A 144,179-nucleotide genomic window follows, 5' to 3' on the forward strand; every position below is an offset into this window, starting at 1 on the left:
GTGAATCAGAAATCTGAGGCCAACACACAGAACAGTTATAATAATGATCAACTCATCTGGATTTCTCCCCTGAGCAGAACCAGACCTACAGAACCAGCCCTACAGAACCAGACCTACAGAACCAGCCCTACAGAACCAGACCTACAGAACCAGACCTACAGAACCAGATCTACAGAACCAGACCTACAGAACCAGACCTACAGAACCAGATCTACAGAACCAGACCTACAGAACCAACCTGACACCATCAACCTGATTGGGTCTCCATAAACCGGTCCACCGTCTTCCCTCTTCTCGCAGAAGTACATCCTGCCGTCGTCCACAGAGAGGTTTCGGACCGTCAGCCCGACCCCAGACAGAGAATATTTGGCCTCCAGGTCAGGAGAGAAGTAAGTAGGAACTGAAGAAGCGGTTCGTCCGATTCCTGTTCTGGTCTGGTTCTGGTCCTCCATGGACCAGTAGAGCTCAGCATGGTTAACGGAGCAGGTTAAAGTGACATCCTGACCCGGTTCTCCAGTAACATCCACCAGGTTCTGGGCCCGTGATCCGACCAGAACCAGCAGCAGAACCGTCCCCAGCAGATCCATCAGCAGCTTCTACCTGAACTGGAACCAGTGCGGCTTCTGGGAAATGTTACTGTGAATCTGTGACTTCCTGTTTGTGTGCAGAAACCACCAGCCCCCTCAGAGGAGGAAGGTCTGTGGTCCGACCCGGTTCTACTGAGAAAACAGCACCAAACCTACAATGGGAGGATGCAGCGAACCAACTGGATCCACTGGTTTAACTGGTCAATTCTCCAAACTGATTGTTGTTGAAGAAAATGCTGAACCAAGAAACGGTTTGTTGAAACGGTGCGAACATCTGCAGAAACCAGTTTCAGTGGTTTGAAGTGTAAATGTGAGTGAGCTGCAGATCAGTCAGAGGATTCAGAAACAGGAAAGTTTTCATCTCAGCTCAATAGGAACACAAAGTGAAGCGACTGCAGCAATGTGAAAAGCACCTAAAGGTCATGAGGTCAACCAGGAATCATCCTTAGGGGCTAATGGATGTTTAATGTTTATCACTCCTTTAGTGGGAACAAAATAAACATTATATGTTGTAAAAATCAATATCAGCATTCGTCCAATCTGCACCTCCAACTTAATCCATGTAATCCAGAAATGTTTCCAAACATTCCAATAGTAGAATCAGATTCACTGATTGTAAATGGAAACAATCAGGACAGGAAATCTGCAATAAAGTGGAAATAGAAGTAAACTTGATATTAATGTAGGTGAAAATATTCTTTGTATTTTTGAGCCAAAAAAGAAGATACCAATAATAATATGGATGATTAATGTCAATATTTGTAGCCAGTTTCCCTCTGACTGACACTAGTGGCTCTGCAGATGCTACAACTGAAAACAAAGTTTTGGTTTTCTCTCTTCCTGGTTACCAGACAAACTCCTTCCTCCTGAGACACGATCACGTCTCTGTCCTAATGAATCTAACGGGGTTATTTAGGTCACGGTGTAAAATCTTCTTTGCTCAATGATCTGCTTTAAAGCATGTGTCAAAGTTGAGGCCCGGGAGCCAAACCTGGCCCGCCACAGCGCTTTCTGTGGTCCTCTAGACTCCAAATTGATCAAAACATTCAGTTTAAGTCGCTGTTTCCTCAATTATCAGTGAATGTGTTAAATGATAATATATGTTGATTTTAAATCTTTTCAAATAGCCGCCACCAAACTGGTGATGTTCATAGTTAGAAGAACTAAAAGGTTTCAGGAGGAGCTGTGTATTGATATTTAATGTTGTCCATAATTTGCTCAGTGAGAACATTCAGATGATTTCTTAAAAGGAAACCTCGTTTGATGGGATTCATTGAAGAGACTTCAATGTGCAGGGAGATCATTTTGAATGTTTCTGATATTTTCTTTCAGCTCAGCCAGAACTTCCTGCTGTAACCGGGTCGACCTGGATCTGATCAGCGAGGAAAATGACTAGTTGAATGAAACTAGCAGTAGCAGCATATTTTACTTCATCGTCGAGAACAAGCCAGGTTAGTAGAACAGTTTATGAAGCAAAATCTAAAAGGTTTTCTTAATGAGAAAGTCAAGGTTTGTTTCCCCAACAGGAGATCAGGTTGACGAAGCAGTTTGGGCTCCATTGTCTCTCAAAAAGTCAGTGCAGCAATGTCATGATTATCACAGTCATTGATGCATTTTAATGTGTTCAATTTGCAGACAGATTCTCCTCTGGTTGTCCAACCAACACCAGCACTGCTTCCTGGACCATGATGGCTCCTGCATCATCACCTCTTCATACAAGGTAGATTTTAGTAAAAGGACTATTATAGTAATGGCACCTGAAGTAATTTTAACTTCAGAGATCTCCATCTCTAATAACATGCAAGTACGAAATATATAGATTATTATTCACATGATTAAGTTAATACAGCTGTTGTTTTTTAGTGAAAAGTTTAAAGTTTATCAGTTTTATGATGGTTGATTGAGTTCTTTTTGCCCTCTGGTGGTGAACTATCGTAACTACAGATATTATCTTTGTTTTGATTTAAAATTTTATAAAGTCAGATCAAGTCAGCTTACATTACTGTCCTTAAATTAGAGTCACTGCAGGATTTTATTCAGAATGACCAGAAAAAACGTCTTGTAAAGAGTTTAATACAGCAGCTATATTTTCGTTTTAAATCTGTCGTCATTTTATACAGAGGGCGGAAATACCCCGCTCTGAATAGAGGCGAGCTGTCATTATAATATTAATATTATGGTCTGTAACGAACTGATAGTTGATTTGACATATAGATGTGTTATTTACATATTGATAACTCATCTATATATCAAGTAAATTACATATTAATGTTTCCTGATTAAATAATTCACAGGTCTGTTCGCCAAGATGCTTTGTTTTCTGTTTTGTCAGGAGAATATTTTTGAATATTTATTTTTTCTGGAAAACAGAATAATTACGATAATTTGGCTTCAGAGCCCAATAATGTAATTTATACCATATCGGAAGAAAATGACATACTTATGCTTTCTGATACATTCATAAAAACTGATAAGCTAAAATGTACTTACGGGGGAATTTAGTTCCTTGTGTTTTACTTTGAAAGAATCCAAAGGAAGTGCTAATCACATATTAGTTCTCTAACTTTACTCCGTTTGTCGTTACATACTGTGTCCACTAGGGGGCAGAAGGCTAAGTTAGCAGTTAGCTGGTTTCCCGCTGCCGATCGGCTAATGAAGCCCTTGTTGGTCTCTTGGGTTTCTGTAGTTATTTCTCAAATCTTCTTCCTATTTAACATAAAATCAGTGTTTTATCTGTCAGTGTGAACTAGAAGCAGCTCCACAGAGATGAAAACATCCCGCAGAGACTCTGAGCGGAGCTAACGATGCTAACTGACTAGCAGCATCTTGTTTTACACAAAAACTGATTATCAGCAGCTGCAGATTTAAACTCTGATGCTGAACAGCAGCGAGTGTACTTCAGTTCACTGATCATCACTCACTAATGTATTATTAAACTTGTATAAAGGATTAAGGAAATTAATAATCGCTCATAGATTTATTATTAAAGTAGCGTAAATGATTTTAGTGTGTAGTTACAATGTGTGACCACAAGAGGGCGGTAGAAAGCGAGTCTCTTCCAGAAATAAAATTAAAAGTTAATCTGTTTGCTACAGTGCGCGGATATTTTTTATTTATTTATCAAAACATTTATTGGCTTTTCCATTTTATTAATTGTCCTTTCGATGATTTTATCCAGCTTGATGCTCTGATCTCAGCTGGTTGAAGCTTATCACATAAATATGTTTTTGTTAATATTTGTAGCTTTTTGACACTTTGATTCTGAAAATTAGCCACAGTTAATTTTTTTTACAGAATGAAATGAAATGTTTTTTCAGCTACATTTTTATCAAGAGTCATAGAAATGATTATTATCTGAGTAGTTGTTGTTCACTTTGTGTTTAAATGATTTTAACAATTTATCTCCGTCTCTAATAACATACAAGTATAAAATATATAGCTTATTATTCATAGGATTGAGTTAATAAATCTGTTGTCATTAGAAACTATTTAGTGAAAAGTTTAAAGTTTATCAGTTTTATGAGGGTTGATTGAGTTCTTACTGCCCTCTGCTGGTGAACTGTCATAACTACAGTCATTCTTCAAAGTCAGATCAAGTCAGCTTACATTACTGTTTTTAAATTAAAGTCACTTCAGTATTTTACACAATCTGATCAGAAAAAACGTCCTGAAGAGTTTAATACAGCAGCTTTATTTTCGTTTTAAATCTGTCTTCATTTAATATATAATTCCAAACACCGAATTTAAATATGTCAGAATAATATTTGGTTAGTAAAACTGTGGATAGGACTCAGGAAGACTGTTAGTTTTTCTCAAAAACTCCACATTAAGTGGATATTAAACATTGCTACAGCATTATCAGCACTGTAGTTCCACTATGGCCACCAGAGGGCGGAAATACCCCGCTCTGAATATAGAGGCGAGCTGTCATTATAAATATTAATATTATGGTCTGTCTAACGAACTGATAGTTGATTTGACATATAGATGTGTTATTTACATATTGATAACTCATCTATATATCAAGTAAATTACATATTAATGTTTCCTGATTAAATAATTCACAGGTTTGTTCGTCAAGATGCTTTGTTTTCTGTTTTTGTCAGGAGAATATTTTTGAAATATTTATTTTTTCTGGAAAACAGAATAATTACGATAATTTGGCTTCACCCAGTAATGTAATTTATACCATACCGGAAGAAAATGACATACTTATGCTTTCTGATACATTCATAAACTAATATGCTAAAATGTACTTACGGGGGAATTTAGTTCCTTGTGTTTACTTTGAAAGAATCCAAAGGAAGTGATAATCACATATTAGTTCTCTAACTTTACTCTGTTTGTCGTTACATACTGTGTCCACTAGGGGGGCAGAAGGCTAAGTTAGCAGTTAGCTGGTTTCCCGCTGCCGATCGGCTAATGAAGCCCTTGTTGCTCTCTTGGTGTTTCTGTTGTTATTTCTCAAATTCTTCCTATTTTAACATGAAATCATTGTTTTATCTGTCAGTGTGAACTAGAAGCATCTCCACAGAGATGAAAACATCCCGCAGAGACTCTGAGCGGAGCTAACGATGCTAACTGACTAGCAGCATCTTGTTTTACACAAAAACTGATCATCAGCAGCTGCAGATTTAAACTCTGATGCTGAACATCAGCGACTGTCCTTCAGTTCACTGATCATCACTCACTAATGTATTATTAAACTTGTATAAAGGATTAAGGAAATTAATAATCGCTCATAGATTTATTATTAAAGTAGCGTAAATGATTTTAGTGTTTAAATGATTTTAGTGTGTAGTTACAATGTGTGACCACAAGAGGGCGATAGAAAGCGAGTCTCTTCCAGAAAATAAAATTAAAAGTTTATCTGTTGCTACAGTGCGCGGATATTTTTTATTTATTTATCAAAACCTTTATTGGCTTTCCATTTTATTAATTGTCCTTTCGATGATTTTATCCAGCTTGATGCTCTGATCTCAGCTGGTTGAAGCTTATCACTAATAAATATGTTTTTGTTAATATTTGTAGCTTTTTGACACTTTGATTCTGAAAATTAGCCACAGTTAATTTTTTTTTTACAGAATGAAATGTTTTTTCAGCTACATTTTTATCAAGAGTCATAGAAATGATTACTTCTGAGTAGTTGTTGTTCACTTTGTGTTTAAATGATTTTAACGATTTATCTCCGTCTCTAATAACATACAAGTATAAAATATATAGCTTATTATTCATAGGATTGAGTTAATAAATCTGTTGTCATTAGAAACTATTTAGTGAAAAGTTTAAAGTTTATCAGTTTTATGAGGGTTGATTGAGTTCTTACTGCCCTCTGGTGGTGAACTATCATAACTACAGATTCTTCATGTAAATTGTTCTGGATGTTAATCTTTAGTTTAATTTTACATTTTATAAAGTCAGATCAAGTCAGCTTACATTACTGTTTTTAAATTAAAGTCACTTCAGTATTTTACACAATCTGATCAAAAAAACGTCCTGAAAAGAGTTTGATACAGCAGCTTATTTTCGTTTTAAATCTGTCTTCATTTCATATATAATTCCAAACACCAAATTTAAATATGTCAGAATAATATTGAGTTAGTAAACTGTGGATAGGACTCAGGAAGACTGTTAGTTTTTCTCAAAACTCCACATTAAGTGGATATTAACGTAACTACTACAGCATTATCAGCACTGTAGTTCCCACTATGGCCACCAGAGGGCGGAAATACCCCGCTCTGAATATAGAGGCGAGCTGTCATAAATATTAATATTATGGTCTGTCTAACGAAATGATAGTTGATTTGACATATAGATGTGTTATTTACATATTGATAACTCATCTATATCAAGTAAATTACATATTAATGTTTCCTGATTAAATAATTCACGGGTTGTTCGCCAAGATGCTTTGTTTTCTGTTTTTGTCAGGAGAATATTTTTAAAATATTTATTTTTTCTGGAAAACAGAATAATTACGATAATTTGGCTTCAAAACCCAATAATGTAATTTATACCATACCGGAAGAAAATGACATACTTATGCTTTCTGATACATTCATAAACTAATAAGCTAAAATGTACTTACGGGGGAATTTAGTTCCTTGTGTTTTACTTTGAAAGAATCCAAAGGAAGTGCTAATCACATATTAGTTCTCTAACTTTACTCTGTTTGTCGTTACATACTGTGTCCACTAGGGGCAGAAGGCTAAGTTAGCAGTTAGCTGGTTTCCCGCTGCCGATCGGCTAATGAGGCCCTTGTTGCTCTCTTGGTGTTTCTGTTGTTATTTCTCAAATCTTCTTCCTGTTGTAACATGAAATCAGTGTTTTATCTGTCAGTGTGAACTAGAAGCAGCTCCACAGAGATGAAAACATCCCGCAGAGACTCTGAGCGGAGCTAACGATGCTAACTGACTAGCAGCATCTTGTTTTACACAAAAAACTGATTATCAGCAGCTGCAGATTTAAACTCTGATGCTGAACAGCAGCGAGTGTACTTCATTCACTGATCATCACTCACCAATGTATTATTAAACTTGTATAAAGGATTAAGGAAATTAGTAATCGCTCATAGATTTATTATTAAAGTAGCGTAAATGATTTTAGTGTGTAGTTACAATGTGTGACCACAAGAGGGCGGTAGAAAGCGAGTCTCTTCCAGAAAATAAAATTAAAAGTTAATCTGTTTGCTACAGTGCGCGGATATTTTTTATTTATTTATCAAAACCTTTATTGACTTTTCCATTTTATTAATTGTCCTTTCGATGATTTTATCCAGCTTGATGCTCTGATCTCAGCTGGTTGAAGCTTATCACTAATAAATATGTTTTGTTAATATTTGTAGCTTTTTGATACTTTGATTCTCAAAATTAGCCACAGTTAATATATATATATATTTTTACAGAATGAAATGAAATGTTTTTCAGCTACATTTTTATCAAGAGTCATAGAAATGATTACTTTCTGAGTAGTTGTTGTTCACTTTGTGTTTAAATGATTTTAACGATTTATCTCCGTCTCTAATAACATACAAGTATAAAATATATAGCTTATTATTCATAGGATTGAGTTAATAAATCTGTTGTCATTAGAAACAATTTAGTGAAAAGTTTAAAGTTTATCAGTTTTATGATGGTTGATTGAGTTCTTACTGCCCTCTGGTGGTGAACTATCATAACTACAGTCATTCTTCATGTAAATTGGATGTTAATCTTTAGTTTAATTTTACATTTTATAAAGTCAGATCAAGTCAGCTTACATTACTGTTTTAAATTAAAGTCACTTCAGTATTTTACACAATCTGATCAGAAAAAACGTCCTGAAAAGAGTTTAATACAGCAGCTTTATTTTCGTTTTAAATCTGTCTTCATTTCATATATAATTCCAAACACCAAATTTAAATATGTCAGAATAAATTTGAGTTAGTAAACTGTGGATAGGACTCAGGAAGACTGTTAGTTTTTCTCAAAACTCCACATTAAGTGGATATTAAACGTAACTACTACAGCATTATCAGCACTGTAGTTCCCACTATGGCCACCAGAGGGCGGAAATACCCCGCTCTGAATATAGAGGCGAGCTGTCATAAATATTAATATTATGGTCTGTCTAACGAACTGATAGTTGATTTGACATATAGATGTGTTCTTTACATATTGATAACTCATCTATATATCAAGTAAATTACATATTAATGTTTCCTGATTAAATAATTCACAGGTCTGTTCGCCAAGATGCTTTGTTTTCTGTTTTGTCAGGAGAATATTTTTGAAATATTTATTTTTTCTAGAAAACAGAATAATTACGATAATTTGGCTTCAAACCCCAATAATGTAATTTATACCATATCGGAAGAAAATGACATACTTATGCTTTCTGATACATTCATAAACTAATAAGCTAAAATGTACTTACGGGGGAATTTAGTTCCTTGTGTTTTACTTTGAAAGAATCCAAAGGAAGTGCTAATCACATATTAGTTCTCTAACTTTACTCTGTTTGTCGTTACATACTGTGTCCACTAGGGGGCAGAAGGCTAAGTTAGCAGTTAGCTGGTTTCCCGTGCCGATCGGCTAATGTAGCCCTTGTTGCTCTCTTGGTGTTTCTGTTGTTATCTCAAATCTTCTTCCTATTTTAACATGAAATCAGTGTTTTATCTGTCAGTGTGAACTAGAAGAAGCTCCACAGAGATGAAAACATCCCGCAGAGACTCTGAGCGGAGCTAACGATGCTAACTGACTAGCAGCATCTTGTTTTATACTCAGTGATTCTGGTGAATGTTGATGTTCTGATTGATCAGCTGCTGCTTTTTGTCCAGTGATGGTGACAATATTTGATTTGAGTTCATTTAGAAAACCAAGTGGGTTTTAGTGGAACCGCATTAAAACGGTTCTGGTCTGATCTCCCTGACAGAATCTAAACAGCTGGTTGAGAATCTTCATCCATTATGTATTTTTAATACTGTAAAAAATTAGCTTAAGTAGCTAATAGATAACCTGTTTAGAAAACATTTGGATGTTTTTCTCTTATTTTAAGACACTGCAGCTGCAGCTACTGTCCACCAGATGGAGACATCCTGCAGCTACTGTCCACTAGATGGAGACATCCTGCAGCTACTGTCCACTAGATGGAGACATCCTGCAGCTGCAGCTACTGTCCACTAGAAGGAGACATCCTGCAGCTGCAGCTACTGTCCACTAGATGGAGGCATCCTGCAGCTGCAGCTACTGTCCACTAGATGGAGACATCCTGCAGCTGCAGCTACTGTCCACTAGATGGAGGCATCCTGCAGCTGCAGGTTCTCTGAACGACACGGTTCAGGGCGGGACCAGCAGCTGAATACCGGTTCTGGTTCTGATGGCATGATTCCTTTTACAGCTGCCAGGAGGACTCTGGTTCTGGTTCTGGAGCAATCCATTATCTCTTCTTCAGAGGTTGGTTCTGATTTCCTTTTGATTCTGTGGAGAGTAAAACTGTAGCGCGGTTCTGCTGAGTAAACAGAACCAGAACTTTGGTTCTAAAGCTGATTTTGCTGAGATTTGTCCTGAACTTTGGGTCTTCTCTTAGGAAGAGGTTCGGTTCGGTAATCTTACAGTCTGGAGAGGCGGGTTTTCATGTATGTTCTGTTCTGATCCAGATTCTGTTGTTTTAGCCGTGTTCAGTATTTTTATCATGAAATCCAATTTTTCTAGAAAATTGTGGGAGGAGTTCTGGAGCAGGTTCTGTTGGACCTAGTGGAGGTTCTCAGCATCCAGGCAGAGAAAGAATAAATCAGACTAATATGAAATTTTGCTCTGGTAATGCTGCGTATTTGAGAGTTTGTTTTATTCATTTGATTTATTCTTTAATTTATTTGCAAGGATATAATTTGTTATAGCAAAATACATAAACCAAATGGCCCTCAGATTATGTATAGCAAAATACATAATCTGACAGATTAAATCTGGACTGGATTAATGAGGTGATGATGACAGCAGAGAATCTTTCTCCTGTCAGTCAGTAGATATTCATGTTCCAACTTGTTCCAACATGTTTGCATCAAAACATTTCATCTGGTTCCTCCAAATTCCTCAGCTCAAATCTTGTCATGAACCACAAATATATTTCATAACAAATAAAATCACCAAAATGTTATTTCTTTTTTCTACCTCCTCAGCAATAAACATAGATATTTCAGTCAAACAATCAGATGTTTGTGTGGAAATTGGTTCATATTCAGATCATTTTTTGCATGTTTTCCTTATTTGCTGAATATTTTGATCTCGATTGAAGAAAACTGGAAAAATGTTGATTTATTCTTTGAAGTAAAAACAGATTGTGGGTGAATATTCACCTGAAAACACTTCCTGTGTTTGGCAGAGCAGTTAACATCAGACATGGCGGATTTAGAGGGCGTGGTGCTGGTTTCCATGATAACACAGTTTGTGTTGGCTAAAACATTGGATTTAAAAGTTGTAATTTGGTCCTAATTTATGCTGGATTTGTGGTTGGGAAGATGATCTGTGTCTAATTCCATATAACAGGGGAGGGCAATCCATACATCCCTGGCATTGCCCAGGGGGAGGGCAATCCCCCTGGCCCTCCAGGGCCGCTGTAACTCTTAGACGTCTCCCTGGTCCATCACATCTGAATTAAATCACTGAATCACCTCCTAAATGCAATCAAGTTCTCCAGATTCCTGCTAATGACCTCATTATTTGGCTCAGATGTGTTGAAGTGGAGATACATCTAAAAGTTGCAGGAGACTCTTGTGGCCTGGAGTTGCCCATCCAAACGATGGAGTCAAAACATTTCAGCTTTAATCTGATTTTAGTTCAAATCTCCCTTCATTCTTCATATTTTCCTGTTTAACATCTGCAGAGCAGGAAGTTACATTTGCTGAGGTCTCCCAGGAACCTTTAAAACATTAATATCTATAGAATAGTTTTACTGCAGTGAACATTTTGGTTTTACTTCACTTAACCTTCAAAATGCCACGTTAACATTAGCTTTTGCTAATACCATGTTGTAGCGTTTTAGCATTAGCTTTTGCTAATACCATGTTGTAGCGTTTTAGCATTAGCTTTTGCTAATACCATGTTGTTGTAGCGTTTTAGCATTAGCTTTTGCTAATACCATGTTGTGTAGCGTTTTAGCATTAGCTTTTGCTAATACCATGTTGTTGTAGCGTTTTAGCATTAGCTTTTGCTAATACCATGCGATGGAGCTCTGTGTCTCCTGAACTTGATAGAAACTATAATCAGCTCTGGGTCGTTACATGAATCTGGATCAGAACCAACTAGCAGAGGTAGAACCGGGTCAGGTGGTCCAGTGGGTTCTGCTTGGTGCTGGTTCCCAGTCAGAGGTCCAGTCAGGACATGTTGGGTTCTGGAGGAGCTGCTGGTTCTGGTTCTGATTTTCAGAATGTGTCGGTGTCCTTTCCACACTTCTTCCCGCAGACGGTCTCACTTCCATGTTGTCCTTCCTCTTTGGATCCAGACAGAGGTTCTGAGAGGAAACGGTTCTGATATTCTGATGCAAACGGAGTTTGACCCGGTACCAGCTGTAAGCAGGTCCAATTGGCTCAGGAACAGGAATTGGATCAGTCTGGTTAAACCACACACAGGTCACCTGATCCACACAGACACTTTATGAATAGTTAGCATGCTAAGCAACTGGCATGCTAACTGCATAAGCTAGCTATAACCAACCTTCATAGGTTTAAACTCTGATAACTTCATCCATGTTTGCTGAACCATAAACTATCTTCAGTTATTAATTACTTACATTTATCCAGAGTCTGGCTGCACATGATCACAGATCAAAGCAGAAACTCTGCGGTTTGTTTTGGATTCAAAACATCAAACAGGGAACTGAAACATCTTACTGTCTCTGGGTTCCCTGAACACATCACACTGTCTTACTGTTCAAGGAGAAACAGGATCAAGCTACGTTCTGTCTTTATTATTATCATTTATTTGAAACATTCCTTCTTGGAGCAAATAAGAAACATTTTGGTGTTATGAATGTTAATGGTGAAGATAAACTCTTCTCAACAAGAGGAAAGGTAAAACACACGCACAACTCTTTATTTAACTAACTAGAGTAATAACTAGAGAAACTCTTACTCTAGTTAACTCTCACTGGGCTAAATGTTTAGCTTGAAATTAAACATTCAATGATGAAAATATGACTGAGGAATGATCCCAGTTGTTTTCTCTGACAGGTTATATGACCTAAATTAAATTATTACTGTTGGTGTTTGATTTGTAAGGCTGCTACTTCCTGCTGACTATCCTCAGGTGAATAACTCTACCTGACAGGAAGCTCCGCCCACCTGCAGCCCAGTGAAACCAGACCCTTAGCATCCTGTCTGTCCACTCTGCCTTCAGAAACAGGAAGCTGCAAACTGAGCCCTCAGCATGCCACACCCTCTGCTTTACCTGCAGCAACAGGTGATACTGCAGGAAGTCGGTTCTGACCCTTTGACTCCACTGGTTTAACACCAGTAGGAACCAGTCCAGACTGGTCTATCCACTAAGTCCACCTGTGGGAAAATCTCTGTAAACTAAATTTCTTCTTCTAGCTGATCATTATTCTCTCTATAAAACGATAAGAAGTGTCTGTGGAACAACAGGAACCATCCACTGGTTTCACACCAGTTTGAACCAGTTTGAACTGGCTGTTTAGCTGGAAATGTCAGATGTTGACTTCGTTTGGGATCAGTCTACTTCCTGGAGCACACGGGTTGCAAACAAATGTATTTAAATCTGTCAGTGCTGTTGCCATGGCTACCCAGTGCCAGGCGCTCCACTGGTCTGTACTGGTCCCAGTGGATTGAAATGCTTGTTGGACTGGAAGCGGTCCAGTTGGACCTCCAGGTTCCTCTGGCTGACCCGTCTGCTCCGTTTCAGATCCAGACCGGACCAGAACCTCTACAGAACCTCTGGACAGCTGCACCCGTCTTCTGCAGGACATGGAGGACAATCCGGACCGGACCGGCAGGCTGACCGGATCAGAACCGAACCCAGAACTGAATCATCCTGATTCCAACCAGGTGTGTTAGCATGGCAACAGGTGTTGATGTGAACGTTTCCTGTTTTGATGCGGAAGAGAAACAAAGTTCAGTTTGATCTGATGAATCAGGAAACAAAATCCTGAATTTTTCTCTGATCAGAGTCCAATCCCACCAGTCAGATTACAAAATGATGTCAATCATCCTGTTCATATTTCATATGTGATGGAGCTTTAAAAACTAAAACCCTTAAATGAGTTCAGGAGGTGACTGGAATCCAGATCTACAGATGTCAGGATGGGAATAAACCTAAAGGCCAAATTCACTGAAGCTCCTCACTGTAAACAGAGGATCCTCCAAAGATGCTGTTTGCTCTCATGTCACAATGATGCAACTCATTATTCAAATAATTCACCCATTATCCGGAATTCCTGTTACTTTAGCGATTCTTAATAAACATTCACCATTAACAGTGATTCAGTCTCTGCAGACTCCAAAGAGCCATGAAGTCACATATCAGGTTTGTTGCTTAAAGAAAGAGAAAAATGTCTAGAAAGTTGAGCAAAGAACAACAACGGAAACAGCAGGTTAGCTAACGAGCTAGCCTTCTGCTAGTTCCATCATTATTGTCCCAGGTACTGGGTTTACTGGTACTAGTAGCAGTTTACTGAACTGTTTAACTGCTTACAGTAGCAGTTGCTGCTCTTTGTCTCTCATATGTCACTGATGCCACATTCAAATGATTCACCCATTTCCTTGAATTTCTGTTGCATTAGCGAGTGCTAAAGTTCACCGTTGAGCAGTTTGACTCCAGAGAGACTTCAGCTTAGAAACATCAGGTTTGTTGTTCTGGTTGATTGGGGAAAGATTTATGGCTGATGAACCTGATGAGTCAACTTTGCAGGCCTCAACCTGAAGCCTGAATATATCTGGTTATTAGCTTTGTTAGCTAGAGCTAGCTTTCAATTTGAACGTCATCATCTAATCCCAGCAACACCAAGAGTTTGTGATACCAGATGATAATCCAGCTGTGGTTTCTAAGGATCTGTGTCATTGTTCTGCTCTTTCTGTTGTTGAAACTGAACTCTTTGTTTCTCTCCAGGACTCAGCTTTGGATCTTTGTGATTATACCGTCAGGTTAGTCTGAACTCACTTCCTGTTCCTGTTGGGTTTCAGATCATAGAGTAACATAGAGTTGGTTTCTCTATGTTCTGCTGTTGCTGTGGTCTTCATTTCATCCTCTGCTCTCCCTCAGTGATCTCCGAGGCTTTCATCCCAGGTTTAGTTGGTAAAAGGGCCCTGCTGCCCTGCTACTCTGGTTTTCCAGCTGATGACGTCTTATGGAGGGACAAAGATGACAACAATCTGCTGGACATCAACAAAGACACTCCCAACCCAAAGCGCCAGCACCAGAGGTATAAAGATCGAGTGACCTGGTCCCAAACAGAGTTCAAGAAGAGAAACTATTCCATCAACTTGCAGAACCTGGAGCAGGAGGACAGTGGAACCTACGAATGCACCGTCATCATTGATGGTGTGGGAACACAAACCAAAATAAAGTTGTTGGGTGAGTTGATTTCTCTCAGACGTTACCTGATGCAACAGTTTCTGAATGTTTCTGTGGTTCAAAAGGCTAATTTGTTGTTTTCTTCCCAGTTCAAGAAAATATGAAGAACTCAGCAAGTTGTGTGTACAGCAGACGGATTGTCCTGCAGACGTTGGTCCTCTCTGCTCTCAGTCTGATCATCTACTTCTAGAGACTGATGAGGAAACTCATCAAACCAGGACATGGAGTCACAGCTCCACACTTTTATATCTGGTCTCCATTTTATGTCTGGAGCAGAAGGTCAAGAGTTCATGTCAGTCCTCCATAAACCACTGGAGCTGTTACTGATACAGAATCAATGCTGAGATTATTTATTTGTAAATGTTTTAAAAGAAGGGGCAGAAATAAAAAAATGATTGAGATAAAGGGTTTTAGAGAGTTTTAATTGAACGAAACTTTAACAAAAGGCTCAGTGATTCTGCTGAGAAGGATCTCTCACCGTTAGCTTCCAGCCTCTTAACGTGCCCCCCCTCTGAAATGCCCCCATGGGCAACCACCCATATACCTATATCAACAAACGCCACTACCTGAAAAAGAGCCATAAAATACACAATAATAATGAGCTACGTACTAATGTATCTGCTCAGTGATCATTAAGGGATCACAAAGTGGCAAAGAGTGAGAATCTCATCCAGAAACAACAGCAGCACCAAAACAGAACCCTGAGGAACACCACAGTGGACCATGAAACCTTATTTCACCATCAACACGTTTCATGTTTAGAAGCTAGCTAAACAGCTAGAGCATTAGCTTTAAAGAAAGGGAACAAAAAGTATCTGAAGAAGCCTCAGATCACCAAATGTGGGCGGAGCCACAGGAGGAAGTAGTTTCTGCACTTTCTGTAGCAGCTGGATGGATTTATGCTAACAGAAATCTGGAGATCAACAGCTGAGAGAATCGGAGATCAACTGGGAACATGAGGAGCCACAAAACCAGCAAAATGGAGCTGACTGAGCAGCCGTCTCCGAGCGACCCAGATTGGTGAGTATTTGTTATGTTGTATTATGTATTTGTTATGTTGGTTGTGATGTCATGAGCATTTTGAGGTTATTTTACAGAGAAATCCTGATTACAGATTCCATCCATGTTTTAATTAAAATGTTCAAATGGAGATCATTTCATTGATATTTGTGTTGGCCGCTACATGGTTAGCATGAAGATGATAATTGAGGCTTGAATAGCTTTGCTCATAGGCTAATTGCTTTTACCACAAGTTGAACACAAGAGCAGACTTTTCCAGGATCCAATCAGATTGTTTAGAAGCAGAAAGTAACCCCAGTTGGAAGAGAGAAGTGGCTTCATCCTCCATCGATCTGGTTTGTACGTCAGATTTATGGACGTACCAGAAACACATGAGCACAAAAGTTCCTGCTGGGAACATTTGTTGGTGAAAAGAAAATTTGATTTATGTTACTGTATTTAAATAATTTAAATGTTTGTGAATTGAACTGAATTAATTTTAATCAATCATTTGCTGATGTAAACAAACTGCCTGGGATCTGTTCAAAGGGCGTCAGAACCAAGCTGATTGCGTCGCGCGTTCATTTCAGAGTCATCTGACCAGAGGACAGGAACAGGAAGTTCTTCACGGTAAGGTTGAGTTTTTCTACCTTCTGATTAGCCTAGCTTGTTAGCTAGCAGTGTGTAGGCGGATTACTTAAACCTGACCAACCTGATCGCACCAACACCACGGCTAGTTTTTAGCATTCAGCTTCACAAATCTGGAACAAACTTCCAGAAAACTGCCAAACAGCTGAAACACTGAGATCCTTTAAATCAAGGCTAGAAATGGATTAACGTTCTTTTGAACGAGAAAATGTAACGTCTGTCATTGGTTTTAATTGTTGATGGTGTAAAACCATGCTTCTGAAATGTGCTATGCTAATAAGCTTGCTTAATATCTTGATTGATTGATTTGATTTCATTACACACCAGAATCTCCCCTGGTTAGTTTCCAGGCGTCCAGCTGTAACTAGATTAGCAGAAGATCAGATTAGTTTTAGCAGAACTTTGGATTTATGCTGACTTTGAGGTCAGCATAAATCCAAAGGGTTCTGGTGGGTCAGACCTCAGGAAGGAGATGTTTGATTCAGAGTCAGAGGAGAAGAACAAACTGATGGTTTCGAGATGTTTGGACCGTCAGAACTCTGGTGAGTATGGCAGGTAGGTCACCAGGACCGGTTTCTGGTTCTGATCCGCCCCTTCTGGACCGACCTGCTGTAATAAATCTGTCACTGCAGCAGAATCTCAGGTAGGTGAGTCACTAAAATGTTCCAGCAAACTGGGATCCTCTGGAGTAAAAGCAGCAGAGAGACGAGAAGCAGCAGCATGTGAGCAACTCCGGGCCTGCAGGCCCGATTACCTGGAACCAGAACCCCAGAGACTAAGCAATGCTAACGGAGCAGCTGGCAACACGCTCCTCAGAGAGCAGCTGATCTGGCCAGTTTAAACAGTTCAGGCTGAAGCTCCACCAGTCAGTCTCTTTGTTTCCGTCTCTGGATGAGGAAGTTCTGGGCCTCATAAAAACAGTTTCCTGCTTGAACCCGACCTACCAGCTGATCCAGACGCTGAGCGGCTGCTCAGTCAGCTGACAGAGTCCACAGTGCAGCAGACTGGGTGTGACCAGGTTCACTTTCTACTGTAGTAATCATGGCAACCTGCTTTCAGCTCAGACTGGGAACAGGAACTGGAGTTCATTTGGAAACCATCAGTGTTTCTAAATTATCATCATTTTAAGAATCAAACAGTAATATTTATTTCACATCCAGTAAAGTTTATTAGTAAAGATTATTTACATGAAGTGATTTTACATTGTTGTTGGTCTTTTTACATAGAGCAGTGGTTCCCAAAGCGTGGGGCGCGCCCCCTAGGGGGGGCAAACGAGATGTGACTGAGGAATCAGTCACCTGAGAAATGACTGATTAATAGGATTTAGTTTTAGGGTTGGGGTTAGAGAACGCCGTTGACTGGAGCTAAAGGCTGCTTCTTATTGTTGTTTGGTTATTTACGTGTTTGTCTAACCTTAAATCTTTTGTGTGTAGGTTGGCAGGATAATGTACATTTAGCTTTTGTTTTAGTTTGACTAAAATAGTTGATCTTTGGTAGTTATTGATGAAAAGTGTTTTTGGAGGGGCTTTGTTTAGGGAAAGGGCTCCTATTTCTAGCCCTCTGGCGTCTATTAAAAAGGAAGCTATGCTGTCCTTGGGTCCCAAGCTGCTTTATTGAGCTTGAAGGGATTAGTGGAAGGGGATGTTTTTTCACATCCAGTAAAGTTTATTAGTAAATATTATTTACATGAAGTGATTTTACATTGTTGTTGGTCTTTTTACATAGAGCAGTGGTTCCCAAAGTGTGGGGGCGCGCGCAAATATGACACGTGAAATGCAAATGATGAGCGTCTGTGGGGCCCAGCGCCCCTCAGTTTACGAGAAAAAAAAAACAAAAATAAAAAGATTAAGTTAATCTTTTAAAAGCATAACACATATGTCAACGTAATGCATCGATCATTCACTTTGCATGAACCTATTATTTGTCATGGATAATGACTGTGTAAATGACCAGAGTAGTGGTCACTGATCTATGTGGTCACATAGATCGGAAATTTTAACACGATATGCCACAATGATGCACTACACACAGTAAAGTACACTGGATTTGGAGTTTGGTTCTCAAAAAAAAAAAGGATAGATAAGAAATACAAAACGAACATCCCTGTTCTCACCAGGGATTTTTGTGTGAAGAACACCCGGGCGTATTTAGTTTGTGTTTTCCTTACTATTCCTCCTCAAAGCAGGCTATTTCATTTAATTGGATTTGAACCCAAGGTCACACTTGTTTCCAGTTCCTTTTAGACACCAGGTCAAAGGTCACAACAATAACGGTTTCTACTTTTCTTATTTTCTGAAGAAGCTCTGAACCAATGGTTGGTTGGGTCTGGTTTAAAAACGCCCTGCTGGGGTCAAGTAGAGGTCAACATATCTGTTCTGGGAGTTCATTTCTCCTGAGATTCATCTGACCCACATGAAGAAGTTACCTGGAGCAAGAGAGAGGAGAGGAAATGGACTCAGATTCTGACCCACTGGGTCAAACAGAACATCATTCATTACAGGGAAACCTTATGAATGATGTTCAGGAAACGTTCACATCGTGTGGAACAGATGAAACCATAGAAAATGTTCTGTTGTGATGTGGAACAGAAAAGAAACTGATTCACAACCTGGGGAATCAGGAAGTTAACCTGCATTGTATGAAGGACCTCCGACCAGATGGTGGCAGTAATTCACTGTATTGTTGTCTAGGAAGAAGAACAAACAGCCTGGGTCCTCCAAAGGTTGCTGGCTCTGGTGTGTCCTTCGCAGCCCAAACTATCCCAGGATGCATTGCGGGCCGACAGTGTTCAATTCTGGCAGTACCAAAGTTAAAAGCTTGTTGTTATGGGCTCTTGTCGTTTTAATAGACATGTTTGATTTTTATTATAGTTTTTGGAAAATGTTTTTTAATCAGCTGATTAGCTTTATTAATTGTATGTATTATTATTTTCCCTCTCAGATCATTGATGATCACACTCTAGTCTGGTAGGTGGCGGTAAATGCACCTTAAGTTGGTTGCCACCCGCCAATTAAAAAACAGAAGAAGAAGAAGGAGGAGGACGCTGCATCCCGGGTTGTCGCTGAAGAATACGTCATAATGATGCGACATACTTTTCAAATAACCCATTCACTTCCGGAAACTCCTGTTGTTTAGCTATTAAAATCTAAAGTTAACCGTTAGCGGTTTATTCAGTTTCTACAGACTCCAAAGAGCCATGAAGTCACATATCAAATGGTTTGTTGTTCCGGTTGCTTAAAAACACAGAAAAATGTCTGGAATGTCGAGCAAACGCTAATAGCAGAAGTAGCATGTTAGCTATCAGGTTAGCTAACTAGCTAGCTTCTGCCACTGCTGTTATTGTTGTCCGTTACTGCTGATTCATGCTGTTACTGCTGTTAGTCCATCGCCAGGCAGTTTTTGTCCGTTTCAGGGGGGCGAAGTTTATCAATACAAATCTCTGGTTAATATTTTGGTATGAAAGCTCTTCCTAATTGGTAGCTGAGTTGAGACTGGTGCATGTCTGCCATGGTGTGGACATTGATCAAAGATCTATCATGAAGTTTGGTGTCATCTTAAAGGGGACACTCTTGGCTTTCATTTAAACCAGGTCGTGAGTCTCTGAGCTCATTAAAACAAAAATAATACACATTTTTTACTCTTTTAGAACAAACTAGATGCATTTCTTTTATCCCAGTAAAGATGTACGCCTTAAGCTTCAGGTGATCTACAAACAATTTGTTTCCATCCATTCACTATCTAACACAATTATTCTTGTGGTTCTGGAGGAGGGGGCCGGTTCACCCTGAAGTCCAGACCAGTTAAGCTGACTCATGTCTCTGGCCTGTGGGAGGAAGCTGGAGTACCCAGAGAGAATCCAGGCTCAGTGAGAACATGCAGACTGCATTCAGTGCCATCATGGATGGAATAATCTGGTTACCTCATAATGTGGCTGACCTTTGACCCCACCAGCTGCAGTAACCCCAGATCATAGCCTTTACAGGCTGCTACAGTAGACACAAGGCATGATGGGAGTTCATCTCACTCTGAAGCACCCATCACTGTGGAAGAGAGGAAACCTGGACTCTTACTTGTCCTCCGTCATGTGGCATCACTGTCAGGCGTCCAGAACCTCGGCGCACATCCAGATTGTTGATCACGTCGTGTTCTGGCTCTTTCTGGTTAACACAGTTAGAACTCACTAGTGTTCTGGTAGAAGAGGAAAAACCTGCTGGTTGTTTTGTGTCACCAGTAAAGATTCAAACCTAAAATCCTGATGATGATTCAGATGAATAACTGAACTTTGTGTTTCTCCAGGATCCAGATTTGCATCTTCACCCTTCTACATTCTGGTAAGCAGTGACTCATTTCCTGTTGGTTTTGGTAGCAGCAGTCATGTTTAAAACGGTGAGAGAGCTCAAGGTTATGGAGAAGTTCTGTTATGTAGTCACTCTCAACGCCTTATGTCAACACAAAGTCTAGAGTACGATGACAATAGAGGGCAGGACTGTGGGTTCTTTGAATGAAGCCGTTTCTGTCTGTGGGATCAGACTACTACCTGCTGGTGTCAAATCTATTTAAAGCTAAGATTCAAATCTTGTTTCCCTGTTGCCATGTAACCTCTTCTTAGCTCCATTTTATACCCAGATCCTAAACCAGAGTGTTTATCTTCCTAAAGTAGAGACACATACTGTTTTCAGAAAAGCCTGATACCAATCAGCAGGCAGCATCCTCTCAACTGCTGATACATCAACTTGTTTATATGTGATTTGTTCATTGGATCTGTGATTGATACAAATGTGTTCAACACTTTTTATTCTGCTAGTCTTATTAGCAGCATCAAACATTCAATGAAAATTGTATTTTCATGATTGTGAAAATACAATTTCACAATCACGGTGTTCCTGTTAAGTAAGTAACACAATTAAAGTCACTCATGAATAAGTTTAAGTCATTAAGAACATGCTGTGCCAACACACCTACCACTTCATGTTGTCTTGTTTTCAGTCAGCAGTAACATCCGGCTGTTAATCATGTGATTCGAGTGACGTAAAAAACTGTTTATATTACAGTTTTACAAAATAAACTAATTCCTGTACGGCTGAAAAACTACCTCATCCTATCACCAAAACTTATCAGAAACGTGTTTTTTATAAGTTGCCATGTTTCTGTTCAGTACATTGATTGTTGTAATTCCAATTTATCTGCAATTATCTGGTCAATGGAAGTGTAGCTGCTGTTCTGGTGCTGCTGTGGTCTTCGTCTCATCCTCTGCTCTCCCTCAGTGATCTGCCAGAAACTCACAGGCTTTGTTGGAGAAAGTGTTCTGCTGCCCTGCTCTTCTGATAACCCTAAAATGGCGAACGTGTTCTGGAGGGACGAAGATGACGGGGTTCTGCTTGACATCAAGAACGGTGTTGAAGACCTGAAATATCAGCACAAAAAGTTTAAAGGTCGAGTGTCCAGCTTCCCAACAGAATACCGGAACAGGAACTACTCCATCACCTTAAAGAAACTGACGCTGCAGGACTCTGGAGTCTATGACTGCAACGTCGTCATTGACAACAAAGAAAATACATCCAGGATGAAGTTGGAGGGTGAGTTGATTTATCTGTGAAGCAGCAGAGCAGAAATCAGTCAGAAAGGTTTGCTGTGAGTCAGACACATGATGATGCACAAAATTCAGATGGGGTCACAAAATGGATTTCTCCAGGTCAAAACAAAGCGCAATAGATCACAGCGAGTAGCTAACGCCATCGATAGGCTGAAACAGATGAGGCATGGCAAAAAAATGTGCAGATATTGTCTCAGTAAAAAAGACTTCTCTTATAATCTTGAGGATTTACCTGCATCCAGGCAATGAACATAACTAACTACCTGGAGCTGCAGACCTCACATTACACCATGCACCAGAAGAACGTTTCAAAAGCCTGGAGAATGCAACATTTAGTTTCAAGTTGGGTAAAATTTTGGGTTAAAAAAATCATTAAATGACTTGTTTCTGCTGGGTAAGTAGTGAATTCTGCCATTTTAAGTAATTAGTCTATGATAACGATGCTATCGCTAACAACAAACTAACCCATGTGCTTGGATCCCCTGGTAAATCATTTATTTAGCTTCTGCAAACCCAAATTGCTGCTGGAGTTGAGTTAATGTTGAGTCGTTGTTGGATTCAGCTCCAGTGTAGCTCAGCCATTCTGTGATCTACAGAAAAGCCATTAAAACATGATTTATATAGCATTTAAATAATTTACATATGTCCTTCTAAGTAACTGTCCAATAAAACATCTGAGAATATAATTTAAATGATGAGATTGTTTGCTGTAAACTCTGGCATTGTTAGTTTCTGCACCTCCAGTTTTCAGCTGTAGATTCTTGATCCACTTTTCTCCTCTTTTTTCGGTAAGTTTGTTCAAATTTCCTCCCCTGTGACCGACTGCCTTTGAAACACAAAAATAAGGTTTATCTTTCTCTCTATGAGGACGGTTGGAACAACAGTACAGGACTCAGACTTTAGGCATTTTGATGCTGGATCAGCAGAAATAATCGGGCTGCATTTACTTCCTGCCCTTCATCTGCTTTGGGTGACATCGGTGCTACGTCGTCTGAAACCCAGCAATATTTAGACATTATCTGATGAAACACAATGAAAACTCATCCCACATAATCTGTTTACTGCTCATTTCTGAATGTTTCTGTGGTCAAAAGGCTCATTTGATGTTCTTTCCCAGTTAGAGAAGCTGTGAAGATCCCAGGAAATGGTGTCTCCAGCAGGCGGATCGTCCTGCCGACGCTGGTCCTCTCTGCTCTCAGTCTGATCATCTACTTCTAACAGGAAGTTCAAACATCTGCTACAGTAAACATTGTTTAAGTTCAACTTTCAGCAGTTTCTAGTAGTAAACCGCGGACTAAGTTACCGTCTTGCACCTGTTGCCATTTTATGTCCGTAGAAGTTAAAACCTCCAGTCAATATTCTGAAGCCTGGCAAGAAAACTGATCAAACCAGGACAAGAGTCACAGCTCTCCAGTTTTATCTGGTTTCACCTCTAAAGCTGGAGAATGTAACTTTAAAAAGGTTTTTCACATACTTGTTAAAACTGTCAGCTTGTTATGACACAATCTTTGAAAGGATCGATCTCCTCTGTCTTCTCCGAGCTGCTACTGAACAAATGCACTAAAGCAACCAAGCAAGGGGGCGGGGCTTAGTGCCGTCAATCATCCCTGTGAATGTGCTGGCTCTGATTGGTTGCTTCTTCCTGAGTGGTGCAGCAGCACTGGGAGAAAACAGGAGATCGATCTTTGCATAGATTATCTGTCTCATAACAAACTGTCAGAACCTGGAGACAGACTTAATAAATATGGCAAAATATACTTTTTATTAAAGTTACATACCACAGCTTTAAGGAGAAGGTCAAGAGTTCATGACACTGGAGCTGTTGTTTACAGAATCACTATTAAGATTATTTATTTATGAACATAAATATTTACATAATAAATACACATAAATAAAACATAAATAAATACATAAACATTTTTCAAAATCTGATGTTTTTGTTCATTGCTGTCAACAAATATTTGTCCAAATTTTCATAGCAGACAAATATTTAGTGCAGCTGAGTTACCAAAAAAATGCATTAATTTATTGTTAACATCTTCTTGATGCAAGAATGTAACCTGTCTTCTTCTTCTTCATTCCAATCTACTTTAATGTTTTTGAAGGAAGCAAGAACATTTATATTGAACTTATGTTACTGTTTATGGTATTATTTATATATTACTAAAAGGCTGTTAATTGTTATTGTATGCATTCCTGTGGAAAAATGTGGACGTTTTGAAGATGATAAATTATTATTTGATGAAACTTGTTTAGGTTTGTGATGACTGAAAGACTCCAAAATGAAAAAGTGAAGTGTAGTTTTGAAGTGAACATAGTGATGAGAGTTGATTCATCTGCTGCTTTCTGCTTTATGTCATATGACTAGAATAAAACTGGTCCGTTAAACTGATTGTTGAAGTTTACTTTAAAATAAAATGAGACTGAAACTGTTATTTGTCTGTTGTAAGTCATTTCTGCCACAAGAGGGAGCCAGCTCACTGACTGGTAACGTGATACTTGCTTGGTGACTAGAATATAGCAGTAGAAGTAATAAACTAATGTTTATTAGTGTTCCAGGTTGCTGATGGCTCCATGTGGATGTGACGCTGCTGTTGCTGAGCGGCAGTGTGAGGAACAGCTGCTCTGTGATCTTTCATGTTTAATGTATCTGAACTTCTGTCTGGACTTGTTGAATTGTGGTTCTAAACCTGAGTTTATCACATCTCTACACCATAAATGATGCGATCATTTATGTAGCTTTTCAGGTTTTGTTCCCTAATATTTGCTTAAATCTTTTTAAGCTGCTTGCTCACTAAGATTTTGTCTTTTATTAGTCATTCCATAAATAAACACAGTAGTTTGGCTGTTTTTATTCTTTAGTTTTAAACTGGTGGTTCACATTCATTCGTTGTGTGTTGCAGATAAAAGGCGTTTCCAGCCGAGTTTTTACCCATCAGCAGACTGAGTAGATGCTTCACATGAAGCGCTGGCAGGTCGACCTCTGACAGGAAACAGGAATTGAACCCATGGCTTTGGAATCTGAGCCACAGTCATTGAATCTGAGAGGCTTGAATTTAACTTGCTGTTCAATTGGATCTGGAGGATTTGATGTACTTTGGTGACAGAACCGTTCCAGCTGGGTTTGAAGCCTTCTGGACCAAAAGCTGCAGGAAGCTGTTCATAACCCAGAGCTGCTTGATCAGGTCGTTGGTGTTCAGTCATGATAACATTTAGTTAATATTGACCAAAAGAGCCGTTCAGGTCAAACTACTTCTGTTTGTCTCCAATGTTGTTCCTATGCACCGGTTCTGGTTCTGTCCGTCCTGCAGCAGGTTCTCTAGTTCAGGTTTCTCCTTGGTCCAGTCGTCCTCCAGCTGCTGCTGTTTTTCTATCATCTGCAGAAAAAGTGACTGAAATGTTGTGGTCTAGTCCAAGCTCAGCCCGGTTCCTGGAGTCTGAATGAGTTTCACTTCCTTGTTGTGAGCCGGGTCTGATCTTAGTGACTGATGAGACGCTCAGAGGAAGTGGGGATCAGTCTGTGCTGCCTCACAGCGGAGCAGCAGCCCGTCTGATGGATCTGCTGAGGACGGTTCTGCTGCTGGTTCTGCTGCTGGTTCTGGTGGGGTCAGAGGCCCAGAACTTGAAGAATGTCACTGTAGAACCGGGTCATAATGTGACTTTAACCTGCTCCGTTAACAGTAGTGACGTCTACTGGTTCCTGAACATCCACAGCCCGTTCAGAGCAGGAATTGGACGAATTCGTTCTTCATCATCACCTATCTTCTGCCAGTCAGACTTCAGTCAAAGTTCAGCATATCAGGAAACCAGCTGGAGATTACAAACGTCTCTGCTGAGGACAGCAGGCTGTACTACTGTGGGATAAGCAGAAAGGCCAGATTGTTGACCAAGACACCTTCAGTCTTCATCTGTCAGGTGAGAAGCAAAGACTTTTAACTCAGCAGAGTTTCATTAGTTTGGTTTTATGAGAATAGATGAAAACATGGTGGTGAGTTGGGACCTTTATGCAGCTGGGATTATTAGCATGAATAATAATGTTATATTATTGAATTAGCCTTAAAGAAGCTGCACAGCTGAGACAGTCAAGTCAAAGTAAATGTTTAGTGAATGTTGAACCTGATGTTGAATTTCATTAAAACATCTTTAAAATCTGAAAATTGTTTCCTGCACTTTGAAACTGTTTATCTGAAATTAAACGTTGATTCTGTCTCACAATAAGCAAAAAGTAAGCGAGCTTAGTGAACTGTTTGGAAGTATGATGTGTGAATGAAATGAATTTGGTGAACTGTTTGTTGTGAATTAGTCATTCATTATATTCACATTTTGACTGAAACAGTTTGTTCAGCACTTCTATCAGTTTATCTGCCTCTTAAATCTACTGACTTCCTTCAGTCTGTTTTCTTTTGAAACCTTTCTCAATTACTTTATCATTATAATTTTCTTCCTCTTCAGTTGTTTATCCAACCACATCCGTCCTGCCCGGCCCCTGGTCATCGACCCCCTCCTGCCCCACAGCGGGGCAGTTCCTCCAGCCCCTCATGGCAGTTTCTCTGGGCCTGAACGCCGTCCTGCTGGCTGCTGTTACTGGTGAGAAACTTTACACCCTCCAGAGCTTCGGCTTGAACATTCAGCATGAGTTTCAGTTTGATTTCATTTGTTCACATCTTGGTAAAAATGTTAGTTTTTTCCTGTGTAAATTTTTATTAGTTTAAATATTTAACTCACTACCTCCACAGGTAAATATTTGCCAAACATTGCTACTTAGATTTACAAGCTAAATGTTAGTAAGCTAAATATTTAGTTTAGATCTAGACATCTAGTTGTGAGCTAACTAAACTTTTATTGACTTTGTAAATATTGCTGTTTAGATTGTTTATTTACTTTGGAGCGAAATATTTAATTTACAACTAATAAGCTAAATATTTAGCTCCAAAGTCAGTATTTAGTTAGCAAGCCCACTTTTTGGTTAAAATGCAAATATGTATTTTGAAAGCTACATATTTATCATTAAAGTAAATATTTAGTTTGCTAACAAGATATTTATTTAACGCTAAATATTTAGATTGTGAATTAAACATTTCACCACAAATAAAATCTGTAATTTGAAACTAAAACTATGACTCTGAAAAATGAATCTCCTGTGGAACTTATTAAACAAAAACCTCATAAGAAGCAAGAATTATTTGGTAAATAAAAATCAGCAGAGACAAATTGTTCAGGTTTTTATCCTGTCGAGCATGAACTGATGATCTGAAGACTTTCCTCTTCGTTTTCCTGAGAATCAAGAGTTTTAAAATGCTACATCATAATGACAACAACACGGGTTTTCACAACATTAAATAGAAAACATTAACAATTAATTTAAAATGAATTTATTTTGAAGAATAAAAGTCATGAAATACCAAACACCATACTGTGATGTCTGAAAAATGTTAAATGTTTTAATATTTGATCATGTAATTACATGACAAAAACAATCGGTGAGCTGGGATTCGACTTTGTGATGTTTTTGTTGGGTTTGTTTAAAAGTGACTGACTGACTGAACGTCCATCTGCAGGTTTTCTTTGTGTCTATATAAGGAGGAACGGCTGCTGCTGCTGCTGCTGCAGGGCGAAGGACTCTGCAACAAACAACATGGAGAACGACGACATGCAGAACCCACAGGTAACAACCAACCAGCCAGTCAGTCTGAGAGACGATTTCACAGTTCGAGATGCTAAAACCAGAGACTGTTGGTGGGACACCGCAACGTTTTTATGTTCCAGTGGTTCACCTGCTGCTCAGATGCTGCTGCAGCATCATAGGGCAGACGTGTGACAACTTCACCGTTTTCTCTGTAGAGGAATTGAGTGGGACAAAGACTGAAACCACCAGCAGTGCCAGTTCTGTCACTAATCAGAGTCAAGTAGACGGAAAACTACAGTTCATCTGGAGGATTTGATGAACTTTGGTGACAGAACGTTCCAGCTGGGTTTGAAGCCTTCTGGACCAAAAGCTGCAGGAAGCTGTTCATAACCCAGAGCTGCTTGATCAGCTCAAGCAGCTCGGTTAGCTTTGGTTGGATTTACCCAGAATGCCCTGCACTGCAGTCACTTTCTGCTTTTAGATCCTCTTGGTCTGACTGGAGTTCACATTCAAACTGAACCAGACCGAGGCTTGGAGGACCAGAGGTCAGAGGTCGATTAGTGTTCACACTGTGCCAACCGACCGGACTTTACAGGCAAATGGACCGGAGTTGGATTAAACTGGACTGATCAGGGCAACGTTTGTCTGTGTGTTGAGTCATCATCTGGAGCAGCCATGATCTGTGTTGTGCAACAGGAAGTCTAGTTTCACTGTGCATAACTATAAATAATTCCTCAGGGCAGTTATTAAGATAATTTAGATAAGAAATGATCAGGTTTAGAAAACATTAAAGAAGTTCAGTCTGAGTTATTCATAAATAACTGCCTGATAGGGGTTCAGTTTCAAATAAGACAAAAGATTATTTACAAAAAGAATTCAAACTTACATTTAAATACTTTAATCAATAACTCTCTAAATAATAACTCAACTAATCTGCTGAGAAAACAATAAACCGTCTCTGGTGTCTCGTTTCAGTACGAGGAGATCCAGCTGCCTCCCACTCTGGTTCCGGTTCCGGTTCGGGTTACATCAGAATGCATCTACTACAAAGCCCAACATCCCAACCCCAAGATGCATCAACACTGACTCACACCTGGGCAGGTGAGCCGGTTCTGGAGCTGCTGCTCCGTCTGAGGAGAGTCCAGGAAGTCCAGGCCTGATTCAGCCAAGCTTCCTGCTTCTGAACGCTATGAACTCTGGGAAATGAGCGCCGGCTGAAGGTGTCTGAGACGGTGGTATTGTTTATGTGAGTGTATTTATTAGTTTCTGTTTTTAGTTTTAATTTTAGTTCCTGTTTCTTTAATTTGGGATGTCAGTGATAATAAAAACAGGATGTCTAAATATCAGATTTGGTTTTCTGTCCATCGCAGCAACGGGCCAAAAGTCCCAACGGCACCATGCTGCTCACTGATTGGCTGGAAGCTCCACCTGCAGGACACAGAACATGTCATCAGGTCTGTGGAAAACAGACCAAACTAGAACAGGAACATGATAACAGGAAGTCAACAATGACAGAAAATAAACAAAGATCAGAAACACAACCAGGAAAATACCTGAATAATTCATAAATAAACCAAAGAGGCTGACAGGAAATAATCATTAATGTTTAAGGAGATACTCAAAAAGACACAAGAATAATGAAAGAACCAAAGGAAACGAGGCTCAAAGTCAAACGTGACGAGTTGTTCTGTTTAGCTTTAGCCGCATTGTGGTTTTTTATTAGCTTAGCTTCAGGAAACACGACCCTGTACTTCCTGTTATGACTGAGGTTATTAATCATCTGAAAAGTTCTTTGTGAAGATCTGAGCACAGTTAACATGGGATGGTACAGAACCTTCTGCCTGGCTCCAGAACCGCTCACTGGACCCAACAGAACCAGAACCTTCATGCATGAAACACAAGCCAAACTTAGTCACTCCTCACCTCCGACAGAAGTTTTCCATCATTTATTATTTTTTTTCTTTTTAGCCTCATAGCTTACTGTATGAGGTCAAAGGTCGTTGAGTTTCATGTACATGTAGACAATGAAAGATTAAAATCATAAATATTGTAATATTGTATTATCGCTCAGCGATGGGTCTTTGTGGTTTGTTAATGCTGCACATCAACCTCCATGTTTTACATGCTGAGCGTTTTGGTTTCTGTGTCTTGCAACATTCACTGTACACTGTTGGTGACTGGAAGGTTCGCCTGAACCCAAACCAGCCCACATCAGAACCAGAGCTGCAGAACTTCCTCCTAACATGAACAGAGCTGAGATCAGGTCTTCATCTCTCCTTCCAGGCTCAGTCAGTCTGACCGCAGCAGAAACAAAATAAAGAAGTGATAGTTTGCATGTTGACATGCATCATCTGCCCATGATGAGCACAGCGGTCTGTTCCAGTCCCGTCTGAACCATCGTGGATCTTTATCAGCTCCATCTGAATCTGCAGACGTCTCGCTGATGCACAGCGACGGTTGCTACATGCACAGAACCAGGCAACCTGCAGAGCAGAACCACAGTCAGACATCCGTGCACAACCGCCGAGCTGCGTCTGGTTCTGAAGACACCAGCACTGACCTCAATGTTTGTCACAAGACTTTCAGAAGAGATTTGAAAACCGCGGTGTTTCCTTCACCTCCTGAATAATCAGAGGCTTTCTGTCTGCAGCGTGGAGAAGTGCCAGAGGTTAGACGTGTTGAAAGGGGGTTTCTGTACAACAGCCTCGGTCTCCCTGACCTCATGTCAGTCCGTGTCACCATTTCCTCCATTCAAACGGCTCCAACCTGTAACGCCTCAGGTCGCTGTTACAGGAAACTGCTCTGTGTTTCTGCAGCAGCCAGGTTTTCCTCTGAACCTGATGGACGTTTCTCTGAACGCACACGATGGAATAATTCAGGCCAGATGGTTGGTTATGATTTTATAAGCACTGAAACAAGCAGATGGAGATTTATGTGCTTTTTGTCAATAATTATGATGAATTTTTGACAAGAAATGAGGACAAATGTGTCCAATTTAGGGATTTTTCAAAAAGCTTTACCAAATAATCTAATTAAAATACGAGCAAAACTCTAGCGTAAAATTAAAAGTATTTAATCAGATGGATATTTCAAAAGCTTCTTGTTTGAGGATAATATCAGAATCAGGAACCGAAAGGCTAGCAGGAAGAATCAGACTGTATTTTTAGTTCGCTACATTGAGCAAGTTGAAGGAGCTGCTAACCACAGAGAAGTTTTTATTAATCACAGTGAGTTGAATACTAGAGAACCTGATGAAACCATTTCCTCTTTTCAGCGCCGTCTGAAGGAAACCGAAGGTCAGAGATGATTTCAACGCCGTCAGCATCTGACCTGCTGAGGGTCAGCTGGCGCTGCGTCATCGCTCCTCTCTCAACCAAAGGTTGAGAGAGGAAAATTTCTGCTGAAAATTTCTGCTCAGATCTTGTGTTGGTGACCTGCTGACACCGATGCAGAACCACAACCAGAACCACAACCAGAACCACTGAGGTATGGACCCAGCAGTTGGTCCGGTCCCTTCAGAACCAGACGGAACCGGTAAGAGATCCAACAGCTGCAACCAGAACATCGGCTGAACATTGACTCTAAATGTTCTGATGGTCCGTTTGTCACAGCGCTCCAGGAGAACCGAGACCCAGATGCTCCTCTGGCTCCCCCTGGAGGACACTCAGGCTGAACATCAGGGACCTTGAATGGTACCAGACATGGTACCGGCCTCATGTGTGCAGAGATCCTAACCCTAACCCACACTCAGAAAACACCCAGACAGTCAGCTGTCCTCTGAGTTAAGGTCAGAGGTCACAGGATGACAGGAAGGCTGATGGTGTGGAGAACATTTTCTAGACCGTTTGGGTCCAGAAAATAAACCCAAATGGGTCTCAGATGGGTCTGTTTATCACTCTGATCATCTCCACCTTTCTGACCCAAACTGGACCCGTCCGGACCCGTTTCTTCTGTCGGTTGAACTCGCTGTGTTCTGCTGCAGTACGGAACTGATCCACATGGGGGCGCTGTTTATCTGCACATGAAAGCCCAGAGTTTCTGAATTATGTTTATTCATTCAACAAACTTCCAGGCCTTCTGGATCAGAACCGGCCCGGTCTGGAGCTCAGGTCCAGAAGGTTCTGCTTAAGCCCAGAACCTGAAAAATACATCAAATATTATCTGTTTATTCAACTTTATGCAAAAAAGGTTTTGTTTATAGTAATGAAAAAGTGGATTTTTATTTTGCAAAATCAGAATGAAATGTTGTCCTTTCAAAATAAAAGCTCTCAGCTCCTTATTTACCAGTACCCAGAACCTTGAGCAGAACCAGAAACCCGGTTTGATCCAACAGGATCAGAGCCGCTGCAGTTCCTCCTGGATCCATCAGGTGGCGCTGGAGTCTGATGGCCCCTTTAAGTGGACCAGAAAACAAGAACCTCATGTCCCTGGTCTGGCGTTCCTCCTGGATGTGTTTCAGGAATATTCCTGTTCCTCTGATGTCCTCTGGAGGTTCTGCAGGTTTCTGACCCGGACCACCAGAACCAAAGGATGGTTCTTCAGGACCCTGGAGAACCTGGTGACTATATGAATATAAAATGTAATTTGGCTTTTCGTGCTGCTTTCAGAGTAATGGCTTCCTCCTCTCTGATTGGCCCTTCAGCTCACATCGGTTCTGTTTCCAACCTGCTTCTGGACCGAACCGGTTCTGGGAGATTATAACTGGACTCTCTTAGAACGGGTTCTGTTAGACAGGTGCTTTATTTTGAAAGTCTGGCGCTGGGAACGTCACTGATCGTTTCGAGTCATTTGATCCTTGAGCGCGTGAGCGGCGCAGAAAGAGGGAGGCTGAGTCCGCCCGCGTGGGGAGGAAGAGGAGGAGGAGGAGGATAAACCCTGCACACTGAGGCACGCGACGGACCGAGAGAGAAGAAAGCTGGGACGTGGGATCGTCCGCGCGCCACTCCGTGGATTGTTCCCGCGTGGAGGAAATCTGCCGCGCCGCGTTTTTCTGCTTCCGCAGCGGAAACTGTTTGATGTGATAAACTGCCTGCCCCTGGCGGGACTCTGCGCGCGCGTGGCGTGGCCCGTGGATGCGTGCCCAGGTGTGTGCGCGCGCGTCCACAGGTAACTCATTAACACCTCCCTTTGTGTTTACATGGAGGAGCGCGTGAACGAACAGGAAGGAAGCACGAGCCTCTCGGTGTTTGCTGAGCGCGCGCACGCGCACTCCGCCGCACGCGCCGCTCGATGAGGATGGATTTGTGGGATTTCCGACTTTAACCGGATGGATGTTCGAGCTGGAAGAACAGGAAGTTCGGTTCGGAAGGAGGATCCGGGTCCGTGATGGAGAACTTGAGGTCAGTTTGATGAGTTCCAAACAAGATCAGATCATCAGTGATATCGATTGTTTATTGGCTTTATTGATTCAGGTTTAATTGTAGATTGAAATGTTGTAGAGTTTTCGTCTGCTGCTGGTTCAGCTTTAGAATCTCAAACTTTTATAAACTTAATCAGAACATAAAATAAAAATGTAACTGCTTCATTGGTCAAGTTTTTGTTTTCTTTGCCCAGTTTTTATTTTAATGATCACAAGCAAAATATTCAGCTTTTCTACAGTTTGTAAATCATATCTAAAGTCTACAACATGTTTGTTGCTTCATTTAGTGAAACAGCTGGAGGCCCCAGGAATGGGATGGGAGGTTTAGGGGCCACAAACATTTCAGACCAGCTCAAGAAACACCAAATAGAATTAAATATTAGAGATGAACGATAACATTTATTGAAACTGATAACAATCCTGAAAATAAAAATGACCAAAATCAATACTTTATATGAGACCAAAAACAGTCGACTCAGTTTAATGACGCCATAATTTATTATCATCAGACCGATAATTATTGTTTCTAATATGCTCTAATATTGGAAACCGTCTTAGCGCTGCTGGCTAACAGCACTAAGACGGCCTGATTTCTGCTGTTTGGTGAAAACACAAATAAATGGAGCTTCTATCCAGTTGGATCTCAAGGTTTGAGTTTGGACCGGGGGTTCTGGTCAAACAGCATTAATTACTGGATTAAAACGGACTCAGCAGCAGAGGTTCATTCAGTTGAATGTCCATGCATAGTTCTGGTATCTGTGTCCACTGGTCCCTGGAAGCTGGACTCTGTCTCTAGTGGACTCTGTCTCTAGTGGACTCTGTCTCTAGTGGACTCTGTCTCTAGTGGACTGCGCCTCTAGTGGACTCTGTCTCTAGTGGACTGCGCCTCTAGTAGACTCCATCTCTAGTGGACTCTGTCTCTAGTGGACTCCATCTCTAGTGGACTGCGTCTCTAGTAGACTCTGTCTCTAGTAGACTCTGTCTCTAGTGGACTCTGTCTCTAGTGGACTCTGTCTCTAGTAGACTCTGTCTCTAGTAGACTCTGTCTCTAGTGGACTCTGTCTCTAGTGGACTGTCTCTAGTAGACTGTGTCTCTAGTGGACTCTGTCTCTAGTGGACTCTGTCTCTAGTGGACTCTGTCTCTAGTAGACTCCGTCTCTAGTAGACTGTGTCTCTAGTGGACTCGTCTCTAGTAGACCGTCTCTAGTGGACTCTGTCTCTAGTGGACTCTGTCTCTAGTAGACTCTGTCTCTAGTGGACTCTGTCTCTAGTGGACTCTGTCTCTAGTGGACTCTGTCTCTAGTGGACTCTGTCTCTAGTGGACTCTGTCTCTAGTAGACTCTGTCTCTAGTAGACTGCGTCTCTAGTGGACTGTGTCTCTAGTGGACTCTGTCTCTAGTGGACTGCGCCTCTAGTAGACTCTGTCTAGTAGACTCTGTCTCTAGTGGACTCTGTCTCTAGTAGACTCTGTCTCTAGTAGACTCTGTCTCTAGTAGACTCCGTCTCTAGTAGACTCTGTCTCTAGTAGACTCTGTCTCTTGATTCTCCCTTCTGGGTAAAAACCACCAAAACAGAAACATCAAGTTTCTGATGTTACGTAAATCAAGGATCTTCTTCTGAAGATGGACAAAAGTCTTTGAGGAGATTAGAGAGTCTAGTCCAAACCTAGCCTGTCTCTCCCTATGTGGTCACAACGTTAACAGAACCTGAACTGGACTTTGTACTGATGCTTATTGGCTGTTGGATTGTTCCTGGTTGCAGAGACGTTGCCATTGGTTGCCATGATGGTTGCTATGAGAAGACTGATTGGTTTCATGACAACAGATCAGCCACAAATGTTTCTGTTTTGTTTTGGATTCAAAAGTAACTAATGTTAAAATAATATAAATAGTTATTATTTGAAAGCGTGCAGTGAGGTCACATCAGTTTAATCTGTTTAAAATCTAAGGTTTTTTTAGCCGTTGTTAATTAGCAGCAAACATTCGTTAAGCTGACCGAACAGCTTGACGTAAAAAACACTAAAAACCACATCAGCAAAACTTTAGTCTTATTTATGAACTTCCTGAAGAGTGACCCCTGCTGTTTAGGAGATGAACTGCACTGAGGTGCTGCTGTAGCTGTGCGCCGTATTTCTTTGTCCCTATATGAGCAGGAAACAACAGAACGATTCAGACACACACTCTTCTGGGTTTGTAACCTTTATGTGACCAGAAGCTTTCCTCTAAATAACCAGATTAAATGCCAGAAATGGTTTCAGCTCTGTGCAGATTTTAAATTTTACGTTCACTAGCGAATAAATGCTGAACACAAAGAGCTCATCATGGAGGAAAAATCCTCCAGGAAACTGCAGATTATTTCCCCTCGGTTGTAAACCTGCTGGAGCAAAACGTGCAGGACTGTGTGTGTTTGCGAGGACATCCATCATCAGCCTGTGTTTCCAGGCGTCCTGAACCCTGACATGAACTCTGCAGCCGGGCTGGAATGTCCCGTCTTTGATGGCTCTGTAATGTGTTCACACAAGCGTGTGAGGACGTGAGCACACACACACGGCTGTCCTTCAGCAGCCGCCAGATAAGAGCTGTTATTGAAATCCCAGCCTGCTAACAGCCATCAATTACTGTGTGTGTGCGTGTGTGTGAGGGAGTGTGTGTGGCAGCCCTTCAGGCGGCTGTGTGTATCCGCCGAGCGCCGCTGATACGTTTTCTCTCCGTAGGATTATGAGTTCCTCGGGAAAAGCGGTGACGTGCCTTATCAGCCCTCCGGCTGGGCGATAAAACCAACACACACACACACACACACACACACGTCAGTTTCCAGGCTCTTTGTGTGTGTTTGCAGCTGGAATGTGCAGCACACACACCAGACTGAGCAAAGAAAATCTGACCTGAAGAGAAAAACAAAACCTCCCCTCAGACTGAAACTGGTCACCAGCGCCAGTTTCTGAAATTTATTCCATATAAAACTGAATTTATTATGGCACCAGGACAAAATGTTGATAAAAATAACGTTTACTGGTATGTTAACAAATACTTCTCATCTTTACAGATTCATTCTTTACAGATAAATGAAGGGAAATTCTGATTAAAACAGCCAGAAAGAGAAAGTTACTCAGAAATCTCATTTCTCTGGGTATATATTGAGAAATCAATTTGTATGATTAAATAAGTATTTGTTATTGCAGAAAATATAATGACATGTTGACTAAAAATATATATAACCTATTATAGGTCAGTAATTCTTCCTTTGGAGAATCATGTCACAGTATCATCAGCATAACGTGTGATTCTCACGTTCTTTCAGGACACCTTGTCCGTTTTCTACCCAATTGGTCCTGGTGCTAAACTGCTGCTAGCACCTGCTTAGCGGCTTTGTTTTCCTGCTGACGTTTAACTGTGGTCCAGGTGAACTGGTTCTGTCTTAGAGCCAGTTCTGAGCTGGGACAATGGACAGAACGATTTCCATCAGGATGGTTGACATGTGTTGAAAACTCTTTGAGTTTAACTCAGAGAACACAGACTTTTAGTTTGGACCAATAAAATGCAAATGTTGACAATGGGTAATAAAATGAAGTTGAGACCTGACCATTTGCCTTAAATCTGACTTTATGAACTCTCCATTAATATATTTACGTCTTGGATCAAATTAAAACCAGTCTAACTTCATGTTGGTTCTGTTGGGTTCTGACCTGCTTGTTTGTGTGTTTTTCATCCGGCTGCAGACATGGTGGCCAGAGCGTTGTCCTCCAGGCAGACGGTCCCGTCTGAAGCTGAAACCAGAAGTAGTCGGGTCCAGAGCATGGAGAGGTGAAAGGTCAGCCTCACTGACGTTTCCGGGCCAGAAGCTCTTGTCACTGCAGATCAGGTTAAAGCTCCTTCTGACTGAGTTTGATAGAACTAGTTTGACCAGATGTTGACATGAATGTGGAGAACTGTTGGTTTATTTCCTCCAGAAGCACCCTTCCTTTATCAGTGCATGAAATATAAAAACACTTTTACTTAAGGCAGTGCTTCTCAATTATTTTCCGTTACGCCCCCCCTAGCAAGAAGAAAACTATTCGCGCCCCCACTCCCCACCGTGACTATCCATCTCTGCATAACATTTTTTCCTTATTAACATTTTTTTCGCTGAAAAAACTCTAGGGGCTTATCGGCGTGATTGGGATGTAACGTATTTAAGTGACGCGCTAATTTATTTGGCTTCATGCTGTCCGCTGCGAGCATTTTTAGACACAGCAAACACAGCGGTCTTTCCTCTTCTCCAACTGTAGTCACAGTGAAGCCAAGCGCTAAATACGCTTCGTCGTATTTCCTCTTCTTAGCTTTCGGTTGACTTTCTGTTGTCTCATTATCTTTGTCTCTCTCCGCTTTTCTTTTCATCTGATTTTCATGTTGGGGGTTGTTGAATAACGGAGGCCATAGACAGAACGCAGTCGGAGCTTTTAGTTGACTTAACACTGCTAACCAAGGCAAACCTGTTGTCTTGTAAGTCGTAAAATGTTGCACTGTCGCAAACGTGACAGAAGTAACAATGAGAGCGCCACTGCCGCCTACTGTGCGCAATTACACTTTATACTAGTACGGCCAAAAAAAGCCTGTTCCCCAGGATCACACGCGCCCCCCCAGGTATCGCACCGCGCCCCCCAAAGGGGGCCCGCCCCACTATTTGAGAAGCACTGACTTAAGGAATGTATCAAAACATTAAAGTCTTTGAAATGTTGCATCATCCACTGCAGTTTTATAAAATGTGCAAATGTCACTGAAAAACTTGCAACTCCAAAACATGTTACTGACTACAAAATTTTAGATTTAAAAAACACTTGGATAAATGCTGAGACCTTCTTGTTGATCTACGGTCACTCAGACTGTAACTGGTGATCATCAGTAGTTCTTCTGACTCTCTGAATCTCTTTGGTTTTGAGTCAACCAAGCTTTAAAAAGTCCTCCAAACCAAAGGGACAAACCAGTGTTGGTTCATTACTTTTGTTTGAACCGCTTTGTTTTCACATTAACGTGTAAAAGGATTGTTTTGGCCCCTAACCCTATAGGCTTCTGTAGCACCTATAGACCATCAGCCTCATTCAGACCCAAACTTTGAACCTGTCCAGTGAAGATCTTAGTGTCTAATGTCCATTTTCATTGCTAGGAGTGTCAGATGTTTTGGTTATTGCCTCATAACTTTGTGTTACCACCATCATCTGTTCTGAACTTGCTGGGTTCTAGTGGAAGGAACCATTTGTCCAGTGATTTCACTGAAAATAATCTTTGTCGATGAATGCAGCATACTTTTCCTTTTCATGTTTCAGGTAGATGCCAGAACAGCTCACAAGATGAACCCCTTAGCAGCCCTGAGCATTGACCGAAATGCACTGGTGGGGGACAGTATCCGCCCCCATGGAGGACTCATCTACCCGGCCGTCCATCCTCTTTCTGCGCAGAAGCCCCAGGATCCTGGTGCCTCTCTGCGACTTGGCTATGACCTCCTGTATAAGCCAACTGTTCCCCTTCTGGAAGGCCAGAAGTCTGTCAATGGATATGCTGAACTATATAAAAGCTCATCTCAAGGGCTGCAGAAGCCTCTGCTTGTCTCTGCTGCAGAAGGGAACAGCCTGGGGTTGAATCCCCGGTCTCTGCCTGTTGAGAAGCAGTCAGAGCGGCGTCTGAACGGTGCTGGTAACTTTCTTAGGTTGCCTTGGATTAGTCCATACATGGATGCTTCAATGTACCCCTTCCTGGACATGGCGTACAAGACGTCCCTCTTCTCTGCATCGCCCTTCACCCAGCAGCAGCTGGCGTATCAGTCGTTATGTGCCACTGGAAGTAACACGCCTGGAGATGAAAGACTTTTCTTCATTTCTCCATACTCTCCGGCTCATATTGCCTCCTCACTGGCTCATCCTATCAGGATGTCCTCAGTCAACCTCACCCGGGCCGTCCTCTCACCCCTGCCCCACAGCCAGGACAAGACCTTACAGGGCTTTGGACCACAGTTGGCTCAAGAGCTTTCTGCTTTCAGCACCGGTTCCCAGACTCGCCAGGAGCCCCAGATGCAGATGGAGCATTCTGAGTGTCAGCGTGAAGTAAAGGCGTGTCAGTCTGGCTCTACCAAGAGCGCTGTCAGCAGTGGCACTCACGTTAACTCATCTCCGGTGTCACAAACGCCCACCTCAGTTACTCAGTCCAGTGCAGACCCTCAGAAGCATCTTTACAAGAAGGCCATGTCACCCTCACTTCCTGCTTCACATCCCTTCTACCGGGTCTCCCAGCGCAGCCGCTCCACCAACTCAGGCAGCAGTAATACCAAAGACTCCAACTATAACGCTGAAACTCACTCAACACGTGCAAAGACGTCACCAGGCACCCCTGTACCTCAGAAAGCTACCAAAAACCTGGAAGGAAAAGCAAATCCTGCTGAAGAGTTAGAAGAATTTCCAAATAAATTCCTATCCAAAGCGCAGGCTGTGGCCAGTTTGGGGTATTTACAACCATCTCACTACAGGACGGGAGCCAATCAGAAGCAAGACCTCAAAGAGGGACGACCTCTACCCATTAGCTCTTTGACAAAGACCTCAGATCATGAAATGACGTCTGGGGCTATCACTGACCGTAACATTTGCTCCCAAACTACAAGTAGTGCAGTGGACACTACTCAGAATCCACAGAAATCTCCAGTTCCATCTGAATCTGTGGGGCAGGTAACCAGTATTCCCAGTATGGCATCTTCTGGACATTGTCCTGCCTCCAAATCAAAACCTGAATGGTCCAAAGTTTCTACTGCTGATTCCGTAAAAGGCAGCAAAGGGGAAACTTGCTCTAGAAAACAGAGTAGAGATCCTTCAAAGCCCGACTCTAAAGAGAGCCAACTGGATCCGTCACAGTACCAACAGTACAACCCAGAAAACAAAAACTCCTCCAACCAAATTCACAGAGACTCTTACCTACCTCATAGTTTAGGTTATGCTAACCGCTACGTCCCATACTCTGTGGCTGAGTCTCTGTCAATGCAGCGAATGACAACTAAGGGCCACGTGTTCCCCCATCCTCTTTTGCTTGGCAACAGCAACTTTTACCAGTCACATGGCCTCCCGTATGGAATATTACCTTACCAGAGCTCAGATAAGATGGCCTCCATGTCTAACTGTCCAGGTCTTGAAAACAAAGATCCAAATCATAATTTGTCCAAGATCCATAGTAAAACCAGAGATGAAGAACAATTCATGAATCACAAAAGGCAGGATGGCAGCTGTGGTCACAAGAACAATGACGAGATTGAGAACACCATGAAACCAGCTTCAAAAGCAGCTCCAGCCCCGTCTGCTATCAGGGACGATGCAGTTTGTATTGATTTGGTACGTGAGGAGGAAAATGACAACTGCACCCCTTTCATGGAAGTTCCCCACAAACAGAGAACCAGTGAAGAGAACCAGTTCAAAGGCAAGAAGTCATGGCTTCCAGAAGGAACTCATTGGATCCCGAATGCAGAGCAGAGTCAGAGATCGCTACCCAGACTCCATCCAGCTATAATGTTTTACCGCTGCCTTGTAGTAGCCAAGAACTCTCAGAAGAGGAGAAACCAGAAAGTCCATTTCCAGACATCCCAGAAGAGCTGACAATGCAATGTGCCCGAACGTCCCCTTGGCAGTTCTCCAGAGACTCTAAAGCTTCTGGTGCCGATGCCACAGTGACACCAGGAGTTGTTTCAAAGAAAGCAAAGCCTGAATCTTCAAGTAAATGTGACGGCTGTCAACAAGGCCCTCCAGAAAATCCAATCCCATTGGTTCCCAACAGTGGTGAAGGTAACTCTGGTGAAGCAAAACATACAATCATCAGTCCAAAGACTCCAGCTTTTGTTGGTGGTGATCTGTCAGATAGTCCTGGTTCCACCAGTAAGGGACTGGTTTCTATTGATTCCAGTCCTCAGGTTCCATCGTGGAGCATGTTAAATCCCAGATTCCAAACTGAGAAAGTCCCAAACTCTCAGCCTTCCCTGTATGCGAGCATCAACCCCAAAGACCCAACATGTACCACAGACAGAAGTCCAAATGTTGGGGAATCAAGTGGCACTAATGTTGGTTTGAAGGCATCAGTGAATGAACCCAGGCTTTTCAGTTGTTCGCCTGGTGAAAATAGAAACTCTGTGGTTTCAAGCTGTGTAAATGGCACTGAACCGTTTTGTAACGATGAAAACCACAACGCGACATGGCCCAGTTTCAGCTTGAGGACTCCGGCTTTGGAAAAACCAGCCTAACCAGTGGGAATGCCGCCTTAGATGGCGTCATGTTGTTCCCAAACAGTAACCACAGGCTCCCTTCATCTGGAAGTTTCACTGATGGCCCTGCTGGTCCAAACCTTTTCACTACCGATGGAGTTCACAGTAACCTGACCCCACATGTTGACAAAGACCTTCTCACCAAGGCCAGCTGTGGAAACGAAGGGAAAAATTTGCAGGACAATGCAACTCTCCTGGAAGACGATCCTGAAGACTCTGATTGCTGCAGAAACAGGCAGTCAAGCTTCAGCAAGAAGGTGACAAACTCCCCTGGCAGTGTGGGCGGCCGTCTTAGAGACATGACCTATGACCTCCTCTCTGATATCAACGAACAAAATGCTCTACAGGTAAGAGAACTTCTGACTTCTTTGCTAAACTAATCATGAAAACCTTCAGCCTGTTGTTCTTTGGTAGATTATTGGTTTTCCAGGATCAATAATGTACTTCCTGCTTTTGGAGCGGTCTCCGGTCCGCTTGGTCTTCACATTCAACCAACTTCAACCCAAACCCAGACCGAGGTTCACTTCTTTAGTCCGCATCAGAGTTTTACCACACATTCACACCTCCAAAGGAACCAAATGTTTTAGACAAATGGGTTAAAGCAGACTGAACAATACTGGTATGAATGAACCCTAAAGTATCTTAGACTGACTGAACCATGGTGACCTTTGCAGGTTTTGATTAGGCCATGATCAGATGAGCACTGATGGTTTGACATCAATTGTTTCACATGTCCAACGATTTCCTGGGAATAATTTCAGTTTTATGTCAGACAGAAGGTCAAATCTGAGGAATTAATATTACCTGACTGTTTATTAGATATGTGATTGTTTACCAGACAACTTTGTGTCTTAGATGCTCAGTTTTCCTCTCTAGTGAGTTCATATCCGTAGATGTCTTTAGTCCTGTAACTATGGGCTACCAAGGTAACAGCGTTTGGTCTAAACTTGAACACATGCAGGATGTTCATGTTGAACCTTGGTTCATGTTTCCCGTTCCCGTCGGGCTGGGCCAGCTGTGGAGTTTTGGGTTTAGATCCCTGCTGGACCTGCCGGTTCTCCACAGATTGGACCCAGAACTCAGGATGGGATTTCTCTGTCTGTCTTTGGAGAATGTCTCTGAGCAGCAGGATGACGTTTTTCTGCTTCTCCATCTTTAGTGTTGGTTCTGGATGCAGTTATACGGGATATAAATGACATGACGGTTTTATTTCTGGTTATATGGCAGCAGAGCGGCTCTGGGTCTCTGATAAAATCTGCAGAAACCTGATCTCAGCGTTGAGCCGTGGAGAAACCAGCGCTGCGTGTTCTGCTGTCAGCCGGCTGGCCGGCGGCTCCTGAAGGACGGCGGCGCTCTCATTAACTCGCTCGTCCTTCTCCTCCGGGTGCCGGCGGATCCGGGCCGCAGCGCCGGATGGATTTGTAGGTCGTTTCACGGGCCATTAATTTTAAAATGGGTTTGTGGTCAGGGCAGATGGAGGTGCGACAGAGAGGAGGGGGAGGCTGAACATGAGAAGCTGCTTCCATGCAGGTTAGAGGAGAAAAACTAAAACTGCAGTTTGTCTCTGTTTACTGAGCTTAATGCTCATTTTTTATTTATCATCTGTGTTGAAATGTTTCGGGATAGTTTTTGCTTCAATGGACTCCAAACTGGAAGGAAATAACTTTCTTTGTCTCAGATTTTAATTTACAAATCAAACAGCATCTAAACAGCAGCAGTGATGAGTCCGGATGACCTGACTGAAAATATCCTGTTTCACATATCTGAGGTTTAGTATCGGCTCAGACATACAGAAAAACAGACTAATGTTCAGAATCATACATTTATTTAATAACTGCTCCTTTACAGCAGCACATTTAAATCCACCAACAGTTTCACAAAAACAGCTTTAATGTGTTCAGTCTGAGCAGCACAGCAAATAAATGAATCAGAAACTGAAAGTGACTAAAATAAGAGGTGGACTGTGTTGGTCAAACGTGGTGAACTGATCGCGTTTCTTTGAAGTGATCGATGCTAACTGTGTTTTTGAGAATACAACAGAAATATCAGTGATTTTCACCCCAAACGGATCTTTATCTTCACTGAGTTCTGTTGATGTGATCAAGATTTATGGTTGTGTGGATTTGTTGGATCAGAACCCAGCAGTGGATCGGGTCACTGACGGGTCGGCTGACCGGTGGAAACCAGAAGGTGCTCTGCTGTTTCACACTCAACAAACACAAACCCAGATTTTGTTCCCACTTCGTTGTCTCTCAGCGCGCCATGCTGCAGTTCTCTGAGCTGGAGCTGAGGGAGGGAGGAGGAAAAGGAGAGGAGGAGGAGGAGCTGGCAGATGGCCAGCAGGGAGCTGGAAGAAGGGATGAAGAAGAGGAGGAGGAGGACAGGAAGAACGGAAAGGAGGGAGGAGGGGAGCAGAAAGGAACTCCCTCTGCAGCCGCCGAGACTCAGAGAGGTAAGAGGATTTCTGCTGGATGACGTGCACGCCCGTCCGCCCTCGTGCACGCTCGTCCGCCCTCGTGCACGCCCGTCCGCCCTCGTGCACGCTCCTACAGAAACACAGAAAGGGAAAAAAATACATAAAAACTCACTTTGTTATATTTAACTCACTTTAAGTCACTTCCTTTGTCTTTTTGAGCCCCCCCATCTGAGTCAGTGTGTGTGTGTTTAGAGATGTGACACACACACACACACACACACACACACAGATCTGAACTCTGAGTGCACCCGTCTGTTTTTAAAGCCGGCGCAGCGCTGCCCTCGTTTCCTGCAGGAAGCTGAACGTCGCAGAGACACTTTCACACTTCGGCACCATTAGAGCTCCGTAATCCCGACGGAAACTCGGCTCGGTTCCACAGGAACCGTTGATGCTGTGTCTCATCGTGTTGCTGCGCCGCGGGTGGCTGTGAAAACATAACACTGCTGGTTTATTGTTCTTGAACGCAGCAGGGCTGATCCAGAGTTTCCTGCCTGACGATCAGAAACAAACTGAACCTCGATTTGCATTCAAGTCCAAACTTTAAAATCTGTCAAAAGGTTCTGATTATGAAGAAATGTTTTTAGTTTTCACCTGGCTGTTTCTACATGAGCCAGATGAATTGGTTTGGACCAGAACCGGATCTGCTGCACCATCTGAGTCTGGACCAGCAGTCGCTGCTCCAGACTCCACTGCTGAAGGAAAAGCTTGGAAACGGTTGAAACCACAACAGAATCCCCAAATATTCCAGATCTGCTGTTTTTCCTTAAAACTGATGTTTAAATCAAAATAAACTTTTAGTTTGCTAATATTTCCGTTGAGCTGCAGTTGTTTTCTTCTTCCCAGGTTTAAATCCGTCCTCCTCTCTCAAACATCGCCTTTACCGTCACACGGAGCCACTTCCTGCCCTCCAGGAGAGGGACGACGATCAGATCCAGCCGTTTGGGTCCAGAGCTCTGTTCCAGGGGAACCAGCTCGCTCTGCGGTCTAGTCCAAACATCCCCATGAGCCACCGGCGAATCTTCAGCCTGGAGCCGTTTCATCAGAGCAGCATCAGCAGCAGCCGCCAGAAGAGAGGGAGGGGCGAGGCGGGAGGGGACGAGGGCGGGACAGGAAGTCCAACCAAGAGAGTCAGAGTCACCAACGGTAGGAACCGATCCGGATCCGGTCACTTCCTGAACATAACCTCCACAAAACGCTGCACTCAGTCATTTACACAGCCGCCAGTTTTCAGCCAATAAGAGAAGCAGATTTTCACCTTCATTTAACCTGTAAAGTCAAATTTATTAGTTAAAAACAGAAATTAGAATCTGATGTTATTGTTAGAATTGAACTGATTAACTGCAGAGTTCCTGTGGGGCTTGGAGTCCAACCACTGGTTTTATTTATTTAGCTCAGAGCTAAATAGTTATGTAGCAAACTAAATATTTAGCCTGTTAGCTAAACATAAATATTAGCAAATATTAGCTTGCTTGCTAAATATTTACATTGAAGCTAAGTAGCAAGCTAAGTAGTGATATTGTAAATTAATGAATACCGTAGTGAAATATGATTAAACATTTAACTTCATCCTAAAATTTTAATTTGCTAGCCAAATATTTAGTATCAATCTAAATCTTTAGCTATGAAGCTAAACTGTAAGGTGGAGAAACTTTAAGAAATGAACTCGTTTTCTTTCGTTCGACAGGCTAAATAATCCGGATTATTCCTGTCAGGTTTTCTGCTGCTAGTGGCTTCCAGGTTTCTCGTTATGCAGATGATTCTGAGTTTATATCCTGAACTCACAGAGTTTAGGATGGTCTATATATTTTGTTTTTATATTATCAGTGGTGAAATGACCTCTGACCCTCTGCTCATCTTCACAGACTTGATTCTGGACGATGTGAAGAAGCTCAAGGTTCGCATCGAGTTAAATGGCCTGCGACTAAACAAGCCCCGCCCACCCGGAGAGCTCAGCCAATGGCTGCCCTCTGGGGAGAAATCCACATACCTGGACAGGAAACTGTCGCCCGAGAGGTCAGAGGTCAACGACAGCTGGAGTGAGCCCAGGTTCCTGAGGCGGGACGCTGCAACAGGTGAAGCATGTTTGAACGTAGAAACCATGGTCGCTATGGTAACGGAGGCTGGATCACCTGTTTAGACGGAGGAACGTCTGTTGGGCTTTTATTGTTCCAGCTGATGAAATCTGCCCCCTCCTTTTCTTCCTCCTCCTCTTCCTCCCCTGACTGCCAGAGCGCCGGGCTGGAACAGCAGCCGGCGCCGTGTGTGTTCCTGCGTGTGTTTACGGAGCCGCCGGGCCTCGTGGCGCTAATAGCCGTCTAACATCTCCCAGATGGAGCTGTCACCCCGCAGAACCGCGTTAGCAGCCGCTCTTCCTCCTCCTCTTCCTCCTCCTCCTCCTGCTCCTCTGTTTGCTCTCCGGTTCCCTCTGCAGTCAGACTGGGTTTAAATCCAGACGCAGAAATCTAATTAGAGCCAGACGTGGAGCCGATCGTTCCTCATCCCGGAGGATCGGCTCAGGCCATGGTAACCTTTAGCTTACGTCTGAATCTATGGAAACGACGCGTTCACGACTTTTACCCAACCTGGAGGAGATCGGCTCTGATTTGAGAGCAATAGAACGTCAATCTGGATTCTAAGTTTTTATTATTTAAAAGATTTTAATGAACTTGATCCAATAAAACATGAAGAGGACGAGAACAGAACCGAGTGGGACTCCACTGAGAAACACTGCGGCTCATCCAACCATCCATCCAGATTTAAACATTTTCAGTCATCACTTCACTTTATTTAAAGGTCAGGGGTCACCAGCTGATTGCGGGGGGCGGGGCCAGCGATGATGATGTCATAGCTGAGAGGCCAATCAGAGAGATTAGCTTGTTGCTGTGCAGGAAACAACAACTTCCTGTTGGGCAGCTTCACACACCTTCGTCATGGTCTTCCTCCTGCTGCGTGTGTTTGGCTCATGAATAATTCATCAGCCGATGGCGGCGGGACGCCCCGCCGGCTCGCCGTGGCAACAGCCGCCTCCCCCTCCGTCTCTTTGTTGGTCCCGTTTCCTCAGATGGAGCGTCGTCATGCCGATCTGCTCCAGGGATTAATTACAGACATAAACACACATTACCTCTGATGTGGCTTTTTATTTCCTGCTAACTGAGAGCTGCAGAGGAAGAAATGAAGAAAATAAACCAGGAGCTTCAGCTCCAGAAAGCCGCCTCTGGGTCTGATAACAGAGACTTTCATAAATAACTAATAAATTAATCACTTTTAATCAAAAACCATTCACAATCAACCAAACACACACTTTCAGTTCAGAAACCTTTTTGCTGCTAAATAATTCATTAAGTTTTAATCTGATCTTCAGGATCTTCAACCTCCAGGTTGAAAGTTTTATGCAGATCCTCCAGAAATGGAAAATTAGAATCTTCACAACTTTTCATTTGTCCATAAAGTACAACATCACGTGACTGACTATCCACTTCCTGTTCTGTTTCCTGTAGTTTTCCACATGGCTCCGCCCCCTTCTGGTGGCCAACTGGCTCCTCCCTCCATGACCTCCGTGACCTCCACGACCTCGTCCCGACTGCAGGAAAACCCTCATACGGGCGGGGAGAGCCTGACGGTCTGCCGTCCTCCATCTTCCTTTTCAGGCACCCATCACCAATTCCGTTGCCACGGAGACGACCTCGACTCGCCTAGAGGCAAACGACCTTTCAAGACGAAGCATTCCTTGGGGGCGGAGCAAGACGAGGCAGGAAGTGATGATGAGGAGCGGAGCGGGAAGGTGAGCTGGGTTCAACATCGTATGCAAATCAGAACCCGGTCCAACGAGACAGAACCCGGTCCAACCAGACAGAACCCGGTCCAACCAGACAGAACCCGGTCCAACCAGACAGAACCCGGTCCAACCAGACAGAACCCGGTCCAACCAGACAGAACCCGGTCCAATGAGACAGAACCCGGTCCAATGAGACAGAACCCGGTCCAACCAGACAGAACCTGGTCCAATGAGACAGAACCCGGTCCAACCAGACAGAACCCGGTCCAACCAGACAGAACCCGGTCCAACCAGACAGAACCCGGTCCAATGAGACAGAACCCGGTCCAACCAGACAGAACCCGGTCCAACCAGACAGAACCCGGTCCAATGAGACAGAACCCGGTCCAACCAGACAGAACCCGGTCCAACCAGACAGAACCCGGTCCAATGAGACAGAACCCGGTCCAACCAGACAGAACCCGGTCCAACCAGACAGAACCCGGTCCAATGAGACAGAACCCGGTCCAACCAGACAGAACCCGGTCCAATGAGACAGAACCCGGTCCAACCAGACAGAACCCGGTCCAACCAGACAGAACCTGGTCCAATGAGACAGAACCCGGTCCAATGAGACAGAACCCGGTCCAATGAGACAGAACCCGGTCCAACCAGACAGAACCCGGTCCAACGAGACAGAACCCGGTCCAACGAGACAGAACCCGGTCCAACCAGACAGAACCCGGTCCAACCAGACAGAACCCGGTCCAATGAGACAGAACCCGGTCCAACCAGACAGAACCCGGTCCAAGCAGACAGAACCCGGTCCAACCAGACAGAACCCGGTCCAACCAGACAGAACCCAGTCCAATGAGACAGAACCCGGTCCAACCAGACAGAACCCGGTCCAACCAGACAGAACCCAGTCCAATGAGACAGAACCCGGTCCAACCAGACAGAACCCGGTCCAATGAGACAGAACCCGGTCCAACCAGACAGAACCCAGTCCAATGAGACAGAACCCGGTCCAACCAGACAGAACCCGGTCCAACGAGACAGAACCCGGTCCAAGCAGACAGAACCCGGTCCAACGAGACAGAACCCGGTCCAACCAGACAGAACCCGGTCCAACCAGACAGAACCCGGTCCAATGAGACAGAACCCGGTCCAACCAGACAGAACCCGGTCCAATGAGACAGAACCCGGTCCAACCAGACAGAACCCGGTCCAACCAGACAGAACCCGGTCCAACCAGACAGAACCGGTCCAACCAGACAGAACCCGGTCCAATGAGACAGAACCCGGTCCAACCAGACAGAACCCGGTCCAATGAGACAGAACCCGGTCCAACCAGACAGAACCCGGTCCGACGAGACAGAACCCGGTCCGACGAGACAGAACCCGGTCCAACGAGACAGAACCCGGTCCAACGAGACAGAACCCGGTCCAATGAGACAGAACCCGGTCCAATGAGACAGAACCCGGTCTAAAACTGGACCAACATCCTGGAAACCAGGAACTGACTGAGGAGGAATAACAGTGTTGATGTGCGTGTGTCTGTGTGACTGTGTGTTCGTGTGTGTGTGTGTGTGTCTCTGTGTGTGACTGTGTGTGTGTGTGTGTCTCTGTGTGTGTGTGTGTGTCTGTGTGTGTGTGTCTGACAGCTGCTGCGCAGCAGATATCCTCAGGGCACACACACTCCATCCTCCTCTGCCAGTAAACACACACTCCCCTCCGGGGCAGAGCGCACTTCCTGTTTGCTGATGCGTGGCGGCGAGCGTCTTGGTTTGACAGACGTCGGCGCACGCAGACACATTAACGTCCTCCTGCTGTTGCCATGACGTCTGTAGCTGGGAGCGGAGCATCATCTGTCTTTACCTGCTTCAGGAGAGCCGCGCTGCCAGGAATGTTGATGAGTTCGGCTTCAGCCCGACTCGCACGATCAAAACATGGCTCATTTAAAGGGACAGTCCAGAAAGACCAAAGGGCTCTGACTCTACACGACGATGTCGGCTGGAGACGGATGAGACCAGACGTTGGACCAAATGGATCTCAGAACTGAACAAGTTCTGGTTTCATGAGATTCTGATCTGAACAGAACGCCACAAAAACAGAAAAGTTTTAGTTCCCAAAAAAAAACTGATTTATTTACAGACCGAAACCTGATCCAGATGAAACCAGTTGAGCTAAGTGACTGCTGACGACATGCTAATGCTAACACGTGGTTTCCCTCACTGACGTCCTCAGGTGTCCCAGTTGGAATTCTCCAAGTACCCCGACCAGAATCCCGCCTCTCCAGAGCCCCGGCAGTCGGCTCGGCCCGTCCCTCCGGAGGTCCGGCGCCTCATCGTTAACAAAACCATCGGAGAGACGCTGCTGCAGCGCGCTGCGCGGCTGGGCTACCAGGTAACCGTCCTGCCATGTTTCAGCTGCAGCAGGCCGTTTATCTGGATCTGCTGAGTCTGGCAGTAGCAGGCAGGTCCTGACAGTGAAACATGTCCTTGTAGAGGACAGTATCATCTGCATACAGAGGCACTTTAACTCTCAATGCTTCACATTTCTAAGCTTTTATCCTGTAAATCTTTGGCTCTGTCGTCAGATAGAAACTGTTGTTTTGTTTCTGAGTTGAAAACTCCAGACTTGAGTCTCAAACTCAACAGATTCCTTCTTCTTTCTGTGCTGATGCAAAACTGTGAGCAGGAGACAAACGGAAGCTGCGGCGTTTAAAGCAGCGGCGTTTAAAGCTGCGGCGCCGCGCGGTGTTTCATGAGCTGCAGCGTTTAACTGCGAGGCTTCAGCCGTCTGAAGAAAATGCAAATGGAGGCTGATTCTCCTCATCAGGACGGTTTGAGTTCAGATCTGCAGATTAAAGTGTAGGAGGCTGAACCTGCTGCAGACCTCAGAGTTAGGATTCAACAGCTGTCTGGAAATCATGCAGAGGCAGGACACACACACACACGCACGCGCGCGCGGCGGAGCGTTGTGTGAATATTTCATGCGTGGTGCGACAGCTCCTGTCAGCCCTCACGAGTGTCGGCCTCTCTGTCTTTCTCGTTGAGGTGCAGCGGTGAAGCTAACGAGCTCAGTTTGCAAATGAAGCCGTCATCCATCACTGCACACACACACACACAGACACGCACACACACACGCACGCATACACACACACACACACAGACAGACACGCACACACACACGCACACACACACACACACACATTTTTCTGCTGCAATCAGAACAGAGGGGAGTTTCATTATGTTTCTTCTCTTGGTCTGAGGATGGAGCGTCTCCGTCACGTTTAACCCCTTCGGCTCCAGACCAGGTCCACTTCCTGGAACTTCATGACCTTCACAATAAGAGCAGAACATGACAGCTGTGGCTTCTTGGTCTTCTGCAGTAAAATAATTTGGTATTTTTGAAAACCGTTCTTGTTTCCATCACCTCCTTGTGGTATGGCATGTCAAACTCGAGGGCCGTGGGCCAGATCTTGCCCACCAAAGCTATTTGTGTGGCCTTCAAGATACTTTAAGATAAAAGCTGTGCAAAAATATTATTTGATTCGTCAAATCAAATTAGTTTTCATCTGTATATTACCAAATTACATCAGTTTGAGAAGATTTGAGATGTGGCCCCAAATGAAACCGAGATGCTCCCCATCGCTCTGGTTCATGAGCCAACAGGTTGCTGACAGACTTGGTTGCATGTCCCCTGCTCTCCAGGAGGTGGTGCTGTATTGCCTGGAGCGCCGGCTGTGTGACGTCAACCACAGAGACAACGCCGGGTACTGCCCTGCATGAGGCCTGCGCCCGCGGCTGGCTGGGCATCGTACGGCTTCTGATCAAACACGGCGCCAACGTCAACTGCAGCTCTCAGGACGGAACTCGGTAGGAAACACCAACTCAGCTGCATTCGCAGCAATATCACTAAAACTCTTCAGTTGATTTCAGTGGAAAAATAGCCAACTGGAACATTTTAGTTTAAAGTTTTGTGCATAGAAAAGTGTCATCTGCATATTGACAAATCTTCATGAACAAAGTGCTAAAATGAAGCTTATTATAACATGTGAATGTTTTGACAGTATTTCAGAATATTAGTAGCTACATATCTAGTAAATCTTCACTCTAATAGAAAAACTAAACGTATCATAGATGGAGTGTGTGAGGTTTTGTTGTTTCAGTTCCATATAGAAAAATGTCATCTGCATATTGTCGGATCCTGGAGAACATGGAGTCTGTTTGAGCTCAAATAAAATGTAAATGTTATATATTTACAATAGTTCAGTATGTTATTAGTCAATTGTTTCTAATTGGTCTCTATAAACAGAAGTGGTTTCAGTATCACCTGAACGTCTCTGTGTTTCTGCTCAGGCCGCTTCACGACGCCGTGGAAAACGATCACTTGGAGGTGGTCCGCTTCCTGCTGGCCTGCGGCGCCGACCCGACCCTCACCACTTACTCTGGGCGAGGACCACTCAGCATGACCCACAGCGCTGCCATGGAAACCTTCCTGGAGGGTGAGGCAGCCAGGTCGCACAGAGACGCATGTTTTATAATCCGTTCAGTCCAACCAGGAACCCTTTCACACACTGATGAGTATCCGCTTTGCTCAAAGGCTCATCAACATGTGTAATCAAACCAGCAACTGTCTGACTGACCTGCTGTTTCCATCTGCAGCTTCAATCCTATTTATCCCATCAGGTTCTGAGAAAAATCATTTAGGGGATTTAATAAATATAGAGCGGACGAAAACTGTTGGAGTGAAGCATGGAGCTGGCTGTGTGTGTGTGTGGGTGTGGGTGTGTGTGTGTGGGTGTGGGTGTGTGTGTGTGTGTGTGTGTGTGTGTGTGTGTGTGTGTGTGTATGTGTGTGTGTGTGTGTGTGCAAGCGTTCGCTCGGCAGCCTTTCTGATTACCATCCCCGCCTGTATTTGTTCTCCCATCTCTTTCTTCCTGCGCTCTCTCCAGAGGAGCTTAATGAGGCTCGGCTGCTGAATCCCGGAGCAGCTCACTGACACACACACACGCAGACACACTCTCTTACACACACACACACGCAGACACACTCTCTCACGCTTACACACACTCCTGCCAGCTTCCGTCTACTCAGCGCCAAGTCGGCACCGTCTGAAGGCTCACACTCTCCTCCACGTCTCTCGCTGTGTGTGGCTCCATTGTTTTCGGCTCGCCGCCTTCGTCCGCTCTGATTGGTCGCCTCTTTGATCGCCCCTAACACTGCGCCTCTCTCTCTGCCTGCAGACTATCTGTCTGACATCCAGGGAAGGTCGGAGGGCGATCCGGGAATCTGCTGGGAGTTTCATGGCAGCTCTGTGTGTGGTGAGTTCACACACACACACACACACACACACACACACACACACACACACACACACACACACACACACACACACACACACACACACACACACACCAGCTCTACCACAGACGAAGTTCAGGAACTTTCATCTGCAACAACTAAAGAAAGGAAGAATCAGGACAAAACTTCAGAGCTTCAGATAAAAGGCTGAGGAGCAGAGAGCGCTGATCCACCAGAACCTCGGATCAGAACCAGAGCTGATCAGTTCAGGCCCAACAGAACAGACCAACTAACCAATCGAACAATGTGTTGTTGCTCCTCCAGAGCCGACTTATAAAGGAGGCGCGTACAACATCCTGGCCGACCCACCCGGACCGGATGAGGATGAGGAGGATGAAGAGGAGGACATGGACGAGGAGAACCGGACCAGGAGGGAGGTGTTCGAGTTCGAGCTTTCGGACCGGCCTCTGCTGCCGTGTTACAACATCCAGGTGGCGCCGTCACAGGGGTGAGTGAGAAAAACTCGGGCGGAGGCGACAGAAACCGGAGAGAAACTCCAAACTACAGCAGTTAGAAATAAACTACAGCCACAGAAACAACAAACTACAGCAGTTAGAAATAAACTACAGCCACAGAAACAACAAACTACAGCAGTTAGAAATAAACTACAGCCACAGAAACAACAAACTACAGCAGTTAGAAATAAACTACAGCCACAGAAACAACAAACTACAGCAGTTAGAAATAAACAACAGCCACAGAAACAACAAACTACAGCAGTTAGAAATAAACTACAGCCACAAAAACTCCAAACTACAGCAGTTAGAAATAAACTACAGCCACAGAAACAACAAACTACAGCAGTTAGAAATAAACTACAGCCACAGAAAAAACAAACTACAGCAGTTAGAAATAAAACTACAGCCACAGAAACAACAAACTACAGCAGTTAGAAATAAACTACAGCCACAGAAACAACAAACTACAGCAGTTAGAAATAAACTACAGCCACAGAAACAACAAACTACAGCAGTTAGAAATAAACTACAGCCACAGACAACAAACTACAGCAGTTAGAAATAAACTACAGCCACAGAAACAACAAACTACAGCAGTTAGAAATAAACAACAGCCACAGAAACAACAAACTACAGCAGTTAGAAATAAACTACAGCCACAAAAACTCCAAACTACAGCAGTTAGAAATAAACTACAGCCACAGAAACAACAAACTACAGCAGTTAGAAATAAACTACAGCCACAGAAACAACAAACTACAGCAGTTAGAAATAAACTACAGCCACAGAAACTCCAAACTACAGCAGTTAGAAATAAACTACAGCCACAGAAACAACAAACTACAGCAGTTAGAAATAAACTACAGCCACAGAAACTCCAAACTACAGCAGTTAGAAATAAACTACAGCCACAGAAACAACAAACTACAGCAGTTAGAAATAAACTACAGCCACAGAAACAACAAACTACAGCAGTTAGAAATAAACTACAGCCACAGAAACAACAAACTACAGCAGTTAGAAATAAACTACAGCCACAGAAACAACAAACTACAGCAGTTAGAAATAAACTACAGCCACAGAAACAACAAACTACAGCAGTTAGAAATAAACTACAGCCACAAAAACTCCAAACTACAGCAGTTAGAAATAAACTACAGCCACAGAAACAACAAACTACAGCAGTTAGAAATAAAACTACAGCCACAGAAACAACAAAACTACAGCAGTTAGAAATAAACTACAGCCACAGAAACAACAAACTACAGCAGTTAGAAATAAACTACAGCCACAGAAACAACAAACTACAGCAGTTAGAAATAAACTACAGCCACAGACAACAAACTACAGCAGTTAGAAATAAATTCTATAGCCACAGAAACAACAAACTACAGCAGTTAGAAATAAACAACAGCCACAGAAACTCCAAACTACAGCAGTTAGAAATAAACAGCCACAAAAACAACAAACTACAGCAGTTAGAAATAAACTACAGCCACAGAAACAACAAACTACAGCAGTTAGAAATAAACAACAGCCACAGAAACAACAAACTACAGCAGTTAGAAATAAACTACAGCCACAAAAACTCCAAACTACAGCAGTTAGAAATAAACTACAGCCACAGAAACAACAAACTACAGCAGTTAGAAATAAACTACAGCCACAGAAACAACAAACTACAGCAGTTAGAAATAAAACTACAGCCACAGAAACTCCAAACTACAGCAGTTAGAAATAAACTACAGCCACAGAAACAACAAACTACAGCAGTTAGAAATAAACTACAGCCACAGAAACTCCAAACTACAGCAGTTAGAAATAAACTACAGCCACAGAAACAACAAACTACAGCAGTTAGAAATAAACTACAGCCACAGAAACAACAAACTACAGCAGTTAGAAATAAACAACAGCCACAAAAACAACAAACTACAGCAGTTAGAAATAAACTACAGCCACAGAAACAACAAACTACAGCAGTTAGAAATAAACAACAGCCACAGAAACAACAAACTACAGCAGTTAGAAATAAACTACAGCCACAGAAACTCCAAACTACAGCAGTTAGAAATAAACTACAGCCACAGAAACAACAAACTACAGCCACAAAAACTCCAAACTACAGCAGTTAGAAATAAACTACAGCCACAGAAACAACAAACTACAGCAGTTAGAAATAAACTACAGCCACAGAAACAACAAACTACAGCAGTTAGAAATAAACTACAGCCACAGACAACAAACTACAGCAGTTAGAAATAAACTACAGCCACAGAAACAACAAACTACAGCAGTTAGAAATAAACAACAGCCACAGAAACTCCAAACTACAGCAGTTAGAAATAAACAACAGCCACAGAAACAACAAACTACAGCAGTTAGAAATAAACTACAGCCACAGAAACAACAAACTACAGCCACAAAAACTCCAAACTACAGCAGTTAGAAATAAACTACAGCCACAGAAACAACAAACTACAGCAGTTAGAAATAAACTACAGCCACAGACAACAAACTACAGCAGTTAGAAATAAACTACAGCCACAGAAACAACAAAATAACAGCAGTTAGAAATAAACAACAGCCACAGAAACTCCAAACTACAGCAGTTAGAAATAAACAACAGCCACAGAAACAACAAACTACAGCAGTTAGAAATAAACTACAGCCACAGAAACAACAAACTACAGCAGTTAGAAATAAACAACAGCCACAGAAACAAACTACAGCAGTTAGAAATAAACTACAGCCACAAAAACTCCAAACTACAGCAGTTAGAAATAAACTACAGCCACAGAAACAACAAACTACAGCAGTTAGAAATAAACTACAGCCAAAGAAACTCCAAAACTACAGCAGTTAGAAATAAACTACAGCCACAGAAACAACAAACTACAGCAGTTAGAAATAAACTACAGCCACAGAAACAACAAACTACAGCAGTTAGAAATAAACTACAGCCACAGAAACAAACTACAGCAGTTAGAAATAAACTACAGCCACAGAAACAACAAACTACAGCAGTTAGAAATAAACTACAGCCACAGAAACAACAAACTACAGCAGTTAGAAATAAACTACAGCCACAGACAACAAACTACAGCAGTTAGAAATAAACTACAGCCACAGAAACAACAAACTACAGCAGTTAGAAATAAACAACAGCCACAGAAACAACAAACTACAGCAGTTAGAAATAAACTACAGCCACAGAAACAACAAACTACAGCAGTTAGAAATAAACAACAGCCACAGAAACAACAAAACTACAGCAGTTAGAAATAAAACTACAGCCACAAAACTCCAAACTACAGCAGTTAGAAATAAACTACAGCCACAGAAACAACAAACTACAGCAGTTAGAAATAAACTACAGCCACAGAAACAACAAACTACAGCAGTTAGAAATAAACTACAGCCACAGAAACTCCAAACTACAGCAGTTAGAAATAAACTACAGCCACAGAAACAACAAACTACAGCAGTTAGAAAACTACAGCCACAAAAACTCCAAACTACAGCAGTTAGAAAAAACTACAGCCACAGAAACTCCAAACTACAGCAGTTAGAATAAACTACAGCCACAGAAACTCCAAACTACAGCAGTTAGAAATAAACTACAGCCACAGAAACAACAAACTACAGCAGTTAGAAATAAACTACAGCACAAATAAGAACTAAAGGTCATGGTCCAACGACCTTCAGATGTTGTCAGTTCAACGCCGACTTCCTACAAAATGTCTGCAGACAGATGACTTTTCATAGTCAAGGCTCCCAACTGCCTACAATTGCTGTGACAAATTCCTTCATTTCCCACAGTGCTAATGGATGCTAGGCTAGCATGTCTACTGAGCTAACTGAGCTAACCAACTGCTGCACCTGTCTGCATTTCCATTGACCTTAAAATCAAACAGGCAATTTAGAAAAACTGAAAGTTTTTCAATAAATTTTTACACTAAGTGAAACAGATGTTGTGGTTTTATCATTCCACTAATGTAGTTTCTCCTACATTAGTGGAATATTGGCAGTTTTGCATTCATTTGTAATAAACACACAGTTGCTATCAGCTCAGTGTTTCATACAAAACCGTTTGATTTTAACACTGACATGAACTCCTTCCATTGGAAAGAAACAAAGTTTAAAATGACCTCTGTGGTTTTTCCTTATCCAGACGAACAGCTGAATCTTGTAAGTCAGTCAGCAGCACCAAGCATGAGGCAGAAACAGTTTGGTCTATTGCAGCAGAACTCCAGTCCAAACCTGAAGCTCCAACATCCTGCAGCTGCCAGGCGTCTACCTGATGCATCACACCTGGAGCAAATGGCTGCTTCTACACAGGATGCAGTCAAGTTATGGTTTGCTGTTGAAGCAGAAATCAAATAAACAGAAGCTGCAGGACATTGAACCCCAAGACCTCTGAACTAGAACTGCAGAATGTGATATTTGGACTGAGTGGTAAAAACTGTCAACCAGATGAAGACGATCCAAACCTCACGTTGAAGAACTTTGGTTCATCAATCCACTCAGATTCACCAATGGATGATAGATTAGGTTCATCGAGAACCGATCATCTAAGGTTGTGGATGATCGGGTTACGTTAGACCTGAATAATCGCTCAGTATTTTACCTCTTCAGACTTAAACTACCAGCATCTTCCTCCTAATAGACCCGATGATGAAGCTTGAAGTTCTGAGCATCATCCAGATGATGAACATCCAGAACCGTCAAAGTCTCAATCATCACAAAGCAGCAGGTTCTTCATCCAGCACCAACAGAACCATGAAGATAAAACCCAAAACCAGCCAAATGAATGTGGAAAAGAAAATCACAGGGTCTGGTTGGGGTCTGGTCCGGGTCTGGTCCGGGTCTGGTCCGGGTCTGGTCCGGGTCTGATCCGGGTCTGGTTGGGGTCTGGTCCGGGTCTGATCCGGGTCTGGTCCGGGTCTGGTCCGGGTCTGGTTGGGGTCTGGTCCGGGTCTGGTCCGGGTCTGATCCGGGTCTGGTTGGGGTCTGGTCCGGGTCTGGTTCGGGTCTGGTCCGGGTCTGGTCCGGGTCTGGTCCGGGTCTGGTCCGGGTCTGGTTGGGGTCTGGTCCGGGTCTGGTCTGGGTCTGGTTCGGGTCTGGTCCGGGTCTGCTGGTGCTGAAGCGGTGTCTCCAGACCGTTCCTACAAACACTCTGTGTTTCCTTCGCTGTCCTGCTTGTTGTTCTAACGCGTCTTTTCACACCCAGACACCAATTAGGCTGCAGAAAGAGGCTGAGGAAGGAGAGGAAGAGGAGAGGAAGAAGGACAGGCTGAGGGAGGAGAGGAAGAGGAGGAGCGGGGTGAGAGGGAGAGGAAAAACCATCCTCTGAGGAGTAGAGGGAGGACAGACGGAGAGGTCGTTAACAAGGATCGCATCGCCGTGGCGACGCAGCTAATTGGCTTCCACTCCGTCTTCCTCCCCTGTCGCTCCTCTTTGCCTCTCTTTTTCTCCTCTTCTTCCTCAGCGCCGTCTGATGTCGTATTAATGGGTCTTCTAGGAAACAAGGCCGCCGGGTGGCGCCGCGTTTCACCGAGCTGCTTAGCATTCAGGCAGCGGCCGGCTGCAAAGCAACATGTGGCCTTGTCTACCGCTGGGGGTGTATGCACTAATCTGCCCTTCACACACACAGGAACACACACACACACACACCCACACAGGAACACACACACACACACACACACACACACACACACACACACACACACACACACACACAGGAACACATTGATAGACATTGTGAATCAATAACACCTGGATTGATGTTTTCAGCTTTAGCAGCAGAATATGTAAAAGTGGAACAGCCTCTTTTTCTTCTTCCTGCTGCTTTGACATTTAGGACACTTTCTGGTTCTGGTTCTGCCTTTTCAGAATTGGGTTCTTGGTCCAACAGCAGATAAACAGTTTTACATTGTCTTGACGTCTAAACTGGGGCAGCATCGTTTGTCTTACTGAAACGCTCTACGCTCTGTCGGTAACTTCATTGGACCCGCTTCACTGCACCTTTGCAGAACCGTTACCTTTGCAGATCCGTTACCTTTGCAGATCCGTTACCTTTGCAGACCCGTTACCTTTGCAGAACCGTTACCTTTGCAGAACCGTTACCTTTGCAGAACCGTTACCTTTGCAGACCCGTTACCTTTGCAGACCCGTTACCTTTGCAGACCCGTTACCTTTGCAGAACCGTTACCTTTGCAGACCCGTTACCTTTGCAGACCCGTTACCTTTGCAGAACCGTTACCTTTGCAGAACCGTTACCTTTGCAGCACCGTTACCTTTGCAGAACCGTTACCTTTGCAGAACCGTTACCTTTGCAGAACCGTTACCTTTGCAGACCCGTTACCTTTGCAGACCCGTTACCTTTGCAGACCCGTTACCTTTGCAGAACCCATAGTGTTCTGAGAAAGTATTTGGTTCCTCTCACTGATGTTCTTGTCCTTCCTCCTTCCAGACCCAGAAACTGGCTCCTCCTGGCTGATGTTCTTGGTCGACTTCGCATGGCGTCTCGCTCTTTCCGGCGCCTCTTCCCACAGCTCAACATTCAGTCCGTCCCTGAAGACGAGTTCTACCGCCAGGCGTCCCTGTCCCAGCTGCTGACGGGTCCAGATGAGCAGGAACTGGCCTCCTTCAGGCCGGATGTGAAGGACCCTCTGGAGCTGGTGGAGGCCACCCCGGAGCTGGCCGGCATGCTGGGCTCCTCCCTGGAGTTTGTGGACAATCGCCGGGACTCTCTGGATGTTTCCCCCCCACCCACACCGCCACCGTCACCAGGGCAACCTCCATGTCTCACACGGGCTTCACCGGCACAACAAGAGGACCGGAGCCCTAAGAACGGGACTGCACAGTCCATTTCAGGTCCTTCAGGACAGTCCAGCTTGTGGGATCAACAAAAAACTGAGGCTGCAACTTCAGCAAAGCCAGGAATGACAGCTGCCGCTAGCTGGTGGGATCCACAGAGACAACCGAGTCTGGATCCTGGCATCCATGGGTCTGCTAATGCAGATTCTAAGAAATGGGTCCAGGAGTCCCAAGAAAGAAAACCTTCTGGTCTTCCATCCATTAAACTGAACTCTGTGGATGGAGGAACGCTGCGGGAACAACAGCGACTGAGGAGCCGGGACGTTGAAACCAAAGCGGTCACAGAGGAACAGAAACCAGTTCCAGTTCAAAACAAGAAGACAGGAAGTTCAAATCCTGCACATTTAAAAGAAGAAATGAAGTCAAACATCTGGAACAGCAGCGGTCAGGCAGGGAGCGACGTGGAGTCTGAAGTACCACAGCAAAGTAAGAAGTCTGAGGTCTCCAGCTGCTCTCAGGACTCATGGGATCCTCAGGCCACAAAGGGAACTGGTGGAACCACCACAACGCCCAACAGAGACGCCAACGCCTGCCAGGGCCTCAGCCTGGCAGGTAACTCCTTAAAGCTGGACGCTGCCTGGCAGAGGAACCTGACCAACGTCAGAGTCCACATCAGAGACCTGGGGATGAAAATTGCCAGCATTCAGAGAGACATCAAGAAGGACTCTGGGAAAGTGGTGGGGAAGGGTTGTCGGGTCAAAACCAGGTCATGAGACGATGGACGACCAAGCAGGAATAACTGGTAGCCAATAATGTGGATCTGACTGTAAAACAGGCTGTAAACTCTGGACTGTGTTCACTGTAAACTGTAAAGGTTTTCTATTTATGGGCAGAGACCTGATGTAAATATGACTGGGTCTGTGTTAGCTTGGTAAAAGTGCCGGCTCTGTTCAGGCATCCTGTTGGTTTTTGCCACTGTTCAATAAACAAAGAAACATTGAATACATGAGTTATTTGTCAGTCGCTGGGGTCCAATGGGACCAACATGACGATCTGTAGAGGACTCGACATGCTTCAGAGGAACCACCACCATGTTCACGAGGTATTTCAGTCATTTCTATCTACTGTCACCATAATGTCTCTAGCTAGCCGTATCTTCATGTACTTGGTGTTGCAGATTAACGGTGTGTGTACAGACCAAACATCCTCTGTCTTCTCGGGAAGAGAGATGGCTGATGGCGTTTTCTTGACCATTGAGTCAGTCGAAGCTACGACGCGGTAATAACAATCTTCTTCTGCCATATTTAGACCAGTAAGTAGAAGTGAAACGCTCACTAACGAATCAGTTGAAAGATTTAGTGAGCATTTTTTGCATTTGCATCAGCAGTTAACATCAGACGATCTGCGAAACAGCTGCAAAGCTTTGCAGGTTAGTTTCTTCACTAAGCAGTTCACTGAGAATGAAACCAAACTGAAAGTGTTTTGTTAGCCAGTCGTCCATCCCTCAGGTTTCCAACACTCTTGTGTCCAACAGAGGTCAAACCAAAATGTGAAGGAAAACCGAAGGATGAAGCATCTTTTAGGTCTTCATCACTTTGACTTTTAGATGTCATCATGAGTACTTAACTGAGACAAGGGGTGTCCAACTCTGGTCCTCTTGTCCCTACTCTACGCAGGCAGGAGCCTGGACACGACTGGTGCAGAGGTTTTAAGGTAGGAAAGTGGGAATCAACTGATTTGTCTTTTTAAGATTTTCTCCTTCATGTTGTGTTAAAATAAAGAACTGAGATCATTCTGCCTTCATGACAGACTATTGACCGAAAGCAGACCATCCTGAAGATCGCTAACCAGTAACAGCTACGGGAGGAAGCCTGATTTACTGCAGCTGGAGCCCATTTCCTGGAGACGGACCGTTGGACACACTGGTTTGGACACACTGGGCTCAGCTGTGGTCCCTGCATGTGGAGGATCTTCCTGCATAAACCAGGTGAGTCTGCTGCTTCCTTCAGAGAACTAGATATTAGGTCAACAGGAAGAACATCTCAAATGTTTAAACCTGCAGTCGGATGGTTCTGATCAGTGGGTTCAGCTGATCTGGGTCAGCTGTTGGGTGTTTCATGTCTGTTGGTTTTCTATCTACTGTATGCTTGTATGACTTCCTGGATGGAACGATTGGAGATTTTCTCCTGGTTCCTGTTGCTGATCAGAACCTCCTGGTGTCGGACGCTTGGATGGATAATGAATGTTCTGAACGCTTCCTGACGTCCAGCCGGAGGAAAACAGTCAATGAGCGCTTCCTGTCTGAGTGAGTGACTCACTCATTCCCATAGAAAGTGGGCCAAACAGTTTTCTGTAAACCGACCCAGATCAGAACCATTCATGCGTACTGGATCCTCTCTCTCTCTCCTCGCTCATCTCATTCGGTCGCCCACACCCTTTCATCCAGCAGAAAACGAGGGATGAGTCATCCGTTGTTCACTTTAGAGTTTTATCCTCCGGTTCTGCTGTAGAGGGAAAAGTCCGGCTCACATCAGGGTCAGCAGGGCCTTGGCATCGACTATTCGGTCCAAATGTTCCTTCATCCATCTAAATTATTCACATGAATGTGATTATAAATATGTTTGAACTAGTTTTGTTGGTTTGCACTTGTAAAGTTACGCCGTCAAAAATCAACACCAATAATTTGGGTTATTTGGCTAATCAATAGTAAAATATGGGGGTTCATATTTTTACTATGTTATTCATTCATCTCAGCTCCAAACTAAATTTATTGAAATATTTAGCTACAAATTAAATATTTATTCTCCAAGTTGTAGTTACGTTGTAGTTGATCAACTAAATATTTAGATCTAACCCTTATATTCAACTAGCAAACTAAATGTTTAGTTTGGTGATAAATATTTTGAACATATTAGCTAAATCTTTAGCTCTGAACTAGCTAATCATTTAGCTAGATCAGAGCTAAGTATTTAGCTGAGTAGTGCTCACAAAGTCGCTTTAAAATTGCGATTATTGCTAAACAAATAAATAGCACAACTTTGTAAAGGGAGCTGTATCAGGTACGACCAAGCACCAAACTGGATAATTTATCTTTCTGAATCTTCAAGTTGGAGCCTCTGGATGTTTGGTTGACCTGGTGACCCCATGAACTTTGGAGACAGGAACCAGGAGCTCTGATCAGAGTTTGTCATTAGATCTTTGTGGGTTTCTTATAAAACGCTCTGGTTCTGGTAGCGGGTCAGATAGTGACCACAAACACATCGGCTGCATGTTTCTACCAACCTCACTGCCATCTGCTTCCTCTACAACTTGTGACTGATTTCTATCGACGCTGATGACAAACCGCCAACACCTCTCCTTCCTGCTGCGGCGGCGTGTCACAGGAAATCCACCACACGCCCTGAAACTGAAACCAGCTCAGAGGTTCGGGTTTCAGCTGGTTCTGATTCACCACACTGAGGAAACTTTGACGAGACGGACCGGGCTCCTAGAAGTGGCGATAAACACTGTAATAAACACTCATCCATGCAGAGCTGTGATGGTGTGGCTGCCTGAAGCTATGCTGAAGACGCCGGATTGAATTGCTAATGCGCCGCAGGGAGTGTGTGTGTGTGTGTGTGTGTGTGTGTGTGTGTGTGTGTGTGTGTGTGTGTGTGTGTGTGTGTGTGTGTGTGTGTGTGCGTGCTGCTGGCTGGCAGCGCTGCGAGGCTGTTTAGCGAGCGAGACGAGCAGCGCTGCCGATGAATATTTAACCAGAGAGAGGCAGAGCAGCCATCATTTATTGATGCTGCTGAAGGGGAAGATGAATGGGCTGTCTGTGTACACAGCCCTGGAAACCGCCGGCATCCAGGCGAGACTCGACCCCAGTCTGGATGTGCGGCAGGAAGCAGAGATTCTCTCTGTCATGGCGCATTTGTGGGGGAATAAAAGAGTTTGTCATTAGATCTTTGAAAACTTCAGATTCCTCGCCTCCTTCAGAGGTCATGGCGGCGATTCCTGCTCCATGTTTAGATCCGTTCAGGGTCATGGTGGCTCTAGAGGTTGGTTCACTTCCTGCTAACGCAAAATCCTGCAGCTGTGAACAAATTAGGAGAAAGTCTGCTGTTGGTTCTGACCAAAAATCCCCTCAAACAGACGCTTTGAGGAGAAAAGGCTTTCTGGTGGAGTCTGAAGCTCTGGTCCTGTTCAGTTCGCTTCAATCCAACTCCAGTCCGTTTGGCTAGAAAGTCCGGTTCGTTTGTGGAGCCATGATTGCTAATCAAACTCTTTTGAAAGCACATGTGAACACCAAGTGAACTGCACATTGTTCCAAAAGCAGTAAGCGACCAACAGCGCAGGGAATTCTGGGTAAATCCAAAGTCAACAGACATGCTAGCCCATCGCTACCAGCAGAAATGGCTCCTGGTCTTTAGCTACATGAGAGAAATCCTCCATCTGTTAAAATACGATGCTTCCAGTTTGGTTTCCAGTTCTTTAAGAAAGAAGTTGGGCTCAGCATCTTCAGAAGTTTTTGTCTTTTCCTCCAGTGGTTCTTGGAGCAGCGCCCCCACAGGCCAGGAGGGGAACAGTGCAGTGTGAATACAAACTCCAGCAACTGGAAATGTTAAAATTTTGGTCCCAGTCGAACAGAATCTACCAAACTATCAGACAGGAAGGTTTGTCTGAGTCTCCAAACTCATCAAGCACTTCTGGGGAGGGAGACATCAGGAGGCCTGATCAGATTAATGTCAGAGCAAAATAACGCGACGATAAATGGACCGGAAAGAAAAAAAAAACAGACTTTTAATCTGTCAAAATCAGCCAAAAAAAAAGACATTTTTTTCCCAGACCAATAACCTTAACAATCTCTGTTTGGCATTGAATTAAACTGCTTGACCAGAACAACCTGCTTAGCTAACATGCTTCTCATCCTGCCTGTAGGAATTACTGCAGAAACCTGGATAAATGTGATTTATATGTGGAATGAAACTGATACAACCAGGAGGGTTCAGGTGTGTCTGCTATATTTATTTTATTTAAAGAACTTAAAATACAAATCTGGATTTAATTGGCTAATCTGGAGATTATTTTAGATCCGGTCGGATTGTACCCAAAATCAATTTGAAGGTATTTCTAAATGCTGCAGTAAATCGGTCATGTTTTAGAAGAAACGTCTCCGTTTAGTTCTGAAAGACGAGTCCAAGTTCGGCGGTCGACCTCAGAAAAACGCGCTAACAAAAGAGAGGAGAAGAAAAAGGCTGATGCTGTGTGTGTGTGTCAGTGTGTGTCGGTGTGTGTGTTTGAGAGAGACGGTTTCAAGGCTCCCCTTCCCTTTCGCTCGTTCGCCCTCGCTGCCTCTCTCTGACACACACACAGGAACACACACACCCGTTTTCACGCTTCACCACCAGCACTTTCTCTCTGTGCGGATGCACGCTCGCTCGCCCAGCGCTGCACTCAGAAGGAGGAAGACGAGGAAATCAATTAGTGTTTCTCGTCTTCTCACCTCCTCCTCTTCCTCACGTCTCCCCTGACGCTCCGTTAAGCCTACGCTAAATCATCTTAAAACACGCAAAAAATGATCAATATTCAATACTTTTCTGACGTAACTTTAACCTAATGAATGATAAAGTGCTGTTTTAATTAATCACTCCTAAATGTACCTTTCAGGAATTAATTATTGCTTGAAATTAAGAGATTTTTGTGTCAAATGTATGTTAAATGGTGCAGCAGTGCCTTCTAGTGGAGCACAGAGGGAATGTAAATATTCAGTTATTGGCTGGTGTGTGTGTGTGTGTGGGGGGGGGGGGGAGGTGTGTGTGTGTGTGTGTGTGTGTGTGTGTGTGTGTGTGTGTGTTTGAACAAAAACCAACCAGAGAGCAAATTGTTCACAAACTTCTCTCCGAAATATCGATTTGAGCTCCACCTGCTGGACAAGACTCGGTATTACATTAATAAAAACAGGCTTTAAGATTCAACGTCCAAGTTTAACGCTTCTTCTTTTAACAAAGCTGTGGCTCCATGATGGCACAGCGCCCCCTAGCTGAGCAGCATCCAGAGGACTGTGTTTTCTGGAAGAGACGTGCCTGTGCAGCAACACACACACACACACACACAGGAAATCAGGACGGCGCTCTGCCTGTGTGAGAGGAAATTAGACCACCTCATTATTCAAATTAGCTCAGAGGAAAAGCGAGTCGTTCGCCTCGTTTACGCCTCAACAGATGGAGAGATCTGTCACTCTTCCTCTTCGTCTCCTCGTTCTGTCATCCTACTCTGCTCCTCCGTTTATCTGGCTGTTTCCGTCAGGATTTCCCATCATGCATCATGTCCCTCACAATCAGCACTTGTTGTGAACCTTGACCTCCATCCTGATGGCGGCGTGTCCATCTGACTTCAGTGAAGCTGATGGTGATGTGGTTCTGGAGGCACCTTTGACCCCTGACCTTTCGTTCTATAAACTCAGCGTACTGATTGGTCGTTTCTCCTGGTTAATTGCTCCATTTCCCGCTATCAGAATGGATGCTAGCATGTTTCCTGAGCTGAGCGGCTAGAGAAGAAGAGGAGACAAATGACTGTCTCCTGTTGGTTCGGGACAGAGAGCGCCCTCACATGGAAGATAAGTGTAGTTGTACACAGTGGTAAAATCCAGCGGCTCCTCTGGGCTGTAGCGCCTCTAGTGGCCTCTGAAGGAACTGCTGCAGCTTTTTACATGAACTGATTGATCAAAAGCCAAACCTTCAGCACAGCGAACCACCCAGCTGTCACTCAAAGCACAGGAACCACGGCAACCATGCAGGAGGCAAATCTGAAAGGTGATCATCTGAGGGAGGGTGATTGTCATGGAAACGAGGCCTGACCTTTAACCTGACTTATTCCTTCACACACATTTACACACCAATCAGAGCAGGAGTGTGTGTGTGTTCCTTCTCTAACCTTGTCTCACACACACACACCCTGTAGCTGTGATCTGTGTCACCACAGCGCCCCCTGCTGATTGCTGCTGTAATTGCTGCAGTTTCAATTTAATCAATTAAATTAAAACATTTTAAATATTATTTAAGTTAAAATTTAAATTAGAATGAATAATGGTTTAATAATAAGTATATTTTAAAAAGACTAGAAATCCTGATTAATGTGATTTTTGTTGTCAAACATCCAGAACCAGAACATCAGCTGAACTGAGAGTCCAGTAGAAATGAACCGACTCTCAGTAGAACCAGGTTTGGATCACAGAGTTAGAACCAAACTGCTGCTGCTCGATGTTAAATACCTCCTGGTTCATTGTGGTCACTTATTAAAATTAGATTTGAGTAAATTTATTAATTTGACTCTTGAAATTCTGGATCAAACTTCTCAAACTTATTCTTATTGTTGATGGATCCTAATCTGACTCTTGAATTACTGTTCTGACTGACAAATAAACATCAGTCTGTTGATTATTACTGACTTTTTAATCAGGTTTACTGAAAGGTTTTTGTGAGCTGCATAGGCTCCACCCACTTTCTGCAGACAGTTCAGATTTCATAGTCAAGCGCACCGATCGGCTTCGGTTTGAAAATAAAGCCACTGAGATGTTCTTCAGAACATTTTATTACCAAGAGGAACATTAAATAAAAACCATCCAGAGCTGAGAAGCAAATCAGACTCAAGTTGAAAAAAAAAATGCTTCATTAAATAATTTCTGTTTGGTTCTACAGGTTCTGATCGGCTGATCCAAACATTAGAAGGTGAATCAGTCTGAAAACGTCTTGAGTTCCTGTTCAAAGCAAACAGCTTCATCCATCAGAACGGTCCAGATGGAGGTTCTGGAGGATTATCTAGAGACGTTTGTGTGTTTCAGTCGCTTCGTTGCATAGTTTGAGTCCCCAGCATGAAATGACAGATAGACACTGGAAAAGTGCAGCAAACAGAGAGAACAGCAGCTTCCTCTGATGACCTTTAACCCCAACTATCACACAGGTAGGGTTAGCTTTAGCTCATTAGCTACAAACAGCAGACTAACCAGTTTGATCCGGTTGGTGCAGCTGGAAGCTGATGGTGTGTTTAAGGACACTTGTTCAGACATGAAGGCAAATTTAGCAGGAAGTCAAGCACAGCCTAATTTTTCCACATTTAACCTCGAACAGAAACACCAGAGGTCAAAGGTCGTCAATAATCTGGGTTTTTAATTAATGTGTTGGTGTTGGTTTTTGTAGGTAATGAGCTAAGCAGAACCACGTCACAACCGGACCGGGTCAGTTCCTGCAGCCTATCTCCTCCTTGTAGCGGTTCGTTAGCGTGTTAGCCTTCAGCGTGAGTTTGGACAGAACCGCCTGCAGTCCGTTCAGGTGGAAGTGGAACTGTTTCTCCAGGTCGTCGTCGTCCCCGGCCTCGCCGCGCTTCCCCTCGGCCTCGGGCCGCTCGTCGCCCAGGACGCCCCACTCCATGTTGTTCCGGATGGACTTGAGCAGGACGTAGGAGCTGTACATGTCTCCGTCCGGCTGGAAGTAGCCGTTGGTGGACGGGGCGGACTCCGGGACCTTCAGGTCCTCGCCGTCCTCCAGGGGACGTCCCGCAGCAGACTGGGCACCATCACTGTCTGGTCCATGTTGTTGACGGCGCCGATGAAGCGGCTCATGGCGGTAAAGAGCGAGTTCTTCTGGTTGTAGGAGTCTGATATCTGCATCATGGTGGACAGCTGATGTCCGCTGTGACCGCCCGGCGCCGTCCAGGACCAAACTTAGCCCGCTAATGCTCTTTGGGGGATTAGGATGGAGCTGGAGCCTGATCCCGGGTCAGGAGGGAGGAACTCGACGCGTGAGCCAGACTCTGTGCCAGGTCGGTCCTGCAGGACTTCAGACGCCCATCAGCCACCTGGAAACAAGCAGGAAGACATAATCCAGCCATTAATATTCTGGAATAATAATCCAGAACCAACATTCATCTGGAGGTTCAGATTAAACAACATGGCAGGAAAAAGCTGCTGCTTTTAATAAAACAAACTCTCTTCAAACTGTAAAACATCTTCAGCCTCTATTTAACTCTAAACATGAGAAGAATCATTAGAATCGGTTCGGCAGCCATCGGCTCTGAGGATCCGAACTGCTGATGAAATACAGGAACTGTCCGATGATGGAACCAGGATCACCCTGTGGGTTTTCAAAGCAAACATCCCCGAAAATCAGCAGAAAAAATTCACCAGAACCCCAGGATGTTCGGTTATCCTGGTCCAATTGAGCCTCCCGGAACATCTCTGCGGGGTTCGGGTCAGAACAGCCGATTCTGCTCCAGACCAGCGCTAATTCCGGGTCCCGCTATCTGACTCGCTAGCGCTGCATTAACCGGAAACCCCCCGCAGGTGGTCGGTCCGGAGAGCTTACCGTGTGCCGGCCGTGGTTCCTTTCCGCCGTCCGGGTGTGGAGCACCGGGTTCCGGTTTTCCGTTGGTCCGATAAGCGATGAGCTCCGGGAGGGTCGGCGGGTTTGTCCGAACAAGGATGTAGCGGGGCGGGGCGGGGCTTAGGGCGTCAGGAAGCATCACCCACAGCCAATCACAGCGAGGTTTGCCAAAGACGGCCAATCATACACGGCATGACGTCAGATGGAACGTTGGAAAATGTTAAATTGTTAAACTGATTAATTATGAAGTGAACAATTAGTGTTTGAATAGAAGAAACAGGTTAATTAATTTACTTTATGTATAAAGTATTTTATTAAAATTAAATTACTATAAATTTTTATGGTCAGCAATTAATTGTATTAGACACAATAATTGATTTAAACTAAAAAATGCATAATTTACTATCACTATTACTGTATTATCACTGTAAATAAATACATGACTCGCTTTTTAAATTATTTAACTATATAAAATAAGTCATAATTTCTTATTTAGTGATTATATTACTTATTGGTTGTTACAGCCCCTGACCAACAGGGGGACCTCCACAATTTATTTATTGTTCATAAAAAAAAAAATTGGGACCTGTCAATTACAAAATTAATCATATTGTATTTTCAAAGATTATTTTTAGCAGTAAAGATGTAATAAAGAGCAGACATCCATATTCGCCCTGCAGGAAATGGTTCCTTCCTGCTTGGAGCTGCAGATGTTCAGCAGCAGACAGGAAACCGGGACCGGCTGTGGAGGTCACTATGCTGCTGAGAAAAATAATAAAGTTAGCTTTTCGATTTAAAAACAAGAGAAAGAAAGGGAAGAGTGTCAGTTTTTAACTCAGTTTTTCTCAGAGAGGTGAGTAGACTGTGAAATCATCAACCCTTTAGCATAGTTAGCTTAGCTACAGACTGTTTGCGTCCTTTTCATTAGCATTTAATGAATTAAGGAAAGAAATTAGCAACATATTCATATATTTAACGTGTCCATTGTGCCTTTTAGCACTTAACAGGTGAGTCAGTCAGCAGTGGCTCTCGTCCCTCCTGACCCGTCCTCTCCTGCTGCAGTATGAAACTTTTATTTTAAAAAAGATTTTTTTTTTTCACATACTTGTTAAAACTCATTATGTTGTGACAGAATGGTAGGAGAGATAATCTGTGAAATATCTACTTCCTAAGTGCTAGAAACAACCAGTCAGTGGCAGAAGAGTGTTACTGCTGTCAATCACAATGCATGTGGCTGCTCATCCCTATGCTGCAGCTAGCATAGCCTGTTGTTAAAGCTTACTCTAGTTAGCATAGCTGCCAATGACAGCAGATAAACATTTTTCTGCAATGATAAGTTGTTTCTCCCCCATTAGCATATTTAGCAGTGAGTGAATGAGGTTGATTGACAGCACTAAGATCCTCCTCTTGGTTCTAATTGGATATTTTGGTTGTTTTAGTGCTATTACTCTAGCCAGTAATAGTAGCTCAGGGAGCAGGTGGAGGAGATTGATTGTTTTCACAGATTATCTGTCTCATAACAAAGTGTCACAACATGGTGGCAGCTTTAACAAATAAGGAGAAAACATAAGTTTATTAAAGTGATATACTGCAGCTTGAATAAAATGTAACTACATAGCATTTTTGAGAAGACTGGATAGCTTTGTGTATTTTGCATGTTGCCTATGACTTGCTGGTGGGGAGAGACATTTCAGTAATCTAAAACTAATAGAAAATATTTAAGCAACCTCCTTGCATTCTGGATATGGACTGTTGGATGTGAGAAACCAAAGAAAGCACAGCAGTTGCAAACCTTTAAAATTGTGACACTTTTGATGGTTCAGATATAATCAAAACATTATATCAGCAGCTTCATCGGGGGTCCAATTCAATTTTTTGTCAGGGGGCCCAAGATTCCTGGCAGCGACCCTGGCTTCAGTAATTAACAGCAGTTGAAAGAGGCTTTTATTTTGAAGGGTTAGGTGTGTAGAAGTGTAGCTCAGGCTCAGATGAGAGTCTGAAGGTCATAAATAGGAGGATTTATTGACTGTCATTTAATGTTGCAGTGGTGAGAATCTGTTGATGTAAATCTCAGTTTTACGTCTGAATATTTGCTTTAGATGAAACATTTAGTGATTATCAGATCAACAGTCACACAGAGAGATTTTATTTTGTAAACATCTGGAGTAAAATGTGAGTTGCTCTTTGTACCGCGGCGCCCTCTGCTGGACTCATGGAAACACTGCAACGAGTTGAAAGAGCAAAAATGTTCATAAAACAAAATAAATACAAGGAAAATGAGACTGAGTTTGTGTCTGCAGGTTTCCATGGTGCAGAGGAGACGGCAGATGGTCAGAAAGGATTCCATGTGAAGGACTCACCTCAGTTCACCTGTCAGACCATCTCATACTGGTTGGTGCTGATGAGGTGGGCCAAGCAGCAGGCCAGAGACGTCCCGACCACCTGGGACAGAATCGGGTCACACTGGGTCCAAACATCAGTTACGTGTCAAGGTCAGGGGTCAGTACCTGAGAGAAGGCGATGCCAAACGTCACGCCAGCTATGACAGCCATGTTGTTCTCTATGAAGGACACCACCAGCTCATAGCAGCCCTGCAGAGACACAGAGACGGGTCATTGAACAGTCCATCCATCCATCCATCCGTCCGTACATCCATCCATCCATCCATCTATACATCCATCCATCCATCCATCCTTACATCTATCCATTCATCCATCCATCCATCCATCCATCCATCTATTCATCCATCCATCCATCCTTCCATCTATCCATCCATCCATCTATTCATCCATCCATCCATCTATTCATCCATCCATCCATCTATTCATCCATCCATCCATCCATCCATTCATCTATCCATACATGCATAAACCTCTTAATAGGTAAATGAGAACCAATAGTTTTATCTTTTACTTCTAAAGTTTTCTTGCTACATGAAGTTTTCTGTAATTGTTTCTGCACACATTTCATTGAGGCATGAAAAAGATGAGTTTCATTAATGTGTAAAGAATGCAGTAAAATGTAACTGAGATCAGCATTTCCAACCAACTGAATGACTGAACTGTTGCAGATGTTATCTTCCTGGAGGTTTCAGCCATCGTCAGTCAGAACTCTCCTGGTGTGTATCTGTGACCTCCTGACCTGTCTGTAGACTTTGTGTGCAGCCAGAGTCGCATTCTTCAGTTCAGCTTTGCTGCACTCCACATAGGTAACACAGCAGCTGGCAGGGAAACCGCTGGCAGGAAAATACACACTGCTGAACCAGCTGGTGTAGTTCTGGACTCCACAGCAGTGTAACTGAAGAAACATCCAAAAAGACGCAACGTTTAAAGGCTGATTCTGTTTTTGGTTTCCTGATGAGTAAACTAGTGCATCGTCTGCGTATGGTCTGTTCTGCAGGTTGCCATGGTGAATGTAGAGAGACCATTAATTGATAAATATGAATGCTGCTCTTTCAAAGACAGAGAAGGAAAATAAAAAGATTAAAAACTAGAAACCTGGAAGGTCTGAGTAGAAGCCCTGAGGAACGCTACGACCAGCTAAGGGTTAAACTCTGCTGGACTCACTGTGCGCTGGACGCTGTCCACCGCCATGCTCCTCTCATCGTATCCATTGTACCACATGACGGCCTCAGAGTACGACGTCAGGAAGGTTCCTTTAATCTGGCGACACACAGCCGATCAGATGATTTACCGAGTCAAACGTCTGAAATGAACCAGAATGTTTCAGACCTCATGACGAAAGATGAATCCAGAGATTCCAGCGACGAGTTCGATCATGAACACCAGAGACAGAGAAACAGCATACTGGAAGAGGTCAGGGGTCAAGATGAGACATTCTGCTCCCTGTAATCATGTTCATTTGTTAATCTGTGTCCCTCAGGGTGTAATCTGAAGAGACCTCCCACCAGTTTGAGCATCCAGGGCCGACCCCTGCAGGTGGCGACGCAGCCGAACAGTCCGAACAGGACGATGGCGGCGCCGGTACCGACCAGCGCGTACGGAGCGTTGGTGGGGCTGCTGGAGATCAGCAGCGTGTACGGCCCCAACATGAACTTCCACCACAACCCCACCGACAGCAGGACCACACCTGTCACCTGAGGGGGCGGAGCCAGCGGTCATACTGACGGCCAATCAGCTGCTTGTTTTAAATAAATCATGATTCCTGATCTCAGATCCTGGTTCTGATCCAGACGACAGAACCTGCCTGATTCGGATCAGAACCGGACCAGATGGGCCGAGACACAGGAAGGAGGCGGGTCGTGATTCAGCAGCACATGACTGAGCGAACAGCGGCAGCCAGGTGACAAAGTGACAACCAGACGAGAAGCAGAGCAGCAGCGACGCTAACGGCGCAGATTCACTGACGCAAGGTGAATTTAATAACATTAATGATTCATTTCTGTTCCTCTGCTGGAACAGGAAAAATGTTATAAAGCTCCAAAAACCAGAAAAATTACAATAATTCATATCCAGTCAATGTGGGGAAATGATGAATCGATCCGTCTGTGGCTCAGCAGAGCAGGAGGAAGAAAACAGGAGGAAAAGGTTCTGTGAGCAGCACAAACCGTCCAGACCGGGTCCAAAAGAACCAAATCATTACATTCCTAAAATAATGCACCTGGTTATTTATCCCAAAAGTTATTGGTTTTCTTGCATATGTTAATGTATTAATTTTATCTCTAGTCATAAAGTCAGATTATTTTGTCTTTTCACTTTAACAAAATATAATTATGTGAAACCAGTTGAAAAGAAAAGATATTAAATAAATAATTAGTTTGTCTGATAGAGGTTCTGCTCCTGGCTGCCTCTAGAAACCAGGATCTACCTGCAGAAGGAAAAACGTAAACTCTGCTCCTCTTCCTCAGCCTGCCAGGGGAGGAAGAGGAGGAAGAGGAAGGTCCTCACCCAGAAGATGAAGGAGTAAAGCAGCAGCAGCATCTTCAGGATGAAGATCACTGGTTTGGTCTCCATCCTGCTGGGAGCCATCATCAGTCGGACTTCAACTGGACCCGCTGCTCCTCTTCCTCTGTCTTTGTATGGGCTGAGGAAGGCTCTCTGAGGCGTCAAACGGCGTCCTCTGCTGGAGGAAAATGTAACTGCAACATCCTCAAACGTTACAGGGATTTTTCAGAGTCAGTTCAGTTGTAGTTTGTTTTTAGAGTTTTTACGGAGCGGTTCTGGATCGGTTTGGGTTCTGGGTCAACGCAGATGAACGTGTGAACATCCAAAATGTGTCGGGGTCGGGGTAGTTAGGGGTAGTTGGAGCTGAGACGCCTCACCTCTGTGTGAATTGTGTGGTCATGGTGTGAAGTATGATGGTCACATGGTGCTTCCTCTACAGACCAGCCCTCAGTGGGACAGAAACCAGAGAGAAACCGGGTCATCACTACGGCCCGCGTGATGTTCTGCTGGAGCCGCCACATTAAAGGCTCAGCTGCACTGAGGTCCGGTTCTGACTCTGCTTGATGTTTGCCGCAGGTGGTGTTTGGATGACGGAGCTGTCAGAGCATCCGTCACACAGTCAGACCAACACAGAGGTTCTTGTTCTTTTACAGCCAGATTCGGTCCAGGACGGTCCGATAACCACGGTTTTAAACCAACCGTTGCTGCTCCAGCTTCAGGTCATAACCGGGTTCTACAGAACTGGGCCTCAGAACAACAACCCCAAAGGAACTGGACCTGGTCCTGGACACCAACCAGGTCTGAAAAACACAGCGTCCCAACATCATTTTCTGATGCTAGTCGTTTGAATTTTACAAAGATCCGATCAAAGTTAGAAACACTGCTGAGCAGAACCATGGAGGTTCTGTTGGGTCAGAGGAGGTTCTGTTCTTTAGGTCAGTTAGTATTACATCAATTATTTCTATTTGCTAAAAGCAGAAATTGTAGCTAAAACATCTTTTCATTCTTTCTTCAAACTCAAAAGTTCACATTCAATCAGCAACCAGGTTTTAAATGTTCCTTAAATATTTTTACATAATGATCTTTCCTCAAGTTATGAAGCTCCTGCGGTGAAACAGCCCTCAGCATGATGCTGCCACCACCATACTTCACAGTGTGAAGTATGGTGGTTTCTGTCCCACTGAGGGCTGGTCTGTAGAGGAAGCACCATGTGACCATCATACTTCACACCATGACCACACAATTCACACAGATCATTGTTACATTTCCTCCAAATGTAACAATGATCATTATAAACAAACAGTTTAGTTTCATCAGACCTCCAAAAATGAAACTTTGTCTGTTGACATCTAAACCAACTGATCTGAACTTCACGACTGAACATCAACTAGATCGCCTGGTGACGACACCACATGATGCAGCTGTCAGGAACACCTTATATGGTCACTGAAGATTCTAGTCCTCATGTTTAAAATGTAATTTTAAGCTGTTGTGAGTCTAAAACAGGAAGTGACATCAGTGAGGGGCTGGAAGGAGGATCTTCCTACACCTAAAACTACAGATCTATCATGAATTCATCAAGAAGCCTTTTGTGGTCCAACTGATGTTTTCTCAAACTGCAGCTCCCCCTGCTGGTCAGAATTCAGAATGCAGCTTTTTTCTGACCCGTCTATTGAATGACAACACAGAAACTCAAGCAGGTTTCAAGTTTTATTTTCTCCAGACACAGTCATCGTCATGTAGATCACAGTTGTCCTTACAGTTGGTGAAATTAAAGCAGATTTATTTATTGAAGATTAATATACTTTTATGTATAGGACAGAGATGAGGACATGTTGATATATGTAAGATGATATATGTATATGTAAGATGATATATGTAAGATGATACAGAGAACCTCAAAGGTTCTCTGTATCATCTGAAGTATCCAGATCAGAACCACCAGCAGTTCATCACAACCAGGATGATGAGACGATCACAGTTTTGTCCTCTAAACCCGTACCGACCAGGGCGTGAAGGAACCTGGCTCAGCTGGAGGGCACTGGGAGGAAACCAGCAGAACCAAAGAATCAGGAAGGGTTTTATTTCTGTAGCACTGAAGCATGTTCCTGGAGGTTTTCATACCAGTTTGGTGAATCTGTCACAGCAGGCATTGCGGATCCTCTCTGCAGAGGCCGGGCTGTCCAGCCTAAAGGGTCCCGTCATTTTTGACTCCGCCCGGGCGGCTCTGACCGCGTCTTTGATGGCGTAGAAAACAGACGCTGCCAGGAAGAGCGGAGGTTCGCCCACCGCCTGGTAGAGAGAGAGTCGGTTTAAAATGTCCTGCTCTGCATGAGAGCAGGGATGTTTCTGTCTGCAGGGTCAACAGGAAGTGACATCATTTACCTTGGAGGCAAAGATGGCCTTTTCATTGGGAGCATCTCGGAGCAGAGAGACGGTCAGCTGAGTGGGAATGTCGCCAAAGGCTGGAATCTTGTAGGAACCAGGACCCCGAGTGAGGAGGACCCCCTGTGGGGAGTAATGGAGCTCCTCCAGCGTGAAGAGGCCCAGACCCTGCATGAAGGCCCCCTCTACCTGGAGAACAGGAGAAGATGTAGACCAGACAAGGGATCCAGGTAAACAACGGCAGAGTGTTTGATGTCCTACCTGTCCGATGTCAATGGCTGGATTCAAACTGTGGCCTACGTCCATCACTATAGTGGTGCTCAAGTTCTGCCACACAAAATGATGAGAAATGTCCAAAAGACTTCCCTTTAGCAGGTTGAAAGAAATCTGAGGGTTAAAGAATGAAGACAGTACAGACCTTGTGAGCTCCAGTCAGACAGTCTACCTCCACCTCTGAACAAGCCACTCCGTAGCTGTAGTAGTTGAAGGCTCTGCCTGAGTTGGTGTCAAAGTCATAGCCCAGATCTGGAGTCCTAACGAAGCAAGGAAACCGTTCTAGTTTGGTTGAACTTAAGTCAAAGCAGTGACTGAACTTGAAAGCTCACTTGTAGAAGCCGTTGGCACTGAGGTTGACTCTGTCGAAGTAAGCAGCATTCACCTAGAAAACACAAACCAACATTGGGATATTTAAGATGATGTTGGGTTAATGTAGACTAAAGAAAAAGAAACAACAAGACCGTGTGACTTATTGGTTCTTCTCACCCAGTCCTCCCAGGATCCTTTGGGATTCTTGGTCTTAAACCGCTCCAGGCGCTCCAGCAGAGTCTCACAGGCATTCTGAACGGCCGCCCCGTTGAGGTCGGAGGACGAGGACGCAGCGGTGGCGCTGGTGTTGGGCACCGTGTTGGTGCTGGTCTCTGAGATGAAAATCTTTGAACAGGGAATACCCAGAACCCTGCTGGCAACCTGGAGGCAGTTCAGATGCACATGATGCTGAACTTATTTTCTTGCTTATTTTAATACAGCACCTTTATACAGTAATTTATGCTTCCAGAAAGCTGCTGCTTTTTGATGACCATGAGGCGGGGCAGTTCCTTCTTCAATAAGGTAAAATCAGCAGCTGAAGATGTGATGATAATTTAAAGAGGGTTGTGTGTTAACAAGCTGCTTTTACAGTTCTCCACCTGGACCATCTTGGTGTGAAGACCCTGTCCCATCTCTGTCCCTCCATGAGTCAACAACACAGAGCCGTCTCTGTAGATGTGGACGAGAGCACCAGCCTAAAGACAAAGAACACAGTAGGTCAAACTTATTCACAAAAAAACTCCTTAGACTCCTCAAAAGCTGCTTGACCCGCAGCAGATCACAGCCCAGTAGAGCGAACCTGGTTGAGGAAGGTGGCTGTAAAGCTGATGCCAAACTTAGTGGGAACGATCGCAAGTCCTCGTTTAGTCCATCGGTTCTGTCTGAAACACAAAAACCTTTTTCTGCACTTTATTTTCTTCTGAGGTAAAGGAAGTCAAAGCCAGTCAGAATTATCCATCAGTCTAGTTGTTGTCAGTTTGAAGCTAAACGTTTCCTTCAGATTCATTAGGTTTACCTGTTAAAGAGATCCGCTGCAGCTCGTCGCTGCTTGTATTCAGACCGTGAAAGACACTCGTCCCAGCAGCGGTCCAGTGTGAGCCCCTGCAGGATCTGGTTGTAGGGCGTTGACTCTCCCTCCAAGTACAGGTTCAACCGGCGTACCTGTAGGGGAACAGACTCGTTAACTGGACACTTCTACACCAGAGTCCAGCTGCTCAGACATTTATTCATGGACAGACCTCCTCAGGTGAGCGGCCCAGACTGTGAGCCACATCTGTAATCCAGTTCTCAGCGACCATCATGCCTTGAGGCCCTCCAAAGCCTCTGAAGGCCGTGTTGGATGGAAGGTTGGTGTGACACAGGAAACCTTGGCCACGCACGTTTGATATACGGTATGAATTTTCCATGTGGAACAGAGCACGCTCCATAATCTAAATGAGTACAAAGAAGCAAAGTATCGTCAGCATAGCGTGTGATCAAAAGAAGAGAAATCCTGGTTGTGGATGAAACTCACTGCCTGCGAGAGATCCAAGGAGTTTCCAGAATTGCTGTAGAAAGCCACATCCAGAGCGACTACCTTCCCACTGTGGAGGAAACCAACCTACGACAGAAACAAGAGCGAAGCTCAGATCCTCCCAGTAATGTTACCTTTGTCAGAAGCTTAGGTGAACTACGTATACTTTGTATTTCCCGTAGAACGGATGACGTCCTCCAGTGATCAACATGTCCTCATCTCTGTCCAGCATACACCTGACAGGTCTCTTCAACCTGAAACACACAAAACTCTTTTAATCTTTGGAGTTTCAGAGTTTTAACATGAGACGAGGGTAACCTACTTGTTTGCTGCCACGGCAACAACAGTGGACAACACAGTGGTCCGACTTTCTTTTCCTCCAAACCCTCCACCCATCCGCTTAACTCGTACCAGCACCCTGTTTGCTGGGACACCCAAGGCCTTTGCTACAAAAGACTGAAGAACAAGAGACAAACAAAAATGTGTCGGATAGGAGGGTTGATACTTTCTACTCTGAATGAAAGTGAGCATTTAAACTTGTCAGAAGAATTAGGGTTAGGGTTATTTGTGGTTTTGAACATGGCTGACAGCTTCCTGTGGCGTACCTGTGTTATGGACTTTGCAGAGATTTCTGATTGTTACCTGAGAATCAGAAGGCGATTGGCTGGAAATGAAGAGCTCCATTTCTCCATCTTCTTCTCGGGGAACAGCTAAAGTGACGTTTGTCTCCAGGTAAAAATGCTCCTGACCTCCCATATGGATCTCACCTTAAAGACAGTCATTGGCTGATTACTATCTAATTAACCAAGGTCAGATGGAGGTCAATGGGCAGATTGTTTTACCCTCCAGTATGTGATCGGCTTGTTTAAAGCCTGCTTCAAGGTCTCCATTCTGGATGGTTCTGATTGGTTCATAGAAGGACTGGGCAGCAATGGCTTCCTGTTAAAGGAAACAAAAATGTGGTTCAGTGAGTTTTACTGTGATTACTGAGCGTTCAGGTGTTTCTGGTCTCACCTGGATGGTGACGATGGGCGTCAGCTCTTCATACTGGATCTTCACAGCTTTGGCAGCTCTCTGAGCATGAAGCTGAGAGTCGGCCACCATGGCACCGATAATGTGACCCACACAGGTCACCTGTGAAAACAACAGACTCATCATTAACCTGATCATGGCAGATCCCCCTGATTGATCGGTCTGCCAAACTCACCTGGCCGTCGGCGAAGACTGTCTCGTCTTGTCTTACTCCAGTTATGTTACTGCCGGGAACATCTCTGGCAAAAAGACAGCAGACGACTCCGGGACACTGCTCTGCCGCTGATATGTCCACAGAGCTGCAGCAAACACACAGCAGGTGAGACCGGACAGGTGTGTGTTACTGTCCAGGTGTGACTGCAGCGTGTCTTACAGTATCCTAGCGTGAGCCTTGGTGCTGGTGATCAGGGCCAGGTAAAGCTCGTTTTCGTAGAGAGGCACATCGTCACAGTAAACTGCCTCACCTGTGGCCTGCTTCAAGGCTGAAAGGTGCATTATGGGACGGCCCACCATGTCATCCTGGTTCTGCCCCTCTGGCACCGCCTGGAGGTTGAGCAGAGAATTACACTCCTGGACATTAGATGCGTTTGTCTGCGCGGTGGATGTGTGTTTGCTGTACCTGGTAGACCTGAATGCTGGACGGTGTCTCTGGATGGTAAATCTCTGTGGCACTCAGACACTCTGAGCTAACCTCCTGAACACTCAGACCCTGACAGAACAACAAATCTGAAAACACTGTCTGGTTTTACTTTCATTAGATGGAAGAAGTTGAACTCAATGAGACAAACCTGCAATCTGAGCTTCTGCAGAACCGTCAGGTAGAACTTGTAGAAAAGGCTTAGGGTCAGGGTCTGCCGGTACGTCACCATGCCACCAGGTGCAGAGGGGTCGAGGCTCATCTCCTCTGCCAATGAGGAGCAAGCCTCCTGAAGAAGCTCCTCCCCCCACTGCCTGCATAACGCAGCACATTGTTGAGTCCAGTCTTCCTCTAACGGTTTCATCTTCACCCTTCAGTTCTTACCTTCCCAGCAGCCGGTTTGCCGTCTTTTTGGCCAGTACTGTCACCGGCGCCATGCCACCATAACTGAGCCTCAGGTCTTTAACTATATCAGTCCCAGGAGAGAACATGGCGCTCATCGCTGCAGTGACGATGCTGATGTCATCCTCACGGCGTGGGGACTGCTTGAAGGCTGAGACGAACTGACACTGTGGGGAGAGGAAAGGTCAGCTGCCTCAAATGAGAGTCAGGATGAAAGTAGGCAGAGAAGATTATCAGCAGAGGACAACCAGACTGTCTTGAAGGTTTAGGCTTCAAGACATTCATGATGTGACACAAACCTTCTTGCTGTATGGGATGAGTATAGAGAGCAGGATCTCCTGAGGTCGTACAGTTGTCTTCCTGTAACCTGTGAAGAAACTGTCGTCCATCTGAACCTCTCGACTGCCATCTAGTGGATGAAGAAGTGAAGGGTGGCAATTAAAATAGAAAATGGAAAAGTTTGCTTGATTTCCTATAACATTTGGCTCCAGAGAGCTTCATGGTCTACTGAATGACCACTAGGTCTTCAGGTCCTGCAGCTGTAGAATAAACCCACATTCTGCAGCTTCCACCACCGTGCTTGACTGTTGGTTCTGTTCATAATGGTCCAACATCTCTGTTGTTCTCGTCTGTCCAGAGGACAGATTGTCTGCAAATTGATGGACTTGAAGATGACCCAGGTAGATGGGCAACACTAGATGCCTCTCTGGGGTCTTTGCTGATGTCTTTCCATCAAACTGAGGAACTTCCTGTTCTACAGTTTCTGCACCACCACAAAGACTTTACTGAAGCAGCAAGAAGAACAAAGGTTTATGATCTTTACAGAGATTAATGTGCGATTTGCTGTTAATCATCTGCAAAGACCTGAATGAGAAGATCCAACTGAATTACTCATGAACCTTTTGTCCTTTCAGGCTTCACTAGCGTCAGAAAACATTAAACACTTTGTTGCACAAGTTCTGGTGAAAACTTATGTAACAGGCTGTTTACATGCAGAAAGACGTCCAGTTTGGACTCTTGATTAAAGGTCGCTTAAGCTCCGCCCACTCTGACAAACAGAGACAGTATGACATCAGGACGTTTTGTCTCTCAGTGGCTGCATCTTTTGGAGGAGTCTGGATTCATTTTCGTACAGAAACAGAACCAGATAAACTTGGAGGAAAAGTTCTACCTTTGTCCCTCAGTGTGAGTTTACAGCCCGCCACCATAAACACAGGGTTGAGGTCTGATATGGGACTGGCTGTCATGATGTTTCCTCCAATGGCCTGAAAACACAATCAGTCACACAGACTGTACTCTTGTGAGATGATTTCAGATGATCTGAGCGTTCTTTAGAAACGCACAGCTACATTACGGATCTGCTGTCCTGCGAACCATCGCAGCTGCTCCAAGATGGCCTGGAAGACTTGAGTCTGATGAGGAGGAAGTCTGTGAACGGCCTCTTTCAGCACCGTCCCCATGTGACTGAGGGTGCATGCTGCACCAAACACGATGCCTATAGACCAGAGAGGATGCTTAGTCACGTCTTGTGTTGTATATTTTGAACTTTTAGTGTTAAAATGACTGAAGTTTATGATTTGTGGTACTTTAGGAAGAATCATTCTCACCATCCTCAGTGTGAGTCACTGCGTTCAGCTCAGCAATGAAACCCGGAGCCAAGATCACAGGGTACACCATGTTTTTAAATTTGACTTCAATACCTACAACAGGAACGATGGATGGATGGATGGATGGATGGATGGAACGATGGATGGATGGACGGACATTGGACGAACGTTGGACGGCGGTAGAGAAGCAGAAAACTCACCCACTTCGGTGTTTCCTACCACCAGTCGGGCGTCTGGATGTCTCCACTTCAGGAGCAGAAGCTCTTCCAGGCTCTCGGGCTGCAGCCATGTTGTCCGGTCTCCATGGAAACACAGACTACGTGATGATCTTTGACTCTTTGACAGATTCTATGGGAGAAGAAAGGCAAGAAGAAAGGTTTAAGTCATTTATCAAATAATCAGTGGCGGGTTGAAATAACTTGTTGTGGACTATTTGCTCACACTAAGTGTGAAATTAGACTAAAAGTAATGATACCACAGCAGGTAGAACTGTAGTGCTATAGTTGTGTAGTACACCTGGACTGCTCTGGTTCCTTCATGAAGTTTAGAGTTTTGGCTGAAACAAAAGCCTGTGTTCAACCGTATGCAGATGATAGTCAGGTTTATTTGTAACATATTCATGGTATTTTGCCTGGTTTAACTTATGAAACCTCTTTGAATGAATCTCCAGAGGTGTTGCGTTCCTCACCAGGAGTTCAGGGGGGAAGATGACTTCCTGTGTGGGATCGTACGGCTCAAAGTCTGCTGTGTTGAACAGAGATGTGGCCTCCTGTGAAACGATGTACATTTAATGCTGGTCAGACTAGAGGTATTCGTACTGATGTCGGCTTTTAGTGAGGCTTGCCTCTGGTTTGTCCTTTGACCCTTCGAAAGCTCCGCTCCCATTGGTAATACAGCAGCCATTTTGTCCTTTGCCTCCACAACATCCTCCTTCCTAGAAGAACACAAAGTAAAATTCTTCCTGTCTTCATGTGGACAGCTGGAATCTGCTGCTGTTTTATGGTAAACACCTATCATTGTTTTGCTTTTTTTTACCCCTGCTAGTTGTTACTGTCTCTATGATGACAGCTTATGGTCCTTACGTTGATACCGACATGTTAAAGTTACTGAAACCAGAAACATGAAGCCATCTGTTCGTACCACCGTGAAGGTTTTGAATCCTCCAGAATCGGTCTGTATCCCGTACAGCGGCACAGATTTCCTGAAAGAGAAGATTATTTTTATTACTGCAATGAGAACGACTCAGATTAAGATGAGAGTCAGAGTCTGATGCCCCCAATAACAGCAACCTTGGAAGGCCTCCTCCACTTCGGCCATGTTTGGAGTGGGGTTGTTCCTCAGCAGTGCGTACATGGACATGACGATTCCCGGAGTGCAGAAACCACACTGAGAGCCGTGAGACTTGGCGATCCGTTCCTGAACACAGAGAACATTAATGCCACTGATGAAGCTTCAGACGGTGACACCTGGTCTCACCTGGTCTCACCTGGTCTCCTGGTCTCACCTAGTCTCACCTGGTCTCACCTGGTCTCGCCTGGTCTCGCCTGGTCTCACCTGGTCTCACCTGGTCTCGCCTGGTCTCACCTGGTCTCACCTGGTCTCGCCTGGTCTCACCTGGTCTCACCTGGTCTCGCCTGGTCTCGCCTGGTCTCACCTGGTCTCACCTGGTCTCGCCTGGTCTCGCCTGGTCTCACCTGGTATCACCTAGTCTCACCTGGTCTCACCTGGTCTCGCCTGGTCTCGCCTGGTCTCGCCTGGTCTCACCTGGTCTCACCTAGTCTCACCTGGTCTCACCTGGTCTCGCCTGGTCTCACCTGGTCTCCTGGTCTCACTGGTCTCGCCTGGTCTCACCTGGTCTCACCTGGTCTCGCCTGGTCTCGCCTGGTCTCACCTGGTCTCACCTGGTCTCACCTGTACAGGGTGCAGCTTCCTCGCCACGCTGCCAATTCCCTCCACCGTTGTGACGGCAACCAGGTGTAGAGAGCACAGGGGTGCGAGGCAGGCGTTCACGGCGTAGTGTCTGATATCAGTTGAAGACAACAGCTCTTTGAGCAGCTGTGAAATCAGTTTGTTGGTGTGAAAAGTCTCAGAAGTCAGGTGGAAAGCACATGACCGCAGTCCAGGCACGGTTCATTCACCCAGCGGAGGATACAGCAGCTGCTGCGGCTCCGCCTGGTATCGAGACAGCATGACGGTGCAGGCGCCGCATCCCCCTTCAGCACAGCCCAGCTTGGTTCCTGTCAGCCCCACTGAGACACACACCATGAGTTAATGTGGAAATCAGGAAACCAGTGGTCAAATCTTCACTCCGACCTCCTGACTGCTCATGTACTGAAGGTTAAGATACAAAACCACAGCCTGGTCTAAATCAGCAATAACCAGAGGAAGTCCAAACTCTTCACTCAACCAGAGACCTGAAGGGAAATCGTCTTTCAAAGTCTTAAACCTCATAACGTCCAACATCATGTCTCTGGTTCTTCTAGAGATGCTTCATATCACGTTTCTCCTCAAACTCCGTCTTGATGCATCATCCTGCTGTCTCCTATAAACAGTTTTTCTATTAAACCCAGAAGCTTCTCTTTGATTCTGTTGACTCATCCTTCTTCTCCATCAGCCTCTCTCTGACCTCTGACCTTTTTCTAGTTTACTTTCACTTCATTCTGGGGTTCCTCAGGGGTTCATCTTGGGTCCCACATCTTGCCTGGTTTAAATCTTCATCACTGATTCCCTGTTTTTCCTTAAAGATGAAGAACTGCTGATGCAGAACGTCTTCAACCCGATCGACTCTAAACTCAAACTGACAGGAAGTCGATATAAAATTGTTGGACTCGTTGCAGATGAAATGTGGGTGGGATCTTACGTTTTCTCCTCAGGTACGTCAGCAGAGTTATCTCAGGATCCGGGTTCTTTTCAACAATCTGCAAAAGTTAACAGAATAAAAATTAGGACGGATTGGGTCTGAAACCAGAACCAGCCGATCAGATAAATCCTTTCTGAATATCTTCTGTTTTCTCCAAACTGCAGATGATTAATGAAGATTTCTCCATTCGGGTCGGGTCGGTAGAACCGAGCCTGGTATCAGTGGGTCAACATGCAGCATGGGATCAGACTGAACTCCTGAGTTCCACCAGAACCAGAACCGACCGGTCTTACCTTCCTTCCATTCACGAAGAAGATGAGCTCATCTGAGCCGGTCCGGTTCTGAGAGTCGGCCATGGTTCTGTTCCTGCTGGTCTCCATCCTGCTGCTAATGAAGCTCCTTCAGAGGAAGGCTCCTCCTCTTCCTCCTCCCAGAACCTGCAGTCCAACGGGAGTCGGATCCGTTCCAGACATGTGAGTTGAAGCGACGCTGCCGTCAGGCCGACGACCCGCTACAGTCAGAACTTTGATCATAAACTTATTACACGCCTCTGCAGGCTAATTATTCACAGCGGGGGGTCAAAGGTCAGGACAGTATGGCTTAGGTAACGGGTTTAGAGACATGAGGTCACGTTCAGCAGACATGGAGAGTAAAAACGATGATTATTAATCATAAAAATACGATAAAACACTTAATACGCAGAAAAACCAAATCAGAACATTTGATTTAAATCCATCATCAAACTAAATACACACATCAAAATACACACTAAATACACACATTGAGTCACACCAGAAACTTTTACATTGAATAAGAAAACTAAAGAAATGTGAAAGGGTTGAAATATTTTTTATTTCTCTTATTGATAAGTCAAATTAATTTCAATATGAGACGAAGATAATCTGAGTAAAAATGTAAATATTTTAGTTTCATAAAACATGACGATACTTTTACTTTTTCTCTCTGCCGACTCGTCTTGTACATTCTGCGACTCCTTCTCTCATTCCCTGTGTCGTAGCAACTGCCACGCCAGCGTCTGTGCTGCTCGCTTCTCCTCTTAGGTCCACGCTTGCACATTTGATTTTTCACAAATGTGTGAAAAAGTATCCACTCCCCTGACCTAAAATCATGTTTCTAATTCTGCTGATGGAGCTCTAACCTTGACCTTTGACCCGCTCTGCTGAACTGATTTTCTTTCACTGATTCAGTTTAAGTCTTATATTTTCTTTCTTTGCTCCATATTAAAGGTTGATGATTCACATCAGTCCTTCACTCTGAGCTTCATGTGACTCACGACTTCGAATCGATTCGATTTGCCCTCAAGAAACATCCACAAAGACTCTGCTGTTAGTCACCATGAAGACGATGCAGCGTGTAAATGAGACGCAGCGCGGCGTTTAATGTGAAACCTTTAACTGGTCAGAGCTACGAGCAGGGAGCCGAACACACAGCCCTGAGGAACTCCACTCCCAATAAATTCACTTAAATGTTTATATGTTTTTATTTTACATTTTAGGAATTAAAATGATACAAAAGTACAACAATAACCTCCAAGCATTTACATTCCAGCGCTATCGCTCCTTCAAACAGTGAAAACTACCCAACACTGAGCAATGTGTCTTTATGTCTTCATCTGGAGGTCGGGTCCAGTCGGGTCCAGTCTCGTCGGGTCAGGATGGATCAGCTTGTTGGCCCCGGTTTCACAAAACAGAAGAAGAACTTCGAGGTAAAAGACAAAAGGTCACTCTGAACAGTTTTTTGGGTTTCATGTGTGAATCTGCCTCCAATGCTCCGTCGCAGGAAGGCTTTTATTTTGAAAATCAGGAAGCTTGGACCAAGTGGAAAGCCTCCGTTCTCCTCCCTCAGCCTTTCCCTCTTCCTGGCCTGCACCAGGCTGTAGACCACCGCTCCCAGCGTGTTCCTGTCATGCTGAAGCCCCGCCCACCGCCGCGCTCCACGAAGCTGGACCGCTCGTCCCGATTGCTCACGAAGTAGGTCCGAACCTGGAGGAGGAGACGGGTCAGAGTTCACCTTAATACCGTGACCTGGAGCTGAAGCACAGACCTTTCCATGTCGCTCACTGATGCCTTTCACATGAATGTCCTCTGAGCTGCCGTAGGAAGCCCTGCTCCACCAAAATGCAGAGTGGCTTCTGGGACCTGAAGGAGATGATGATGATGATATGATGATGATGATGGCTGCATAAGCTCCTCCCACAAACAGGTGCTCACCTGGATCCTCCCGCTGACCCGGTGCTCTCCATCCGGCTCGCCATGTTCACCGTCGCCCCCCAGATATCGTACTGCGGCTTGGTGGCGCCGATCACACCTGCGATCACCGGGCCGTGAGCGACACCTACAGGCCAGAGAGAGAACTGCATAAAACAGCTGGAGGTTTTAAATCACTTTGAGAGTCACACTATTACTTATGGAAAAAAATACATAGAAAATACTGGAGATGAAAAAACTAAGATATAAAAAAAAAAAATTATAAGAAACAAAAACAAATGTGATCCTAAATTAAATATAAATCATTGAAAATCATTTTTTAAATATGGTGAGAATTTGAAAGGAACTCTTTCTGTCTTTGTGTGTGTCTGTGTGTGTGTGTGTATCTGTGTATCTGTGTGTGTGTGTGTGTGTGTCTCTCTCTGTATCTGTGTGTGTGTGTCTCTGTGTGTGTGTATCTGTGTTCTGTGTGTGTCTGGGTGTATCTGTGTGTTGTGTGTGTTATCTGTGTGTGTGTGTGTCTCTGTGTGTGTGTGTTTCTGTGTGTGTGTGTTTCTGTGTGTGTGTCTCGGTGTGTGTATCTGTGTGTGTGTCTCTGTGTTTGTGTGTATCTGTGTGTCTGTGTGTGTGTGTGTGTGTGTGTGTGTGTGTGTGTTTCTGCCCCCACCGACTCTCAGCTGGAACTGGTTCCCAGTCTGCGTGTTGATCTGCCGCAGCGTTTCCTGCATGGCCAGAGCGAACAGCACCAGCTCACTGAGGTGACGCCAGCTGCCGTCGCTCTCCTGATGGACACATCGCCGTTAGCAAGCGGCCGCAGCACCGAGCCGAGGCAGGAGGACACTCACCTGTCGTCAGGTGAGAGGCCCGAGGCGGCCATGTAGGAGCTGCCGATGGTTTTGATCTTCTCCACCTCCTGGAAGTAACACTCGTCCAGCAGCTGCAGCGACAGGCAGGCTGGTTAATCAGGGTGGACCAACATCTGGCCCGGGGGCTGTTTGAGGCCCGGAAAGGATTTACTGATCACGAGTAGAAAATGGGGGGAAAAAAACTGTCCAACTACAATAGAGAACAAGTAATATCTCAGTACATTTGAAATATGAGGAAAAACTGACTCACGTAATTTTTGGGCAAGATATGAAAGTTTTTCTTAAGTCAATAATTTTTTAAAAGGTGGAACACTGAGTTCCTTTAGCTGTTTTTTTTTCTTAGTTTAGTGAATTTATGCTTTAAATTTGCCAGTTTTGGTATACAGTTTGGACTTCCCAGTGAACCAGGTCTGAGCCGTTCTGACCTCGTCAAAGTCGCTGATGATGTGGTTGAGGAGCCGCAGACACTCGACGTGCTGATGGACCAGTTCCTTCTGCTCATAGAAGTCGGAGAATCCGGGCAGCGAGGCGAACAGAACCCCGACCCGCTGGTACGACTGGGCGTACAGCTCCTAGTGTCCAAACACAGCAGCAGGTTGGTTCATCAGCGACAGAGGCATCGTGGGATTGGTCCGCCCAGGCGGTCACCTCGTTGTTGGTGTCTCTCTCCAGGAAGTGCTGAGCCACGTGAGACGGCAGGATGTTGAGCAGCAGACACTCGTTGTGTTCACGCTGCTCCTTCATGTCCTCCACCTCCTTCCCGGCCTGCAGGCGCCACAGGAAGTCCAGCCGCGCCATGGCCTCCAGCTACCAACGAAGAAGAGCGAGAATAAGATGCTGAAGACAGAGGTGAGCAGTCTGTCCTGCTGGCCTCACCTGTCTGCTGTTGTAAAGCACTGCCACCACGAACATCATCATGAGAACCAGACAAACGCCCCCCTGGCAGAGCTGCTGGGAGCTGACCTCAGATCAGATCAACAGGGAGGACAACGTGAGACGGGAGACGGCATGAGGCGGCCGTCCTCTCAGAGACGTCCCACAGCACCTGAATGTACCTCTGAGTCTCGATGATGTAAGTGTAGAAACCGGCGGACAGCAGCAGGAAGGCCAGCTGCAGCATGCAGCTCAGCCTGAGGAACACCGCACAGGTAACCATAGCGACCACCGCGCTCAGCACCATGAACTGTTGACAAAAGGTTGGACAGGTAACCATGGTGACTACTGAACTGTCAGGGAAAAGCTGCACAGGTTGAAGGCTACTGTCATGTTCCTGCTACAGGCTAATGCTACAGGCTAATGTACAGGCTAGTGCTACAGGCTAATGCTACAGGCTAGTGCTACAGGCTGATGCTACAGGCTAGTGCTACAGGCTGATGGTACCGACTAGCGCTACAGACTAGTGCTATAGGCTAATGCTACAGGCTAATGCTACAGTCTGATGCTACAGGCTAATGCTACAGGCTAATGCTACAAGTTAGTGCTACAGGCTGATGGTACCGACTAGCACTACAGACTAGTGCTATAGGCTAATGCTACAGGCTAATGCTACAGTCTGATGCTACAGGCTAATGCTACAGGCTAATGCTACAAGTTAGTGCTACAGGCTGATGCTACCGACTAGCGCTACAGGCTAATGCTACAGGCTAATGCTACAGGCTAATGCTACAATCTGATGCTACAGGCTAGTTCTACAGGCTAATAATACAGACTACCGCTGCAGGTTACTTTTGTAGGTAGGACATTAGCTTCATGTTCCAGGAGTCCAGAATGAAGGAGCTCTCACCTCTGGATGAGTACAGATGTTCATGTCTGACCATCTGGAGGGAGGTGGAGTCACAAATGCTTCAGTAACGCCGGATTCTGACCAATCACACCAGAGCTGAAAGAAGAAGAAACTTCATTTGCTTCAGTGCTTAAACTTTGACCTTCACAGTATCAGATCCAGTTTCCCAGCAGCCCTGAACACAGCATGAAGCCAATAACCTTGTGTGGGTTGTGACTGTCAAAATGACTAAAATCAAAACATTCAGACTTACGATGTTCATCGAGGCGATCACAGAGTTGACGGTGATGGCAGTTAGCATGAGGAGAGTTCGTGCGCACTTGGTTTCATGAACCCAGCAGCAGAGTGACTGTAGAGGGGAGGGGCAACGTTTAAATTCCTCCCCCAGAGTCAACAACAGGAGCAGGAAGTAGACAAAGCCACTGATGATGAACTGGGCCACCATCGGACTCCCACCTCAACAAGACAGAAACAGCACCGGTTTGGTAAACGAGGATAAATACTCGGCATTCCTGTTTCGCTGATGATGTTTCGTTTATACCAGAAGTTGGTGAGGAGCAGTGTACATTAAGTATACATAAACTGAAACAATTCAATTTAAAAACCTGTTTTATGTTATCAGAAACATTTTGGTAGGAATTAATCTATTGGTTAGTGGAGAAGCATACCTCGGTGCAGGAATTAGCACCTGGACGGCCATCAGCAGTAGGAGTAGGATGAAGGAACACACCATGTTAGACTTGAAGAGTTCATCTCTCATCTGAGAATACTGAAAAAGAAGCAGACTATGATCATCCACCTGCCCATCACACCTGAAACAAACCAATCTCCAAACAGGAAGTTACCTTTCCCTCCACTTGGGAGTCCTTGAACACCTGAGAGAAAGTGGTGATGTGCTCTTTCCTCATTCGCTCGCTGCTTCGCACTTCCATTGCCTGGCGGATCCTCTTGTTCACTTCCCGTGAACCGGAACGCTGAGCTGTGATGTGATTGGGCAGCTGGGTGAGAGAGCCATTGGTGAAAGTGGCCAGGATCTATGGGACGGACAAGGGAAGAAATAATGAAATGACTCCTGAAAAATCCAGATTTTTGTCAACTATATTTCATGCTCTTACGAAATTCATCCCCAGGATGTCTCCAAAAGGCAACTCAGCACTCCAAGTTGTGAGTTCATCATAACTTGGACGCCTTTAGGTGGCTGTGCCTCTCCCGTGTTGCCGGGCGGATAAGGTAAGTGTCAACGTTGTGTTTCCGTAGAAATTCGCTCCGGTCCTGGCCATGGCCCTGTTCTGTCTCATAGATCCCACCCAGACAGTCCAGAGTGGCCTGTGAAATGTGCACCTGCCTGAGAGAGGAATACGTCTCTTAACCAATCGCTGGAAACATGAACTGGCTTTAGCTGTTCTGAGACCCAGGTGTTGGTTTAAACTGCTGACCCAGGTATTCCTGCAGCTTCAAGACAGTTGGCAATGTCAACATCCCAGCTCCAGATGTCAAACTGCCACTTCTGAAGACCCAGCACCCCACAGAGGACAGAACCTGAGTGGACGCCAATTCGCATGTCCAATTCCCTGCAGCTCCCGACGGACATACCTGCAGCATCGTGTTCATGTGTCAGAGACGTCTGCACAGATGGTGTTTGGGGTGTCTGTTGTCTTACCGTATGGTGCTGATCATGCTGAGGCCCATCTCCACACAGCAGCGGGCGTGGCCGCGCTGGGGTTCTGGGACTCCAGACACACAGTAGTAACAGTCACCAAGGATCTTTATCCGCAAACACTGGTGCTCCTGCTCACACGAGAGAAACTTTAACCTCGTCCTCAAAGGAGGCTGACAGTTTTTATTTTAGAAACTGTTGAAAAAGTCACCAGACCTCAGCCAGCCTGTCGAAGCGTCCAAAAAGCTCGTTAAGAGTTTTAACGAGTTCCTGAGCCGAAAGAATCAAAGAGAGAGACGTGAAGCCGATGATGTCTGCAAACAGGATGCTGGACAAACAGAGAAGATGTTTACTGGTGCGTCAGAAGCTGTAGATCACATAACATCGCTTTGCTTCAGATCAGAAAAGGGTTTGGCAACCTGACGTCCTTGTAGTGGTGGATGTAGATTTTATGGAACTGTTGAGGCAGCAGATATTCATCCACTGCAGACATGTCGGCAATCATCTCCAGAACCAGGAAGCGTGGTAGGATGGACATTACCAGACGCTCCTGAGAGAAAGATGACAGAATTGGACATGTTCATCTTACGTAAGAGTAAATATGCCTAAGAGGGGAACCCTTTACCTGTCTTTGGTTCTCCCTCTCCAGTCGGACTCGTCCTTCTATACATCTTCGTGTCTCCAGAAAACTCTGCCGCTGAGTCCTGTCAGATAGGTAGTTCATGAAGATACCGGCGGTATTCATCGCCAGGTACAACAAGCCTTTTGAGAAACACCTGGACAAAGGAAAGAACATAAAGAAGGTGGAGAGGCATTTAGACTGAAAAGGGAAGACATATGGCAGTAAAAAATGGAAAGTCTAAAAGTTTTTCTAACCCTTGATCAGAATTTGGTCACTGTAGTGCCAACAGACATCCACTAGGAGGTGCAGGGTGGAGGTGATTGTCCCTGCGGCAATTGCCCAAGGCAGGGGGAGCGGCAACAGGGTGTAGGTGGAGAACAGAGTGAAGAAGACATACCAGGAGTGATCGGGTTCAGCCCAGCTGAAAACCCGACCAACACCTGGACGGTCTGAGACCCCAGGTGAGCACCGACAGGAACCTGCAAATCCAGACCTGTTTATAGTCATCAAATATTGTTGGGACGTTGAACAGCCTTGTTTCAGCCATACCTGAGCCACTGTGGTGAAGTCATCACCTCCTTGTTTGCCACTGCCAGCCCACAGATCCGGCCCACAGAACGAGCGACAGGCCGGTCAGCCAGTCACAAGCCACCGCCCCCAACCTGTTGGCCACGTCACCAGAGAGATGAACAGCCGGATGAAGATGTCGATGAGGTTGGTGACAACCAGAGAGGTTCTTCGCTGAGCTGACGAGAACTGCTGGTAGGTCAACTCCAGGTCAGCAGACCTGGAGGTCCAGATGAAACACAAGTTTTAAAAAACTGTTGAACATCAGACTGTTTTTCCTTTTTGTTTGAGCTTCTCTACTTGAATGTCAGCTGCATGGTGGGAATGAAGATGCCTCGGATCGTCGATCCGTACGACACAAAGAAGTCGGCATCGGTAAGCAAACGTTGTGCGACTTGAGTTTGTACAGAAATCCTTGGAGCTGGATGAACTCGCCACAGACGATCGACGCTTCTGCCAAAAATTGCCACGTGACGTCTTGTTGCGAATCTGCCTGCAGAACCACAGAAAGAAACCAATTAAAGACCAAAACATCCCAATGCTTGTTCTTGGGACCTGCTGCTTGTGGCAGCAGGTGTCGTACCTGTTGATGTCTGCAATGTAGGCGTCTGTGACGGTGATGCGGTGTCTGCCTCTCTCCAGGCCGCCAGCGAGCCTCAGAGAGTACAGGTTGTGCTGGTCGATGATGTTCCTGACGGCAGTCTGCCACAGCAGACGTTTCCTTCGTAGACCGTGGGCGGGGCTGATGTTCGCACTGAAGGTGATGTCACTGGGCTGTCTGGCTGATTCACAGTCGCCATTTATCAGTGTGGTGTTGTTGTCAGTCATGGTTATGTGGGTGGTAGGACTGAGCTACGGAGCTGTGTGGAGCAGAAACCATGAAACACTCGTCTGATTTCAGTCAGGATCTCTGCCAGACCATTGTCCATTATGCCAAATCAGTGCAGTCACTCAATAGTAATCTGATAGATCCCTTAATTTCCCACTTTATGGCTCTTAAATCAAGGGTCAAACTTTTCTCTGAGGTGAACCTCAGGGCTCTACTCTTTGCCTCTTTGGTTTTCTCAAACGGGACATCTTTGATTCCAAGAGGATTTAACATCAACAGATATAACAAGTATTATTATTATTATGCTTAAAAGTGCATCTTATTCTCTATTTCCAGTTATTTAGTGGTTTCTACCTGGTGTCTAATACTCTGGTTTTCTTGTCTGTAATCAGCAGAGGCCTCCACTGAGCTGTCAGAGTGCTGATGAAGCAGATGGTGTTAATCTCATGCCAGTTGAGGCCAGCGCCATGCTGCCATGCTGTACTTCAACTTCCTGTTGACTCAACCATGTTAAAGTATCCAGAACCATTAAAGAGGATTCCTGCTTCCCACCAAACTGAAACCTTTAGATTCAAGGTAAATTGGCTCAATGGGAACAATCAGTCGGTAAGAAATGGTAAAGGGTTTTATTGAATCCTCTGAATATTAGTTCATAGGATGAAAACCTGAACAGAACCGAGTCGTAGTTGTACTCACTGGTTGCAGAATTCAGTTTCTGTTCTCCAGTAAGGCCTCTGGTTCTGGAGGTTTGTCTTGTTTTTGTTCTTTGCTGCTTCCTTGTTCATCTCAGGTTCATCAACTCCAACTTCTTCAGCTCAAAGTGATTTATCCATGAAACAAACACACTTTCCAAGCTCCTCATTTCTTCATCAGCCTCCTGAGGGTTTTATCAGCGGAAGCGTCCGGTCTTCATGGTGTCGGTGAGTAAAGACGGACGGTACTCTCGGGTCACAGCCAGAACCTGCAGCTCCTGAATGAACTGCAGGTCTGAGTGAGGCGCAGCAGCTTGGTGTAATGAGCTGAAGTTGACCAGCAGATGTCCCAGTGCCGCGCTAATCCCATCAGGACTCCTAAATGGACAAAAGGCTGATCATTAATCGGTCAGATTAAGCATGTGGCTGTGTCTGACCGTTCAGGTGCCTGATGGGATTGGCAGGCCTCCAACCAGGCCAGGTTGTGTTTGTGTGCTCAGGTTGTGTCACCATGTTGGTGGCAACTTCACAGATGGACAGAAATCTGAGAAGATGGACTGTAAGCATCTGATCAGGGAGCTAAAAGTGGTCCACTGATGTAGGTTCAGTGTGCTGCCACCTGGTGGCGAAACCTCTTCACTTTATTTTATGTTCAGACTGGATATAAAGTAGTGAAGGTATTTCCTGGTAACCGTCCATATCAGGACTTATTCATAAGAAATAGAAACAATTCATCAGTTTGATTGAACATGTGGAAGCTCAGGCTGATTTTATTCATTCCTGTCGACACAAACATGTAAAAATATAAAACTGTAACAATAACGTATCCATGCCAGCTGCTATCAAACAGTCGACCTGATAAAAGTCCGTAAACAGTCGCAGATGGTTCTGTTGGATCCTTCATGTAATCCTTCAGGGGAAACATGCTGACCCTTTCTATGGTAACGTAAAGGGAAGAAAGTCCAGTTAAAACTGAACCATTTAATGTTTGGCAGTGGAAATAAGGAGATTTTGGAGGCTGATTCTCATCATTTCACTGAAAAATGAAATATTAACTTAAATATTCTGGTAAACGTCAACAAAAAGCATTTGAACAGATTCAGAGAAATGTTTTCTAATCACTAAACTCACAAATTAAACCAACTAAACCAAGATTTCAGATGAAACGATGACCAGGATTAAATTAGTTAATATGAAGGTGACAAATCTATCTAATAAGATAAGAGGCTAACTGTTTAGCTTCAAATTAATATTTAATTTGTAGCTAACTAGTTAGCTTGCTGACGAAATATTTATTTTAAAATCTAAAGATATAGTTGGTGAGCTAAATAGCTAACAAACGTAATATGGAGTTAGCAAGGAAACTATTTAGCTCCAAATTAAATATCTTGTATGAAATTAAATATTCAGTTGGCAAGCTAAATGCTGAGCTTCAAACTAAATATTTAGCTTCTTAAATATACACATTTTGTTTGAAACTGACATTTATAAATGAATGAATATCAGGTGAACAAATGAATCTAAAATGAGTAACTTTAAAAATGGTTTGAATCACAAGTTAAAACAAATTAAATGAATTATTGAGTAAATAAACTTCAGATGAAATCTGGGTCATTGGAGCGATCGCCTGATTGGTTCCTGCTCTGAGCGCCATGCTGGCCGGGTTCTGGTTCTGGCTGTTTGTTTGGAACATTAAGGATCACAACTCAACATTCAGCATGCACTTTGACCTTTATAAACACAGTGACGATTCTGAGCTCAGTGAGGTTCTGATGAACAGAACCAACAGAACCGAACCGGTCCATCAGCTGCAGAACACAAACATTATGAGACCAGCAGGAAGTGACATTCACTCTAGAAATGACAACTTCCTGCAGTATTTCTGAGCCCAATTTGAAGCTGATGTCATTTTGTTGAGTTAAATCAGTTTTACTTTGAATTTCATTTGATCATTTTTATCTGTTTTTTGGAGAAAATCGATTTGTTTCTGATTTTAGAGATAATTTTAATAAACATGTTGAATTTGGAACATTTAATCTAAAACATTTTATTATTATTAATATAACACTAAATCCCAAATCAGTCCATATTAAACATTTAAATTAATTCTCAAATAAAAAAAAAGGGATTATCTGCCAATATCACCATAGAAACTCCTTATAGTTTTCTCAGTTTTTACATTTTTTACAATTGTAACTTTTTTTGAAGGGTGGGGGTAAAAAACTTCACTTTTTGTTATTTTCAAGCTAAGTGTGATGTTTATATAGTGTTAATATTCTTAAAAATGCTGCAACGTATATTTAGCCAAATTAAACATTTGATACAACTAAACAAAAATTGTAAAAAGAATTTATTCCCTAAAAATTTGTGAACCAAATTTACATATTTGGACGCTCACAGAAAGTAACATTAAAAGAAGTTTTATTTTTTAAATTTAGATTATTAACAAAAAAATTAAATAGTATTATTAATAGTGACAATAATAATTATTTCAAAAATAATTAATTGATCAGTTAAGATGTTAAAATAATAAATATTTAATTTAGATTTTTAAAATACAAATTTTTACAATGTTATGGAAGAAAATTATAACTTTAAAGAAAATTTTAATTTCTACAAAAATTAACAGGAATCTTTCCTAAATATTTGAAAAGAATAAAATTATTTTAAAATATTTAAATTAAATCTAAATAACATTTCAGTGGCAGACTCAGATCTCTAAATGGACCTGGTTGGTTCTGGTGGGACTCTGCCGTCCCGTCAGACCCGGCTGTCCTCAGGTTAAAGGTCAAAGGTTAAGGGTTGGCAAACAGCACTGTGGCACAGAGATAGAGTAAATATCCAGATAAATAAGGAGCAGTGTTGGAGCAGCGGCGGTTCTCTGTTATTTGATGTTCTTCAGCAGCGAGGTGCGAGCGTTCACCACCGCCTTGAAGGCGTCTTCGCTGCCGGGGGCCACGCATTTATCCGGGTGCAGCAGGACGGCCAGCTTCCTGTACGCCTTGTTCACTTCCTCCCTGCAGACACACCACAGCGTCAGGAGACGCCGCAGCTCGGACCTCGGCGAGGATCCAAACTCACCGCGTGGCGCCCGGCTTCACCCCCAGCATGTCCCAGGAGTCCTTGCTGTTGCGGATGCGTCGAATGGTGTCGGCCTGCTCCTTGGTGAAGCCCACACTGACCTCTGACACCGGCCGCTTCCCGCCGTTCTCACACATGTCAGTGATGGAGGAGAAGAACGCCTGCGGAGGAAACCGGAAGAACCTCAGAGCATCAGTACGAACTCTGCGGCTCACAGGACGTCAGGTCTACCTGGAACATCTCGTTGATGCCCTCGCCGCTCTGTGCCGACGTCTCAAAGTAGTGGAACCCTCTGGACTCCGCCCACAGACGACCCTCACCTTCATCCACCACCCGCCGTTTCGTCAGGTCCACCTGAGGGCGCCAGAGACCAGAAGGACTGACCCAGATCTGTTCAGCATGTTATTGATGACTTGGCGGTCGATCGGATCGGACCTTGTTGGCGCAGACGACGAAGACGATGCTGTCCATGTTGGCCTGAGAGCCCATTTCCTGCTTCATCTCCCCCAGCCAGCTGTCCAGGGCGTCGAAGCTCTCCCTCAGCCCCGTCGTACACCAGCAGCACTCCCTGGCTGTCTTTGTAGAACTCGTTACGGACCTGAAACAAGCAGCAGGACCAGCGAGTCGCTGAGCCTCCACCTGCTGAAACAATCCAGACCTTGGCCTGTAACGTCTCACCTCGTAGAAGAAGGGATGACCGGCCATGTCGAAGATGTTCACCTTGATTTCTCTGTCTCTGACCTGAACTCTGACACACAAACACACATGTCACTACTACGACGTACAGCCGTCTGGTTCAGGACAGCGGTCGGTGTGAGAACCTACTTTGTGACTCCGTAATCGATGCCGATTGTTGCCAGGTACTTTGGGACAAACCTCTTCTCACAGTAGCGCTTGATGATGCAGCTCTGAAGGTACAAACAGGTCAAGAACCAGGATGTTCCTGACACTAAAGGTTCAATCACTCCTCCTACTCCGACCTCCACTTTGTGAGCAGGCATTGGTTTTTGATTTTGTGCCCATTAATAATAATTAATAACCCACTGGTACCTCTGAACTGTCAATAATGATGATCAGTTTACCGAGAAACTGACTGGTAAGGTTTGTGTTAAACATCTGATGTAGCAACTGTTGAATGGACAAAACATGAGTAGAAACTGTCTAAAAAAATCATCTAATTTACTCAGAGATTTAAAATTGGGAGACTGTAAATAAAACACCTTTTAATTTATTTTAGCATCAGATAATATTCCTGATATACATTATAATATCTATATGAATCATTTATAAGCCGAATAGTAGAGTGGTCATCAGTATTATAGGACATTTATTTAAGTGTTTTGAAGTTTACAGAAATCAGAAGGAATAATAAAAAAACGTATTATTTAAATAAACAAACAACGTCTTGGCCTCAGACCTAAGGCATCATCAGTATGTTATTAATATTAAAGAAGGGTTTATAATCCAGGCTGTCAGCAGTTTCTCCATCAATTAATTAATATCTGAATTATTTACGTGTAATCAACAATTATGACATAAAACATTGCGGTTAGTCGTGTGTTGCGGCGTCCAGCTCTACCGGACCAGACTCCATGTAGATTTGATGCGAAATAGTCAAACTGTCCTACCTTCCCCACCTCGGCGTTCCCCAGGCTGATGACTTTAACCCGCAGGGATTTCTTGTTGTCTCGTCTTTTCGTCGCTGTTGTTTCCATGGCAGCTGCGGCTAAAAGCGACTTTTAATGTGAAAATGACTCAGTCGCTGCAGGCTAACGGTGCTAACGGTGTTAGCCACCAGGACAACAGCAGCTCAGACTGGATCAATCAATACATGATGGATTTATTCAGTCTGATCTGTTTCACTCCTGCACCATCAGAACCTGATCAGAACCTGATCTGCTCTGATGTTGGACCGGAACCAACTGGTGGGTCACTGCCACCCACCGGAGGTTCGGAACAGACCCATCAATATCTGGATCATTAAAAACATTTAGTTCAATTACATTATAGAGGCTCAAGTCTACAATTAGTTTCTCTAATAATAATAATAATGAAAAAACGTTAGAAGGTTTAGTGGAAGGTGAAACTGAACAAAAAAAGAGTATTTTTCTTCTGCCCAGATCATTGATTAATATCTGGATCAATACAGTGGAGATGCAGAGAAGATAATAATGTTCCTGTAAATGCTGATCACAGTCAAAAGACGTTTTTACACCAAGATTGAATCTTTGGAGGGAAAGAAAACACAAAAACAAACTGACAGCTTTAAAACTTTTACACAGTAATATTTAAGTTTTAGATGTTGTTCATTATTATTTTTTACCTTTAATCTTTTTACTAATCTACAGTCATGAAAACGTTTCCTCTTTTTCTTCTCAGGTTATAAATAAATGTTCAAACTGGTTGATGAAGAACTGGAGGCTGCAGAGCCGACAGGCTGGAAAACCATCAATCTGTCCAGATCTCTGATCAGAACCAGAACCAGGCACCAATAGAGAGCAAATCATTTAATTTACAAAAAACTAAATGAGCAAACTGAGGAAGGAGGAAACATTCCTGCACAGCAGAGACAGAAACTCATAAACATCTTCCAGTGAACAGCTGCAGCAAGTTAAAACCTGTTTGTAACTCTGCAAGTTTTTAACTGTCGTTGGAAACGTTTGAGACAAAACTATTTGAACAACTTAAAGCCTCCAGGCTAAAAGAGACAAAGATTAAAGAAGTTTATGTTCACGAATGAAGGAGGATCAGGTGAGTTAGTAACACCATAAAAACACCAGGATAAAGTTGGTTCTGATCCGTTTGGATCACATTATGGCTTGTAACACCTGATCATTTCAGCATTAAAACCTGTTTTTATAAAACCAAATCTCATTATTTCTCAGGGTTCTGGTCGGTCCTGAAACCGGTAAACGGACCTGGAGGATCACAGAGACAGAAATGATGAAACTCCAACAAAACTATGAGGAAACTGAAGCTCCTGACCTTTAACCTCCTCACAGCTCCATGGCTGAATGAGGAAACTGAAGGTCCCGCCTTTCCTCAGAACTGGATCAGAACCGGTTCAGCAGCGTCTGAATCAGCCAATCAGCAGTGGAGTTTCTTCCTGCGTGTCTCTGCTGGTTCCAGTAGAAACGGTGATCTGGTGTCAGAGGTGATCCGCTGCTGGGATCCGATGGACGACTCTCTGTTCTGAGAGGAAGATGATGATGATGATGATGATGATGATAACGATGATCCTCCTGCTCGGTAAGATCATCTTCCTCTCTGCTCCTCATCCTCTCCAGTCTCTGCAAGCTGCTGATCAGCTTCAGAGCTTCTGGGTTCTGGTCCGTTCTTCTCTCTAAATGACCCCTGGTGACCTCAGCTGGTTGATGGTTCTGGATCAGAACCTCAGGTTCTGGTTCCAGCGACTTGTCTCTCACCAGTCCTCCCAGTAGATCTCACTGGTTTATTGTTGCTGGTTGGATTCTGGTCTCTTCCATCCAACCAGTGGCTCCACTTTGCCGTTTCCTGTCTGGATTCAATTTCTCTGGTTTGGGTTCAGCAGCTGATCTGGTTCTGATTTTTCTATCAGGTTGTAGTTCTGTGAGCTTCAGAACCACTGAGACCCATTCAGACCAGTAATCTGGACATTAGCTCCCAGAAACATTGACTCAGAAACCAGTGATGAATGTTTGCAGATGTTGAAGGTTCTGCGTTTCCTTCCTGCCTTCAGTTTTTCACATTCATGTTGATTTGAATCCAAGATGGCCGCCTGCTGGTTGTACTTTATTTCTCCTGAATTCACCTCAGTCTCAGGTTGGTGGTCATAATGTTCTGCCGCTGATGCATGATGCTGGTCTGACCATTAAAGGAGAACCAGGTTCTGGTGGGTCCGGTTCTTCTCTGGTTTACTGGTTGATCTGTGGATGATATTCAGAATGAAATTATGAGTTTTTGGATCAAACAGCGATTCTTTAGAAATGTCCAGATTGTTGTTTGATCAACTAAATGCTTCAGTTTCACAGCAGAAAGTGACTGAAAGTTACTGGAAGGTTTAAACTCTGTAACTAGAAAGAATCAGAACCAGAAACCCAGAAAAATAAAGTCAGAAGAATTTTATTTTTTTTATAAAGTCACAGAAAAAAATCTGCCCAACAATCACAAGATACTAAAACAAAAATCTTTCTCATCAAATAGATAAAACAAGCTGAAAAAACTGACAGCAGGATTTCTGCTAATAAATAGCAACTCTGAAAACATTCACGCTTTTTCAGTTTCATCTGTTTCCATCTTTCAGTTTTAAATGTATTTATTTTAATGCACTTTTATCAGTTTTCTGACTTTTTGCTCAATGTGAGTTAATGTTACATAACAGATCAGAGTTCAGGATCACTGAGCCGTTTAGCAGACAGACTGAAATCTTTCATCTCTAGTGAAGAACTGATCATTATTTCTACACTAAACCCTCATCTTGTGTCCTCAGTTTCCCAGCATGCACTGGGTGGAGTGGTGGAGGTCAATGAGGGGGCGGAGTCTGTCCTGCTGCCCTGCATCTACTCTGGTTTTCCACCTATAGACCCGTCACTCATCTGGACTCGCAGTGACCTCAGTCCGAACTCCGTCCACCTGCAGAGAGAAAACGGCGACGATCTTCAGAACCAGAACCAGCGTTTCAGGAACCGGACCTCCATGAATCCTGACGCTCTGGACACTGGAGACTTCAGCCTGACTCTGAGGAAACCTGAGCAGATTGATGGAGGAAACTACACCTGCAGCATCTCTGCTGGAAGAGAAGAACGGAACGTGAAACAGATTCACCTGAAGGTCAAAGGTCAGATAAACAAGCAGCACAACCTATGTTAAAGTTGTATATCCATCCATCGTCTGCCACTTCTCCGGGTCGGGTCGCAGGGTCAGCAGCTTAAGAAGGGAGGCCCAGACTTCCCTCTCCCCAGCCACTTCCTCCAGCTCCTCCGGGGGAATCTTGAGGCGTTCCCAAGCCAGCCGAGAGACATAGTCCCTCCAGCGTGTCCTGGGTCTTCCCCGGGGTCTCCTCCGGTGGGATGTGCCCAAAACACCTCACCAGGGAGGCGTCCAGGAGGCATCCTAACCAAATGCCCGAGCCACCTCAACTGGCTCCTCTCCATGTGGAGGAGCAGCAGCTCTACTCTGAGTCCCTCCTGGATGACTGAGCTTCTCTCTCTAAGGGAGAGCCCAGCCACCCGACGGAGGAAACCCATTTTGGCCGCTTGTATCCGAGATCTCGTTCTTTCGGTCATTACCCAAAGCTCATGACCATAGATGAGGGTAGGAACGTAGATCGACCGGTAAATCGAGAACTTTGCTTTTTGACTCAGCTCTCTCTTCACCACGACGGACTGGTACAGCGCCCGCTTCACGGCGGACGCTGTACCAATCCGCCTGTCGATCTCACGCTCCCTTCTTCCCTCATTCGTGAACAAGATCCCGAGATACTTGAACTTCTCCACGTGGGGCAGGACATCTCCCTCGACCCGGAGAAGGCACTCTACCCTTTTCTGGGTCAAGACCATGGTCTCGGACTTGGAGGCACTGATCCTCATCCTGGCCGCTTCACACTCAGCTGTGAACTGCTCCAGCGAGAGCTGCAGATCATGTCCTAATGAAGCCAATAGGACCACATGATCTGCAAAAAGCAGAGATGCAATCCTAAAGTAACCAAAACGGATCCCCTCAACACCCTGGCTGCACCTAGAAATTCTGTCCATAAAAGAAATCAACAGAATCAGTGACAAAGGGCAGCCCTGGTGGAGTCCAACCCTCACCGGAACGAGCCCAACTTAATGCCGGCAATGCAGACCAGACTCTGACACCGGTTATACAGGATCCTGACAGCCCATATCAAAGGGCCCGGTACCCCATACTCCCGGAGAACCCCCTGTAAGAGCGAAATGACCTAAATGAGCATTACCTCTGGCACAGCTGTGACAGTTAGTGGTGGGTGTGTCGTAAGTGGGTGTGACTTTCACTTAGTATGAATGAGAGCCGTATTGACGCGCTGGTTCACTATGTAGAAGGAAACGGGTGCGCCGGGTGGAGGGTCATAATTTCTGTTGACCGTGTTAAATATTGTTTATTGTTAGCATCATTATGATTTAGCCTGGTCAGTGTTGACCCTGTATAAGGGAATGGTGAACACAGACACGGGAAACAGACACGGACACGACGTTACTTCTTTCACTTCCAGTGTTGTAATGCATTCAAGAACAGTTTCAAATATTACATAACCACATACTGAGTGCTGAACATTGTACAGAAACATTATGGTTATCGCCATACAGTAATAAGAAATGTAGCACCGGCCGTTGCTAGCCAGAAAGCTAATGCGGGTGTAACGCTTAATAAAACTCAAACTACTGTAAAGAACTCAAAGACTCCCTGCTTATTCGGCAAACAGAATAAACTTAAATACAGGTCTGAACCTTATAAGTTTGTAATTTTACCTGTATAAGGAATGGTGAACACAGACACGGGAAACAGACACGGACACGACGTTACTTCTTTCACTTCCAGTGTTGTAATGGAGGCACAGAAGTAACGCGTTCCACTACCCCGAGTCAGACGAGACCAATCGAGGCACGATCTGTAAATAAACTCTCAAAATGTTGGATTTCATATTAATAACATTAAATGCGTATTATTCATATTAATAACATTAAATGCGCATTATACCCTACAACATCAGCATGTGTCAGTTCTTAAAGTCTGAAGTATTTAAGCTGATATATGGAATAAATTCATGATAACAACAACAAAGGAGCCACTGGAAGTTATTGGAACACGCGTCATGACAGTATCAAACCTACCCAGTTAACCCTGTGCGACCTTCTATATTATTGTTAGTTTTTACCGCACAATTACCCCCCATAGGGCACCCCGAGGGACACAGTCGAACGCCTTCTCCAAGTCTACAAAGCACATGTAGATTGGTTGGGCGAACTGCCATGCACTCTCCAGGACCCTGCTGAGGGTGTAGAGCTGGACCAGTGTTCCACGACCAGGACGAAAACCACACTGCTCCTCCAAAATCCGAGGTTCGACTATCTGACGGACTCTCCTCTCCAGTACCCCGAATAGACCTTGCCAGGGAGGCTTTAAGAGTGTGACCCTCTATAATTGGAGCACACACTCCGATCCCCCTTTTTAAACAGGGGGACCACCACCCCAGTCTGCCAATCCAGGGGAACTGTCCCCCGATGTCCATGCGATACTGCAGAGTCGCGTTAACCAACACAACCCTACAACATCCAGAGCTTTGAGATACCCCGGGCGAAACTCATCCACCCTCGGGGCTCGGCCACCGAGGAGCTTTTTAACCACCTCGTCCCCAGAGATTGGAGAGCCCAACCCAGAGTCCCCAGGCTCAGCTTCCTCAATGGAAGGCATGTTGGTGAGGTGAGGAGGTCTTTGAAGTACTCCGCCCACCGACCCACAACGTCCCAAGTCGAGGTCAGCAGCACACCACCCCCACTGTAAACAATTTGTTTGTACTGCACTGCTTCCTCCTCCTGACACGCCGGATGGTGGACCAGAATCGCCTCGAAGCCATGTGGAAGTCTTTCTCCATGGCCTCTCCGAATTCCTCCCATGCCCGAGTTTTTGCCTCTGCAACCACCAGAGCCGCTTCACCCGCCGGTACCCATCAGCTGCTTCCGGAGTCCCACAGGCCAAAAAGGCCCAATAGGACTCCTTCTTAAGCGTGACAGCATCTCTCACCTAAGGTGTGCACCAACGGGTTCAAGGGTTGCTGCCATGACAGGCACCGACAACCTTGCGACCACAGCTCCGATAAGCCGCCTCGACAATGGAGGTATGGAACATGGTCCATTCAGACTCAATGTGCCCCACCTCCCCCGGGACGTGTTTGAAGCTCTGCCGGAGATGAGGATTAAAGCTCCATCTCACAAGGGACTCCGCCAGATGTTCCCAGCAGACCCTCACAACACGTTTGGGCCTGCCATGTCTGACCGGCATCCTCCCCCACCACCGGAGGCGACTCACCACCAGGTAGTGGTCAGTGGACAACTCCGCACCTCTCCAAGACATACGGCCGCAGATCCGACGAAACGATGACAAAATCGATCATCAAACTGTGGCCTAGGGTGTCCTGGTGCCAAGTGCACATATGGACACCCTTATGCCTGAACATGGTGTCCGGTATGGACAATCTGTGACGAGCACAGAAGTCCAACAACAGAACACCACTCGAGTTCAGATCGGAGGGAGCGTTCCTCCCAACCACGCCCCTCCAGGTCTCACTGTCATTGCCCACGTGAGCATTGAAGTCCCCCAGCAGAACGAGGGAGTCCCCAGGAGGGGCACTCTCCAGTACCCCCTCTAAGGACTCCAAGAAGGGTGGGTAGGCTGAACTGTCATTTGGCCCGTAAGCACAAACAACAGTCAGAACCCGTCCCCCCCCGTAGGCGGAAGAAGGCTACCCTCTCGTTTACGGGGGTAAACCACAGCGTACAGGCGCCGAGATGGGGAGCAACGAGTCTGCCCACTCCTGCTAAAGGCCTCTCACCGTGGGCAACTCCAGAGTGGAAGTACATCCAGCTCCTCTCAAGGAGACTGGTTCCAGAACCAGAACCATGCGTCAAGGTGAGACCGACTATTTCTAGCCGGAACCTCTCAGACTCACACACCGGCTCCAGCTCCTTCCCCACCAGAGGGGTGACATTCCACGTCCCAAGAGCCAGTTTCTGTAACCGAGGATCGGACCGCCAGGGCCCCCTCCCTCGGCTGCCACCCATCACACACTGTACCCGACCCCTGTGGCCCTTCCCATAGGTGGTGAGCCCATTGGAAGAGGGTCCCTTGTTTCTTCTTCGGACTGGGCCTGGCCGGGCTCCATAGGTAAAAGCCCGGCCACCAGGCGCTCGCCAACGTGCCCCACTTCCAGGCCTGGCTCCAGAGTGGGGCCCCGGTGACCCGCATCCGGGCGAGGGAACACTAGGTCCAAAGTTTGTGTGCATCATAGGGGTCTTCGGGCTGCGCTTTGTCTGGTCCCTCCCCTAAGACCTGTCTGCCTTGGGTGACCTTACCAGCATAGCTCTTAGGATCATTGGGGCCCTCAGACCCCTCCACCACGTTAAGGTGGCAGCCCGAGGAGAGGTAAAGTTGTATAAATGAATGAATTTGTTGAAAAGAGAAAATGAATAATTGTTCATAGTGTCTGTAACCATGGAGACAGTGATGAGACTAAATCTGTCATGAAAGCAGAAAATGATCCAAACTGTTTCTGATCATTTTGTTCTTTATTTCCCCTCAGCTGATCAGCAGGAGGTCGAGGTCACTGAGGGGTCAGATTCTGTCGTCCTGCCCTGCACAACATCGTCCCGCCTTCCTGAGGACACAGTAGTGGAGTGGACCCAGTCAGAACCTCGTTCCATGTTCATTCATGTGTTTCCTAACACGAGTAAACACTACGCCCAGCAGGACAGATTTTACCGCGACCGCACAGAGATGGACCAAGATTTCCTGAGGACCGGAGACGTCGGCCTGACCCTGAGGAATCCCACACACAGAGACGCTGGACGCTACGTCTGCACCGTCTACAGAGACCAGGACATCCTGAGACACACGCTGGTTCTGAAATATGTACAGAAAGGTCAGAGCATCAGGTCAGAGCTGCTGGTAAAGGTCAAAGGTCAGAGTGAGGTCAATCTTTCTCTGTTTTCCACAGAACCCTTTCCATCCTGGGCCACAGCTCTGCTGGTTCTGGTTCTCATCGTCTCTGCAGGCGTTTTATATCATTTTAAAGGTTATTTCCTGCCAGGTGAGTCTGGAGGAATTAAAAGTAAAGTAAACTTAAGGAACATTTGAATCAAGAAATGATACACAGGATTCGGATTCCATTCTGTTTATGGCCAAAAAATGGAAAGAGATTTTAATATAAATATCCATCCATCCATCCATCGTCTGCCACTTCTCCGGGGTCGGGTCGCAGGGTCAGCAGCTTAAGAAGGGAGGCCCAGACTTCCCTCTCCCCAGCCACTTCCTCCAGCTCCTCCGGGGGAATCTTGAGGCGTTCCCAGGCCAGCCGGGAGACATAGTCCCTCCAGCGTGTCCTGGGTCTTCCCCGGGGTCTCCTCCCGGTGGGATCTGAACATCTCACCAGGGAGGCGTCCGTCCTGACCAGAAGCCTGAGCCTCAACTGGCTCCTCTCGATGTGGAGGAGCAGCAGCTCTACTCTGAGTCCCTCCTGGATGACTGAGCTTCTCTCTCTAAGGGAGAGCCCAGCCACCCGACGGAGGAAACCCATTTTGGCCGCTTGTATCCGAGATCTCGTTCTTTCGGTCATTACCCAAAGCTCATGACCATAGATGAGGGTAGGAACGTAGATCGACCGGTAAATCGAGAACTTTGCTTTTTGACTCAGCTCTCTCTTCACCATGACGGACCGGTACAGCGCCCGCTTCACGGCAGACGCTGTACCAATCCGCCTGTCGATCTCACGCTCCCTTCTTCCTTCATTTATGAACAAGATCCCATGATACTTGAACTCCTCCACTTGAGGCAGGACATCTCCCTCGACCCGGAGAAGGCACTCTACCTTTTTCTGGCATCTGCGGAAAAAACCCCCATCACATTTGCATCGTTCCAGAAATCCAAAATCTCTCAACTTCAGCTTCTGACATCACCTTTTCATAGGGTTTCAACTCTACTGCTGTGTATTAGAAAGTTTTGACCAATGACATTATTACCCTTGATTTACGTAGGAACTTCTGGCAACAGTTACAGTGAATGTGTTTGGGAATTCCAAGAAATAATTTGGGATATCAAAATCTGCTAATAACAATTATGGAAATCAAAGGACATATGACTCTCTGACTGTTTCTGACCCAGAATACTGAGAGATCATGTGACTTGTCCTGGGGGTCAGAGGTCAACGGTTAATCTTTTCATCAGTTCAGATCTTTCTGTTCATTCATGGTCAGATCAAATGCAGCATAGTTAGAAAAATCATGAACAGAACCAGCTCCTGCTATCTCTCTGCTCTCTGGATCTTTACTGATCCGTGGTTCCTAGTGACTGTTGGACTCCAGACGACTGAACTGCAGCGAGGCAGTTCAAAGGTCATTTTATTTATTTAAGTTTATTTGATAAGGACAGACACATTGAATAGACAAACTGCTCAAAACAGCAGTCCCATGTTTGCATCATAGTGCAATAGCAACAGCTAATTTGCAGCACTTGGCCCTAGGTTGGCTTTTAAATAGTACCTTTAAAAATTGAAGTGATAATTATTTAAAAAGTACAACATGATGTTGACAACATCTACAAACAAACAGTAAACATAAAACATCAGTTCTGTTTTTGACATAACCAGAGTTTTGTTTGTTTTCTGAACTGGTTACGGACTTTAAATCAACAGGAAGTGAGTTCCAAACACAACTTCAACTGATCTGCACTAATTCCTGAACTTTATTTCATATCTGAACAAAACATTACTCACTAAATGGCTGCGTCCCCTAGTGGCAAAGATAGAAACTAGAAGGGAGGAAGGAAGGAGAGGAAAAGAGAAAACAAAGGAAGGGTCTGCCTCTCTCTCTCTCTCTCTGTCTCTCTTATCTTGTCCTCTGTGTCTCTCAGCTCTACAGGTGCAGGTGGATCTAGGGGTTAAATCTGTCGTGCTGCCCTGCAGAACCAACATTTACCTGCCAGGAGGCGCCAGAGTGGAGTGGAGAGACGGAGAGAACAAGACGGTCCATGTGTATCCGAGCGGTTCTGATGATCCTGAAGAACAGAACCTGACCAGCAGAACCAGGATGGGTGACGACCCACTGAAGACTAAAGACCTCAGTCTGACTCTGGACCGCCCCTCAGTGGCAGACAGCGGGATCTACACCTGCAGAGTCAGGAAAGGAGTCACTCTGATGATGAAACGGGTTCATCTGCAGGTCAAAGGTCAGTGCTGTAAATGTATTTGTATTTTTCCAATCAAATGATTGGTGGTGATCAATACCGATTATTGGCTGATTAAAAGGTCAAAGGTCAATGTGATGTAATGAGTGAGGAAGAGGAGGAACCAGATCAGGAGGTTCAGGATAATCAGGGACCAGAATCCTGAAGATTTTGACTAGGACAAAGTCTCCTGCGGGAGACACCAGTTACTGTTCAGAACCACCAGACGGGTCGGAACCATCAGAACTGAAGTTCCTGCAGCCTGGAAGCAGCAAACATGTGAATGAGGATGCTTGTGACTGGGATTTTATTTTTATTTTAAAAAAGTTTTTCCAACATTTTGAAATTGAGTCTGTTTCATTTTTTAATAAAATTCTCCAGTTGCAGTAAACGAAAGTTACTACTGTAACTCTGGCTCTATTTCATTCCTTCTGACCGCGAGAGGCACTGAATGATCATTCTTGCGCATGCTCAGGTCGAGTACTGATGACAACAAAGTCACCTGTGACCTGCTGAGGGCCCACTTGTCTCTATATAGTCACATTATCCGACGTTCAATTCCTCAACCTTCTTGTGAGAGCAAGGATTCCAAGGGACCAAGCACTCTGGCGGTCATCTGGGATTCAAAGTGACTTTCGTTCTGTTTCATCCCTACTGAGGCGGTGCTTCAAGCACTGGATGACTTATGTCAACAAGGTCACAAGGAATCGGCAACATCCAAGGGACAACCACGACACTACTCACCTCTCTGCATGGAGTTAAACCCCACAATCCTGGAGTCCCAACTAAGTGCAGCGAGGTCGTTTCAGTCCCACTGAGTAATCAGGAGAAGACGCAGCTAAAGGCAGACATTGACAAGCTACCCAGTTAAAAACTGACCTATGAGAATCTCTACATCTATGTGATGTAGAGGAATGCTGCTCCAGAATTCCTTGAAGGGGATGGGGCGCAGCCACATTCACCCTGTAAAACAGAGTAAAGGTACTATATGCTTTCCAGGAGGCCACACGGCATAAAACGTCCAATGGCACCCCAGTCATGGCAGCAAACGAGGTTGACATTCCCCTTGTAGAGTGGCACCTCACACCTGCCAGCAGCCTCTGGTCCTGCAAGGCATAAGCGTTGGAGATCAAATCCACAACCCAGTGTGTAAGTCGTTGATTAGAAAGTGCACGACCTCTCCTGGCATGTTCTCTGGCCCGGGGACGCAAGCTGCTCTGAGGCTGGCCACGCATGGAGCTGCCCAGGTCAGAAGCCGTTGAGTCAAGCAATTTCATCCACCGGGGCCCCCCCGGTGGTTGATGTGAAAAACCACAGTGGTGTTGTCTGACCTCACCAGCACAGGCATGACCTTCAAGTACACATTCAGGCCCCTGAGGTCCAAGACTGGACGTAGACCCCCGGTCTTCTTCTGAACCAGAAAAAATATCGAATAAAAGCCCCCTGGATCCAGCAGGGGGTCCACATGCACTATAGTTTTTGGCCAGCAAGGTGCAGATTTTCTGTTTCAATGCCTGTGCCTTCACCGGGTCGTAGATCACGGTCATCCTGACGTGGCCAGGGACAGGTGGCTGGCAGACAGTATGCCCAGGACAGGGTGGACAACACCCACAAGTCCGGGATGTGGGCATCCCTTTCGAGTCGCAGGACTGTGCGACTCGAAAGGGGTGAGATGAGCTGGCCCCTCCTTGTTCTCGAGCCTGGTTTCCCTGATCTAGAGCAAGCCTTAAGACTGATCTCTGAGTTGGCACTTGACCCTGGGGCTCAATGAAAGAAGGAGACGGGCACGTGGACCTCCATGAAGGACCCGCAGCCGCCCAAGTGCCAACTGGTTGGCGATCTTGTCTGTGAAGCCCTGCTAGCCGCTGCATTGTTTGAGAGGCCTGAGCTGCACCGTCCAAGGCATCCAGTGCTGCAGAGCTGAAAAGTTTCCCCAGAACCACAGTTAGGGCCCGGAGGGTTCTCCTACAAGGGTCAGTAAGTGGTGACATCGCCAACCAGACCTGGCGGCGAGCGTGAACCAATGTGGAGAGTGTGCGCCCATGCTCCGTCGTCGTGAGAGCAAAGGCCTGCAGAGATGCAACCATGCCTTACGTGGTGTGGTCCAGTAAAACAGATTCCAAAGGGGAAGACAGGGCCAGCAGAAGATAGGAGAGAGAGTTCCCAATCTGGCCTGTGCGGGCCCTGAAGTTATAGGCCTTGCAGGGAAGGTCATCAGTAATACAGCACTGAGGTCGCAGACAAAGGGCATTGGGATGTAAAGCTTCATTGGAGGGGAAAGTAAGAGAGGCGATGACCATTTCAACCACTGGCATCTGCCCCAAACCAATCCTGGGTGCTTCCTCCATATCCGCCAGGACCCTGCCATCTGTTGTCAGACATGAAAACGCTTTGTTGTCTGACCAGCAAGCATGTAGTTCCTGTATATACCCCTCCGAGGGAGGAACCACAAAGGCAGTCTCAGATCTACTGCACCTGAAGAAGGTGCTGGAAACTGCTAGCTGGGCCTGGGGAACACCAATCTGTAAACGGGCAAGAGCCGCTCGAATAGCGGCTGTCATAGACTCCCCCGAATCCTCCTGGGAGACAATGAAGTCAGACCCAGATGCCCCAGAGCCCAGCTCCAGAAGGTCCTCACAGAAATGAATGCCCGAGGCCGCCAACAAAATAACATCGTCATCAAGTACTGATGCTCCATCCTGCTTGGATGGGAGAGCTACCCTGCTCTCCCATCCAGAGCAGCCTGCAAGGACTGGAGAAAGGCCTTCTAGCTCAGTTGAGAGGTGATCCTCTTTTGTGGACAACCTCCCTGCATCGTTCCGTCTGGCTTGCTTCGCCGACACTGAAGTTGCAGCCACAGTAGGCCATTTGCACATCGCCTGTTGCGGCAGCAACAAACTATGCAGCGCAGCGCCGCCAAGTCGGTAGGCTGCTCCATTGCAGCCAACCAATCCAGCCTGACTGACTGGGGCATGATGCGACAGTTGGGACAAGCGTCATCTGACAGCACCTCCTGAGATGTTCCACACCGAGACAGCAGAGACACAAGTCATGCCACTTACTATTATCAGGTGTATTTAAGTAACTTTCCTTGTGGGTTACATAGACTCCTACAAATAGTTTTCCATGAATATTGAATTTTGTTTCTTTCATAGAATTTTACACACAAATCCTTCTTAGGATATTGCAAGAATGTTTTTATTATATTTTCTTTTTTCAGATATTGTTGGTCAGTATCAGGCTGACCTTAAAGAGTCTCTGAAGATGAAGAGCCAAAGTCTCTCTGAAGGCGTCGCTGAACTTGGAAATAAAACCGATCTGAACCAGATCTACACTGAGCTCTACATCACAGAGGGGTCAACTAGAGAGGTCAACCAGGAACATGAGGTCAGACAGATTGAAACAGCATCCAGGAAACAAGAAACAGTCAGAAGAGAAGACATCTTTAAAGTCTCACCTGGAGGAGATCAGCCAATCAGAACAGTGATGACCATGGGCGTGGCTGGCATTGGGAAAACACTGTTAACACAGAAGTTCACTCTGGACTGGGCTGAAGGCAAAACCAACCAGAACATTGATTTCATATTTCCATTCACCTTCAGAGAACTGAATTTACTGAGAGAGAAAAAGTTCAGCTTATTAGAACTGATTCATGAACGTTTCACTAAAACCAAAGGAATCAGAAACTTTGAAGCGTTCCAGGTTCTGTTCATCTTTGATGGTCTGGATGAAAGTCGACTTTGTCTGGATTTCTACAACACTACAATGTTGACTGACCCTGAAAAGTCGACCTCACTGGATGTTCTGCTGACAAACCTCATCAGTAGGAAACTGCTTCCCTCTGCTCTCCTCTGGATAACCACACGACCTGCAGCAGCCAATCAGATCCCTGGAAAGTTTGTTGACATGGTAACAGAGGTCAGAGGGTTCACTGACCCCCAGAAGGAGGAATACTTCAGGAAGAGATTCAGAGATGATGAAGAGAAGGCCAGCAGGATCATCTCCCACATCCAGAAATCCAAAAGTCTCCACATCATGTGTCACATCCCCGTCTTCTGCTGGATCACTGCTAAAGATCTGGAGGATGTGATGAAGACCAGAGAGAGAGAGAAACTACCCAAGACTCTGACTGAGATGTACATAGAGTTCCTGCTGGTTCAGCTCAATCAAGGAGGAAAAATATGATGGAGGAAAAAAGAGCAAATCTATCTGGAGTCCAGAGAACAGGAAGCTGATTGAGTCTCTAGGAAAACTGGCTTTTGATCAGCTGCTGAAGGGAAACCTGATCTTCTATGACAAAGATCTCACACAGTGCGGCATCAACATCCAAGATGCTGCGTTGTTCTCAGGAGTTTTCACTGAGATGTTTAAAAGAGAGAGAGGGACACGCGACGTCTCCGTCTACTCCTTTGTTCATCTGAGCATCCAGGAGTTTCTGGCTGCAGTCTACATGCTCCACTGCTTCACCAGCAGGAAGTCAGAGGAGATCAAGACGTTCCTGGGAGACGAATACAGAGAAACATCTCTAGATGAGTTCATGAAGAAAGTCATGGAGAAATCCCTCAGCAGTAAAAATGGCCACCTGGACCTGTTTGTCCGCTTCCTTCATGGTCTCACTGTGGAGTCCAACCAGAGAGACTTAGAAGATCTGCTGGGTCAGACAGAGACCAGTCCAGAAACCATCCAGAGAATCATCACCAACCTGAAGGAGATGAACACTGATAGAATCTCTCCTGACAGAAGCATCAACATCTTCTACTGTCTGGTGGAGATGAACGACGTCTCATTTTATCAGGAGATCCAACGGCTGCTGGATTCAGGGCAGTATCTCTCAGTGACTGACTGTTCAGCTCTGGCCTTCATGCTGCAGATGTCAGAGGTTCTGGATGAGTTGGACCTGGAGAAGTACAACACATCATCAGATGGACGACAGAGACTGGTTCCAGCTGTGAGGAACTGCAGAAAGGCTCGGTGAGTCCAGATGTTTTCATTGTGTGATGCTGATTCAGCTCTATTGTCCTCCTGTTTCTTCTTCTGTCTTCAAGTGATTCTGGATGTTTTTGCTCTTTATCTACTTCCTTCATCCTCTGGATTATTTCAGCCAATCAAACATCTAAACATTCAGCTCATCCAGGACAGATGCAGCTTCTGGTTTTACACATTTTGATCATTTTAAAAATATTTCACTTTTTATCAGTTTTCAGGATGAAATGAATAGAAAACCCTGAACTCTAGAAAATCTATTTTCTCTAAGATCCAATCAGCCAGAGAAACTTTTGAACTTTAAACTCTTCACTCATTGAGCCGCTGCTCCATCATTCACATTTTAGGATCTTTGACTGTTTTATAAAATTATTGTTGGGTTTAATAAAAATGTCGACCATTCAAATAAATCTTTGCATTAATTATAAACTTTGTGAACAGTGTTGATCTTCATCATCCTCTTCCTCCTCCCTCTAGTTTCCTCTGAGTTTGTAAATGAGACCAAAATGTGGGTTTTGTCGTCTGGTTCCAGAAAAAGTTCTAGTTTCTGTCAGATCCTCCCAAAGCTCTGAGAATCTGCTTCCAGAGCTGGAACCATTTTCCTCATCAACTCTTCATCTGCAGCCTTTGTTGAAGCTGTTAGCTGTCCTCCATGAAGACCTGCAGAGACATGAGCTTCAACTCTGGAGACATCCAGCCTCTTCTAGTGACTGGAGAACTTTCACTGCTTCACCATGAAATGCTGCTGGACCCAAACGCTCCGTCTCCTCCAGGGGTTTTGCTCTTCAGCTCTTTAGGAGTTTAGCAACAATTTCTCCTGACATCCAAACCTTTGTTCCTCTGAGACAATGGACAGACCACTGCAGAGACATGTGTCCCTCTTCCAACCAGTTTGTCCCAGTTCCTCTCAGATCCACAGTCTGAGAGGACGGTTCTGACCCGAAGGAGCAGCAGGACCGGTTCTGCTGCTGCTCTGCAGGACGACCAGAACAACGTGAAGCTTTTAGCTGCAGCAGGTTGACGACTGTCCACTTTCTACTTTGTTAAAGCATCAAATCCAGCAGATGAACGGAGACAGAACTGGAGCATCATGTGTTTGTTCTGCTCCCAGTTTTCCTGTGGCAGCATTTAATAACCTGCTGCTGGGAAACATTTTCTATACAATATATTACTATTATTCATGATGATGCAGCAGATATTGGCTCAACAAACCCAGAGATGCCAGAGGTCCACAGCAGCTGGACTTCCTGTTCTGCTCACTTCATTTATAACTCACTTCCTGCTTGATCTAAACGGTCTAGTCCAAGTCAGAGCTGTGAGCAGTTCCTCCTCCTCTCCATCATCTCCAGTCGTTTCCTTCATTCAGCTCAGTCAGCCTCTTCAGCTGCTGCAGAGAAACTGAACTTTCCTTCACTGATGATAGAAGATCTTCAACATCTGACTGCAGCTGAAGGTCTGAGGACATGAAGCCTGGACCAGAACCAGAACCAGAACCTGGACCAGAACCAGAACCAGAACCTGGACCAGAACCAGAACCTGGACCAGAACCAAAACCTGGACCAGAACCAGAACCAGAACCTGGACCAGAACCAGAACCAGAACCTGGACCAGAACCAGAACCAGAACCTGGACTCTAACCAGGACTGCACAGATTCTCTGTGGGGTCAAACTCAGTAGATATTGATCAGATGATGATCAGATGATGACATCACTGTTATCATATTTTAGTCTGTTTATGATCCAGATTGATTTCATTAGAACTAAATTTATTTCTTCTCTAATCACAGACTTGGTGGCTGTTCGCTCCAAAAGGATGAATATGAAGTTTTGGCCTCGCTCTGAAGTCCAACCCAGATCTGACTGAACTGGAAATAAATCAGATCTACATAGAAAATGTGGAGATCTGATATGAAGCATCTGGTTGAGATCCTGGAGAATTCAGTCAGTAAAGTGAAGAATCTGAGGTTTGTTTTCTCTATTTATACAATAAAATCATTTATTGATTGTTTAATCAATAGTTAATCAATTTAATGTTAATATATATTATTTTAAAACAACTTGTTTAATCATGAGAATAAAATCTCTAAAACTTTTGACCTTATTAATTATTTTCTTATTTCAGACTTTGAGATTATTGAACTTTGTTTTTCAGTTTTTCTCTTTAAAATGTTTTTGATGAACAAAATGAGTAAAATAATTGAAATGCTGTGAATGAATGATGGAGATGTTTCAGTTTGGTAAAGATTCAGATGCTTTTATTTCTGATTCTTTACATCAGAATGAAATGTTGATCCTCCAGAGCCACAAACACTGACGAGTTCAAATCCTCATTAATGAACGTCTAAGAAACCACTGATTGTAGAAAAGCAAATCTAGATGCAATGAATGAAAGTGAGGTTTGCAGCAGCAGCAGGTTCCTCAGCTTTGTCCTGAGGCTGTGGTTCTGTTGGGCCGGGTCAGAGAGGAACCGTCTCCTGAGGAAATAATGGCCCCATTGGCTTTCAGCAGCTTTAATAGGAACCCAAAGGCCATTAATGAAGAACCTGACTGGTTCTGATCCAGTTACCAAGTCGGGTCTGATGATCAGGAACCAGCAGAAATAGCTCAACTCATCCAGACTGATAGAAAACTTTGAGTTTCTTTGTTGATCAAATGTTCTGGTTCTGCTGGTTTGGACTCTTTAAACCAGTTTGACTGGATCAGATGTTAGAATCAGTTCATCATGTTTCTTTTACATTCAGGGAAATTAATTTATACATTTATTATTGATTTGTTCATATTTCAGTTTAACTGCATCCTGTTGGTTCACATCTTTTATTCTTTATTCAGATTGAGGGCTGCAGTTTATCAGAGACCAGCTGGACGTCTCTGTTCTCAGCTCTGAAGTCCAACCCGACCCATCTGACAGAACTGGACCTGTACGAAACCAACCTGGAAGATTCTGGACTGAAGGATCTCTGTGGTTTTCTACAGACTGAAGGCTGCAAACTGGAGACATTGAAGTATTTTAATGATATAATTATTGATATTTCTGTGAATAATTCTATATAATTGATCATAAATCAAAGTTCATTTCTTCTGATCTAATCAATATTTTCTGAGTTTGTTCCTGGATCCAGAGTTTAATTTAGTTTCTCTGTGTAACTGAGTTGGACCTGCTGATCTGAGGTCAGAACAGGACAGCATTCGGACCCCAGTGTGTAGAAATCCCCCTCAGGTCAAGCAGGTCAAAGGTCATCCAGTCTAGAAAAGTGAATTCCTGGAATCTGACAGGAACAAATCAATAATCAATGATTGATGCTTCAACACTTTGATCAGAACCTGGAATGATTTTACTGACTAAAATCCTCCAACACATCATGACCCAGTACCAGGTTCTGGTTCTGGTTCTGGTTCTGAAGTCAGCAGGTCTTTATTGGAGCAGCAGCTTGTTGGCATTAAATATTGAGAATCTTTAACTGGTTCTGTTGGACTGGTTAACCTGCATCCTGTTGGTTCACATCTTTTATTCTTTATTCAGGTTGGATGACTGCAGTTTGTCAAAGATCAGCTGTGATTATTTGGCCTCAGCTCTGAAGTCCAACCCGACCCGTCTGACAAACTGGACCTGATGGAAACTACCTGAGGAATCAGATGTTCAGCAGCTGAAGGATTGTAGACTTTAGGTAAGTAAATGTTTGCAGTGAGTCCAGCTGCTGTCAGCATATTGAACTAAACCCAGTCAGCATCAAAGCAAAGATCCAGTGTTCCCAGTAAAGCTGCAGCTTCTCAGTGGGAGGAGAATGGTTCAGGCTTCCTGATTGGACACAGCAATCAGCCAATCAGAGGAGCAGCAGCTTGCTGTGTTGTTGCTGTGTCCATGTCTCCAGGACGTCCAGCTGGACTCCAGCGTCCAACATGTCTAGAGACAGTGGTCCTCATTCATCAAACAGCAGCAGATCTGATCTCAGACCTGCTTGTTCTCTCAGTTCAACAGGAAACAACTGATCAGGTTCATCTTGGTCACAGCTCTGAGATCAGTCTGACTGGAAACCATCTACTGGATGTGCTGCGTCACTGACTGCTGCTGGAAACACTCACTGATCTGCTCTCCTTCCTTCTTCTCTCTGCAGGTGGAGATGATCTCTGTAAAGTAGAGAACGTCTCTGTGTCCTGCTGATCCTCACAGGTTGAAGCTGCAGCAGTTTGAGTCTAAAGAGACTTTGAACCATGATGATGACCTCTGACCTCAAAGGTTTTCCTCCTGTTTATTCCTCATGTGTCATTTAGTGTCTGATGTTGTTTGAAAAAAGAAAAAGTATCTGGATCTTGACCAGGAATGAAGTTCAGTTTTTTCACAAACATCAGAACAACAAAAAGTTCATGATTTGCATTGAAATTTTATCCAAACTGAATCTTTAATTCAGATCTGTTCATATATTTGCATAAATTATTAAAAATAACTAAAAATGTATTTCAGAAAGCTTCATTGTTCTTTTTAAAAATAAATTAATAAATAACTTTATAAGTTATTTGCTGTCATTTGGCACTCTTCATTCTCCATAAGAGTCAGAACTGGAGTTAGTATTGAGCTGTGAAAATGTAAATTTATAACAACAAGCCAGTTTATCCCTATATAGTTTAGCAATAAAAGTATTTTAAGGAAGGATAACGCTATATATAAAAATATATTTTCATTGTTTCTCTAAATTATTCTAAGACTGTATTAGAGAGAAACTGGCTTGTGTTTAGAAAAATGTACATTTTCAAAACTATAAAAAGTATATTTTTTAATCAGCCCTATATTATAAAATGTATTTATTCAATTTGCCAATGAGATAAAGAACTTGTTACTTTGGCAGATTATTGAACTGTTTAACTATGAAACAAGGTGTCATCACACTCCTTCCCAAACCCGGAAAAGATCCAACTTTTCTTGATCATTTAAGATCAATAATATTATTAAAGAATGATTACAAGCTTCTGACACACATTTATGTCAACAGGTTAAATCAGGATTATCCCAGATTATTCTGACTCTCACTCTGGATTTATAAAAGGCTCTATACTTAATAACATTCACCTTATTTTGGACTTAATCGACTAAAACCACTTCGTATTATTCGTAGACTTTTATAAAGCCTTTGATATGATAGAACATGAGTTTATGTTCCAGTCTTTAGGTTTATTTGGGTTTGGAAATAAATGCATTAATGTAATGAAAACATTCTACAAAGATGCCAACAGTTCAGTGAGTCTTCAGAGATTCAGCATCAACTGAGGTATAAAACAAGGTTCTCTGATCTCCTCTGCTGTTTATTGCTGCTGCAGAAATGCTTTCATTTCAGATAAAAATGCTCAATTTGGTCAATTATCAGTGGAAGGAAATCATTTTCCTGTTAGTCAGCTGGCTGATGACACAACCATCTTTTTGAATAACCTCAATGAAATTCCCAATTAAATTGATTGAATCATTGTCAAAGGCTTCAGGTCTTAAATTTAAACAAATGACATTTTGCCTCTAAAAGACTGTCCTATAACTACTGCTTTTAATATTCCTGTCAAATTCAATGTCAAATATCTGGGTGTGCAAATAAATAAAATAAATCTGATTTAGAAAACCTGAATATTTGGGAAAAACTTCAAATATGTAAAACTCATTTAAATAAATGGAAACAGAGATTTATCTATTCAGGAAGAATATTTCTCAGTAAAATGGAAAGTATTTCCAGACTAATTACCCTGCATGTACATTAGGAAAAGCCAATTCATCAATCAAATCTATCATTGGATGAATTTTGACTTTTAATGGAAACAGAAAACTTTATATTAGAAAAGGTAATTTAATCAAACAGTTTGAAGATGGAGGACTGGAAGATATTTGAAAGCATCAATGGCACTTTAAAAATTAACTGGCTTCGGACTTTTTAACAAATCAAAAAGAATTGTGGTTCCATTGTCCTAGTGTCAGGGTAAACACCTGTTAAACACAAATTAAACAAACCCAGGAAAGACAAACAGAGTCAGTATTCTTGCTACTCGCGAGGAGAACAGACAGATGTGCTTCAGTCACAGTCTCCTACCGCTCTGAAAACACATTTGTCGGCTCCTCTCTTTTTATTATTTTCAGGATCCCTAATCACAAGGACGCTGTAGCTCTCAAGGGAGGGGAAACAACTCATCACACAGCTACAGCATCAAATGTCATTCACTAACTAACACACAATTATTCTGCACTAGATAGTTTTCTTCTACTGCCTGTTAAACTTTCCTTCTTTCACCAGCAAGTTTTATGATATTGGAGATTAATCTATAAACTACAGCCACTCAATGCTCCCTTGTGGAATTAGCCTTACATAAAAATTAATAATAAATCATCTTTGTACATAATTGGCCAGAACAAGGTGTTTGGTCTGTGATGCATTTATGAATAATGGAGATTCAACTGAGTCAACTGAACATCTTTTCTGTGAAAGTGTGAATTATAAAGCTTTGTGTTATGATGATCACTACTGGCTTTTACCTAAAATAACAAACTTAGCTGAATTTTCTAAGAAAGAAATTATTTTTGGGACTCTGGGGAAAAACAGAAATTTAAAAGACTACTTGATGTAATAATTATCGTGGGCACGTTTTTCATTCATTCATGTTGTTTTTCTTAAAGCCAAACCATTTTTCCACACTTTTCACAAGGAAGTCTGTCACCTCTTCCATCACTAAAATTCATGGATGCAGAATAATATGATAAACTATTTGAAACTCCTGGAAAACCCCTAATGGTTTATTTGTTTGTTTTTCTTTTTCTTTTATTCTCTCTCTGTGTAAATGGAAGCAGCCTGGATCGGCTTCTTCAAGTGTTTTAGGTTTGTGTACATCTGATGCCGATACCATGTTTTGTTGTATATGATGGTAATAAAAAAATAAAAACTTTGGAAACAGTTCCTCCATGGGTCACGTGACTTGCTGAAAGCAATACGTGCACCGACACGGGGTTTTCTCTCAGGGCTTGATGCATCAGTGTTGTAGGACCCATCACTAATTAAAATCTATCATTTGCTCAGATTCTAGTTCTTCATTAGACAGTTTGTAAAAGAATCAGACAGTAAACCAGATATATTAATTAAATACAACACTTTACAGGATCAATATGATGGGACCAACAGTAAATTTTGTGTGGGTTCCATCAGATCACGGGATTAAGGGGATTGAAACGGCAGACAGGATGGCTAAGAAGAGTACCAATAAGGAAAGGATAGATATTAATGTTATAGTTAAACAGAAATAAAGGATATAATTAAACAAGAAACAAAAGAGAGGCAGCAAAAGTTATGGGTAGAAGAAAAGAAAGGAAGGTGGTTTTATAAAATCCAAAAGAGAATTGAATAGAATAGCATTTATTGTCATTGAACAGGATTCAACGAAATTTCTATTGCAACTCCCGTGCAAAAAGTCAAAATATACAATATTAAATAAACAACACACAATATAATAATATATACAACTAAAATTAACTAAAGGCACTCAACCACACCAAAGAAGAAGCAGCAGGTCCAATTATGGTAAAGTGCAGATGATGTGACAGTGCAAGTGCAATGGCTGTGTGGGGTTGGGGTGTGTGGGGTGGGGGGTATGTGAGGTTATGATATGTGTGGGAGGGGGCGGCAGGGAGTAATGGCTCTGACGGCTGTGGGGAAGAAACTGTTTCTCAGTCTGTTTGTTGTAGTCCGTATATTCCTGTACCGCTTGCCTGATGGCAGCGGCACAAACAGTCTGTGGCCCGGGTGGCTGGAATCCATGGCTATGGATCCAGCTCTCTTCTTGACCCGGCCTATGTAAATAGAGTCCAGGTCCGGGAGGGGGCATCCCACAATGTGTGCTGTTCTCACCACCCGTGTCAGTTGTTGAGAAGAAACAGGAGAGAAGAGATAATTATTTCACGACTTAGAATTGGACACACTGGATTGAATAAATCCCTATTTTTGATAAGGAAACATCAGACAGGGAAATGTGACTGCGGGGAAGATGAGACAGTGGAACATGTGAGTTGTATGAATGATCTGACTCAGAAACAAGTTCATTAGGAACCTTAGTAATATAAAAATGAAATTTGATATTGTTGATTTACTCTTAAAGGACTCAGGAAGCAGAAGATATCAGGCTGTATTTTGATTTTTAGAAACAGACTAAGTTGCTTAATAGGGTAAGTATTTTTTATATGTTGTCATATGGCCCTCACTCCTCACCAGTTGGTGGCAGTAATGCTCACCTGACGTTTCTCACCAACTGCCAATAAATATCAAGAAGAAGGCCAGGGTTCTTGAGTTTTTCTGACATGTTTGTAATTCTTAATCATCATTTGTTTTTTATTAGAAAAGTAAACAAAAACTATTTTAAACAGGATCAGGAACTGAAGTCGGTCATGTAGTGAAAGACGACTGATGGATCTGACTGACTGAAACTTTAACAACAAACATCCACAAGTTACTGGATGATAAAAACTATTTCCTCCTTTCTGGGTCTTTTTCTTCTGCCCAGATCAGGCACGTGCAGAGGGGGGGCTGAGGGGGCTTAAGCACATGCCCCTTTTGCTCCATGACCCCAAGTGCCCTTTTGGTCTTTTTTTTTCTTTCTACACGTACTACAATTAATACTACTATTATTATTATTATTATTATTATTATTATTATTATTATTATTATTATTATTATTATTATTATTTTGCAATAAAAACAACACAATAAGCCCTCCGGTCACATACCTTTGACCTTTGCCCGTGACGCATGACGCACTTGCCTCTCGCGCGGTGAGATGAGGCGGCTAGGAGGGCCAAGATGGCGGCTAGCCTTTAGACGTTGTTCGGAACTCTCCTCCAACTTTATTCAACTTTATTCATCTCCTGTCGGAATAGGTACATTTGTAATGTCTTCAACCTCATCAAAACGTAAAACCGAAGGTAATCTTGTACTTACTCCTACGAAGACACCATCTACCAAAAAAGGTAAAATGGAACAAGCCACAGCAGAGAACGTGATAGCGGTGCTAAAGCTAGCTATCGAAGAGCAAGGAACAGCTATTGGAAAATCCATTGACGACTTGAAGTCTACAATTAATTTTCTCTCCGCTGAGATACAAGATATTAAAAGCACACTGCACACCACGGTCAGCCGAGTCAGCAAAGCTGAGGAAAAGATTCAAGCATTGGAAAACAAAGTGCTGGAGCTAGCACTCGAGAAGAAGCGGTGGAACCTGCGGCTCCACGGGGAGCCGCGCGGCTCATTGCAGAAGAAGGGTCGGAAGATGTTAGACTCAAAGTGATGGAGGTATGTCAGAATATAATCCCTGACTACAAAGAGAAGCTTTTGGAAGTGATTGATTCAGTATATCGGCTTGGTAGAAAACACCCTAACAAACCACAGCCCCGAGACATCATCATCTATTTCTCCATGGAGCATTTCCGAAACTTGATCTGGAAAATGGCAAAGAATTCTGGCTAGAAATCTTCTGTTTAAAGAAGATCTTTCTGTGGAAGACCGCGAGAAACGGAACAGGCTGTGGCCAATAATCCATACTTTGTAGGAGGAAGAGCTTTTGTGGACGGCAAGGAAGTTGAATAACTGTTTCGTCGGATCCCATTCAACCCAATTTGGAGAAAAAGTTCTATGTTCCCAGTTAAGTTCAACTAAATCTCAAGACACTTATTTTTTTTCGTTCTGTTCTTTTTACTATGTTAAAACTCTCGAGGACTGAGGGATATCACTAAAAGAAAAGCTTTATTTCTGTTTGTAAAAAATTGTGGTGCTGATTTTTGTTTGCTTCAAGAGACTCACTCCATTGACAGTGACTATAAACTTTGGAAAGCTCAGTGGGGAGAAGACCTATGGATGACCCATGGAACTCACCGTACAGCAGGTACATTAACATTGAAACACAAATTCAATAGCACCGTCATCTTCACTGAAGTGGACCCTGCTGGACATTACATTCTCACAGTTTATCCAATGTGATAATTCTATCTTTCTTATTGGCAACATTTATGGGTATAACAACGCAAAAGAAAATGTCAGGCTGTTTGAAACTTTGAACTCCAGTATTGATGCTCTTGTTAAAAAATTTAATGATATTAAAATAATTTCAGGAGAAGACTTCAACATTACTGTGAATGATGAGGTTGACTGTTGGCCTGGTAGGCAAAGAATAAACTCTCAGATTGTTGAACGAAGCTTAATTGATATTTGGAGGGTAATTAATCCTAACACAAAAACTTTACTTGGAAAAATAAAGCTGGCTCACAACAATCAAGAATTGATTTTTGGCTAACTTCTGATTCCTTACAACATTCAAATTGCAAAGCTGAGATTATTCAAGCACCTCTTACTGATCACAAAGGTATTTCGTTACAGGTTTGTATTTCCCCTGATAGAACTATTAAAAGGAACCCTGCATATTGGAAGATGAATATATCCCTTCTTAACGACAAATTTATCTGTTTAACAATTAAAAACAAAATTGCAGAGCTCATAAAGCTAGCACAATCTGAAAACAATTATGGACGTTACTGGGAGCTTTTAAAATATGAGTTAAGAAAGATCTTAAGTAAAGCTGGGGCAAATAGAATTAAAAATAGTATAGAGGAGGAAAACGGCTTGGTATCTGAGTTGATTTCATTATCCTCTGCTCCTCCTGAAAATCTAGATGAACAACAGAGAGCCAAGTTACAAACCCTTCAGCTTAAACTGGATCAAATTTATATTAAAAAAGAAAAAGGAGCATTTATATGTTCACGAGCCAAATGGTTAGAGGAAGGGGAACAAAATTCTAGTTATTTCTTTAAACTTGAAAAACAAAGACAATCAAAAAATGGTATTACCAAACTTAACTCAAATGGCACAATTATTGATGACCCCAAAATAATTGCAAATATATGTGAAACGTTTTACAAATCATTATATGAGTCTAGACATTCGCCTGAGGAACACAATTTCTTCTTTAACTCCTTAAGTGGCATAGGAATAATTGGTGACCAAAACAAAATATTATGTGATTCTCCAATCACGCTTGACGAAATTAAAGAAGCTATTAATAGTCTTAAATCAAATAAATCCCCTGGCACAGATGGACTTGCATCAGAACTTTACAAGATGTTCTCAGAAGAACTCACTCCTTTTTTACATTGTGTATTTACTGAAAGCATCAATAATGAAAGACTCCCCCCATCACTGTCTCAAAGTTTAATTACTCTAATACCAAAACCTCAAAAGGATGCATTATTTTTGGATAATTGGCGTCCTATTTCTTTATTGAATAATGACTACAAAATTTTAGCTATTTGTTTGGCGAAAAAATTTTTTAAAAGTTCTTAGTGGAATTATAGAGGAATCTCAGAATGGATTTATGGCTGGAAGGCATATTATTGACAACATAAGACTGGTTCTTGATATTTTGGATTATCCAGAAATGGTTTCAGATAACAGCTTTATTTTATTCTTAGATTTTCAAAAAGCATTTGACTCAATAGAACATGAATTTATCTTCAAAGCCCTCAGTCTATTTGGTTTTGGAAAGAATTTCAAAAATCAACCAGCACTTTATGCTTATGGAAATAGCTCAATAAAATTACCCATGGAACAACAAATAGATTTAAAATAGAACGTGGGATTCGTCAAGGATGTCCTGTATCACCCTTTTTGTTTCTGCTTCGTATGCAAATTCTAGCTACGTTTATTAAAAACAGCGATCTCAAGGTATTTCAGTTGCAGGAAAAACTATACTCCTGAGTCAGCTAGCTGATGATACAACTTTGTTCTTATAAGATAAATCTCAAATTGATATTGCACTTAAACTTTTAAATACTTTTTCTGTAGCATCTGGTCTTATCTTCCAATAAACAGTTGCAATGAATTATCTTTGTCAGAAATTCCTGTGAAATCTGAAATCAAATATCTTGGAGTAACTATAGTTAAAGAGCAAACAGCAAGAGTTAACAAAAACTTTAATCTAATTATACCCTCTTGTCAACAAAGATTTAATCTATGGTTACAAAGAGACTTGACCATTATGAGTCCTGCTGGCCAAAACTGAAGGTCTTTCTCGTCTTGTTTATGCCAGTTCAGCCCTGAATGTCCCAAACAGCCTTTGCGTTGAAATCGATAAAATACTCTTTAATTTCATTTGGAAAAAGAATCCCCATCTCATTAGGAAGAATGTTATGATAAATAGACTAAGTTCTGGGTTTCAATGTTCTGGATTGTAATATCCTACATTCTACATTCAAAGTTAGGTGGATTCAAAGATATTTGAAAAATCTAACTCAATGTGGCATTGGATTCCTACACAAGTCTTTAAATCCTTGGGTGGCCTAGACTTTTTATTAAAATGCAACTACAAAATAAAAAAGCTCCCTGTTAATTTATCTAGCTTCCATAAACAACTTCTTTTATCTTGGTTATTGGTTATAAACATAACTTTTCTCCTCATAAATGTTTTATTTGGAATAACCAAAATATTTGCTTCAAGCATAAATCTATATTTCTTAAGAACTGGGTGGATAATGATATTCTAACTGTAAAACAATTGTTTAATGACAATGGTCAACTGTTTAATTATGGTGAATTTATTCATAAATAAACTTCCCTGCAACCCCTAAAGAATTTGCTATTGTTTTTGATGCTATTCCAGCAGGCTTGAAATTTCTCATATCAACCTCAGATAAAACCCATATTCCATATGCCAGATTTCCACAGTTATTTATTGGTAATTCACACCAGTCTTTAGTATTAAAACCCAAAATAAACATTAGAGAAATAATTCAAAAGAATACTATCAGCAAAGCTGCTTCAATCTTTTTTGGAATAATCTTTATTCAGATATTGATTGGGAACAAACATGGTTATTGCCAAGAAAATTTTTTGTCTCGAATAAAGTAAGGGAGGTTTCTCTTAAAATTTTACACAGGTGTTACCCTGTAAATTCAGTACTGAAAATACACTCCTAATATTGATCCCTCGTGTTCTTTTGTTGTAACAACCAAGAAACTTTAACCCAGCTTTTTTGGGAATGCCCTTTTAGTAAAACATTTTGGTGTGACTTCAATATTTTCTTTAGTCGGAAATGTAATGTATATCTTCCTTGAATGTTAAATATGTTTTCTTTGGTTTTTCCAATAATAGTTTGTCTGGAAAAGAGGTACATTACAAACTTTCTTATTCTGCTGGCTAAATTTCACATACATGCTTGCATATTTGCTAAAAACAAACCCAACTCACTGTTTTAGAGCTTCTTTAAGAGTTTTTTGGACTCTGTGAAAATGTGCATCAACACTAAAGCTATAAAACTTTAAGTGAATAGTTTAATCTGTAAACTGTTAACCTAGTACCTCGAGCATTCTATTGTCTGTATCTGTATATTCATTATTCTGTATTCTGTATATTCTTTCTTTGTAAAAAAAAAAAAAAAAAAAGATGAGGCGGCTAACTGCGCAGCTCAAGCTAACATTGAAATTATTTGAGTCATCTTATTACTATCGGTTCTTCTACTTAATGTAAAATCTATGCTCATGGTTCTAGAAAAGTGGTGGCTTTGGACTTTCCTTTAGTTGACATATAAAATAATGACCCTGGACTTACAAAGTCACTAAAAACATTCTAGTCGGTAACAAGTGCTGGTTATTCTTAGAGAGGGGGCTGCCGTTAACAGGAGTGGTTATTGGAGTTATGCAGTTGCGAGGGCTACTCAACCGATTGCTCCTTAACTGTAAAGGGTCATAACTTCTGGATTGTAGGTAGTTAGAGCTAGACGAGTCTCTCCACACCAGCTTAGACAGATTGTTCCTCTCAGACCTTCTGCAGGGTAATACCCAGGTTTTAGAGACTTTCCGGACCCGTTAGACGGAGAGCTGGTCAGCAGTCAGCTCAGAGGAGTTGTGAGGATCAGGGCGGGGCCGGCTATTGCGCAATAACAAAAGCAAATAAGTTTGTTTGTTTTGCAAATAATTTCTTAAAGTCATGAGATAAAAATTTTAAAGTTATGAGATAAAGATTTCAGTTTTAAAAAAATTAACCTAAACATTTTTTGTTGAAGAAAATGTTACAATTCAAAATGTCTTGATCACAATTTTATATTATTTAATTGAGGTTAGTATTTTAATAGAATAATTGTGAAACAAATTGAACTCCATAGGACAGGTCTCATTTTCTCTGAAATTAATATTGTTATGGTATGGAGTGAAAAACATATTGGTTTAAACACAAGGGTAAAGAATTGTAGTGTGATTTATTATAGTGTTCTGATCATAATTCTTTGTTTTGCTTTTTTCAGTTCAAAGACGCCACGTAAAGAGAGACATCAGAAACAAAAAACAAAGGCAGTGGATTGATTGTTGACCAACTGGGTCAACTGTACCAATCATTCACAGTGAGGTTATTAACATTCTTCAAGACATGACCAACAGAAAACTGCTGCTATGAACAAAAGAGAACAAAAACAGCAAAAAATGCTTAAAAGTTTGAAATTTGTTTTTAAACAGTTAAAAGGCAAGAGACTGAATAAATAAGACTTCACTCAACACAGAGAAGATGAGACAATGAGGAAAAAAAGAAAAGAGAAACTGACAAGAAAAAAAGAAGAGGAAAGATTGAAGAAAATGTACATAGGTACTTACAAAATACACTAAAACACAATTAGAGTAGTCTTTTCTCATAGTGACATGCATTAGTTACATTTTTGCTTTTGTTTTTTCCTGCAGTTCCACGTTAAAGTTTGATGCAGCTCTGTTTTTCTGAATGGACCGTCTTCATCTCCACTGCAAGTACAGCAACTCATGCAGATGTTCTTTGATTGTATGTCTCACAATTTTGTAATCTATCATTGTTAATTAAACTCTGAAAGCTGTGTGACTTTGTTAATATTCTGTCCAAAGATGCGATTAGATGTGCCCTTTTTTTTGAGCATCTGCCCCTTTAGTGGTCTCTGCAGGCCCTGTGGCACCTATTGCTTCATAATCAGTGTGAGCATAAAGGAGACTCTTCAGTGGGAAGGTCACCTGGTTGACTTGCAGTGGTCGAAACTCTGAAATCAGTAAGTAATGTTTCTCCTTCTGTATAAGGCCTGTAACTTGAGCTGGATAATTCAAATAGTTTAAATCTAGAAGCTGCCTGAAGTCTCCTGTTTGATGTGTGGGGTGTGGCTGTAATTTACCCTCCCAGTTCAGCTTGGCAACAGAAAACGGCTCAGTAGTTTTATATTGTACTCATGCAGTTCAATAACACGAAATGACAATTATTTCTATATTAAACATACTGGCAATCGGATCCTCCTGCCATTTGGCTGGAAGGCTCTCTGGTCGGGGTGGAGTCATCCAGCTCTGCTAGGTGACAATGGCTTCCTCTTCCTCCTGCCATTTTTCTAAATCTCTCCTATTAATCTAACTTCATTTCAGACATAAAGCTGCTGCAGCTCACTGGAGGCCCTGCTGCTTTGTTTTTGCTTTGTTTGTTTTTTATATCCTGCTTTGTTTTCAACTATTGGTTTGGTTTCTGGGTTTATCATTTTTGATTAAATTTGCTTTGTTATGGTGGAATAAAGTTTTGTTCTCGTTGTTTACGAACCTTAAGTGCCTTACTGACCAAGTTCTTGGGTGCAACTCCCAACGTGGCGTTGACACCTGTTGGTCACCCTGGTTTGAAGGGGCAGAGGAGTCGATTCATATACTCGTGTTGCCACACGATTATTTTTACCTTTAATCTGCAGTGATGAAAATGGTTCCTCTCTTTGCTGCTCAGGTTATAAATGTTCAAACTGGTTGAACTGGTGGATGAAGAACTGGAGGCTGCAGAGCCGACAGGCTGGAAAACCATCAATCTGTCCAGATCTTCTGATCAGAATCAGAACCAGAACCAGGCACCAATAGAGAGCAAATCATTTAGTTCACAAAAACTAAATGGGCAAACTGAGGAAGGAGGAAACATTCCTGCACAGCAGAGACAGAAACTGATAAACATCTTCCAGTGAACAGCTGCAGCAAGTTAAAACCTGTTCAGGAGGTTTTAATTTTCGTTGGAAACGTTTGAGACAAACTAGTTGAACAACTTAAAGCCTCCAGGCTAAAAGAGACAAAGATTAAAGAAATTTATGTTCACGAATGAAGGAGGATCAGGTGAGAATCATCATGGAAAGTTTCCTTCACATCAACATTAAACAAGATTAAATAAATGAATAAAATCAGTATTTAATATGAACATGTCAGATGGAGAAACATCAACATTTCAAGGTTCTTGGTTCTGTTGGCTCAGATCATAACAAGCAGCAACTATTATTACTTTTATTTGTTAAATTTCTTTATAGATGAAACTGAAAATCTCCATTAATTTAATAAAATATTGATTAAAATCCTGAATATGTTTCAAACATAAAGAAGCTTTAAACTGAAACGTGAACTTGTTGTTTAACATTTATTTCCTGGATTCTTGTTATTCAACAGGTGAACACACCTCTGCTGTCAGGGGGCGGAGCCTCAGGTGGGTCCCATTAAAGTTCTGGAGAATCGGTCCGGTTCTCCAGTTCGCTCCGACTGGGTTTGTGTGAACAGAAGGAGAAGCAAAGATCTGATCAGGTGAGTTTTAACTCCACAATCTTCTGGTTTCCAGTCCTGACTGGTTTCTCTCTCTGAGCTGCTGGTTCTGGTTCTGGTTCTGGTTCAGCTGAGATATCTGGGTTCCTGGTTGGTGGATGAAAATATTTCAATATGAAGTCAATAATTTATTGATCAGAGAGGAGCCAGAGGACAGCTGATCACATTTCAATCAATTATTGATCAGTAAGAAGTGATTATGGTGAAATATCAACACAGCGCCCCTAGAGTATTTAAAAACATCCACTGCTGTTATTTAGACCTGAACTGAGTTAAAACATCAAACCATCAGAACTGAGAAAAATGACTATTGGACCCGTTTACACTCCAGCAGGAAGTCGGCCATTTTGGATCAAATGTCTTGTTTGTTAGTTTGTTTGTTTCATAGTGATGCGTAAATGACGCGTCATGAAACGTTTCACCCCTTTGCAAAACTGTATTGATAATGTGTCACTCAATAGTGACACCTGCTGGACATTAAACATCCCTACAGGCAAAGCAGTTGACAGACATATTTTATGACCTGGTCTATATAATAAGACTTAAATCATGGTATTTTATTGTATATTATAAATTGTATTATGTCATCAGTTAAATTCTAAATATTAAATTCTAAAATTTGATATTCTTTGATTCAGTCAATAAATGAAGTGAACATGGGCCATAAAGTGAAAATTTAAGTGAATGTGTTTGGAATGAGGATGCTTAAAGACTGAGTGTTTTTTGTTTTGTTTTTTTTCACAAATTTTCATGAAAAAAATTTTTTTTAGACATTTTGAAATTTAGTTTGTTATGCTTTTTGACACACGACTGCTACTGTAGAAAAAAATGAAGTAAACAATACATTTATATGAAATAATTAATAAAAAGCCACTGAGTATTAGTAGAATGATTATATACCTGAGTTTCTCCAGGTGTGTCTGGGATTCATTCTGATGCCCTGTGATGCCTCAGCATTGAGAAGGTGAATTTATTGAAATAAGTCATTTCTGTCAAAAATGTGCAACTCTAAACCTGCAGAGCATAATATGAAAGTAAACTAACAGCTGAATTTGGATTCAGATAGATCAAGTAGAAAGTGGAAAGAACCGGATGAAACAACGACAAAGTGAAAACCAATTCCTTATTTTCTAATTAAGATCAAAATGGTCAAAATTACAAAACCTTTTGTTTGCTTTGAAAGGTTTCATAGTTGTCGCTGTACCGTAAAAGATCAAGAATTACTTTGGAAATGCATCAAGTTGACAGATTTGCTTCCTTATAAACACAGTTAGACGCCTCAGTGTCATTTCAGTTCCTCTTGGTCATGTGACTGGATGAAAGCAACACGCACCGACACGATGTTTCGTCTAAGGGCTTCATGTATGCGCCAACACATCGGTGTTGCTGGACCCATCACTATTTTTGACATTTTGACCTTCCAAGTAAAAAGTGAACTAAAAATCTGAGGTTTGTTTGTGAAAGCTCAGATGTTTGAGCTTCTTAAAACCAAGAAAACTTTCCTCCACTGACCGTCGCTCTATTTCTGAGTCTCACTCTGTTTTTTTAATAATTCAGCAAATATCTGATGAATTATTGGTTCAACCACAGTAATAATTTTTACAAACCCTTAATAGTAAGTCTGAATTATTGAATTATTCCACTGACGGATATTTCCCGTCCAGTTCCATTGGTGGAACTGGATCCTTGATTTTGACCTTTGACCCGAATGGCTGCAGTGAGTCTTTTAGTTTCTCAGTAAAAATGTAGCAAATGTGTAAAGTTGTTGTTTTGGTTCTGGGAACCGAAGTTTGGGCATTTGAAGCCAAAATAGCAGTAAACTGTTCTTCTCTCCTTTCTGGAGAGAATTCCAGAGGAGCTTCTGCAGCTGATGCTGCCACCTGGTGGAAGCAGCAACGCATTACAGTCAGAAAGAAACAAGCAGGATGTTTGCTCTGACATTGTAGCTTTCATGTTTACATAAATATGTTTTTCTGAAGGGGTTTGTGCTTGTGTGTTTTAAATAAATACTTTTGGGGTATTTTTAGTTTCCATTCAAACTGCATAAGATAAAGTAAATTATTTATGAGATAAAGTCTGAAACATATAGACTGAGTGTTTTTTTTTTTTTATCCTTCATGTTTTCCAGATAAAAGATGGCGCAGCAGCAGGAAGTCCAGCAGGATTTCAGTAAGTGATCAGAAGCAGAAATGAACCATCATGAAGGAACAAACTGACCAATCACAGCCCGTGTTGCTGCCATGTGGTGAACCTCAGCCTCAGAGTATTTATTGTTTTCATGCTTCCTGTTCAGTGAAGATCTGCTGGAAACTGAGTTTCTGTGAAACCTGAATATAAAATCTGAACTCAGATGGAAACAAAACTAAAAGGAACCAAAGTGAAAAAAGATCTTCAGGAATATTTACTATATTCACTAATTAATTTATCCAATAATCACATCATTTATTACTAATTTATTATCAAAGACTGTCTGTCTTTTATCCCAACATTTGGTGACAGAGATGCTGAAGCTTAAAGATGGAGATTAAAAACTTGTTGAAAGTAAAAGAGAGAAAGTGATGAAATGTTTATCAGTCGATATTTTTCATCAATAACATCAGAGTTTCCTGTTTTCCTGAAATTCAGCTCTGTATTTAGAAGGTGTTTGTTTTATTGTTCTTCCTGCAGTGAGGGAAACAAATGATGAACAGAAGCTTCATTTGTTCTCATGTAGACAGAATCAGTGGTCGTCTCTCAGATATGAGGCAGAAACACAACAGCAGGTTCAGACCTGAGGAGCTGATCAACAGACTCTGAGGAGAATCTCTGGATGGAGCAACAGGAAGAGTTGATCTTCATCAGGTTTGTCTCTCAGATGTAAATTAATCCTGTTTCTGTTTCTGCCTGCAGAGAAAAAAATTTTAGATGTTTGTCCTAAGTTTGTGAAGAAAGTTTCTGAGGAAATCCTGAAACGGCTCCTCGATGGCCTTCTATCAGATAGGATGTTGACACATTCGGAGATAGGAGATATACTGCAGAAGAACCGAACCAGAGCAGACAAGGCCCGCGACCATAGATGCTGTGATGAAGAAAGGACAGAGAGCCTGCAGGTTGATGATCAAACATCTTTCACTTGGATCCAACTCTGTCCAACAAGCTGGGTTTGTCCTCTGACCCCTTTGGTCCAGGTGAGACACAAACTTCATTAAAGCTGCTTTTACAACATTAACTGTTTTTATTACATTATAAATGATAAATAAATCTGATGTCTTCAAATATTTCCTGATTGCAAAATTTGTTGCCACAGTGAAAAAGTTAAATATATTAATACGCTTGCTGTTTAATGACACAATGGATTCTTAGTTCAGTCTGTTTGTTATTGCGCAATAGCCGGCCTCGCCCTAATCCTCACAACTCCTCTGGGCTGACTACTGACCAACTCTCCGTCTAACGGGTCCAGAAAGTCTCTAAAACCTGGGTATTACCCTGCAGAAGGTCTGAGAGGAACAATCTGTCTAAGCTGGTGTGGAGAGACTCGTCTAGCTCTAACTACCTACAATCCAGAAGTTATGACCCTTTACAGTTAAGGAGCAATCGGTTGAGTAGCCCTCGCAACTGCATAACTCCAATAACCACTCCTGTTAACGGCAGCCCCCTCTCTAAGAATAACCAGCACTTGTTACCGACTAGAATGTTTTTAGTGACTTTGTAAGTCCAGGGTCATTATTTTATATGTCAACTAAAGGAAAGTCCAAAGCCACCACTTTTCTAGAACCATGAGCATAGATTTTACATTAAGTAGAAGAACCGATAGTAATAAGATGACTCAATTAATTTCAATGTCCACAAATTTCATTAGAATTTTGATGTATGTGTGAGAGATACCGAATTTATTAGTTTATTAAGTACCCCACCCAATCTGTTTTGTTTATGATAAGTTCATTTATTGTTCATTGTAGTTTCTTAATTCCTTCTGAACTTGGTTTTGTGTCTGTCTTGTGTATTGATCTTTGGTAGTCATATTTACTTTATGTCAATGAATGCGTCGCTGTGAGTGTGTTCCTGGAACGTGCCATTTGCTCGGCAGTGTACTGTTTTCCCCGTTCTGCTGGGTAGCATTAGGCACCGAGTGTTGACAGGCGGACTTTTGTATAAAGGTAAATAAAACCCTTTTTGTAATTCGCAAAGCAACTCCGGATGTCATCTGTGCTTGAGCCCAGCAACATATGTATATTTATTTGAGCGAGTTTTAAGCAAGGGTAAATGGCAAACAGATTAAAAGTCAATGATTATAAGTTTAAAGATTAAGATTTTAAATTTGTTATAAAATAAACATGAACCTTTCCTAACACTTTTCCCTAACAGTGCCATCAATTTACTAAAAAAGCTTTTTTAGGTGCAGGCAACTCATACCCAGATGACACGGGATCTCGCCAACAGAAGTATTAATGTCCTTGGGCAGAATCTTGTCTTGGTGTGACGGATCCTCATCTGAACAGGAACAAAGCAGAGTTGGTAGTTGTCTCTCAAACGTCCCAAATCTTCATCACTTTTGTGACCTTTGTCCAGTCCCCAAGTCCGTTGCAGCAAATCTTGAGATCTTTTTGGGTTGAGTGTGGAGCTTCAGTCGAATCAGGAACCAGAGTTGTTGGGCATCGGGTCCCGTCCTTTCTCCCAACGAAGTGTAGATCGTCTTCCCTCTGATCCCGGGGCGAAGCTCCCTCGATGTTCTCTCGGCCCGCTGTTACTCCTTCCACTTGCTGTAGACGAAGACCCCGGCTCTCCGTTCCCTCGCATATTTATATTCTTTCCTCCCGATGTTGTGTGCGGGGAGCAGGTTACCTGGTTTCTCAAGTATGTGATTACTTCATACCAGACTCCCTTCTGCTCTGGTTTGATTACATTATAAGTTCCTGGCTGATTTCCCAGAATACATTCAGACCCCTCTGCCCATTACCAGAACATGCCCGGGCTTGTCTCTAAACCCAAAGACTGTCCCTATTTCTCCATTATTCTGATTTCAGCCTTACATGTTATACAGAATCATACAGTCATATGAAAAAGTTTGGGCACCTCATTAATCTTTATTATTTTTATTTCTAAATATTTGGGTGTTTGCAACAGCGATCTCAGTTTGATATATCTAATAACTGATGTACATAGTGATATTTCAGTACTGAAATGAGGTTTATTGTACTAATAAAAATGGGCAATATGCATAAAAACAAAATTTGACAGGTGTAAAAATTTGGGTACCCTTATCATTTAATTGATTTGAATTCTACTAACTACTTTACACTGACTTACTGAAACACAAAATTGGTTTGCAACCTCATTAAGCTTTGAACTTCATAGCCAGGTGTATCCAATCATGAGAAAAGGTATTTAAGGTGGCCGATTGCAAGTTGTTCTCCAGTCTGGATCTCCTATGAAGAGTGGCATCATGGGCACAAAACAACTCTCAAGACAACTCTCACATGATCTGAAAACAAAGATTGTTCAACACAGTTGAACAATCTTGCTGTTCATGAGACGCATGCTATAAGAGTCCTGCTTCAGCCAGGGTGAGAAATGAGACATTACACCTTTCAGACATAAATGTTTGTTCATATTAAAACATTCACATTTTGCACAATGAAATGTTTTCTGTAGCTTGTGATGCAGTATAAATTCTTGTAAAATATTTAATTACAGTTTTTTTCACGTCTGCCCTTCTCACTTCTCCAGTGGTTGTTCACTTAGCCCAGGTTGATGGTCAGTCTGCTTCTTGCTTTATGTTCTTGAATTCAGCATATTGACTGCTAATGGCCTCCATAATCTGTGGGTGGAGGAGAATGGCCTCATACTTCTTTGCCAGTGTACAAATGTCTGCTTATCCATAGCAAAAGTCTGAACTCAACATTTCAATATAAATGCAGACCATTCCTTTCATTTGATTTGATTCCATTTGGTCTTAGAAGAAGTGCATTTCTTTTTTTTTACTGTGGCTTGGTGAGTGGATGTCCCACTAGACATGATAAGGTGATGGTTTCACGTTTCTTAACTCTACCGCTCTATTCTCACCTGCACGGCCATATGACCAAGGTACATAACCCACGTAGCGAAAGTGAACCGTATCGTATCATTGGCTGGATTCCTGTCACTCACTGAGTTCGATCGCAAAGTAGTACGGAAAAAAATATTGGTCCATAGTCAAAACTGATGTCTGAGCTCAATGTCCACTTTACGTTGGACTTTATTTTATGCACTACATAGATTTTCTTGTGCGCTGAGAATATGTGAGCAGAGTGCGATTGGCAGCTTAGAGGGAACATTGAATAAGACATTTGTAAAACTTTGATCTTAATGCTTTTTTCCCACTAGATTTATTTTTGATCAGGATTACAATTTCATATAAAACTGTTGACAAAACTCAAAGTCAGAGTTCACTCTGTGGGAAACATGTCTGAAAACTTCAATTAGAGAAAAACATTTTAAAAAAATTAATGAGCAAAACTAATTTCAATTATCTCTGTGCAGTAAGAAATATATTTACCGTTTTTGTTACCTAGCAGATTTTATCAGGTTTGAGCTTTTTATTTATTTACTTTTTTCTTTTATCTGTCGCCTCAGTGAGATCAAGCCTGACTTTTCACAAAATTACAAATTAAATCTAAAAATTTCTATTTCTCCCTCAAAGACTAAAGTTAATGGTTTTCTTGTTTAGATGAGAAAATATTATTGGTTATCTATAAAAATTAAATTATTTATTCATTAAAGTTTCTATTCAAACCTCCTCAGTGAAAATCAAATGTAATTGTTTCATTGTGATTAGCTGAAGTGTCTCCTGTCTTTGTCTGTTTTGTGAGGTTTTAATATTGAGCGTCAGAATGGCCTTAAAGAGTCTGAAGATGATGTTCCAAAGTCTCTCTGAAGGCGTCGCTGAACTTGGAAATAAAACCGATCTGAACCAGATCTACACTGAGCTCTACATCACAGAGGGGTCAACTAGAGAGGTCAACCAGGAACATGAGGTCAGACACATTGAAACAGCATCCAGGAAACAAGAAACAGTCAGAAGAGAAGACATCTTTAAAGTCCCCTGGAGGAGATCAGCCAATCAGAACAGTGATGACCATGGGCGTGGCTGGCATTGGGAAAACACTGTTAACACAGAAGTTCACTCTGGACTGGGCTGAAGGCAAAACCAACCAGAACATTGAGTTCATATTTCCATTCACCTTCAAGAACTGAATTTACTGAGAGAAGAAAAGTTCAGCTTATTAGAACTGATTCATGAACGATTCACTAAAACCAAAGGAATCAGAAACTTTGAATCGTTCCAGGTTCTGTTCATCTTTGATGGTCTGGATGAAAGTCGATTTAATCTGGATTTCTACAACAATCTGATCCTGACTGATGTTACAGAGTCCAGCTCAGTGGATGTTCTGCTGACAAACCTCATCAGGAAGGAACTGCTTCCCTCTGCTCTCCTCTGGATAACCACACGACCTGCAGCAGCCAATCAGATCCCTGCTCAGTGTGTTGACATGGTGACAGAGGTCAGAGGGTTCACTGACCCCCAGAAGGAGGAATACTTCAGGAAGAGATTCAGAGATGATAAGAGAAGGCCAGCAGGATCATCTCCCACATCCAGAAATCCAAAAGTCTCCACATCATGTGTCACATCCCCGTCTTCTGCTGGATCACTGCTAAAGTTCTGGAGGATGTGATGAAGACCAGAGAGAGAGAGAAACTACCCAAGACTCTGACTGAGATGTACATAGAGTTCCTGCTGGTTCAACTCAAAATCAAGGAGGAAAAATATGATGGAGGAAAAAAGAGCAAATCTATCTGGAGTCCAGAGAACAGGAAGCTGATTGAGTCTCTAGGAAAACTGGCTTTTGATCAGCTGCTGAAGGGAAACCTGATCTTCTATGACAAAGATCTCACACAGTGCGGCATCAACATCCAAGATGCTGCGTTGTTCTCAGGAGTTTTCACTGAGATGTTTAAAAGAGAGAGAGGGACACGCGACGTCTCTGTCTACTCCTTTGTTCATCTGAGCATCCAGGAGTTTCTGGCTGCAGTCTACATGCTCCACTGCTTCACCAGCAGGAAGTCAGAGGAGATCAAGACGTTCCTGGGAGACGAATACAGAGAAACATCTCTAGATGAGTTCATGATGAAAGTCATGGAGAAATCCCTCAGCAGTAAAATGGCCACCTGGACCTGTTTGTCCGCTTCCTTCATGGTCTCACTGTGGAGTCCAACCAGAGAGACTTAGAAGATCTGCTGGGTCAGACAGAGACCAGTCCAGAAACCATCCAGAGAATCATCACCAACCTGAAGGAGATGAACACTGATAGAATCTCTCCTGCAGAAGCATCAACATCTTCTACTGTCTGGTGGAGATGAACGACGTCTCATTTTATCAGGAGATCCAACGGCTGCTGGATTCAGGGCAGTATCTCTCAGAGTCTGACTGTTCAGCTCTGGCCTTCATGCTGCAGATGTCAGAGATTCTGGATGAGTTGGACCTGGAGAAGTACAACACATTATCAGCATCAGGACGACAGACTGGTTCCAGCTGTGAGGAACTGCAGAAAGGCTCGGTGAGTCCAGATGTTTTCATTGTGTGATGCTGATTCAGCTCTATTGTCCTCCTGTTTCTTCTTCTGTCTTCAAGTTGATTCTGGATGTTTTTGCTCTTTATCTACTTCCTTCATCCTCTGGATTATTTCAGCCAATCAACATCTAAACATTCAGCTCATCAGGACAGATGCAGCTTCTGGTTTTACACATTTTGATCATTTTAAAAATATTTCACTTTTTATCAGTTTTCAGGATGAAATGAATAGAAAACCCTGAACTCTAGAAAATCTATTTTCTCTAAGATCCAATCAGCCAGAGAAACTTTTAAACTTTAAACTCTTCACTCTTTGAGCCGCTGCTCCATCATTCACATTTTAGGATCTTTGACTGTTTTATAAAATTATTGTTTCAGTTTAATAAAAATGTTGACCATTCAAATAAATCTTTGCAATAATTATAAACTATTGAACAGTGTTGATCTTCATCATCCTCTTCCTCCTCCCTCTAGTTTCCTCTGAGTTTGTAAATGAGACCAAAATGTGGTTTTTGTCGTCTGGTTCCAGAAAAGTTCTAGTTTCTGTCAGATCCTCCCAAAGCTCTGAGAATCTGCTTCCAGAGCTGGAACCATTTTCCTCATCAACTCTTCATCTGCAGCCTTTGTTGAAGCTGTTAGCTGTCCTCCATGAAGACCTGCAGAGACATGAGCTTCAACTCTGGAGACATCCAGCCTCTTCTAGTGACTGGAGAACTTTCACTGCTTCACCATGAAATGCTGCTGGACCCAAACGCTCCGTCTCCTCCAGGGGTTTTGCTCTTCAGCTCTTTAGGAGTTTAGCAACAATTTCTCCTGACATCCAAACCTTTGTTCCTCTGAGACAATGGACAGACCACTGCAGAGACATGTGTCCCTCTTCCAACCAGTTTGTCCCAGTTCCTCTCAGATCCACAGTCTGAGAGGACGGTTCTGACCGAAGGAGCAGCAGGACCGGTTCTGCTGCTGCTCTGCAGGACGACCAGAACAACGTGAAGCTTTTAGCTGCAGCAGAACCAGAACCAGAACCTGGACCAGAACCAGAACCTGAACCTGGACCAGAACCAGAACCTGGACCAGAACCAGAACCAAAACCTGGACTTTAACCAGGAGCTGCACAGATTCTCTGTGGGGTCAAACTCAGTAGATATGATCAGATGATGATCAGATGATGACATCACTGTTATCATATTTTAGTCTGTTTATGATCCAGATTGATTTCATTAGAACTGAATTTATTTCTTCTCTAATCACAGACTTGGTGGCTGTGAGATCCGAAAGTATGAATGTGAAGTTTTGGCCTCGACTCTGAAGTCCAACCCAGATCTGACTGAACTGGAAATAAATCTGATCCACATAAGTTATGCTGGAGAATCTGATATGAAGCATCTGGTTGAGATCCTGGAGAATTCAGTCAGTAAAGTGAAGAAACTGGGGTTTGTTTTCTCTATTTATTCAATAAAATCATTTATTGATTCTTTAATCAATAGTTAATCAATTTAATTTTAATATATATTATTCTAAAACAACCTGTTTAATTATCAGAATAAAATCTCTAAAACTTTTGACCTTATTAATTATTTTCTTATTTCAGACTTTGAGATTATTGAACTTTGTTTTTCAGTTTTTCTCTTTAAAATGTTTTTGATGAACAAAATGAGTAAAATAATTGAAATGCTGTGAATGAATGATGGAGATGTTTCAGTTTGGTAAGATTCAGATGCTTTTATTTCTGATTCTTTACATCAGAATGAAATGTTGATCCTCCAGAGCCACAAACACTGACGAGTTCAAATCCTCATTAATGAACGTCTAAGAAACCACTGATTGTAGAAAAGCAAATCTAGATGCAATGAATGAAAGTGAGGTTTGCAGCAGCAGCAGGTTCCTCAGCTTTGTCCTGAGGCTGTGGTTCTGTTGGGCCGGGTCAGAGAGGAACCGTCTCCTGAGGAAATAATGGCCTCCATTGGCTTTCAGCAGCTTTAATAGGAACCCAAAGGCCATTAATGAAGAACCTGACTGGTTCTGATCCAGTTACCAAGTCGGGTCTGATGATCAGGAACCAGCAGAAATAGCTCAACTCATCCAGGCTGATAGAAAACTTTGAGTTTCTTTGTTGATCAAATGTTCTGGTTCTGCTGGTTTGGACTCTTTAAACCAGTTTGACTGGATCAGATGTTAGAATCAGTTCATCATGTTTCTTTTACATTCAGGGAAATTAATTTATACATTTTATTATTGATTTGTTCATATTTCAGTTTTAACTGCATCCTGTTGGTTCACATCTTTTATTCTTTATTCAGATTGAATGGCTGCAGTTTCTCAGAGACCAGCTGGACGTCTCTGTTCTCAGCTCTGAAGTCCAACCCGACCCATCTGACATATCTGGACCTGAATGGAACCAACCTGGAAGGTTCTGGACTGAAGGATCTCTGTGGTTTTCTACAGAATCCTCTCTGCACAATAAAATATTTAAGGTTTGAAATCATGTTTCAGTTTGAAAGTAATAAAACTAGAATAATATAACAGGAGTTAATCAATCAATCAATCAAATTTTATTTGTATAGCACATTTCAGCAGCAAGGCATTTCAAAGTGCTTTACATCATAAACACAAAACACGAAGGCATGCAACATAGAATAAAATACCAAGGTTTTTTTTTTTTTTTTTTTTTTTTTTTTCTTTTTTTCCTCCCTTTTTTTCCCCTTTTTCCACTTTCCCTCTTCTTTCCCTTTCTTCCCCCTTCCCTTTGACACGGAATTTAAGCGCCTGTTACCGCCGGACTCCGCCGTCCGTTTAACCACGGGTATTCGCCGGGCCCCGTTGCCCACAACAGGAAAAAAAAAAAAAAAAAAAAAATTAGATACATATCCACAAAATCAAATCCATACATATTACATTTCAAATGCAACTCTAAACAGGTGCGTTTTTACTTGAGATTTGAAGGAAGTCAGGGTTTCCGCTGTTTTACAGTTTTCTGGAAGTTTGTTCCAAAGTTTTGGTGCATAGATGCTGAAAGCTGCTTCTCCTCTCTTGGTTCTGGTTCTGGGGATGCAGAGCAGACCCAGAACCAGAACCTGAGAGTCTGGAAGTTGATACAACAACAGCAGATCTTTGATGTATTGTGTTGCTAAACCGTTCAGTGATTTATAAACTAACAACAGGATTTTAAAATCTATTCTTTGAGCTACAGGGAGCCAGTGGAGGGACTTTAAAACTGCTGTTATGTCTCTATCTTCCTGGTTCTAGTGAGAACAGGAGCAGCAGCTTCTGGATCAGCAGCTTCTGGATCAGTTGCAGCTGTTGGATTGATTTGTTGGACAGGCCTGTGACGACGCTGTTGCAGTAATCAATGCGACTAAAGACAAACGCATGAATGAGTTTCTCTAGATCTTGCTGAGACATTAGTCCTCTAATCCTGGAGATGTTCTTCAGGTGATAGAAGGCCGATTTTGTTACTGTCTTTATGTGGCTCTGGAGGTTCAAGTCCGAGTCCATCACTACTCCCAGGTTTCGGGCCTGATCACTAGTTTTTAGTTGTGATAACTGAAGCTGTGCATTGACTCTAGATCGTTCCTCTTTAGGTCCAAAAATAATGACTTCAGTTTTATTTTTGTTCAGTTGGAGAAAGTTTTGGCACATCCAAACATTTATCTGTTCTAAACATTTATTCAGTGATTGGATGGGTTCAGAGTCACCTGGTGACATCGTAATGTAGAGCTGTGTGTCATCCGCATAGTTGTGGTAGCTAATATTATTTCCTGTTATGACCTGAGCTAGTGGGAGAATATAAATATTAAATAAGAGGGGTCCTAGGATTGAACCTTGGGGTACCCCACATGTGACCTTTGACCTCTTTGATGAGAAGTTTCCAATTGAAACAAAGAAATCCCTGTTCTTTATGTAGGATTCAAACCAGTCGAGCACCGAACGGAGAGTCCAACCCAACTTTCAAGTCGATTCAATAATATGTCATAGTCGACAGTGTCAAAGCTGCACTGAGGTCCAACAGAACCAGCACCGTGGTTCTGCCACAGTCCGTATTTATATGGATATCATTGAATACTTTGACTAGGCCAGTCTCCGTGCTGTGGTGAGCACGAAAACCAGACTGGAAAGTGTCAAAGCAGTTGGTCATCATGAGGAAACTATTTAATTGTTTACACAGTTTTTTCAATAACTTTGCTGATGAATGGGAGGTTTGAGATTGGCCTGTAATTCTGCAATAGTGATTTGTCCAGGTTGTTCTTTTTTAGCAGTGGTTTGATGACTGCTGTTTTCAAAGCCTGGGGGAAAACACCTGATGTAAGCGATGAGTTTACGATTTGGATCAGATCAGTAGCAATAACAGGCAGGACTTTCTTAAAGAAATGTGTGGGAAGGACATCCAGACAGCAGGAGCTTGAACTTAATTGACTTATAATTTCTTCTAGAGTTTTATAATTAAGTAGTT

The 144,179-nt window shown here is 43.3% G+C and overlaps 8 protein-coding genes, 1 long non-coding RNA gene and 1 pseudogene across 9 annotated transcripts in view; 4 read left to right on the forward strand and 6 right to left on the reverse strand.

Moving 5' to 3' along the window:
- Positions 1-606, reverse strand: part of LOC129354812 (uncharacterized) — a 1,040-nt gene extending 434 nt beyond the window's left edge. The window contains exon 1 of the mRNA XM_055024356.1: positions 239-606. Within this exon, the coding sequence (XP_054880331.1) occupies positions 239-587 (349 nt within the window). The 5' untranslated portion in view covers positions 588-606. The remainder of the gene's footprint in view (positions 1-238) is intronic.
- An 18,639-nt stretch (positions 607-19,245) lies between these two features.
- LOC129354838 (V-set domain-containing T-cell activation inhibitor 1-like) lies at positions 19,246-24,322 on the forward strand. Its single transcript, XM_055024371.1, has 4 exons — positions 19,246-19,510; positions 20,591-20,625; positions 21,559-21,870; positions 23,005-24,322. The coding sequence occupies exons 1-4, from the start codon at positions 19,491-19,493 to the stop codon at positions 23,103-23,105; spliced, it is 468 nt and encodes a 155-aa protein (XP_054880346.1). The 5' UTR covers positions 19,246-19,490; the 3' UTR covers positions 23,106-24,322.
- Positions 24,323-32,676: 8,354 nt separating this feature from the next.
- Positions 32,677-61,018, forward strand: LOC129354839 (BCL-6 corepressor-like). Its single transcript, XM_055024372.1, is given in 16 exon segments — positions 32,677-32,852; positions 36,591-36,733; positions 38,175-40,371; positions 40,374-41,093; positions 41,096-41,484; positions 43,394-43,589; positions 44,457-44,756; positions 45,476-45,685; positions 47,111-47,394; positions 49,615-49,773; positions 51,084-51,151; positions 51,153-51,248; positions 51,732-51,877; positions 52,619-52,696; positions 53,001-53,184; positions 59,670-61,018. Coding segments are annotated over 14 exon segments (6,123 nt in total). The 5' UTR covers positions 32,677-32,852; positions 36,591-36,733; positions 38,175-38,198; the 3' UTR covers positions 60,790-61,018.
- A 6,783-nt stretch (positions 61,019-67,801) lies between these two features.
- Positions 67,802-69,568, reverse strand: LOC129354841 (mid1-interacting protein 1-B-like). The gene is given in 3 exon segments (XM_055024373.1): positions 67,802-68,540; positions 68,543-68,851; positions 69,358-69,568. Coding segments are annotated over 2 exon segments (432 nt in total). The 5' UTR covers positions 68,667-68,851; positions 69,358-69,568; the 3' UTR covers positions 67,802-68,232.
- Positions 69,569-70,028: 460 nt separating this feature from the next.
- Positions 70,029-73,318, forward strand: LOC129354843 (uncharacterized). The gene is made up of 3 exons (XR_008605204.1): positions 70,029-70,228; positions 71,676-71,874; positions 73,258-73,318. It is a non-coding gene; the product is annotated as an uncharacterized LOC129354843 (long non-coding RNA).
- LOC129354842 (tetraspanin-7-like) lies at positions 71,501-74,652 on the reverse strand. The gene is made up of 8 exons (XM_055024374.1): positions 74,283-74,652; positions 73,283-73,471; positions 73,107-73,181; positions 72,942-73,037; positions 72,517-72,672; positions 71,883-71,966; positions 71,736-71,817; positions 71,501-71,596 (listed from the first exon to the last, which is right to left on the reverse strand). The coding sequence occupies exons 1-7, from the start codon at positions 74,364-74,366 to the stop codon at positions 71,749-71,751; spliced, it is 753 nt and encodes a 250-aa protein (XP_054880349.1). The 5' UTR covers positions 74,367-74,652; the 3' UTR covers positions 71,501-71,596; positions 71,736-71,748.
- Positions 74,653-75,976: 1,324 nt separating this feature from the next.
- On the reverse strand, positions 75,977-85,680 carry LOC129354844 (xanthine dehydrogenase/oxidase-like). Its single transcript, XM_055024375.1, is given in 36 exon segments — positions 75,977-76,320; positions 76,404-76,571; positions 76,665-76,853; positions 76,926-76,991; positions 77,083-77,197; positions 77,270-77,322; positions 77,427-77,630; positions 77,849-77,944; positions 78,049-78,130; positions 78,265-78,410; positions 78,488-78,679; positions 78,763-78,849; positions 78,929-79,016; positions 79,085-79,218; positions 79,405-79,529; positions 79,605-79,701; positions 79,777-79,896; positions 79,970-80,093; positions 80,168-80,337; positions 80,414-80,503; positions 80,583-80,745; positions 80,816-81,000; positions 81,133-81,242; positions 82,005-82,098; positions 82,177-82,328; positions 82,441-82,533; positions 82,641-82,788; positions 83,129-83,209; positions 83,285-83,374; positions 83,581-83,603; positions 83,606-83,641; positions 83,730-83,856; positions 84,352-84,460; positions 84,593-84,689; positions 85,301-85,358; positions 85,594-85,680. Coding segments are annotated over 36 exon segments (4,050 nt in total). The 3' UTR covers positions 75,977-76,269.
- Positions 85,681-86,777: 1,097 nt separating this feature from the next.
- LOC129354846 (adenylate cyclase type 8-like) lies at positions 86,778-94,614 on the reverse strand (annotated as a pseudogene).
- Positions 94,615-97,309: 2,695 nt separating this feature from the next.
- On the reverse strand, positions 97,310-99,587 carry LOC129354845 (dnaJ homolog subfamily C member 27-like). Its single transcript, XM_055024377.1, is given in 8 exon segments — positions 97,310-97,561; positions 97,626-97,786; positions 97,857-97,979; positions 98,061-98,172; positions 98,174-98,223; positions 98,304-98,373; positions 98,451-98,533; positions 99,254-99,587. Coding segments are annotated over 8 exon segments (819 nt in total). The 5' UTR covers positions 99,341-99,587; the 3' UTR covers positions 97,310-97,428.
- Positions 99,588-100,858: 1,271 nt separating this feature from the next.
- Positions 100,859-114,516, forward strand: LOC129354865 (NLR family CARD domain-containing protein 3-like; the record flags this gene model as incomplete). The annotated part of the gene is given in 7 exon segments (XM_055024398.1): positions 100,859-100,874; positions 102,094-102,441; positions 106,921-107,259; positions 107,335-107,427; positions 109,245-109,559; positions 112,777-113,719; positions 113,721-114,516. Coding segments are annotated over 7 exon segments (2,850 nt in total), but the record flags the coding sequence as incomplete, so codon positions are not given.
- Positions 114,517-144,179: the final 29,663 nt, after the last annotated feature.

The sequence above is a fragment of the Poeciliopsis prolifica genome, unplaced genomic scaffold (assembly GCF_027474105.1).
Source record: "Poeciliopsis prolifica strain line A6 unplaced genomic scaffold, Auburn_PproV2 SCAFFOLD119, whole genome shotgun sequence".
NCBI classification, from domain to species: Eukaryota; Metazoa; Chordata; class Actinopteri; order Cyprinodontiformes; family Poeciliidae; genus Poeciliopsis; species Poeciliopsis prolifica.

Bases quoted from the DNA above. Each gene is read 5' to 3' on its own strand.
- LOC129354842 (XM_055024374.1), bottom strand. From the start codon at position 74,366: ATGATGGCTCCCAGCAGGATGGAGACCAAACCAGTGATCTTCATCCTG. The intron at 73,038-73,106 runs GTCTGAAACATT...GTGTGTCGCCAG, and splicing joins GATTCATCTTTCGTCATGAG to ATTAAAGGAACCTTCCTGAC. The intron at 71,967-72,516 runs GTCAGGAGGTCA...GTGTCTCTGCAG, and splicing joins CACACAAAGTCTACAGACAG to GGCTGCTATGAGCTGGTGGT.
- LOC129354838 (XM_055024371.1), top strand. From the start codon at position 19,491: ATGAAGTCACATATCAAATG. The intron at 19,511-20,590 runs GTTTGTTGTTCC...GTGTTTCTCCAG, and splicing joins ATGAAGTCACATATCAAATG to GATCCAGATTTGCATCTTCA. The intron at 20,626-21,558 runs GTAAGCAGTGAC...GCTCTCCCTCAG, and splicing joins CTTCACCCTTCTACATTCTG to TGATCTGCCAGAAACTCACA.